Consider the following 143504-nt stretch of genomic DNA (forward strand, 5'->3'; position numbering starts at 1 on the left):
AATTGTCCCAGACTGTTTGGAATATTTATATCTTGCACAGAATAGAATATCTGACTTTTGTACTCTGGGGGATAGTAGATTTGACATTAAATCAAATGTTATTTGTTACATGCGCCGAATATGACAGGATGATCATAGCGTGAAATGCTTAGTTAAAAGCGCTTAAGCAACAATGCAGTTCAAGAAATAGAGTTAAAGTATTGACTAAATAATGTAAAGTTAAATATAAATAAAATAACAATAACAAGGCTATATACAGGTGGTGTCGAGGTAATTTGTACATGTAGGTAGGGGTACAGGGACTATGCATAGGCTAGTGATTTTGCTTTTGCTGTTCTTTAGGCCTACTCATCTTGTTGGCTGACGAAAAGTAAATATGGACAGTTCTTCCAATATCTTCAATATGCACCTTGGAATTGGATAAAGACGCTTGCAGTTGCGTCCCCGATGTGGGACGCAACTTGTATTCTGTGAGAAAGACCCGATCACGTGATGGAGAGCCATGTGAGTGATAGTTATTTTGGAGCGCGCAGCACTCAGGGAGAAGGGCACAACGGCCACTGGCCGCAAAAGTCATGGATTTGTTTAGGGTGCGTTACAGCCACACGAAGGGGATGCTGCCGTGAAGTTCTAGGCATTATCAAGTGCTTGTCAAATTGTAAATGAATGGCAGATGTAGTGTTTACAGCCTGCGCAAAAAAACAAAGCAGAGCTCATGCCTTTTCAAGCAACTTTTTTCAAATCATTATTAGTCACATCATGCAGCCTTACAATGTATTAAAAATCAAAACCTATAGCCCAACGTTTGTAGAACAACTAAAGTTAAATTTATAACTCTAAATTAAGCATTTATGAGTACCTATTTCTTTGTTAACTGCTCAACACAGAATTGGTGCATGTGCGCACTCCCTCATTATTTGGAGAAAATTTCATTTTTATTTTATTCAGCTTTGTTCAATTGTGTTCTTTATACTTTCTTCGAATTTGCTTCGCATATTTTATAGTAACTCCAGTGTTTTTTGGCCTTGTGTTTCAGGTTATTGTCCTGCTGAAAGGTGAATTTGTGTCCCAGTATCTGTTGGAAAGCAGACTGAATCATGTTTTCCTCTAGGATTTTACCAGGGCCTAGCTTCCATTTATTTTTATCCAAAAAGACTCCCTGGTCCTTACTGATGACAAGCATACCCAAAACATGATGCAGCCACCACCATGCTTAAAAATAGTTTGGGGGAGTGGTACTCAATGATGTGTTGTTGGATTTGTTCCAAACATAACACTTTGTATTCAGGACATAAAGTTAATTTCTTTGCCACATTTTTTTGCAGTTTTACTTTAGTGTCTTGTTGCAAACAGGATGCATGTTTTGGAATATGTTTATTCTGTACAGGCTTCCTTATTTTCACTCTGTCAATTAGGTTAGTATTGTGAAGTAACTACAATGTTTTTGATCCACCCTCCGTTTTCTCCTGTCACAGCCATTCAACTCTGTAACTGTTTTAAAGTCACCAGCGGCTTCATGGGGAAATTCCTGAGTGATTTCCTTCCTCTCCGGCAAATGAGTTAGGAAGGATTTCTGTATCTTTGTAGTGATTGGGTGTATTGATACACCATCCACAAGAACTGTACATGACACACTGTTCACAGCCCTCTTGTTGGCGGAGAGAACATTTTGCAGGTTTAAAGCTTATTGCCTGCAATTCTACATATTTTGTCATGGAGTGCAGAGGATATTATGCTGTTTTAAAACACATTTTCTTGCAATTCTATACATTTTGCCATGTCTAATGTGTATTAATTTGATATTTGACTGCAAAATCTATGTGCTTAAAAAACATAGCTAAAAAAACAACTGACGGGCTAGTGATCTGGAATTTTCTGACAAGTTATAAATGGCTCTCTAAGGTATGCAATGACTGACATGACAAGAGGAAAACAATTTTGAAATTTAACCTTCTGCATTCCAATTTTCAGTGGTTTCCCCCTAGTTTGGGAAGTCCCCCACCATTGTAAAAAAATATACTGTCTACAGTTGATTTTGCCATGTTTATTCTATTACAGACACCTTAATGCATGCTTTTAAATTCTATGTGAGCTAAACAACTTTTGAAATAATTAAATACATGTACTTTAAATACTGTAGAATTCCATTCATTCCTATGGAGGACTGCTCCTTCTGGGGAGTGCCAATATGACCAACCTGTGGCTTCAAAGCCTCTGATTGGACAATACATAGCATCAGCAATCCAGGGTTTACATAAATCATTATTTCCTATAGGATCCACTACCCCCTGCCTCTGCCCTACCATGGCAAGCCTGACCCTGCTGCCCTGCAGAAGGAGATCAGAGCCCTGAAGACTGAGCTAAATGCCCTTGCCAACCATGCAGGGCACAAACCAGCAGAGCCAGAGATACGCCGGCTAAGGGCAGAGTAAGTTATAATCTATTATTGTTCTTTAGACTCTTGGCCAAACTCAAGCTAGAGGTTAAGGGCCCTCACTTCTCTCTGTCTGTTGCCAGACTCGCCTTGGTGAGAGACGAGAAGGAGGCCCTGACCAAGGCTCTGGAGCGTCTGCAGATAGTGGGGGCTGGCTCCACCCCTGGAGGAGGGGCTCGGGGGCTCAGAGAGGTGGTCAGGAGTTTAGAGGACCAGCTCCTCAGAGAGAGGGCCAAGAGTCAGCGCTCTGCCACCAAGAGGGGCCAGGAGCAGCGCCGCCTACTGGAGCAGGTTGGTCCTTGCTTGCATCCTATTTCAAGTAAGCATGTTGTCTAACTTTTTTATAACTTTAAATAATTCAGCATGACTGGCTTTGTGTTGATGGAAATAATGTAGCTAGTAACATAGATTCCTGCATACCATAACAAGGCCTTGTGTGCATGTCAAGACTTAGTATTTCTAATTTGTGTGCCACTATAAGTAGCATTGTTGGTGCTGATTCTTCTGTTAAGCTGGTAATTCAGACGTTTCCTGTCTCCTAGTTGGAGGAGCTAAGAGCATCGGAGCGAGCTCTCCGGATTCGCGTTAAGAGTTTGACCAATGAGCTGGCGTTACTTAGGCGAGGGTTAGTCAATCTAAGCATGTATGTCTTTCCTTTTTCTCTTTCACTCACTTTCCTACTTACTTACTGACTCACACACTCCTTATGATACACTCTGCCTGTGGCTAATGTTGTATACTATGTGTGTCTTTAGTAGGTTGACCCCTGCCCTCTCTGTGCGCAGTGCCTCACGGGGTGATGGGGAGATCAGGCGCTCACTGTCCCGGGAGCGCAGTTTGGGACGTGTTGTGGTCAGGGCTCGCTCAGGGTCCAGGGAGAGGACAGAAGAGAGGGGTCGAAGGTCAGAAGGTCGTAGGGCAGACTCCTCAGGGCCCCGCACGCATGTTTCCAGACCCTCACCTTCTCCCACAGGTATTACATTTTTTTTCTCTCTTTATTAGGCTTTGGAGATGAAAGGTAATTTAGCTTCATTGCATTGTTTTTGACTTAGTATAAGTTTGGTAATGAAATGGTTTAAATCAAGGTTGATGTAGCACCAAGTCTGAGTAAAGCTGTCAGAGCTTGACTCTCTGCTTGGTTTTTTACTAGGAGCTCCCAGTCAATCCTGTCGTTCCTATTTCCAGGTTCGCGAGCACCACGCTTCGACCCCACTGCATATATCCAGGACAGACAGCGCCGACTGAGAGAGGGGGAGCTCAAAAAGTCAGACATCTCCCTCTAATCATTTAACTGTCATAACTATCTGCAGTCCAAGCTTGTGCCAATTATACCAGTGTTTCATGTATGTGAACACTGTTATAGTGATTTTCATCTGCTGAAATACATTCAAGGATTTCAAATGGCAACCCATTTTAGCTTAATGCTAATACAAAAACCAATACTGAGTGATACTTTGACTAATCACAACTTAACTTGGCGTCCTGTGTTCTCTCTCTCCCTCAGCCAGAGGAAGGTCCGGAGGGACATGCTAGCATCGCCTGTTCTGGAGAGGGGCCGATCTCGGTCCAGGGAGGCATATCCCCAGCTAACCAGGGCAGGCAGTGGGAGCAGAGGGAGGAGTTTATCAATAGAGAGTAGGAGGAGCAGACAGTCCTCTGTGAATTCATTGGTGGAGTTGGATGAGTTGACAATGGGGTAAGTTATTCTATAACTTGCACCTATATCATATGCTATTAAAGTTCAAACTGGGTTTGTTTGAGAAAATGGGAGATGTTCTGTTGCTTTACTGCGTGTCTCAGACTGTTTCTAATTTTGGTATGTGTTTCAGAGGAAGGAAGCAGACCTACAATGGGCCAACCATGGTGAGTACGTTTTTTTTATTTTTTCATTTTTTTTACAGCTGGTGATAGACCTTGACTTGTTGAGTGACAGTGACTTCTTTTTGTAGCCCAGAGGAGGAAATTTGACCAGGAAGCCCCATTGCAGCACTCCCACACGCAGGATACGATCAGACAAAGGTAACCAATCCATGCCCTACTCTCCAATCTAAAGTGTAATCAGTCACTTAGCTAAAAAAGAAATGTATTTTTAATATGAGCCCTAGTAACATTCTGTGTGAGACCCTTGCTGAAACAAGTAATTTAACATTGGCTGTGTACTGCTTGTCTTTTACCCAGAGGGCTCCATAGATGGGGCTGACCTGTCTGAGATCGATGCTCGGTTGCAGGCACTACAAGACTATATGAGGGACCTGAACACGGGACACTAAAGCCATCAATTCTGCACACTCCCAATCCGGCAATAGGTTCTGACGTGTTTCCTGTGCTGCAAACTGAGACCAAGGATTACAATCGGAGTCGACACTGACTAAACAAGACCACTGCACTACACCTATGATATTTTTGCACACAAGCAGACATTATCAACCGATAGGCTTATGCAAGTGCAAACACTGATGCACACACAGCTTATTCTGTCGTCCTCTGGCAGACAGTGCCTGATCTGTGGATAAAGATACCACTGTGAAGGCTGTTAAGCCACAGTTTATTGAACTTGAACTGAGTGACTGATTTTATACTGTGGTTTTATAACTCATGCATTGTGTATGTTGTGACAGTAATACCCCATTTCCCTTTTTATAAAACAAGTGATTGATGAATGCAAAGCATATTGTGATTTTATGTATTTGAGTCTAAATATTGTTACTTTTACTCAACGTATCTACTCTTAATCGTCACTGCAGCAGCTTTTCCTCTTAGTTGTGTGAGTGAACTACGTGCAGTGTCCTCTCTCTGCAGTACAGTTAGTGTTGCTTGGATGGGCTGAAGGTTCCTCCTTAGGGCTTTACTCAAGGGGCAGCTGCCACTACAGCTGGCTGGGTCTCATTAATTAACAGTGAACCTTCCAGGCCTGGACCCTTCCACTCCTGGGTGAGCAGCTGGAAGAGCTGCTTCCATTTACTACTGTAGGAGGATGACAATATTGAATGAAGTTGACAGGCCTTTTGTGCTGTTTTTTTTTTTGGAGGGGAGTTAAAAAATTATATATACACTGCTCAAAAGAATAAAGGGAACACTAAAATAACATCCTAGACCTGAATGAAATTCTTATTAAATACTTTTCTTTACATAGTTGAATGCACTGACAAAATCACATTATCAATGGAAATCAAATGTATCAACCCATGGAGGTCTGGATTTGGAGTCACACTCAAAATTAAAGTGGAACACCACACTACAGGCTGGTCCAACTTTGATGTGATGTCCTTAAAACAAGTCAAAATGAGGCTCAGTAGTGTGTGGCCTCCACGTGCCTGTATGACCTCCTTACAATGCCTGGGCATGCTCCTGATGAGGTGGCGGATGGTCTCCTGAGGGATCTCCTCCCAGACCTGGACTAAAGCATCCAACTCCTGGACAGTCTGTGGTGCAACATGGCGTTGGTGGATGGAGCGAGACATGATGTCCCAGATGTGCTCAATTGGATTCAGGTCTGGGGAACGGGCGGGCCAGTCCATAGCATCGATGCCTTCCTCTTGCAGGAACTGCTGACACACTCCAGCCACATGAGGTCTAGCATTGTCTTGCATTAAGGGCAGCAGGGTAGCCTAGTGGTTAGAGCATTGGACTAGTAACCGGAAGCTTGCAAGTTCAAATCCCCGAGCTGACAAGGTACAAATCTGTCGTTCTGCCCCCAAACAGGCAGTTAACCCAATGTTCCTAGGCCGTTATTGAAAATAAGAATTTGTTCTTAACTGACTTGCCTAGTAAAATAAATAAATTAGGAGGAACCCAGGGCCAACCGCACCAGCATATGGTCTCAAAAGGGGTCTGAGGATCTCATCCCGGTACCTAATGGCAGTCAGGCTACCTCTGGCGAGCACATCGAGGGCTGTGCCACACCATGACTGACCCACAACCAAACCATGCTGGAGGATGTTGCAGGTAGCAGAATGTTCTACACAGCGTCTCCAGACTCATGTCTGTCACATGTGCTCAGTGTGAACCTGCTTTCATCTGTGAAGAGCACAGGGCGCCAGGGCGTCGATGCCAATCTTGGTGTTCTTTGGCAAATGCCAAACGTCCTGCACGGTGTTGGGCTGTAAGCACAACCCCCACCTGTGGACGTCGGGCCCTAATACCACCCTCATGGAGTCTATTTCTGACCGTTTGAGCAGACATCCACATTTATGACCTGCTGGGCTCTGGTAGTGCTCCTCCTTGCACAAAGGTGGAGGTAGCGATCCTGCTACTGGGTTGTTGCCCTCCTATGGTCTCCTGATGTACTAGCCTGTCTCCTGGTAGCATGCTCTGGACACTACGCTGACAGACACAGCAAACCTTCTTGCCACAGCTTGCATTGATGTGCCATCCTGGATGAGCTGCACTACCTGAGCCACTTGTGTGGGTTGTAGACTCCGTCTCATGCTACCACTAGAGTGAAAGCACCGCCAGCATTCAAAAGTGACCAAAACATCAGCCAGGAAGCATAGGAACTGAGACGTGGTCTGTGGTTCACCTGCAGAACCACTCCTTTATTGGGGGTGTCTTGCTTAATTGCCTATAATTTCCACCTGTTGTCTATTCCATTTGCACAACAGCATGTGAAATGTATTGTCAATCAGTGTTGCTTCCTAAGTGGACAGTTTGATTTCACAGAAGTGTGATTGACTTGGAGTTACATTGTGTTGTTTAAGTGTTCCCTTTATTTTTTTGAGCAGTGTATATATTTGACCTCCACTGCTAACAAAATGTCAGATGCTTTCCACTTAACTAAATCACCATCTATCAGAAGTTGTTTCTTAGAGGATCATTCATAACTTTACACATTTTAACATTGAATGTCCTCTCTTTCAATGGGTTTTAGTTACGAATGCAAAATGCGGTGCTTATGTAGCACGTGCTCAATACTTTATAACCATTTAAAACTAAAATGGCAATTCTCCAGAAAATAAAGGCAAGACAAGTTCATTATCATAAACTGAGCTCCAGCCCCATGGCAAGACAGCCACTTATCGATGATTAACATGTGGCCAACGCAGTGTAGCTTATGGGCGGAGTTAACTGGGTCAACAGGGAGTGGCTAAAGAATAACTCATGTAAATCTAGCACCCCTATGTGGTGACGAAGAATTGCTGCCAGCATCTGGTTGAAAACATTTGGTCGCGGTTATAAAAATGTGAATGTGTTTGCTAATTAAAACATCGCAATATCTGTCTTATTGCCCGTGCAAAAGGTAATGTAACAATAGGCCTGCTTAGGTGGTTAAACTGTTTTGGATGGTTCAAAGGGGCATAGAGTTGCTGAGATCAGCCAGGTTATTGTTTCCATTCGGAGATGAAATGCACCGTGGCTCTCTTTTCGTTTGGATTAGCTAGCAAACCTCGGCAGCAGCTAAATCAGGTGAGGCTGCACTCATTCACCGCTAAATTTCCGATGAGTATGACTAAAACCCACTGACCACAGCTCATAACCCGATGAGTATGGGGGATATGAACCACAGTTACCCAAACGTATCGGGGGTTCCTGTATGGTCGGCAAACGGGAAGGCAGACTCTACAAAACATGCCGCTGATTTCCTTTCACATTGCGAAAACGCACACGAAAATGTTCCACAACTGGTGGTCAAATGTAATACAAGCCCATGCCGAATTGAATTGGAGTCCATCAGGGTTAGCGGGATCTCCGTTGGCTCTCATCCCGACGAGGATTCGATTTGCTCGGACAGTGGGTTCGGAGGCTCCCCCGCATCACTTCTACTCAGAAAGTTGTCAAACGCCTCATTGTCTGGGTTGTCACCCGCCTCGTCTTTTGAAGAATACGAGGACGACCGCGGCTTCCCTGATGATGTTCCCCGGGTGAGTGTGTGCGGGTTAACATTGTGCGCCCCTGTGATGGAGAGGGCCCAACCAATATTATGTTGATGATATCATACTCTATCAGCTGCCATATGATGGGACAGATCAGCATGAGTCTGAAATAATGTAACATTCTGCTCAGGGAGATGCAGGTTTCATTAGATTATATGACTAGAACTAGCTTTGGCTCAACAGTTCTGCTAAATTTAGCCTAAACCACTGGAAATGAGGACAACGTGCGAGATTTCTCCAGTCCCGGTAAATGTCCACCTGTCATGCCAGTACATCTTATGCCTTTTTTTTATTACTGTGACTGCAAAGGGAAAAGAAGTCCACAATGGCACAGAAACTCGAAACACGTGTGATCTGTCTCCTAGGTGCCCTCTCTCGCTCCCTCTCCTCATCCCTCTGTATCTACAGACCGAGGCTCAAAGCCTGTCACTCTATAGGCTGAGCTGGGGATAGGCTATTTGAATAATGCTCGCAGCTACATAACATTTTCGGGCATTAAAGAGTATTAGACTGATACAGAGATGATTACAGAATTTCACCCCTGGCAGCACCAGGGTGTTGCATCATGTTTACTAGCAACACTCCAGTGATATATAGTGAGTATTGTCTACATGAACCAAGGTTTTCCACCCTCTCATTCCCTAATACTACACAGGCCTCTCCCTTGGCATCCATCATTTATGGAGTTTATCTGCTCTGGCTGCCCACTATCCTACAGTTGACAACATGCAGGAGAGAGGGAATGGGTGATAGAAAAAGGATGGACATAGATGTGGGGGGATATATTAGAGATTGGACAAAGATGGGACAATTATTATTTGAAATCTCATTGTATTTGTATAGAAAGAAAGTAGTCTACTTCTAGACAACTAAGTTTTGAAGAACAAAAAGGTTTGGTCAACTCCTTAAGGTGTATACTCTCCTTACCTGGGGGGTTGTAGCTGCAGGCCACTACACTAATGGAGAACAGATTGGGCAAGTATTTCCACATAAATGCATATCCTCATCTATACATACTGGGGGACATGTTTTAGAATATTGTCAAACTACCGAGACCTAGAGCAGAACAACAAACTCAACACTCGATACCATCTAATGCATCTTGCCTATGCCGTTCTGTACCATCACCCATTCATATATCTTTATGTCCATATTCTTTATCCCTTTACACTTGTGTGTATAAGGTAGTAGTTTTGGAATTGTTAGATTACTCGTTGGTTATTACTGCATTGTCGGAACTAGAAGCACAAGCATTTCGCTACACTCGCATTAACATCTGCTAACCATGTGTATGTGACAAATAAATTTGATTTGAACACCCACTTTGCATACTCACTGTGGTACTTTAACGTGTGGGTGTGGTCTCACATTCACTACATCTTTGATCAAAACAAGTCCAGCAGCCTGTAAATGTTTGATGAATGTGTGCAGCTGTTGCGCCAGCTATTAAAAATATTGTCGAGTCAGGCCATTACTGTTCCTGCTGGCCGATATGCGTTAATAGGTAGGTAATGTTAAACGTAGCACAGAGACCCTTTACTTGGCCATTCTTCCCGATTTCCGACTTGGAAGACAACACTTCTTCTAAACTACCATGTCCAGTTCGTTTGAATTTAGAAAATGCTCCGTTATTAAAAATAATTTGTTGGACTACTTCGTGGCACAAAACATTTATTGAATGTAATAATGGAGCATTTTCTAAATTCAAAGAACCCCCTGAAACTAGACTTTTAGCACGTGTTGTCTTCCAAGTTGGGAATTTTGGCAAGTAAAGGTTTGGTTGAAAATTCTGTGCTACACTTAACATTATCTACCTAATAACGCACATCGGCCAGCAGGAACGGTAATAATGGTCTGACTAGGCAATATTTTTAATAGCTACTGTTGCGTAAGATTCCAGCCCAACCTCTCCTACATGTCTTGGCTCAGTCTAGTAGTCTGTCAATGGCTGTTTCCATAGAGACACTCAGCCATAGGTCAACAAGTTGTGTGACGGAGTCTGAAGTCTGAGGTTGTCTTTCTCATGACGGAGTCTCTCAGTGGAGTTACAAGGGAGTAGGACAGACGGAGAAGGAAATGTAAGCTAGAAGTGTTGCACTGTACGCTAAGGAATGGGGTTGTGAGGTGTAATGTGCAAGATTGCTTGCTCTTCCCATGCAGGGCGTCACATGGAAGAAACCTGGAAGTACAGGGACTTTGCCTCCCCTCTCCGTGCCCCCCAAGAAGCCACAGCCCTGGGTACAAGTGGTTGGACATGCAGGTTGGTTCTTTGTCGGGCTATCTTTAATTGGTCTTTTGCTGCCTTGATGGTTTTGTGAAGTTAGTATTTCTTACTGCTGATAAAAATGGCTGTGTAGTACCAAATGTGTTTTGAACATATAACATGCATCGTCTCCCTCCCCCCTCTTTTGTGGCTGGTGTGCCAGGGAGCTTCCATGCAGGGGACTATGGGATGCTGCTGAAGCGCTACACTGAGGGGGAGCAACAGTGCCTGCAGAGGCTGATGGAGGACTCTTTGAGGCCCTTCGTACCAGGCTACCACGGAGTGGTGCAGCGGGCTGAACAGGACTACAACATGATGGATGACCTGCTCACTCACTTCAACTCCCCCGCCATCATGGACTGCAAGATTGGCACCCGGTGTGTGACTGTGTGATTTAGAGGCACTGGGAGCTGGTTTACCCTGACCCAGATTAAACCAACCTCTGGGCTAAAGTGTTCTTTAGCTCTGGGTGTGTTGTCTTGTGATGAGTATGTATATAATATTGAGCTGTCTGCTCTGTTAGGACATACCTGGAGGAGGAGCTGACGAAGGCTCGGGAGCGTCCACAGCCTCGTCAAGACATGTATGAGAAGATGGTGGACGTGGACCCAGAGGCCCCCACTGCAGAGGAGCAAGCCCTACAGGCAGTACTCAAGACCAGATACATGCAGTGGAGAGAGACCCTGAGTTCCACCACCACTCTGGGTTTCCGCATCGAGGGAATCAAGGCATGGACACACACACACACACAGACAGACAAATGCAGGGAGACGAGATAAGTTGGTCAGCTGTATTGATCCATTGTGTTTCTATGGCTTAAGTGCTGTATGACCGGAGCCGAGGCTGGTGAACGTTGGAAGAGAAATGACATCTTAGTCATTTAGCAGACAGTGGATTTATTTAAGATACTCTTTAAAGAAGTAGGGTTTCAGATGCTAGAAATATCTGAAATGAACTTAAATCATACTTTTACATAAAAAATAAAAAAAGTATTTATTATTGAACCTTTATTTAACTAGGCAAGTCAGTTTAGAACATTCTTATTTACATTGACGGTATACCAAAAACCTCCTGTCTTATAGGACAAATATAGGACAAAACACGCATCATGACGAGAGAGACAACGCTACATAAAGAGAGACCTAAGACAACAACAATGCAAGGCAACAACACATGGTAGCAGCACAAAACATGGTACAAACATTAGTGGGCAATGCTTCCTCATACTATAGCCTGAACCATTAGTTGTCTACAATCTCTTTTTCAATGCTTGAACATTTGAGTGAGAGAGAGAGAGAACTTCCCTCTTCCCACTTTTTTCCCTGCATAGTCCTAGAGATAAGGATGCAGGGATTGACTTTGAGGGTTGCCTGGTGCAAGTGAACTGAGCAAGTAGCCAGCAGCATACCACCCTGAATCCCACTGCTGGCTTGCCTCTGAAGTTAAGCAGGATTGGTCTTGGATGGGAGACCAGATGCTGCTGGAAGTGGTGTTGGAGGGCCAGTAGGAGGCACTCTTTCCTTTGTTTTTAGACCAATGTACCAATGCCCCAGGGCAGTGATTAGTGCTGCCTTTCAGATGGGACATTAAACAGGTGTCCTGACTCTGTGGTTACTAAAGATCCCATGGCGTTAACCCTGGTGTCCTGGCTAAATTCCCAATCTGGTCCTCATACCATCATGGCCACCTAATCACCCCCAGCTTCCAATTGGCTCATCCACCCCCCCCTGTAACTAGTCCCCAGGTCTTTACTCTAAATGATAGTGTTCTCAGTCAACTTACCTGGTAAAAAATAAATACAAAATAACTACTCTGAGGTTGCCCCAGTTGATAAAAAAAAAATACAACTCGAAACAGCAAAGAATTCCACTAGGCCTAGCCTAAAAACATATTTTTGGTTCATACCCATTGTTTTGTTTAAGTGAAAGACTGACAATTTCAGACTGCTTTGGGGTTTTCCCATTAGGCAGGTGATTTTTAAAACCGAAAACAACCATACTGCAAATAATTTCAATAACCTAGCATAGGACCTACACTGGGGCCCAAGTTTCATAGGAGCGTCTCACGCTTGGCAAAAGTTGCGTGTCCAATGTCGCTAGCAGGTCAGTCAATTTTATTTATTTTTCTGTTTCCTCCCTGTTGTTTTAGGGCCTGAACAGTTATGCCATTTCTGCGTGTAATTAACTATTCCCAAATTTATGGGCAAGTGGCTATAATCTTTGGGAACCCAACAAATATTCCTGACTTGCCCAATAGGCAAGTGCCTTTCAGACCTAAATGTACCTAAATGTAGTAAGGATGTTGCCAAAATATATTTTAAATGAAGGTGCCCACACGCGTCCTCCACCAGGTAAGTTGACCACTGTTCCAGGGGTTTTCAACTTCTTAATTGTTGCCCTAATAGTGGTAGTAATAGTATTTATTTTTCTATACACAGTTTTTGTTGTTGCACCCATTGTTGGGATTTATAAAGAGACAACCATTTGTCTCCATTTATGAGTTTTTTGCATTTCTGCATGGGGATGGATGACAAAGGGATTTGACCCAATGTTTATACCCCAGTGAAACGGGAAGCAGTGGAAGGCGAAAAAACAGTTCTTCAAAGGGAGATGTTATTTCTAAGAATATTTAGGGTTGCCAATAATTTAACAAATGTCTTTCTCTGAGCAATATTAGTATAATATAATTTCCAAATGTTTTGGAGCAATATAGCATGGTATTTGTACTGTATGTATTTTGTAGTTGACATTTTTTTTATAATCAAGGGTGCCAATAATTTGATGTGACTGTCTACAACATTGTTAAATGCCTGTTTAGAAGGCTGATGGTGTGTGCAACACAAACTTCAAAAGGACCAAGAGCAGAGAAGCGGTGAAGGAGGCACTGCAGGACTATGTGGATTGCAACGCTCTAATTGTGGTGAGTGTGTGTCGCTGTTAATCTTACCCCCGTCATCCCCCTTCCTCGTTCAGGATTACATTTCTCTTCTCCATTTTCAGAAGGGATATCTAAGACGACTGAAGGAGCTTCGACTGGTGTTGGAGACATCCGACTTCTTCAGGACACACGAGGTAAGCTGTTTTGCACTGCTTTCACAGTATAATGCATTTCTTGATGCTGGTCTATGTATGGAGAGGTGCACACTAACATCTGTCTCTCTCTCTCTGCAGGTTGTGGGCAGCTCCCTGCTTTTTGTGCATGACAGTACAGGGAAGACTGGAGTATGGATGATTGATTTTGGGAAGACTGTTCCCCTGCCGCCTCCTCTCACCCTGGACCACCGCACCCCCTGGGAAGAGGGCAACCGAGAGGACGGGTACCTGTGGGGGCTGGACAACCTCATCAACATCCTGACTGACATACTGCCTTACCAGACCTGAACCTCAATCTGACTGACAGAACCTCATCAAAACCAAAACACCCCCTCCCACCTGAACCATACCGTATCTGAATGGCCACGTCACGTTTCACCTTAGAGGGTTGGATAACCGAGAGACTGTTCACAAATTGGACTTGGATTCTGTGTTGGTGTTTTTAACCACATCATTAATGACGTTAGGTACGAGTGTTTGTTTTTGTAAGATCGCTTTATAGATTAAAGAAAGCAATGAATTGACCTACGTGACTTCAATGAGGGCCAGCCTACTTTCTGGTAGGTTCTGATGTGTTCTGAACCTATCGCCCGTAATAAAGCGTAGTGTGCTATGATAAACTGCTTCTAATGGCTTTAATGTAATGTCAGCTGCATTCATGTACAGTGTGTTTAGTAAGTCAGCAGACCCCCCCCCCCCCCCCGAATTTAACATTTTGTTACATTACAGCCTTATTCTAAAATTGATTATATAAAATAAAGATCTATACACACACACACTAAGTTGAAGTCGGAAGTTTACATACACCTTCGCCAAATACATTTAAACCCAGTTTTTCACAATTCCTGACATTTAATCCTAGTACAAAATGCCTGTCTTCCGGCAGTTAGGATCACCACTTTCTTATAAGAATGTGAAATGTCAGAATAATAGTAGCGATTTATTTCAGTTTTTATTTCTTTCATCACATTCCCAGTGGGTCAGAAGTTTACATGCACTCAATTAGTATTCGGAAGCAAGTTAAATGTTTTTAACTTGGGTCAAATGTTTAGGGTAGCCTACAACAAGCTTCCCACAATAAGTTGTGTGAATTTTGGCCCATTCCTCCTGACAGAGCTGTTGTAACTGAGTCAGGTTTGTAGGCCTCCTTGCTCGCACACGCCTTTTCAGTTCTGCCCACACATTTTCTATGGGATTGAGGTCAGGGCTTTGTGATGGCCACTCCAATACCTTGACTTTGTTGTCCTTAAGCCATTTTGCCACAACTTTGGAAGTATGCTTGGGGTCATTGTCCATTTGGAAGACCCATTTGCGCCCAAGCTTTAACTTCCTGACTGATGTCTTGAGACGTTGCTTCAGTATATCCACATAAATTCCCTCCTTCATGATGCCATCTATTTTGTGAAGTGTACCCGTCCCTCCTGCAGCAAATCACCCCCACAACATGCTTCAAAGCACCACCCCCGTGCTTCATGGTTGGGATGGAGTTCTTCGGCTTGCAAGCCTCCCCCTTTTTCCTCCAAACATAACGATGGTCATTAAGGCCAAACAGTTTATTTTTGTTTCATCAGACCAGAGAACATTACTCCAAAAAGTACGATCCCCATGTGCAGTTGCAAACCGTAGTCTGGCTTTTTTTATGGTGGTTTTGGAGCAGTGGCTCTTCCTTGCTGAGCGGCCTTTCAGGTTATGTCGATATAGGACTTGTTTTACTGTGCATATAGATACTTTTATACCTGTTTCCTCCAGCATCTTCACAAGGTCCTTTTCTGTTCTGGGATTGATTTGCACTTTTCGCATCCAAAATACGTCCTGAGCAGTATGACAGTTGCGTAGTCCCATGGTGTTTATACTTGTGTACTATTGTTTGTACAGATAAACGTGGTACCTTCAGGCATTTGTAAATTGCTCCCAAGGATGAACCAGACTTGTGAAGGTCTTGGCTGATTTAAACTTGATTTTCCCATCATGTCAAGAAAAGAGGCACTGAGTTTGAAGGTAGGCAGGTCTTGAAATGCATCCACAGGTACACCTCCAATTGAAATGATGTCAATTAGTGTATCAGAAGCTTCTAAAGCCATGACATTTTCTGGAATTTTCCAAGCGGTTTAAAGGCACAGTCAACTTAGTATATGTAAACCTCTGACCCACTGGAATTGTGATACAGTGAAATAATCTGTAAACAAACAATTGTTGAAAAAATTCACTTGTGTCATGCACAAAGTAGATGTCCTAACTGACTTGCCAAAACTATAGTTTGTTAAACCAATCAGTTATGTTGTGACAAGGTAGGGGTGGTATACAGCCCTAATTGGTAAAAGACCAAATCCATATTATGGCAAGAACAGCTCAAATAAGCAAAGTGAACTGACTGTCCATCATTACTTGAAGACATGAAGGTTAGTCAATACAGTAAATTTCAACTTTTAAAGTTTCTTCAAGTGCAGTTGCAAAAACCCGCAAGCGCTATGATGAAACTGTCTCTGATGAGGGCCGTCACAAGAAAGGAAGACCCAGAGTTACCTCTGCTGCAGAGGATAAGTTCCTTAGAGTTAACTGCACCTCAGACTGCAACTCACAAATGCTTCACAGAGTTCAAATAACAGACACATCTCAACATCAACTGTTCAGAGGAGACTGTGAATCAGGCCTTTATGGTCAATGTCCTGGAAAGAAACCACTACTAAAGGACACCAATAATAAGAAGAGACTTGCTTGGGCCAAGAAAAACGAGCAATGGATATTAGATCGGTGGAAATATGTCCTTTGGTCTGATGAGTCCAAATTTGAGATTTTTGGTTCCAACCGCTGTGTCTTTGTTTGATGCAGAGTAGGTGAATGATGATCTCTGCATGTGTGGTTCCCACTGTGAAGCGTGGAGTAGGAGGTGTGGGGGTGCTTTGCTGGTGACACTGTCAGTGATTTATTTATAATTCAAGGCACACGTAACCAGCATGCCTACCACAGCATTCTGCAGCGATACGCCATCCCATCTGGTTTGCGCTTAATGGGACTATCATTTGTTTTTCAACAGGACAATGACCCAACACACCTCCAGGCTGTATAAGGGCTATTTAACCAAGAAGGAGAGTGATTGAGGGGTGCATCAGATGACCTGGCCTCCATAATAATCTGACTTCAACCCAATTGTGATGGTTTGGGATGACTTGGACCGCAGAGTTAAGGAAAGGCAGCCAACAAGTGCTCAACATATGTGGGAACTCATGAAGCTGGTTGAGAGAATGCCAAGAGTGTGCAACGCTATCATCAAGCGAAAGGGTGGCTTTTTTGAAGAATATAAAATATATTTTTTATTTGTATAACTCTTTTTTGGTTACTATATGTTTCCATATGTGTTATTTCATAGTTTTGATGTCTTCACTATAATTCTACCATAAAGAAAACCCTTGAATGAATAGGTGTGTCCAGACTTTTGACTCGTACTGTTTATACATTTTTATTTAAGGAGTGCCACTGCAGATATATTTTTATATTGATGAGACAGTTATGGTCCCGCCCCCCATCTTTTCTCTACAACTAAGACATTAAGGCAAAGAGCATATGTACAGCAATTAGTGTGTTTATTGATTTAGTAGTATTATATGAGTAGCAGCTCATCAAATTGGCAGCTTGGAACGTAGAACTGAACAATTGTGATATTTGGAGAAAAGTCTGCAACTGGTTTCTTAGACAGGCTACTCAAATGGAAGCCATTAAAATGTGGACCAACTTACACATGTCTTGCAGTAATTGTTGTCCTGTGTTATTTGTCAGGCTCACAGCAGTTTGTCAGCTGAACAGAGGTTGCTGAACAAAAATGTTTTATTTGTAACTGGGAATAGAAAGAGCTCTACTAGTTGCAAAAAAATTATAGTATATGAAAAATAATGCTAGTTAACTTTGGTAAAAAATATGTATTCATGTATATGTTGCCAGACTATAAGCTCTGTTAATATATCCCTGATATGGTTCAAATATAACTCTATGGGTCCCACATGAGTCCTCTTCCCTTTCGCTAAGAAAGGGCAAATCCTTGGCAGGCGGGGCTGAGAGGGGGGTGTGCCAGTGTGTGAGCATCAGAGCTCCTGGTCCAGTCCAGCTCCAGCCTCTCATACCTGCTCTGCCCCCGCGAACACAGAGTGTAGCTGCCCAGCTGCCAGGGCAGAGGAAGCTCATGCTGGAACTGAGAGGAGGGTCTTTCCCAGGTCTTCCTCCTTACCTAGGTCATATCCCCCACCCGCTCACCCAAGGCACACTGGCCCACAGGCCTGGAAGGCAGCTGGGGAAGGCTGTGGGCCATAGACTTGGCCTGGGGCTCTGTGACAGAGAGAGGAACAGGAGGCCCTGGACAGAATGCAGTGTAAGGCAGGGCAGCCTTGGATGCTTTCTGGGAGTGGAAGCCATAGCGGGAGACCAGCTTGTGGAGGCTCTCCCTCCAGTTGGCGACCGCCTCGTCCCTGCTGGGCTGGAGGCGGTAGTACTCTGGGACAGGGTGAGGGGCAGGGACGAAGGGGGCCTGCAGTGAGGAGGACAAGCCTGAGTCACTGGCCTGGACCGGCAGGGGGTCTGTCTTAGCAGCAGTGAGCCTACGGGACTTCCTGTAGATGTACAGCAAAGGGTCGTTGAACACCAGAACCTCCTGTTTCTCAACAACCTCCACCACCTTCTGTCTGGCCAGCGGCTTGAAGGGCCTGTTCTTGACACACTGTTTGGGGGCACTGGCATGAGGAGGCGGGAATACTGGGGGGAACAGAGAGGCTTTTCCCTTCTCCTTCACCTCCACAGGCATCACAGATTCTCTGCTGGTACTACTGACTGTCAGCTCAGGGATTATCACCTGATTTCCTTGTCATGAGAGATGGAGAGACTATTACCAATTTAGTCAAATGCTGAAAAACCATCTGGCTGAGATTCTCTGCATACTGCACCTAACATGCTTTAACTTTGCCTTCATGTCTCTCTGAAGTACCCTATGCCTTTCCCCTATGGCTACCCTATGGGTAAAATATAATGCAGATGTTACTTACCTTGCTTTTTAACGGATATGACTGGTGGAAGCTTCTCTGTAATGGTCATGCCTGAAACAGGGAGAAGAGTGATAACTAAGAGGACATATTGTAGTGCTGGGTTGTGTGTAATAATCAGAGGTGTTTGCTGTATAAATCAAATCAAATTTATTTGTCACATACACATGGTTAGCAGATGTTAATGCAAGTGTAGCGAAATGCTTGTGCTTCTAGTTCCGACAATGCAGTAATAACCAACGAGTAATCTAACCTGACAATTCCAAAACTACTACCTTATACACAAGTGTAAAGGGATGAAGAATGTTGATGTACATAAAGATATATGAATGAGTGATGGTACAGAACGGCATAGGCAAGATGCTATCGAGTACAGTATATACATATGAGATGAGTAATGTAGGGTATGTAAACAAAGTGGCATAGTTTAAAGTGGCCAGTGATACATGTATTACATAAAGATGCAGTAGATGATATAGAGTACAGTATATACATATACAAATGAGATGAGTAATGTAGGGTATGTAAACATTATATTAAGTAGCATTGTTTAAAGTGGCTAGTGATATATTTTACATAAATTTCCATCAATTCCCATTATTAATGTGGCTGGAGTTGAGTCAGTGTGTTGGCAGCAGCCACTCAATGTTAGTGGTGGCTGTTTAACAGTCTGATGGCCTTGAGATACAAGCTGTTTTTCAGTCTCTCTGTCCCTGCTTTGATGCACTTGTACTGACCTCGCCTTCTGGATGATAGCGGGGTGAACAGGCAGTGGCTCGGGTGGTTGTTGTCCTTGATGATCTTTATGGCCTTCCTGTGACATCGTGTGGTGTAGGTGTCCTGGAGGGCAGGTAGTTTGCGTTGTGCAGACCTCACTACCCTCTGGAGAGCCTGTTGTGGGCGGAGCAGGATGCTCTCGATTGTGCATCTGTAGAAGTTTGTGAGTGCTTTTGGTGACAAGCCTAATTTCTTCAGCCTCCTGAGGTTGAAGAGGCGCTGCTGCGCCTTCTTCACGATGCTGTCTGTGTGGGTGGACCAATTCAGTTTGTCTGTGATGTGTACGCCGAGGAACTTAACTTACTACCCTCTCCACTACTGTCCCATCGATGTGGATAGGGGGGTGCTCCCTCTGCTGTTTCCTGAAGTCCACAAACATACTTCTGGTCTGAGTAAGCTGGGGACATTCTGCTTTCTTCTTCTTCTTTTGCTCTGGCTTCCTTTGCACCATGAGCTCTAAGTCTTCAGTCAGTATTTTCAGCAGTTGCATGAGATATTTCTTACTGATGATAGGGTTGATTGTAATCTCGCCCACCATCTCTGTGGAGATGTCTGGTTTCCGAGCCCCTCAGAATGGGACTTGACGGGTAGTCTATGGCAGGAATGGACAAAACAACCGTTGTTTTTAATTGGCTGATCTCTTAGTCCATCAACATCTAGCATAACCTCTAGAACTTCCCCTTTGAATTTCAAAGTGTGATCAGCGCAAGTGATTTAGGCTAAACAAGTGAGCTCGGGAAATCGGAAAGTATGCATCTTTGAAATAGTTTTACATATACATTTTATATGTCCGAAGCCAGAATCAATTGGGCTTGCCAAAAATAATATGGTCGCTGTGATAGAAAATGTATTTTGATCACCGATTTTCAGAATTTTTCACACTGTATTTCACAATCAACCTAAACTTGTCCCCAGGCTCACTCCAAACCGATCTGCCTCAGCTTGCCCCTCAGGGTGGTCTGGTTGGTGATCTTGATGGTTGGTGAGCTTTTTCCAGAAAGGTGCGGGCTATATGGTGCAACTCCGGGTCGGTGTCAGTCAGGGGCACCCCCAGCATCACCAGGTCCACGTCTTGGAGCAGCTCCAGGGCTTCCAGGTTCTTCCAGCTCCCCAGCTGCCTCCATGAAGGCTCCTGCACCCCCACTTGGCTTAGAAGCAACACCTTAATGAATTGAATAATCTCAGAGTTCAGGGTATGTGAGTGTGAGCGGACCACCTCCAGCAGGGCAGCACTGTACTCCTCATAACCTTGTTTATCTGCCTGCTCCAGCTGGTTCAAGATGGGGATGATGATTCTCTTCAGACAATCAATGTCTGAAATGGACTGGACCTCCTCCTCTGGCTTGAAGACTCGGACAGGGTTTGTAGGAGGCATGGTGCATCTCACAGCTTTGGCTGTGAGAGATGTCTGTTGTGGAGTAATTTTGCCCCAACTTTGGAAGTATGCTTGGGGTCATTGTCCATTTGGAAGACCCATTTGCGACCAAGCTTTAACTTCCTGACTGATGTCTTGAGATGTTGCTTCAATATATCCACATACTTTTCCTCCCTCATGGTGCCATCTATTTTGTGAAGTGTACCAGTCCCTCCGGCAGCAAAGCACCCCCACAACATGATGCTGCCACCCCCGTGCTTCATGGTTGGGATGGTGTCCTTCGGCTTATTCAGTATTCAGACCCTTTGCTATGAGACTCGTAATTGAGCTTAGGTGCATCCTGTTTCCATTGATCATCCTTGAGATGTTTCTACAACTTGATATGAGTCCACCTGTGGTACAATCAATTGATTGTACGTGATTTGGAAAGGCACACACCTGTCTATATAAGAACCCACAGGTGACAGTGCATGTCAGAGCAAAAACCAAGCTATGAGGTCAAAGGAATTGTCCGTAGAGCTCAGAGACAGGATTGTGTTGAGTGTACCAAAACATGTCTGCAGCATTGAAGGTTCCCAAGAACACAGTGGCCTCCATCATTCTTAAACTGAAAAAATTGGAACACCAAGACTCTTCCTAGAGCTGGCCACCTGGCCAAACTGAGCAATCAGGGGAGAATGACCTTGGTCAGGGAGGTGACCAAGAACCCAATGGTCACTCTGGCAGAGCTCCAGAGGTCCTCAGTTGAGATGGGAGAACCTTCCAGAAGGACAACCATCTCTGCAGCACTCCACCAATCAGGCCTTTATGGTAGAGTGGCCAGACGGAAGCCACTCCTCAGTAAAAGGCACATGACAGCCCACTTGGAGTTTGCCAAAAGGCATCTAAAGGACTCTCAGACCATGAGAAACAAGGTTTTCTGGTCTGATCTAACCAAGATTGAACTCTTTGGCCTGAATGCCAAGCTTCATGTCTGGAGGAAACCTGGCACCATTCCTATGGTGAAGCATGGTAGTGGCAGCATCATGCTGTGGGGATGTTTTTCAGCAGGGACAGGGAGACTAGTCATGATCGAGGGAAAGATGAACAGAGCAAAGTACAGACAGACCCTTGATGAAAACCTGCTCCAGAGCGCTCAGGACCTCAGACTGGGGTGAAGGTTCACCTTCCAACAGGACAACAACCATAAGCACACAGCCAAGACAACACAGGAGTGGCTTCGGGACAAGTCTCTGAATGTCTTTAAGTGGCCCAGCCAGAGCCCGGACTTAAACTCGATCAAACATATCAAATAAGATGTTATTTGTCACATGTGCCGATTACAACAGGTGTGTAGACCTAACAGTGAAATGCTTACTTACAAGCCCTTAACCAACAATGCTTAAAAAAAGTTAACTATAAAATAGAAAATAAAAGTTACAAATAATTCAGCAGCTGCAGTAAAATAACAATAGTGAGGCTATATAGAGTGGGTACCGGTACAGAGTCAATGTGGGGGGTGGCACCAGTTAGTTGAGGTAATTGAGGTAATATGTACATGTAGGTAGAGCTAATGTGACTATGCATAGATTATAAACCGAGAGACGCAGCAGAGTGAAAGAGGAGTTTGGGTAGCCCTTTAATTACCTGTTCAGGAGTCTTGTGGCTTCAGGGTAGAAGCTGTTAACTTCTCTGGGATATGTGGGACCTCGCCAACAGCCAGTGAAATTGCAGGGCGCCAAATTCAAACAACAGAAATCTCATAATTAACATTCCTCAAACATACAAGTATGATACACCATTTTAAAGATAAACTTCTTGTTAATCCAGTCACATTGTCTGATTTCAAAAAGGCTTTACCGCGAAAGCACACCTTGCGATTATGTTAGGTCAGCGCCTCGCCACAGAAAACCATACAGCCATTTTCCAAAGAAGGAGAGGTGTCACAAAAGACAGAAATAGGTTTAAAATGAATCACTAACCTTTGATGATCTTCACCGGATGGCACTCCCAGGACTTCATGTAAGACAATAAATGTGTGTTTTGTTCAATAAAGTTAATCTTTATGTCCAAAAACCTCATTTGGAATTGGTGCGTTATGTTCAGAAATGCATTGTCTCAAACAAACATCCGGTGAAAGTGCAGAGAGCCACATCAATATACAGAAATACTCATCATAAACATTGATCTAAGATACAAGTGTTATACATACGATTATAGATAAACTTCTCCTTAATGCAACCGCTGTGTCAGATTTAAAAAAAACTTTACGTTAAAAGCACACCATGCAATTATGTTAGGTCAGCGCCTAACCACAGAAAAACATACAGCCATTTTTCAACCAAGGAGCGGTGTCACAAAACTCAGAAATAGCATTATAAATATTCACTTACCTTTGATGATATTCATCGGAATGCACTCCCAGGAATCCTAGTTCCACAATAAATGTTTGTTTTGTTCGATAAAGTCCATCATTTTTGTTCAAATACCTCCTTTTTGTTTGCGCGTTTAGTTCACAAATCCAAATTCACATGGCACAGGCACTTAGTCCAGACGAAAAGTCAAAACAGTTCCATTACAGTTCGTAGAAACATGTCAAACGATGTATATAATCAATCTTTAGGATGTTTTTATCATAAATCTTAAATAATATTCCAACCGGACAATTCCTTCGTCTTTAGAAATGAAAGGGAACATAGCTCGCTCTCACGGCCGCAAGCATGACTTAGCTCATGGCTTTCTGCCAGATCCCTGGTTCACACAGATCTTATTCTCTTCCCCTTCATAGTAGAAGCCTGAAACAAGGTTCTAAAGACTGTTGACATCTAGTGGAAGCCTTAGGAAGTGCAATATGAGCCCATAGACACTGTATATTGGATGGGAAATTACTTGAAAAACTACAAACCTCAGATTTCCCACTTCATGGTTGGATTTTTTCTCAGGTTTTTGCCTGCCATATGAGTTCTGTTATACTCACATACTTCATTCAAACAGTTTTAGACTTCAGCGTGTTTTCTACCAAAATCTACTAATTATATGCAAATTCGAGCTTCTGGGCCTGAGTAGCAGGCTGTTTACTCTGGGCACCTTATTCATACAAGCTACTCAATACTGCCCCCCAGTCCCAAATAATTTTTTAAGAAGCCTTTTGGACCTCGACTTGATGCTCTGGTACCACTTGCAGTGCGGTAGCAGAGAGAACAGTCTATGACTAGGGTGGCTGGAGTCTTTGACAATTTCTAGGGCCTTCCTCTGACTCCGCCTGATATAGAGGTCCTGGATGGCAGGAAGCTTTGCCCCAGTGATGTACTGGGCCGTACGCACTACCCTCTGTAGTGCCTTGCGGTCGGTGTGCCCAAGAAGACTCAAGGCTGTAATCGCTGCCAAAGGTTCTACATCAAAGTACTGAGTAAAGGTTTTGAATACTCATGTATATTTAATATTTCCATTTTTTCCCAATAAATTTGCAGAAACTTCCAAAAAAACGGTTTTTCCTTTGTCATTATGGGGTATTTTGTGTAGATTGATAATAAGAACAAACAGTTATTCAATTTTATAATAAGGCTGTAACGTAACAAAATGTGAAAAAATTCAAGGGGTCTGAATACTTTTCGAATGCATATATATATATATATATATATATATATATATATATATATATATATATATATATATATATATATATATATATGTACAGTACCAGTCAAAAGTTTGGACACAGCAACTCATTACAGGGTTTTTCTTTGTTTGTACTATTTTCTACGTTGTATAATAATTGTGAAAACATCAAAACTATGAAATAACACATATGGAATCATGTAGTAACCAAAAAAGTGTTTAAACAAATCAAAATATATTTTACACATGAGATTCTTCAAAGTTGCCACCCTTTGCCTTAATGACAGCTTTGCACGCTCTTGACATTCTCTAAACCAGCTTCACTTGGAATGCTTTTCCAACAGTCTTGAAGGAGTTCTCACATGGCGGTAATGCACCATAACATTGAATGCCAACTGTCAATAAACCCCACAGAAGAGGCGGAGGCAACAACGGTAGCCAGCTAGCTAGGACCACGGGTAGACCATGTCCTTCTAACGACAGTGAGGGCAGGAATTAGAGGACACAGGGTGCTAGTTAGTTAGTTAGCTAGCTAGGACTCTGGTTCACAGGAGGCAGAATAGGTATTTAGCTAACGATAGCTAGGACACCGGTAGACGGTGTCCTTTGCCCCCGCTTGTTGGGCACTGTTTTCCTGCAGTTCTGTTAACAACAGCGAGGGCAGGTGTTCAGCAAGCAGGAGCGAAGGACACTGTGTGCTAGTTAGCTAGCAGGCAGGATTGGTAGCTAGCTAGCACACCGATAGACAGTGTACTTCACCCTTAAAAGTCAGATAAAACTTTTATTAAACTTTTGACCAAATTTTTTATCTCATAGACAATCAGTGGAAATCCAGAATATCAAAAGTGTCGCACAAGCATAAAGATGGCATGCCCGAGGGGGGGGTGTTCATGCAGGAACCAGTGGGATGCTCGAGGGGGAGGACGTTCATGCAGAAACCAATGGGATGCTCGAGAGGGGGCATTGTAGGAAGATGTAGGAATGCCCACATGCAGGAACGGCCACATGCAATCACAAATTGATTAAAGTTGGACAATTCCATAAATTTCTTGAAAAACTAGTAGGTTGCTAGAAAGAGTAGGGTATTAAACATAGCTGCTAATTTGACAGGAAAAATATGAAATTCTATGGGAGCTTGTGTGACACACACACACAGTGGACAGAGGCTGAGAGCACTGTGAGTTCATTTGGGATATGTGAACTGGCTCATTGACACTGAAGAGAGGTAAGTATTCTGTTTTTCCTCTACAAGTTATTCCCTGATTTCTCTGGAATGTGATTTAGCATATGCAGATGATGGCTAAGAAATTGTATTATTGTGTCTGCAGTCCACAACATAACGCCAGTGATGACTGATAACATAGTCTAATTACTTATTGACAAGAGTTATCCAGCTGTTTTGTGAGTGGTCATGATTGATGGATGCTTTTGGAAATTTTGCTGATGGTCTTGACCACAGATAGATAGCCTGCTGTAGTTGTTATGTGCTCGCATTAGGCCTATAGGCACTGACCTGTGGGGATGAGCCAAGACACTTTTGCAACAATAACGTTCTCTAAAGATGACCAGAAGAATGGTCACTGATTTGGTTGATACATGCATTATGGTTGGGATGTTAAAATTGATTGATATTAATGGAATAAGGTCTTGCAGAAAAAAGCAATTGATGACATTTCATGAATAAATTCCTTCAACATTAATTTCTTCAATCTGTGCTATTCAGAGCAACCCAGAGCTCCGAATCCCAGTGCAGCACAATGCAGCTATGTGTTAACAAGGAGAACATTGACCACACTCACATTAACAATCAGCCCTCTATTCCTCAGTGCCAGAGCATATAGCCCGTGCCTCTTCTAGCCTGGCTCTGGACAGTCCCTCCTCTCATATAGTGAAGCCTTAGCTCAGTTAAACCAGGCAACGAGTTTTGCTCGTGTTAGGGCTGAACAAGGGTGCCTAGTACTACCACACATGCTTACTAATTTCTCTCCCCCTAATTCTCAGTTTTACATTTTCAAGCCAGTCTGGTCATACATTCTCCCATAGCTGCCATTGAACATACCAACCATCACCTCTGTCCAACACACTCTATTTCTCAGGTGGAGTTGCTGTGCCCCCCCCCCCCCACCAGCAGTGACACTCTCTCTGCCATGGCCTCCTGTATCACTGCCCACAAGGGCTGGTTTGGTGAGAGGGGGGTTCACCAGGGGGTTGGGCTGGACATCCTCTTCAGTGGCAGGGACTTTGACACACCAGATCTGTACTCCCCCAATGACACTAAACAACCTCAGGAGGCCAAGTCACACTATGCCTGTCCCAGGGCCCCCCAGAGGTCCCTGCATGGCTGGGGCACATACAGCCCCCCTCCGCAGATATCCAGCCCCAGCACTGAGAGAAGAGGGGGGGCATCCTCTTCTGCCAGGCCTGTCTCCCTCAACCAGTGCCAGGGCTACCATGCCCACACCCTGCCCCTGCCTCGCAGAGCCCTGGCTGTCTTCAGACCCATGTGAGTAACAGACAGGGGGAGTAAGGAAGTGAGGGAGGAACACCTTGGTGGGTAAGACACCTGGCGGGAGTGAGAGACAGGAAGGGGGGCAAAAAGGGAGTGTGGAAAGGGACACACAGGTGAGAGACAGGCATAGTGAGACAGAGACCATAGTGGGAGGGACCCTGGTATAGATTGATGTATGTAATGATTCCGGGTCAGCTGAGAGCTGCAGAGTCCCACATGAGGGGACCACAACCTTCGTGTGACACATAACTGTTACATACAAACACACTGGGTGCGGCATTGGGTTAGCAATAAGTGATTGGATTAATGCTTGGATAAGTCTCAATAATGTCGACATTTCTCTATGCGTCCCATGTGCGAGTTTGCACATCTGCACTGTGTGTGCATTTCTTTGGTGTGTTTGTTTGTACTGCTGTGTCTGTCTATGTTTGTGCTGTACCTGTGGTTCTGAGATGGTTGTGTTTGTTTTGCCTGCAGTGTCTACAGCAGCACTCAGGGATTTAAGACTACTACAGTGGACAAACCTCACATGCTCAGAGCCACTATCAGATCCAGCCCCTCGGACCCTAATCAGTCTGGCCGACAGCAGAGCCAGCACCAGAGTCAGCCTTTCCAGCACCAGCAGCAGCCCAGACCAAACCAGCAGCAGCATCAGCACCAGCGAAGCCTAAGCCCCAAGCTTCTCTACCAACCAAGCCTTCATCCCAAGCCGGTCTACCAGCCAAGCCTCAGTCCCACTGTTCCTGTCTATAGGAGACTCACAACCTGGCAACACAAGGACAACACCAACATAGACAGCAACACCATCAAGACCAACAGCAGCTCTCACAGTAACAGCATCAAGAGGTGAGTTTGAGCGTAAGAGCGGGAGAGAGTGAGAGAACGTTATTCTATATTATTTCAGTTATTGCAGTTCTATAGTTCATGTATCAAGTACTTACTTCATTAATGTGTAATTCATCAATTTGTAATTTGCAAGAGAAAAGGCTATGTGATCTGAGTTGACAAAGGAGTTTCTATTGAGTTGATCCAAACAGGATTTGCAGCGTGTTGAGATGATTAATTACTGAGTAACTGTGCGGTACCACTCTGTAATCAGACAGGTGGACATGACGTCCCAGAACGTGTTTGGTCAGCCACGTGTCCTGGCCTCGCTGCGGGGACCTCCCTCTCCACGACAGACCCGCAAGACAACAAATCTAGAGGAGGAACTGAGGAGGCTCATCATAATGGACAACACATCAGAGGAATCAGGGAGGGATGCAGTGAGTTAAGACCTCAACACACATCATAGAGGCACAGGTGTTGAATATTGTTCTAACATACTCAAATTCAATATGAGTACGAACCTTACAGATGTGATTTTCCTGTGTTTTATATATATTTCCACACTATGAGGTTGGAATAATACTGTGAAATTGTGAAAATGATAATAATGCCCTTTTAGTGTAAGAACTGTTTGAAAAGACCGCTTGAAATTGAAATTTCAGTCTGTCTTGTGGGAAGGCGTTTTGGCCTGCCTGGTGACATCATAAGTGACCAATAAGAAAGAGAGTTCCAAACCTCTCTGCCAATAACAGGTAGTTTTCAGTTTTTCCATCCCCACTCAGACCACTCCCAGACAGTCCTTGCTTGCTTGAGAAATTGCTCTTTGCTAAGAAGCTATTTTCATTTTATTTTGACAATTTTAATTGAAAACAATCCCAGTAAGGTACTTAATTGTTACCCAGAAATTATTTGATATTAAGATAAAAACAGCTGCATTGAACCTTTAAAGTTCAAGATTATGTCCATGTACACATTTAACTGACCACAGCTCATTTTGCTTCTGTCCCCTAGTACTGCCGTCATAGCCTCTCTACAGAGATCAGTCTAGGCAGTGGTCCCATGGACTACAGTCTGGCCTGTTCCCCAGTGTCTGACTGCTCAGAGTTGGCGGGGCTGGAGGACCTGTCTGCCTCTGAGCTGTCCCTGACAGAGTCCTGGGACTCTGGGCACATCCCCCTACCAGACCCTGCAGGGAGCCTGAAGTGGAGCAACCTGGTCAACACTGCCAAGGCCTATGAGGGTAGGAGAGTATGTGTGCAAGAAGCATGTCCATGTGCCTGAACTTGCCTATGAATGCTTGTGAGATGCATGGCATTTAAGACTAAATGATAATATGCAGGGACTTTTGTGATATCAGTGTATGGTGCATTTATGTTTCATGTTTGTAGCACAGAGGACAGTGGAGCCCATTCCCCCCAGTAAGTCCATGAAGCATGGATCAAAGGGTGGACCCACGGCTTGCCAACCCAATTACTACCCTCCTCAGGACTACAATTTCCAGCCTGTAATAAGAAGGTACTGTACACACATTCTCTCTCCCTATGGTTCCATTCCCTTTACTGTGCGGATATACAGTGGGGCAAAAAAGTATTTAGTCAGCCACCAATTGTACAAGTTCTCCCACTTAAAAAGATGAGAGGCCTGTAATTTTCATCATAGGTACACTTCAACTATGACAGACAAAATTGAGGGAAAAAAATCCAGAAAATCATATTGTAGGATTTTTAATGAATTTATTTGCAAATTATGGTGGAAAATAAGTATTTGGTCAATAGCAAAAGTTTATCTCAAAACTCTGTTATATACCCTGTGTTGGCAATGACAGAGTACAAACGTTTTCTGTAAGTCTTCACAAGGTTTTCACACACTGTTGCTGGTATTTTGGCCCATTCCGCCATGCAGATCTCCTCTAGAGCAGTGATGTTTTGGGGCTGTTGCTGGGCAACATGGACTTTCAACTCCTTCCACAAATTTTCTATGGGGTTGAGATCTGGAGACTGGCTAGGCCATTCCAGGACCTTGAAATGCTTCTTACGAAGTCACTTCTTCATTGCCTAGGCGGTGTGTTTGGGATCATTGTCATGCTGAAAGACCCAGCCATGTTTCATCTTCAATGCCCTTGCTGATGGAAGGAGGTTTTCACTCAAAATCTGACGATACATGGCCCCATTCATTCTTTCCCTTACACGGATCAGTCGTCCTGGTCCCTTTGCAGAAAAACAGCCCCAAAGCATGATGTTTCCACCCCCATTCTTCACAGTAGGTATGGTGTTCTTTGGATGCAACTCAGCATTCTTTGTCCTCCAAACATGACGAGTTGAGTTTTTACCAAAAAGTTCTATTTTGGTTTCATCTGACCATATGACATTCTCCCAATCTTCTTCTGGATCATCCAAATGCTCTCTAGAAAACTTCAGACGGGCCTGGACATGTACTGGCTTAAGCAGTGGGACACGTCTGGCACTGCAGGATTTGAGTCCCTGGCGGCGTAGTGTGTTACTGATGGTAGGCTTTGTTACTTTGGTCCCAGCTCTCTGCAGGTCATTCACTAGGTCCCCCCGTGTGGTTCTGGGATTTTTGCTCACCGTTCTTGTGATCATTTTGACCCCACGGGGTGAGACTTGCGTTGAGCCCCAGATCGAGGGAGATTATCAGTGGTCTTGTATGGCTTCCATTTCCTAATAATTGCTCCCACAGTTGATTTCTTCAAACCAAGCTGCTTACCTATTGCAGATTCAGTCTTCCCAGCCTGGTGCAGGTCTACAATTTTGTTTCTGGTGTCCTTTGACAGCTCTTTGGTCTTGGCCATAGTGGAGTTTGGAGTGTGACTGAGGTTGTGGACAGGTGTCTTTTATACTGATAACAAGTTCAAACAGGTGCCATTAATACAGGTAACGAGTGGAGGACAGAGGAGCCTCTTAAAGAAGAAGTTACAGGTCTGTGAGAGCCAGAAATCTTGCTTGTTTGTAGGTGACCAAATACTTATTTTCCACCATTATTTGCAAATAATTTCATTAAAAATCCTACAATGTGATTTTCTGGATTTTTTTCTTCTCATTTTGTCTGTCATAGTTGAAGTGTACCTATGATGAAAATTACAGGCCTCTCATCTTTTTAAGTGGGAGAACTTGCACAATTGGTGGCTGACTAAAAACTTTTTTGCCCCACTGTACACACATAATGGCTCTACTCTGACTTAATGAAACTGTGGGTCCTGTAAGATCTGGCTATTCATTCTCAAAGGCACATGGGAATAGTATGGAGTGTGCCATTATGGAGTTGTATATTTTAATTCACCTTCAGCACATAATCTTTTCCCCCATGAAGCTTGTGTTGAAGTTATTCTGTATTAACAAGATGTTTTGCTTCTCTAAAGTGAAGTGCCCAGTGATCTGTCTGATAGACTTCACGACCTGGAGGTGCTGCTGAGACACTTAGAGAGCAACCTGGAAAAGGTGAGACATTTCTATCTCAGATACACAACCCCCATCTGTCATCATTAAATCCATGTGTTGACCACCTCAGCATCTCTTTTTAAATAACCCCAATGACCTCTCTCTCTCTCTCTCTCTCTTTGTCTCTCTCTATGACGGTCAGGAGAAGCAGGACAGGATAGCCCTGATGGGGGAAGTGACGATTCTGAGGGAGACCAACCAGCGCCTGTGGGAGGAGTCTCTTTCATCGAATGAAAAGCTCTGTAAACTCAGCCTGTTGTTCAACGTGGCCCCAGGAATGGTGCCTAGATAGAGAGAATGACCAACAACACTAAGAGGAGAGAGGGATAACTTGAACAGAGGGGTGGAGGACTGTCTGCAAAATGTGATCAGAGAATGAGGATATATAAACTCAGCAAAAAAACAAACGTCCTCTCACTGTGAACTGTGTTTATTTTCAGCAAAATTAACATGTGTAAATATTTGTATGAACATAACAAGATTCAACAACTGAGACATAAACTGAACAAGTTCCACAGACATGTGACTAACAGAAATGGAATAATGTGTCCTTGAACAAAGCGGAAATCACACATTGTCATGCTGGAGGATCATGTCAGGATGAGCCTGCAGGAAGGGTACCACATGATGGAGGAGGATGTCTTCCCTGTAACGCACAATATTAAGATTGCCTGCAATGACAAAAATCTCTGTCCGATGACGCTGTGACACACCGCCCCAGACCATGACGGACCCTCCACCTCCAAATCGATCCCACTCCAGAGTGCAGGCCTTGGTGTGACGCTCATTCCTCCGACGATAAATGCGAATCCGACCATCAACCCTGGTGAGACAAACTGCGACTCGTCAGTGAAGAACACTTTTTGCCAGTCCTGTCTGGTCCAGCGACGGTGGGTTTGTGCCCATAGGCGAAGTTGTTGCTGGTGATGTCTGGTGAGGACCTGCCTTACAACAGGCCTACAAGCCCTCAGTCCAGCCTCTCAGCTTATTGCGAACAGTCTCAGCACTGATGGAGGGATTGTGCGTTCATGGTGTAACTCAGGCAGTTGTTGTTGCCAGCCTGTACCTGTCCCACAGATGTTCGGATATACCGATCCTGTGCAGGTTTTTTTTACACGTGGTCTGCTACTGCGAGGATGATCAGCTGTCCGTCCTGTCTCCCTGTCTTAGGCGTCTCACAGTATGGACATTGCAATTTATTGCCCTGGCCATATCTGCAGTCCTCATGCCTCCTTGCAGCATGCCTAAGGCACATTCATGCAGATGAGCAGGGACCCTGGGCATCTTTCTTTTGGTGTTTTTCAGAGTCAGTAGAAAAGCCTCTTTAGTGTCCTAAGTTTTCATAACTGTGACCTTAATTGGCTACCGTCTGTAATCTGTTAGTTTCTTAACGACCGTTCCACAGGTGCATGTTCATTAATTGTTTATGGTTCATTGAACAAGCTTGGGAAACAGTGTTTAAACACTCTACAATGAAGATCTGTGAAGTTATTTGGATTTGTATTAATTATCTTTGAAAGACATGGTCCTGAAAAAGGGAGGTTTCTTTTTTTGCTGAGTTTATATACAAATATATACTGTATATACAGTACCAGTCAAATGTTTGGACACACCTACTCATTCCAGGGTTTTTCTTTATTTTAACTATTTTCTACATCGTAGAATAATAGTGAAGACATCAGAACTATAAATAACACATATGGAATCATGTAGTAACCAAAAAAGTGTTAAACTAATCAAAATATATTTTATACTTGAGAATCTTCAAAGTTGCCACCCTTTGCCTTGATGACAGCTTTGCACACTCTTGGCATTCTCTCAACCAGCTTCACCTAGTGACTACCAAATTGAATTACTAGCACTGTGAATATACTTTAACCTGAGATGCCCAAAGTAAAGTAATAATAACTTTTAAAGGACTACTAAGTATACTTAGTTTGAGGGCCAGTGGCCTTGACTTTAGATTATGAAAAACTGAGTTACACAATGTGATTTTTTCAAATAATAAATTTTTAATAATCTAAAATACTATATTGTGTGGTATTTAAAATAAATGTTAACTCGTCTCAAATAACTCAAATGAGTGGATTCGGCTATTTCGGCCACACCCATTGCTAACAGGTTTATAAAATCGAGCACACAGCCATGCAATCTCCATAGAAAAACATTGGCAGTAGAATGGCCCCTACTGAAGATCTCAGTGACTTTCAACGTGGCACCATCATAGGATGCCACCTTTCCACAAAGTCAGTTTGTAAAATTTCTGCCCTGCTAGAGTTGCCCTGGTCAACTGTAAGTGCTGTTTTTGTGAAGCTGAATTGTCTTGGCACAACAACGGCTCAGCTGCGAAGTAGTAGGCCACACAAACTCACAGAATGGGACCGCTGAGTGCTGTTGCGCGTAACAATTGTCTGTCCTCGGGTGGTTTGTCGAGATCAGTGTGGAAGAACTTGACTGGCCTGTGCAGAGCCCTGACCTCAACACCATCGAACACCTTTGGGATGAATTGGAACACTGACTGAAAGCCAGGCCTAATCGCCCAGCGTGCCTGACCTCACTAATGGCTGAATGGTGGCTGTATGGAAGCAAGTCCCTGCAGCAATATTCCAACATCTAGAGGAAAGCCTTCCCAGAAGACTGGAGGCTGTTATAGCAGCAAAGGGGGACCAACTCCATATTAATTCCCATGATTTTGGAATAAGATATTTGACGAACAGGTGTCCACAGACTTTTGATCATATGGTGTATTCACATCAGCAAATAAAAACATTCAAATGCTTAATGAATTGTCCATTCTCTGCTCCTAATTACTTAAACTATATTGTCGGCTGTTTGCAGGTGGGGGACTGCAAAGTGATACTAGAATAGCTAACGTTATTTTCATTAATTCTAGTAGAAATGTATGTCTTGGTAATATTAAATTTAAGGAAGAAATCCTGCATGTTGATTGTAAATTCCTATATAAAGAAAAGTTCCTTTCAAGAATAAAACTATTAAGCAGGGCTTGATGGATTTAATGCAATGATCTTTAAAATAACCCTGCAGGTCCCTTTCCCTATCTCCATAGCTTCTGAAAGAATCACTAAGAAAATCCTCTTGGCCCAAATCAAAGTCAAATTACTAGAATAGCTAACACTACCACATACTTTAGGCCATGTAGAGTATAAACATATTTTGACACCATGCATAGAAACACTTCAGCAAACTTCAATTCTCAATTTGAATAACTAAATACAACATTAAGACTTCAGTTCTTACCTGCCTGGTAAAAGATTAGTGATTCTTAAAATGTGTAATATAGAAACACAGACATTACACATATATTCATAAATAGGTAATAAATACATCTGTCAGTCCATGGTGCAAGTGATTGTTTTGTGCTACATACTGTGTAGTCTGGAATTTATTTGGTTGTTTGCATTATGATCATAAATAGTCATGAAATAAATGTCAGAATGTGTCACGTTCTGACCTTAGTTCTTTTTTTATGTCTTTGTTTTAGTATGGTCAGGGCGTGAGTTGGGTGGGTTGTCTATGTTCCTTTTTCTATGATTTGGGATTTCTGTGTTTGGCCTGGTATGGTTCTCAATCAGAGGCAGCTGTCATTCGTTGTCCCTGATTGAGAACCATACTTAGGTAGCCTGGTTTCACTTTAGAGTTGTGGGTGATTATTTTCCGTGTCAGTGTTTGTTCCACACGGGACTGTTTCGGTTATTCACATTGTTATTTTGTAGTTTAGTGTTCATGTAAATAAGTATCGTTATGGACACTTACCACGCTGCGCATTGGTCCTCCGATCCTTCCTACTACTACTCTTCGTCAGAAGAGGAGGAGGACAATCGTTACAGAATGACATGACTAGTAAAACACTGCCTTGGCATTATAACTCAAGGGAAGACCTCACTTAATGTAAATAGAAAACTCCCAAGTAAAAATGTAATCAATGATATCTTTAAAATCAAGTTTGAACATTTTGTATAAATACATTTCAACCTGAAGTAGAAAACAATAAGTAACAGTTCAAATGTGGCGTGCAAGACAGAGATAAACTGTCTGCGTTTGAGAATATAATTTAACCTCCAACAAACTCCATAATTAACTCATACAGTAAGACTTAAATAAACAGTGTTTATTTGAATATGGACACAGATATAAATATGGACATCCAATGCTAGATGCATATGGTCAGTGTCAGGAGGTAGCTTCTCTAGGAGCCTCCTCTGGCTGCAGCACACAGGTCTCTCTGGGCCAGCAGCATGTGGAGGGGGTGGGTACACAGTCCTCTTCCTCCCGGTCTCCCTCTCCCTCCACCAGCTCACTCCTCACGTTACGGTTCTGCTGGCAGCTGAAGCGACGAGCCTTCAGACAGAGAGATAAAGCGAACACACATTCCTCTAAAGAAACTAATGAAGCACATCCTCTCATTACCAAACTACAATATCAGAGTACAGAGACCAACACAGTGAGAGAGATACTGACCAGTAGACACGCCTCTCCTGCTTGGGCATGACGTGCCACAGGCTGGCCAGCTCCTTGGTGACCACAGTAGACGGAGTGCCAGGGTGAGTGCTGTTCAGAGACATGGCAGCCATCTTAGTTAGACACACAGAGGTAGAGAACATCCAGCTGAACCACAGGGTTATGGGGGTTAAAGGGTTTACTCACCAGAGGTAGGTCTTCCTGTTGATGCGGCAGAACATGATAAAGCCATTGACACTCTTCTTCTTTAGGGGTGGAGGGACTTGAGGGTGAACCCTGGTGGAGGCATTGTGACTGCGCCGGCGTGCTGTGCTGCTGGTCTTCGACTTCAGAGGGACTAGTTGTTGCTTGGGGGTCCAGGTGATGTCCCCTTCCTCCCCCAGGGAGGACTGCCACCCTCCTTCATGCCTCACCACAGCTTCACCTTCCGACAGCTAGGGGGAACAGTGGCTTTATATTTGACTTGAACATACTCATGTACCTAACATAATTTCAAATCAAATTTTATTTGTCACATGCGCCGAATACAACAGGCATTACAGTGAAATGCTTACTTACAAGCCCCTAACCAACAATGCAGTTAAAACATACAGATAAGAATAAGAAATAAAAGTAACAAGTAATTAAAGAGCAGCAGTAAAATAACAGTAGCAAGACTATACAGGGAGGTACCGGAACAAAGTCAATGTGCGGGGTCACTGGTTAGTTGAGGTAATATGTACATGTAGGTAGTTATTAATGTGACTATGCATAGATGATAACAACAGAGAGTATCAGCAGTGTAAAGGGGGGGGGGGGCAATGCAAATAGTCTGGGTAGACATTTGATTAGATGTTCAGAGGCTTATGGCTTGGGGTAGAAGCTGTTTAGAAGCCTCTTGGTCCTAGACTTGGCTCCGGTACCGCTTGCTGTGCAGTAGCAGAGAGAACAGTCTATGACTAGGGTAGCTGGAGTCTTTGACAATTGTTAGGGCCTTCCTCTGACACCGCCTGGTATAGAGGTCCTAGATGGCAGGAAGCTTGGCCCCAGTGATGTACTGAACCGTTCGCACTACCCTCTGCCTTGCGGTCGGAGGCCGAGCAGTTGCCATATCAGGCAGTGATGCAACCAGTCAGGATGCTCTTGATGGTGCAGCTGTAGAACCTATTGAGGATCTGAGGACCCATAAAAAATATTTATGCATAGTCATTTTTGTTATGTACTTGAGTGAAGACCCAAAAGCGGTTTTAACAGAAAACAGAGTTCTTTAATGAAAAACAGGAATGGCATAAATCCTCTTCCAACGTTGTCAATGGAACAAAAAGAACGTTAGTATAATGCAGGATGCACCTGCCAGGCAGACTCCGACAGGATAGGACAAGGTGGAAGCAAACGGGACGACAGCTTGCTTCTGGCATGAAAAACACAAACAAGAATCAGACACTGAAAGTAGCAGGAACAGAGAGAGAAATAGAGACCTAATCAGAGGGGGAAGAGAGAACAGGTGTGAAAGAGTGAATGAGCTAGTTAGGGGAGATGTAGAACAGCTGAAGAATGAGAGACAGAGAAGGTAACCTAAAAAGACCAGCAGAGAGAGACAGAGTGAAGAGAAAGGACAGGAACAGACATAACAAGACATGACAGTACCCCCCCCCACTCACCGAGCGCCTCCTGGCGCACTCGAGGAGGAAACCTGGCGGCAACGGAGGAAATCATCGATCAGCGAACGGTCCAGCACGTCCCGAGAGGGAACCCAACTCCTCTCCTCAGGACCGTACCCCTCCCAATCCACTAGGTTTCACAATCCACCACGGCCCCGAGGGCGCATGTCCAAAATCTTACGAACCCTGTAGATGGGTGCGCCCTCGACAAGGATGGGGGGGGGGGGGGGGGGGACGGCGGGGGCGCGAAGAACGGGCTTAACACAGGAGACATGGAAGACCGGGTGAACGCGACGAAGATAGCGCGGGAGAAGAAGTCGCACTGCGACAGGATTAATGACCTGGGAAATACGGAACGGACCAATGAACCGCGGGGCCAACTTGCGAGAAGCTGTCTTAAGGGGAAGGTTCTGAGTGGAGAGCCATACTCTCTGACCGCAACAATATCTAGGACTCTTGGTCCTACGCTTATTAGCGGCCCTCACAGTCTGCGCCCTATTACGGCAAAGTGCCGACCTGACCCCCTTCCAGGTGCGCTCGCAACGCTGGACAAAAGCCTGAGCGGAGGGACGCAGGACTCGGCGAGCTGAGCTGAGAACAGCGGAGGCTGGTACCCGAGGCTACTCTGAAAAGGAGATAGACCGGTAGCAGACGAGGGAAGCGAGTTGTGGGCGTACTCTGCCCAGGGAGCTGTTCTGACCAAGACGCAGGGTTACGAAAAGAAAGACTGCGTAAAATGCGACCAACAGTCTGATTGGCCCGTTCGGCTTGGCCGTTAGACTGGGGATGAAAGCCGGACGAGAGACTGACGGAAGCCCCAATCAAACGGCAAAACTCCCTCCAAAATTGAGACGTGAACTGCGGGCCTCTGTCGGAAACGACGTCAGACGGAAGGCCATGAATTCGGAAAACATTCTCGATAATGATCTGAGCCGTCTCCTTAGCAGAAGGGAGCTTAGCGAGAGGAATGAAATGAGCCGCCTTAGAGAATCTATCGACAACCGTAAGAATAACTGTCTTCCCCGCTGATGAAGGCAGTCCGGTGATGAAATCTAAAGCGATGTGAGACCACGGTCGAGAGGGAATGGGAAGCGGTCTGAGACGGCCGGCAGGAGGAGAGTTCCCAGATTTAGTCTGCGCGCAGACCGAACAAGCGGCGACAAATCGACGCGCGTCACGTTCCCGAGTGGGCCACCAGAAACGCTGGCGAATGGAAGCGAGCGTACCCCGAACGCCGGGGTGGCCGGCTAACCTGGCAGAGTGGGCCCACTGAAGAACGGCCGGACGAGTAGGAACGGGAACGAACAGAAGGTTCCTAGGACAAGCTCGCGGCGACGGAGTGTGAGCGAGTGCTTGCTTTACCTGCCTCTCAATTCCCCAGACAGTCAACCCGACAACACGCCCTTCAGGGAGAATCCCCTCGGGGTCGGTGGAGACCTCAGAAGAACTGAAGAGACGAGATAAAGCATCAGGCTTGGTGTTTTTGAGCCCGGACGATAAGAAATAACGAACTCGAAACGAGCGAAAAACAGAGCCCAACGAGCCTGACGCGCATTAAGTCGTTTGGCTGAACGGATGTACTCAAGGTTCCTATGGTCAGTCCAAACGACAAAAGGAACGGTCGCCCCCTCCAACCACTGTCGCCATTCGCCTAGGGCTAAGCGGATGGCGAGCAGTTCGCGATTACCAACATCATAGTTACGTTCTGACGGCGATAAGCGATGAGAAAAACGCGCAAGGATGGACCTTGCCGTCAGAGAGAGAGCGCTGAGAAAGAATGGCCCCCACGCCCACCTCTGACGCGTCAACCTCAACAACAAACTGACTAGAGATGTCAGGTGTAACAAGAATAGGTGCGGAAGTAAAACGATTCTTAAGAAGATCAAAAGCTCCCTGGGCGGAAACGGACCACTTAAAGCACGTCTTAACAGAAGTAAGGGCTGTGAGGGGAGCTGCCACCTGACCGAAATTACGGATGAAACGACGATAGAAATTAGCGAAGCCCAGAAAGCGCTGCAGCTCGACGCGTGACTTAGGAACGGGCCAATCAATGACAACCTGGACCTTAGCGGGATCCATCTTAATGCCCTCAGCGGAAATAACGGAACCGAGAAAAGGGACAGAGGCGGCATGAAAAGTGCACTTCTCAGCCTTCACATAAAGACAGTTCTCCAAAAGGCGCTGGAGGACGCGTCGCACGTGCTGAACATGAATCGAGAGAGACGGTGAAAAAATCAGGATATCGTCCATGTAAACGAAAACAAAAATGTTCAGCATGTCTCTCAGGACGTCGTTAACTAGTGCCTGAAAGACAGCTGGAGCGTTAACGAGGCCGAAAGGAAGAACCCGGTATTCAAAGTGCCCTAACGGAGTGTTAAACGCCGTCTTCCACTCGTCCCCCTCCCTGATGCGCACGAGATGGTAGGCGTTACGAAGGTCCAATTTGGTGAAAAACCTGGCTCCCTGCAGGATCTCGAAGGCTGAAGACATAAGAGGAAGCGGATAACGATTCTTAACTGTTATGTCATTCAGCCCTCGATAATCCACGCATGGGCGCAGGGACCCGTCCTTCTTCTGAACAAAAAAAACCCCCACTCCGGCGGGAGAGGAGGAGGAGACTATGGTACCGGCGTCGAGCGAAACCGACAAATAATCCTCGAGAGCCTTACGTTCGGGAGCCGACAGAGAGTATAATCTACCCCGGGGGGGAGTAGTTCCCGGAAGGAGATCAATACTACAGTCATACGACCGGTGTGGAGGAGAGAAGTGGCCTTGGAACGACTGAACACCGTGCGCAGATCGTGATACTCCTCCGGCACCCCTGTCAAATCGCCAGGCTCCTCCTGTGAAGAAGAGACAGAGGAAACAGGAGGGATAGCAGACATTAAACAGGTCACATGACAAGAAACATTCCAGGATAGGATAGTATTACTAGACCAATTAATAGAAGGGTTATGGCGCACTAGCCAGGGATGACCCAAAACAACAGGTGTAAAAGGTGAACGAAAAATTAAAAAAGAAATGGTTTCGCTATGATTACCAGAGACAGTGAGGGTTAAAGGCAGCGTCTCACGCTGAATCTTGGGGAGAGAACTACCATCTAAAGCGAACAAGGCCGTTGGCTCCCCTAACTGTCTGAGAGGAATGTCATGTTCCCGAGCCCAGGTCTCGTCCATAAAACAGCCCTCCGCCCCAGAGTCTATCAAGGCACTGCAGGAAGCAGATGAACCGGGCCAGCGGAGATGGACCGGAAAGGTAGTGCGTGATCCAGAAGGAGAGGCCTGAGTAGTTGCGCTCACCAGTAGCCCTCCTCTTACTGATGAGCTCTGGCTTTTACTGGACATGAGGTGACAAAATGACCAGCGGAGCCGCAGTAGAGACAGAGGCGATTGGTGATTCTCCGTTCCTTCTCCTTGGCCGAGATGCGGATACCCCCAGCTGCATAGGCTCAGCATCCGAGCCGGCGGAAGAGGGTGGCAGTGATGCGGCAGGTGGCAGTGATGTGGAGAGGGGAGCAACGGAGAACGCGAACTCCTTTCCACGTGCTCGGCGACGAAGATCAAACCGTCGCTCTATGCGAATAGCGAGAGCTATTAAGGAGTCCAGACTGGAAGGAACCTCCCGGGAGAGGATCTCATCCTTAACCTCGACGAGGAGACCCTCCAGAAAACGAGCGAGCAAAGCCGGCTCGTTCCAGTCACTAGAGGCAGCGAGAGTGCGAAACTCAATAGAATAATCCGTTATGGATCGATTCCCCTGACATAGGGAAGACAGGGCCCTGGAAGCCTCCTCCCCAAAAACAGAACGGTCAAAAACCCGTATCATCTCCTCCTTAAAGTCCTGAAACTGGTTAATACACTCAGCCCTCGCCTCCCAGATTGCCGTGCCCCACTCACGCGCCCGTCCGGTGAGGAGAGAAATGACGTAGGCGATGCGGGCTGCGCTCCTGGAGTAAGTGTTGGGCTGGAGAGAGAACACCACATCACACTGAGTGAGGAATGAGCGGCACGCAGTGGGCTCGCCTGAGTAACAGGGCGGGTTGTTGATCCTGGGCTCCGGAGACTCGGAAACCCTGGAAGTGGGCGGTGGATCGAGGTGGAGTTGGTGAACCTGTCTTGTGAGGTCGGAGACTTGGACGGCCAGGGTCTCAACGGCATGTCGAGCAGCAGACAATTCCTCCTCGTGTCTGCCTAGCATCGCTCCCTGGATCTCGACGGCGGAGTGAAAAGGGTCCGGAGCCGCTGGGTCCATTCTTGGTCTGATTCTTCTGTTATGTACTTGAGTGAAGACCCAAAAGCGGTTTTAACAGAAAACAGAGTTCTTTAATGAAAAACAGGAATGGCATAAATCCTCTTCCAACGTTGTCAATGGAACAAAAAGAACGTTAGTATAATGCAGGATGCACCTGCCAGGCAGACTCCGACAGGATAGGACAAGGTGGAAGCAAACGGGACGACAGCTTGCTTCTGGCATGAAAAACACAAACAAGAATCAGACACTGAAAGTAGCAGGAACAGAGAGAGAAATAGAGACCTAATCAGAGGGGGAAGAGAGAACAGGTGTGAAAGAGTGAATGAGCTAGTTAGGGGAGATGTAGAACAGCTGAAGAATGAGAGACAGAGAAGGTAACCTAAAAAGACCAGCAGAGAGAGACAGAGTGAAGAGAAAGAGGACAGGAACAGACATAACAAGACATGACACATTTTAATAACTCTACCCACTTGTACAGTTTACATACACTTAGGCTGGAGTCTTTAAAAAGCGTTTTTCAACCACTCCACAAATTTCTTGTTCACAAACTATAATTTTGGCAAGTCGGTTAGGACATCTACTTTGTGCATGACACAAGTAATTTTTCCAACAATTGTTTCCAGACAGATTATTTCACTTATAATTCACTGTATCACAGTTACATACACTAAGTTGACTGTGCCTTTAAACAGCTTGGGAAATTCCAGAAAATTATGTCATGGCTTTAGAAGCTTCTGATAGACTAATTGACATCATTTGAGTCATTTGGAGATGTACCTGTGGATGTATTTCAAGGCCTTCCTTCAAACTCAGTGCCTCTTTGCTTGACATCATGGGAAAATCAAAAGAAATCAGCCAAGACCTCAGAAAAAAAAATTGTAGACCTCCACAAGTCTGGTTCATCCTTGGGAGCAATTTCCAAATGCCTGAAGTTACCACGTTAATCTGTACAAACAATAGTATGCAAGTATAAACACCATGGGACCACGCAGCCGTCATACCGCTCAGGAAGGAGACACGTTCTGTCTCCTAGAGATGAACATACTTTGGTGCGAAAAGTGCAAATCAATCCCAAAACAACAGCAAAGGACCTTGTGAAAATGCTGGAGGAAACAGGTACAGCCACTCAGCAAGGAAGAAGCCACTGCTCCAAAACCGCCATAAAAAAGCCAGACTACGGGGGGGTGCAAAGATTTTATTTTTTGTAGAAATGTCCTCTGCTCTGATGAAACAAAAATAGAACTGTTTGGCTATAATGACCATTGTTATGTTTGGAGGAAAAGGGGGGAGGGTTGCAAGCCGAAGAACACCATCCCAATCATGAAGCACGGGGGTGGTAGCATCATGCTGTAGGGGTGCTTTGCTGCAGGAGGGACTGGTGCGCATCACAAAATAGATGGCATCATGAGGGAGGGAATTTATGTGGATATACTGAAGCAACATCTCAAGACATCAGTCAGGAAGTTAAAGCTTGATCGCAAATGGGTCTTCCAAATGGACAATGACCCCAAGCATATTTCCAAAGTTGTGGCAAAATGGCTTAAGGACAACAAAGTCAAGGTATTGGAGTGGCCATCACAAAGCCCTGACCTCAATCCCATAGAAAATTTGTGGGCAGAACTGAAAAGGCATGTGTGAGCAAGGAGGCCTATAAACCTGACTCCGTTACACCAGCTCTGTTAGGAAGAATGGGCCAAAATTCACCCAATTTATTGTGGGACGCTTGTGGAAGGCTACCTGAAACGTTTGACCCAAGTTAAGCGATTTAAATGCAATGCTACCAAATACTAATTGAGTTTATGTAAACTTCTGACCCACTGGGAATGTAATGAAAGAAATAAAAGCTGAAATAAATCATTCTCTCTACTATTATTCTGATATTTCACATTCTTAAAATGAAGTGGTGATCCTAACTGACCTAAAACAGGGAATTTTTACTAGGATTAAATGTCAGAAATTGTGAAAAGCTGAGTTTAAATGCGTTTGTCTAAGGTGTATGTAAACTTCCGACTTCAACTGTACATATTACCTCAACTAACCGGTGCCCCACGCACATTGACTCTTTACCTGTACCCCCTGTATATAGTCTCGCTATTGTTATTTTACCGCTGCTCTTAAATTACTTGTTTTTTTCTTCTTCTTCTTATTCTTACCTGTATTTTTATTTTATTTTAAACTGCATTGTTGGTTAGGGGTTCGTAAGTAAGCATTTGACTGTAAGGTCTACTACACCTGTTGTATTTGGCACATGTGACTAATAAAATTGGATTTGATTTGTTGAACGCTGAGCTGTCGTCAATGAATAGCATTCTCACATAGGTGTTCCTTTTGTCCATGTGGGAAAGGGCAGTGTGGAGTGCAATAGAGATTGCATCATCATTGGATCTGTTGGGGTGGTATGCAAATTGGAGTGTCTAGGGTTTCTGAGATGTGAGCCATGACCAGCCTTTCAAAACACTTTATGGCTACAGACGTGGGTGCTACGGGTCGGTAGTCATTTAGGCAGGTTACCTTAATGTTCTTGGGCACAGGGACCGTGGTGGTGTGCTTGAAACATGTTGGTATTACAGACTCAGACAGGGAGAGGTTGAAAATCTCAGTGAAGACACTTGCCAGTTGGTCAAAGCATGCTCAGAGTACACGTCCTGGTAATCCATCTGGCCCCGTGACCTTATGAATGTTGACCTGTTTAATTACTCACATTTGCTGTGGAGAGCGTGATCAGTCTTCCGGAACAGCTGGTGCTCTCATGCATGTTTCAGTGTTATTTGCCTCAAAGCGAGCATAGAAGTAGTTTAGCTTGTCTGGTAGGCTCGTGTCACTGGGCAGCTCTAGGCTGTGCTTCCCTTTGTAGTCTATAATGGTTTGCAAGCCCTGCCACATCTGACGAGCATCAGAGCTGGTGTAGTATGATTCGATCTTAGTCCCTTATTGACCCTTTGCCTGTTTGATGGTTTGTCTCAGGGCAGCTTTGGACTTTAGCTCAGTGTGAATGTTGCCCTTAGTCCATGGCTTCTGGTTGGGGTATGTACGTACGGTCACTGTGGAAACGACGTCATCGATGCACTTATTGATGAGGCCAATGACTGATGTGGTGTACTCCTCAATGTCATCAGAGGTATCCCGGAACATATTCCAGTTTGTGCAAGCAAAACAGTCCTATAGCTCAGCATCTGCTTCATCTGACCACTTTTTTATTGATCTCGTCACTCACTGGTGCTTCCTGCTTAAATTGTGGCTTGTAAGCAGGAATCAGGAGGATAGAATTATGGTCAGATTTGCCAAATTGGAGTGCGAGGGAGAGCTTTGTACGAGTCTCTGTGTGTGGAGTAAAGGTGGTCCAGAGTCCCCCCCCCCCCCCCCTGGTTGCACATTTAACATATTGATAGAAATTTGGTCAAACGGATTTAAGTTTCCCTGCATTACAGTCCCCGGCGACTAGGAGCGTCGCCTCTGGGTGAGCGTTTTCTTGTCTGCTTATGGTGGAATACAGCTCATTCAATGCTGTCTTAGTTCCAGCCTCAGTCTGTGGTGTTATGTAAACAGCTACGAAAAATACAGATGAAAACTCTCTAGGTAGATAGTGTGGTCTTCAGTTTATCATAAGATACTCTACCTCAGGTGAGCAATAGCTCGATACTTCCTTAGATATTGTGCACCAGCTGTTATTTACAAAAATACATAATCCGCCGCCCCTTGTCTTACCAGACGCCGCTGTTCTATCCTGCCGGTACAGCGTATTAGCAGCCAGCTGTATGTTGATAGTGTCGTCATTCAGCCACGACTCCGTGAAGCATAGGTTTTGAATGTCCCGTTGGTAGTTTAATCTTCCGCCTAGGTCATCTATTTTATTCTCCAAAGATTGCACGTTTACTAGCATAATGGAAGGAAGTGGAGGTTTATTTGAACGCCTACGAATTCTCAGAAGGCAGCTCGCCCTCTGGCCCCTTTTTCTCCCCCTCCTCTTCATGCAAATCACGGGAATCTGGGCCTGTTCCAGAGAAAGCAGTATATCGTTCGCGTCGGGCTCGTCAGACTCATTAAAGGAGAGGATTCTGCCAGTACGTGGTGAGTAATCACAGTCCTGATATCCAGAAGGTATTTTCGGTCATAAGAGACAGTAGCGGCAACATTATGAACAAAATAACAACAAAAAAAACAAGTTAAAACAACGCAAATAAACAAACAAAAAAATAATCGGTTGGGGACACGTAAAATGCCAGCCTTCTTCTCCGGCGTCATACTATACACTCAAGATTTGTGTTGTGAAAACATGATTCTGTGAGGCTTACCAAGACAGTGGGGTCATGGCAGGGCAAGCGGGACACTTTCGTGTGGGTTGTTTTAGGGGTGACCCAAACATCCTCGAATAGCACTGTAAAAAAGATGAAGTGCTATATTGGCTATGTTTCACTCTCTCTCTCTGTCTCTCTCCCTTGCACCAGGAACTGTAGATGATTCAAATCTGATGGAATCCTTCCAACTGAGTTAAAGCCAGCTTTTACAGACTGCACTGCTTGGTAGAATGCACACTACAGCGAGCCGCCTGTTCAGTCTCATCTGAGATCCCCAAAGATTGGAAAGCTGTCGCAGTCAGCTTCAAAGAGGGAGGTACTCTAAACCCAAACTGCTACAGACCTATATCTATCCTACCCTGCCTTTCTAAGGTCTTCGAAAGCCAAGTTAACAAACAGATCTCTGACCATTTTGAATCCCACCATACCTTCTCCACTATGCAATCTGGTTTCCGAGCTGGTCATGGGTGCACCTCAGCCACGCTCAAGGTCCTAAATGATATCATAACCGCCATTGATAAGAGACGATATTGTGTAGCTGTATTCATCGACCTGGCCAAGGTGTTCGACTCTGTCAATCACCACATTCTTATCTGCAAGACTCAACAGCCTTGGTTTCTCAAATGACTGCCTCGCCTGATTCACCAACTACTTTGCAGACAGAGCTCCGTTTGTCAAAATGGAGGCCCTTTTGTACGGACATCTGGCAGTCTCTATGGGTTGCCACAGGGTTCAATTCTCGGGCCGACCCTTTTCTCTGTATACATCTATGATGTTGCTCTTGCTGCTGGTGATTCTCTGATCCAGCTCTACGCAGATGACACCATTCTGTATACATCTGGCCCTTCTTTGGACACTGTGTTAAACCTCCAAACAAGCTTCAATGCCATACAACACTCCTTCCGTGGCCTCCAACTGCTCTTAAATGCAAGTAAAACGTACTATTCTGCCAATCCTTGACTTCGGCGATGTCATTTACAAAATAGCCTCCAACACTCTACCCAGCAAATTGGATGCAGTCTATCACAGTGCCATCCGTTTTGTCACTAAAGCCCCATATACTACCCACCTCTGCGACCTGAATGCTCGTTGGCTGGTCCTCGCTTCATATTCATTGCCAAACCCACTGGCTCCAGGTCATCTATAAGTCTCTGCTAGGTAAAACGCCGCCTTATCTCAGCTCACTGGTCACCATAGCAGCATCCATGCGTAGCACGCGCTCCAGCAGGTATATTTCACTGGTCACCCCCAAAGCCAATTCCTCCTTTCCTTACAGTTCTCTGCTGCCAATGACTGGAACTAATTGCAAAAATCACTGAAGCTGGAGACTCATATCTCCCTCACTAACTTTAAGCCCCAGCTGTCAGTGCAGCTCACAGATCATTGCACCTGTACATAGCCCATATGGAAATAGCCCATCCAACTACCTCATCACCATACTGTTATTTTTTAAATATATATTTTTTGCTCCTTTGCATCCCAGTATCTCTACTTGCACATTCATCTTCTGCACATGTATCACTCCAGTGTTTAATAGCTAAATTGTAATTATTTCACCACTATGGCCTTTTTATTACCTTACCTCCCTTATCTTACCTCATTTGCACACACTGTACATAGACTTTCTCTATTGTGTTGTTGACTGTATGTTTGTTTATTCCATGTGTAACTCTGTGTTGTTGTTTGTGTCGCACTGCTTTGTTTTATCTTGGCTAGGTCACAGTTGTTAATGAGAACGTGTTCTCAACTAGCCTACCTGGTTAAATGAAGGTAAAAAAAGGAAAATAAAATGGCAGGTAGGGTCTCATATGTACTAGAGGTCGACCGATTATGATTTTTCAACGCCGGTACCGATTATTGGAGGACCAAAAAATGCCCATACCGATTAATCGGACAGTTTTTATATATATATTTGTAATAATAATGATAATAATGACAATTACAACAATACTGAATGAACAATGAACACTTTTATTTTTACTTAATATAATACATAAATAAAAACAATTTAGTCTCAAATAAATAATGAAACATGTTCAATTTGGTTTAAATAACGCAAAAACCCAGTGTTGGAGAAGAAAGTAAAAGTGCAATATGTGCCATGTAAAAAAGCTAACGTTTAAATTCTTTGCTCAGAACATATGAAAGCTGGCGATTCCTTTTAACATGAGTCTTCAATATTCCCAGTTAAGAAGTTTTAGGTTGTAGTTAATTACAGGAATTATGAAACGTCGACTATTTCTCTCTATACGTATTTCATATGCCTTTGACTATTGGATGTTCGTATAGGTACTTTAGTATTGCCAGCCTAATCTCGGGAGTTGATAGGCTAAACAGCACAATGCTTGAAGCACAGCAAAGAGGTGCTGGAAAAATGCAGGAAAGTGCTGTTTGAATGAATGCTTACGAGACTGCTGCCGCCTACCACCGCTCAGTCAGACTGCTCTATCAAATCATAGACTTAATTCTAATATAATAAACACACAGAAATACAAGCCTTTTGTCATTAATATGGTCAAATCCGGAAACTATCATTTCGGGATTTAAAAAAAATAATATTTCAGTGGAATACGGAACCGTTCCGTATTTTATCGAACGAGTGGCTACCCTAAGTCTAAATATTGCTGTTACATTGCACAACCTTCAATGTTATGTCATAATTTTATACAATTCTGGCCAAATAATTACGGTCTTATTTGGAGAAAATGGTCTTCACACAGTTCGCAACGAGCCAGGCGACCCAAACTGCTGCATATAACCTGGGTCTGCTTGCACTGAACGCAAGAGAAGTGACACAATTTGCCTCGTTAATATTGCCTGCTAACATGAATGACTTTTAACTAAATATACAGGTTTAAAAATATATACTTCTGTGTATTGATTTTAAGAAAGGCATTGATGTTTATGGTTAGGTACATTTGTGCAACGATTGGGCTTTTTCGCGAATACACTTTTGTTAAATCATCACCTGTTTGGCGAAGTTGAAGTAGGCTGTGATTCGATGACAAATGAACAGGTCCCGCGTTGATTATATGCAATGCAGGACAAGCTAGGACAAGCTAGTTGACCTAGTAATATCATCAAGTATGTGTAGTTAACTAGTGATTATGTGAAGATTGATTGTTTTTATAAGATAAGTTTAATGCTTGCTAGAAACTTACCGTGGCTCCTTGCAGCCACAAGGTCCTTTTGATGCTGCACTCACGTAACAGGTGGTCAGCCTGCCACGCAGTCTCCTCGTGGATTGCAATGTAATTGGCCATAATCGACATCCAAAAAGGCTGATAACAGATTGTTATGAAAACTTGAAATCGGCCCCAATTCATCGGTCGACCTCTAATACATACCCAACATAAAGCAGCAACACCGTGGTCACTAAGGACAAGGTCCAAAGAGCTTAATATTGAGCTTGTGATATTAATAAAAGTGTTACCGTGGAGCTCCTCCTTTCCCTCAGGCAGCAGGCAGTGGCAGGTGACGTGAGGAGGGAGGGACTGAGGTTCAGACTGTCTCCCATCCTAAACAGAGGCAGCAGGATGGGGCATTGGGGTGTAGCAGCAGGGCTTAGGAAGGGCTTCATTTTCTTTCCCATGGGTGGGATGACACCAAGCACGCGGTCCTCCAGGAAAAGTGATCCTGACCTGAACACACACATATGGGTTGAAAACACATGCAATAATACTATACTTAGTTATAATATAAAAAACAGGCATGAATGCCAGCGGCTACAGGGATGTAAATCCACCCAGTAGGAGAGTCGAGGACTCCACTCCCTGGGCTGCTCTCACTGCCGGTGCGGTCCTCACAGATAGAGCAGTGGACTACCTGTGTTGGAGATGGAGTCCACAGAGTCCCACTGCTCCCTAGGGTAGACATATAGAGGCATTGACTCATGTACATTTGTCCTAAACATACCTATCCTGTATAGCCCTGAAACCTCTGAGGACCCTCCAGTCTAACTCACCCTCCAGAAGCGTGCTCAAGGGAAGCAGCTTATTGAGACTGAAGCCTGAATCCAGGGAAATCGGCTGGGAGTCGCTGTCATACACAGGCCACGCCCCATGGCTATCGCTAGACTGGAGCTCTGACCAATCAGAATGCACTCCCCACATGGGGACAGACACACCCTTCTCCTCTGGGTCAACTAATTTTCCATTAGCTACAGCTTTGTACAATCTCCTTCTTTTCATCTGAAGCTCTGCCTTAAATTCTGAGTAAAGCAAACAGAAAAGCAACATCCTGGTTAGTGTGATGTTATTACACACAAAACTAGTTTGTAATCATATTTGATGTAATCAACAGAACTACTCTCGTCACTTCACAATAGTCTTTAACTGTGTTGAACATAATGTCATGGGGAGTTGGGGGAGAGGTGTGGGGCTGTTACCTGAAGTGGGGGCAGGTCTCTTGCGGGAACAACTGCAGACATACTTGCATTTGGCCTTTGGATTGTGAGGGGGAGTACAGGGCTCAAAGGGGGTGTTCTCTTCACTCTCAGAACCTGTGCATGCAAACACACATAGTGTAAATGCATTGATATGAAACTCAAGCACAGTCTGTACTTGTCTTGATGCTGGGGTGGGGTGGTACCTGTGTCGGGTTCCTGCTTGGGGAGGCAAGCGGCACTGCGGGGTCCTCATCCTACTCTGAAGAAAGTCAAAATAGCGCAGCATGTGGACCAGAGTCTCCTTCTGAAGATAGATTAGAGACATCACACACAGAAACACCCACCCACATAATGTAACCGTACTGAATTCAGGCAAAGAGATGCACCCACATACTGTCTATATAAAACAGACACAAAGACTTGTACAGAGAATTCATGAATACAAATAAATCAAGAACGTCAGTGCATAAACCTTGGTGAGGCCATTCCTTAGGCTCAGACATGTGCAGGAGGCCTGCAATCTGTTTCAGACTGTTCCTCCAGCATGTGCTCCAGTCCAGCTGATCCTTACTGTAAGATAAGTTACTCATTTTTTAGCTACAGTAAATAATTCTCAGGATCTCATTCAAGCCTCGTTTCTAATTATTGACAGTGACATGCAACAGGCCATTTTAGAAGCTAAAACTACCTTTTCCAGCGAGTCTCGTCCCTGCCTGCGGGTTCTGGTGCCATTGCTCAAATCTGCCACAGGGGGCGTCAAATATACACGATTACCGTTCACAGTCCCATACAAAGTAACGTTTGCTTGCTAGCTAGCTGAAGTTTGCCATCTCTCAATCTAGCTAACGTTACTGGTTTTAATTTCACGCCTTTAACCAAATATTATTTTTACTTTTATATGCTTCGCCTTTTCCTCAGCTGCTTTAACTAAAATATCTTAACGTAGCTACGTTTGAGCTAACGTTAATTCTATAGCAAAATCGATAGCCAGGTAGCCAGCTAACGTTAGCTGAGTAACTTTACTCATTTTTTGATAGTGAGCGGACGAGCAGAGATAAGTAAGCGAAATATAAATTACAATTATTAGCTACTAAATAAAACATATCAATATATGTGGACGTAATTGTTAGTGTTGATTTACGGCCAATCACTTACCAAGCAGAAGTTTAGCAGTGAAGGAAATTGTGCCTATCTTTCTCTATTTATCAAATCATTTTACTCTAGCCAGCTAGTCCTAGTCATGTCACCTCATTGGCAATAAAAAAAATACCAATCCGTTTGCACGAGGCAAGACACAGACCTATCCTAGGGAGTACAGTGAATATTCTAAGATTTTTAAGAAATATATTGGATTTGAACATTACCATGTGGAAATGTGGCCTACTTGATTAACCAATCAGTTGTCTGGTTCAATCATTTATTCAACAATGTACAATTATACAGATATTGATAAAACAATACACATATATATTTTGGGGGCTAATGTGGGATTATTTTATTTGTTTAAATCTAGCCTGTTGTCATTTCAGAATGTATTCCAAAAACACTAAGCCACTTTTCCAGTACTTTTTTTCTCCATCGATTGTAAACCGAAACCTTTTTCGTGCACGACAATTTTCGCAGCAGGTACCGGTCTGAACTTGTCTGCCTGAATACTGCTCTTGTTTTTGCACCAACGGCAGACACGGAACTTCGGCGTGCAAAAATGAGGCCATAACGAATGATATGACGGAATCAATATTCGACCGGTGTGGACGTTGGTAGATTTAATTTAATAGATCTGCCGATGCATGCATGTCCCAACATGACTGCTTAAGTGTTCCATTCAGGTAAATTATCCTCTATGTTCTTGTTGAATGGTAGCCTATCCTGTTGAGATTTTGTCAAATGAAATAATAGATGTCATACATGGGCTCGAGTCTAAGCAGATAGTGGCCTCATTAATTACATAAACAGTCAATCAGTCATGGAAGGTGTCATATTTTTTTGTGATATTTAACATGCGCGTTCTTCTCCATTGCCATACGCCAGCCTGGAATCATATGCACTTTAACGCAAATAGTTGAGAAAGGCTCTGTACCAGACTGTACTGTTGTGTGAATCTATCCATACTTCAAGTCATGAGAACCATCCGGAGGCACCGATCTGCTACGGGCACCGAGCTGCTACTGGGACGCTGCAACCGGCTCCGGATGTCCCGAGTTCGGATGCTTCTCGTTTGTCTATGCGGGATGCTGGCTATGGCTCTGACACTTGGATTTTTTTTGTCGAGTAATGATACAAGAGATGATGATGACAGTATTCATATGCACGATAACATACAATTTCGTGTGCCAGACCTAATAAGAGACAAGGTAGGTGATAGATACTGTATTGTTTATTGTATATTGTAGCCTCCAGTTTTCCAATATTGCACCAAGCCGAAAGGAGTAGCATACTTTTTAGGTGATGCTATCTTGCTACAGCCTACATAGCCCAGCTAGCAGGAATACTTAACCCTGTCTGTTCAACTATAGATGCTATAATAGCATCTATATTGATATATTTCACTGATGGTAGAAAATTAACCTCAAGTCAGATATTTGATTGCTCAATAATAAACAATATTTTCTGCAAGGTAACAGACAGTTTTTCAAAATGCATATGTGAAAAAAATACTGCAACTGCCTCCTCTCTCTCCTGCTGCCCTCCCCTTCTGCAGTTGACCCATAACCCCCGTAGGTTCACTGTGGCCCAGATCAAACGTCTGGTGGGCCAGGTAAATTCGGGGAGGCTTTGGTACTCTCTCCTGAGGCCCATCCTGGTAGAGAGACTGCCAGGTACAAGAGGCAGCCATAGGGTGCGTGAGGTTAGGAAATTTATTGACTCCTGCAAGAGACATCAGGGTAGAGCATCTGTAATGTCTGAACTGGTATCTCTCAATCTCTGTTTTACATGTTATTCTAACAATTAACATTTTGTTTACTGAAATTAAAACCACACTTTTTTTCTGTGATTGCCACAGCACATCTACAGCCATCTAGAGTTCCTGTCAGCGGGTTGGTCGTTGGAGGTCGACTCCTTTAACTCTGCTACCCCAAAGGGACTAATCACCTTCTCCAACCTGCTAGCAGTCCTGGACCCCTCTGCCCCACGTCGTCTGCTGCTGGCCTGCCACTACGACTCCAAGTTCATGCCCCCAGCTTCCAAAACCCCCGACGGTCCTCTCAGGAGGTTCCTAGGGGCCAGCGACGCGGCCGTCCCCTGTGCCATGATACTGGAGCTGGTGACTGCACTGGACGTCCACCTGAAAGTGCTAAAACAACAGGTAAATACTGTGTCTGCTCTGCTACTTTAGGGCAAAGGTATGCTTTAGAGGGCAAGGATGAAAGTGATGACTTCACAGATCCCTTTAAGTTCTCGGTTGCATGGGGAAAATAAAATGTTGGATTTGCAGAAAGCGTAGGGAAACAGATGAAATTATGTGCTATCGTTTGTGGGTGGACTACCCTCTGAAGAGTTTGCCACTCTCCCGAGATGTCAGACTATTTCTAGATCTGGAGTTTTACCCATGCTTACACATTAATTATTTATAAATGTATTTCCAATTTAAACTGTGCAGACATTGATGGGTTGGAGCCCAGACATCATTAACACTCCCCTGTCATCTCCCATGTTGGCAGCAGAAGCAATGCATTTTAAAGGATATTCAATGGTAGTCACATATTATTCGACCTATAACTTTTTTTTCTAAACATATACTGTATGTTATATCACAAGAAGATCTACCACTCCATCCCCTGTACATTTGTTCTCTCTGTCTGTTTTTCTCTCTGGTAGAAGTCACAGGTGACATTGCAGTTGGTATTCTTTGATGGTAATGAGGCGTTTGAGCAGCCAAGCCCCTCCGACTCTCTGTATGGCTCACGTTACCTTGCTGAACAAATGTCCCGCACCCCTCACCCCCCAGGAGCCGAACATACCACCCTGTTAAATGCTTTGGTGAGGCTTTTTTAGTGTATGTTACAATGTTCCCTTGCCAAGCCATATGTAGTATGCAATGTGTTCTGTGTGTTGATTTACTGACTTTTTACTGGCAGGACCTGTTTGTTCTGTTGGATTTGATTGGTGCACCTGACCCTATGTTTGTCAACCACTTTGACAACACTGTACGCTGGTTTGATGAGCTCATATATGCAGGTAAGACCCCCCCACCCCACTTCTCAACATTTTTACTCCACATACAGTATCACAAAAATTGCCAGATAAATGAAAGAATTGTTATCACATTGATTGCTCACTTTAATCATAATGGGGCAAAACATGTTGTAATTGAGATTGTGAAGTAGAGGGAAGGAGGCAGAGGTACACTAGAATGACAGAAAGAGCCAGGGAGCAAGGCAAAGAGAGTTAGGTAGGTGGATGACTGACTCATGCTGATACAGGGCCAGGCTCTCCAGTGCTGATATGACTTTAATTTCACTCAGGCACAGTAATAAGACACCTGGAGTGAGCTGTTCTTACTCCCTCAATGTTCTGTCTCCTCTCTGCTTATTCCTCCCGTTCTTTATCATTGGCCTTGACCATGGCCCACGGTGGCTGTCATGTCCGTCTGGCAGAGAGGAGACTCCATAAGCTGGGTCTGCTGTCCTCCCACCCCAGAGAGGTGAGCTACTTTAGGAAGGACATAAACCTGGGCCCTGTGGAGGACGACCATGTGCCCTTCCTCCAGCAGGGTGAGAGCACACCTACTGTACATAGATAGACAGGTGGTTAGAGAGCACATTTACTGACTAATAAGAATGGATGTTTAACAGTACACATTGAATACCTACACAGCTGATTAGACTATGGCCTTATGACTGTACTGTATCTACAGAGATTGGTTCCCTCCTGCTTTAGTTTTATCCCTGTAGACTATGGCCTTATGACTGTACTGTATCTACAGAGATTGGTTCCCTCCTGCTTTAGTTTTATCCCTGTAGAACTTAATGTACCATCTGCCTGTTTTCTCTCTCGCTCTATCAAACTCTGTCTACCCTATCTCATTTTTCTTCTCTCCTCCTCTATCTCTCTGCCATTCCCACCCACTCTGCTCTATGCCTGCAGGGGTTCCAGTACTACACATGATCACAACGCCCTTCCCCTCCTTTATGCACACTCTGGAGGACACAGCGGAACACATCCATTCTCAGACTATCGAGAATCTCACTAAGGTGCTAGTGGTGTTCCTTGCTGAATACATAGGACTCTGACTGACATTTTTCCCCCATTATTATTGACCATACACATTGATCCGTTCGATTTTATGCCACAATCACCCACCCTTGTTTTATAATATCAGCCACTCTCCCACTTACAGTTAATTACTTGATTACTTAGTATCACATCCCCACATCATACATTTCCAAAGTCCTATCACACCAGGCAATTTTTCCACATCACCTATAATCCCACATTCTATACCCTATTCTTATTGTTTTTTCTTTATCCATTCTGGAGCCAAACTAGAAAACTGTTGAAATTAGGATTGTGATTACAGAGGCCTTTTACATACCCTGTCCCTCTAATTCTCATAATCGATGTGGGTCTCAGATTTATGCAAAAACACATGGCTAAACTTGATAATGTGCCTTTTTTCAATATGTTCAGTAAATAAGGTTGTGAACATTAGAGTATATAGTGCTTCCCAGTGAGGGATAGAAAAAACAGTTTAAAAGGCAAAATAAAGAGGTGATATACAGACATTACTGTACACATTTGTTCACCCAAAAAGTAATTTATAGTCCAGCCCAGTAATAATATAGCAATAAATATGTGCTTTGACAAGTGCCAGATTATATGGAATATAATTGCATGTAGCTAATACAAGTAATACAAAGTAAAAGTTTCCAATAGTACATACACCCAATAACTCTGTTTGTTGAAATATATGTATTATGTATTAGGATGAAGATGAATCAAATGTATTGGTATGACATTGTATATGGAGCATTAAGATATTTAGAGAGATTCGTCTAAAATCAAAACTAGGTTCAGTGCCAATGCTTTACATATCACTTGTGTACTGAAAGAGTTGCATCTACCAGTTAACTGGCCAAAAGTGATAATAACTAATTGAAAAGTACTATCTATTGCATACTGTATGCATCCACTATTGTAGCATAACAATGACCTTGACATGAGGTGTCGGCCAGCAGAATGTAATAATGCATAATGAGAAACTATTTTATGCGCAATACTTGTTACAGCATACTTAGTTCCAACATTATTATACTGTGTGAATGGATGCTGAAACTGCCACATTTTAGTTACATAGCCTGGGTTCCAGTCTGTTTCTGCTAATGTAGCACATGGGGATGTGTGAAACTTACTCCTCAGCCTGAAGTGTCCCTACTTGCACCAGTGTGTAGCTAGCTTTTCACGTGGTGTCGACTGGTAAGATGCTTCAGGAAGGCGGTCATGTGTGTTAGCAAGGCAGAGGTCCTGGGTACGAGCCTCATGTGACCTGAGTCAAGAAGAAGTGGTACTTGCTAAGGATAACGTCAGTTGTTTATGCACAACAAGCAGGCACCCAGGCTCCAATTTGAGTCATCTAATCGCCTATGTGAAAGATTGATTGATGCTATACTTAAGCAATAAGGCCCGAGGGGGTGTGGTATGTTGGACATATACCACAAGCCTTATTGCTATTGTAAACTGTAAACTGGTTACCAATATAAATAGAACAGTAAATAAGTATTTTTGAGTCATACCCATGGTATATTGTCTGATATACAAGACTGAAATACTGTTTTAGCCAATCAGCATCCAGGACCCAAAATACACAGTTTGTAATGTACCTCAACCCTTGTATTGCACTAATATCTGACATTGCCTCATACTTTCATTGTAGGGTATAAAGAAAACTGATGTGAAATGAATGATAGCTTGCATAGAATTCCTCTGAGAATATTTTCTTAAATAAAAAAATATATGAACTTGTTTGATTTGTTTTATTTCATAAATGAAAAAATTGTTGAAACGTTAATTTCCCCAACATCTGAGCTGCTACCTTCCAGCAGGCGGTACCGGAGCATCAGATCTCGTTGGTTCCGGGACAGCTTCTTCCTCCAGGCCATAAGACTGTTGAACAGCTAACACGGAAGCAGTCTACCTGCACAGACCTGTCTACCTGTACTCACCTGCACTAGACTATTTGCACTTGCTCTTTTCACACCTGTATCTTAGAGACTCTCTCTCACCCATCCTTACACACACACATGCCCCATTGCTGCTACTATTTGTCTAAGCTACTCTACCATGTCCCTACTCACTTTAGCAAAATTCATAGTTAGGTCTGTATATTCTTATTATGTGTAAATATTTACAAACATTATCACTTACTGTGTATTTGTTTGTGTAAATGTGTATTGCACTGTTTCTGAGAGCTTGCAAGTAAGCATTGTGCATGTGACCAATAAACTTTCATTTGATTTGAGCTGACAGCAACATTGAGAAGTGAGACAATCAAGCCAATAGAGGGAAGTGTAATACCCAAAGCAATAGTACCGTCGTCTTTGGCTTTCGTAACATGAACATAACATGAGTTATCATTAAGGTCATACTGTTAGCTAGTGGCTAGTAGATTTTTTTTAACGAACCCAAGATACACCACAGACTCGTTTCCAACAGAAGCATATTAATCATAGTGGGCCGTGTCAAGCAAGAGCTAGCGAGATCCTATTGGCGGGTTCTAGCATAAATTTGCATATATCCGTTAGGGAACGCTTCTTCTGTGATGTGCGCATGTGCAATAACTCAATTTGCCCTTGCACTCCTAAACAACGCACCTTTTCAGAAGCTTTTGCAAAGTGTAAAGTCTACAAAACGTAGTCCACTCTGTTCTTAATAGATTATAGTTTTGGGAACAGAAAACTGTTTTGAGATCAAATATTTAATCGATGATAAAATGTGCAGTATGTCGGCCAAAATCCATCTCGCTCCATATTCTCCCACTGCCAGCCACTGGGCTTGCTTTGATCACCATATGTGGTGGTGAGTGGTAACGCCAACCGGATGCTTCAGATTTACACATCTGGTAAAAAGTTTGGCTCATTATGCTCATCTGTGGTAGTGTGTGTTAGCAATATTCTCCTCGTGCTGTTTAAGTTGTAGCTGAATAGGTTATTAATGAAAGGTTCAGAGTTGATATGAGACGCACTTCTTTGTTAAAGACAAGCGAAGCTTTTTTCGAAGTTGACACTGACTATCAAGGTAGGTTAGCTGGCTAGCTAGCCGTTCTAGCTAACTTACCCCTGTAAAGCTACGCTAGCTATCTAGCTAATCGACTTTAACCCATATTGTGGTGTTTCGGGTATCAGTCTATATGTAAAATGTGTTGTAAAGTTTTCCTCTTTGTTGTTCGTATAGGTCAGTCAGAAAGCGCGCAAGCTAGAAGTTCTCCGATTTTATTGATGTGACTCACTGATATAATACTGTTGCTGTACTGTCCATACTTTATTAATCGTCAGGGATAATAAGGTTCATGGGCTGTCATCAAATCAAATTTTATTCCTCACATACTTCATAAACAACAGGTGTGGACTAACAATGAAATGTTTAGTTATGGGCCCTTCACAACAATGCATAGAGATATTTTTGGGGAGAAGTAATAGAAAAGTAAAACACATTATAAAAGTAATAATAGATACACAATGATGAAAGATAACTTGGCTATATACAAGCGCAGCCCTCCACCTCACGGTAAAACATAGTGTCCCCCTTTCTTGACGGTGGAGAGAATTGTGTTTTATAGTTAATTTTCTGTAATTCTACACATTTTGCCATGGGGCGTGGAGAAGTAATAGAAAAGTGAAACACATTATAATAAAAGTAACAATATATACATGATGATGAAAGATAACTTGGCTATATACAAACGCAGCCCGGTTCAAGTATTTTGGGGACCCTAAGCAAAATGAGGTTGGGGGGCCCTCCACCTCATGATAAAACATTATAGTGGCCCCCTTCTTGACGGTGGAGAGAAATGTATGTTTTCCTGCAATGCTACTCATTTTGCCATCGGGTGGAGAGACATTTTTGCAGTTTTGAAGCTGATTTCCTGCAATTCTACACATTTTGTAATGACTTATGTTAATATGATATCTTAGTGAGAATGACTTACAAAAGGAATGGGGGGCTCCCTGGAGGTCAGGGCCCCTGGGCACTTGCCCTGCGTGTCGGTCGGTATTTGGCCATGAATACTACAAGTTTAGATAACTGGCTAGACTAACTAACAATCTAAAAGTTGTTAGCTGACATGGCTTATTGAGTGACTGTCAGTGACTGATATAACAAGAGCAAAACTGCTGATGCACAACCAAATTTCAAAATTGCACCTGATGTATTCTACTATTCTTACTCTAGTCTGGGGGCCCTAAGTGACTGCTTATGTCGCTTATGCCTGGAACCGACCCTGTACAAAGGGTACGAGGTAATTGAGGTTGATATGTACATACAGTTCATTCGGGAAGTCTTCAACCCCTTCCCTTTTCCACCTTTTGTTACATTACAGCTTTATTCAAAAATGTGTTAAATTAATTTCCCTCATCAATCTACATACAATACCCCATAAAGACAAATCAAAAACGGGTTTTTAGAATTTTTTGCTCCGCCTAATCTCAGTTTACTGGTCACCATAGCAACACCCATCCTTAGCAAGTGCTCCAGCAGGTATATTTCACTGGTCATCCCCAAAGCCAGCACCTCCTTTGGCCGCTTTTCCTTCCAGTTCTCTGCTGCCAATGACTGGAAAGAATTGCAAAAGTCACTGAAGTTGGAGACTTACAGTGGGGCAAAAGTATTTAGTCAGCCACCAATTGTGCACGTTCTCCCACTTAAAAAGATGAGGCCTGTAATTTTCATCATAGGTACACTTAACTATGACAGACAAAATGAGAAAAAAAAATCCAGAAAATCACATTGTAGGATTTTTTTAATGAATTTATTTGCAAATTATAGTGGAAAATAAGGATTTGGTCAAAAACAAAAGTTTCTCAGTACTTTGTTATATACCCTTTGTTGGCAATGACAGAGGTCAAACGTTTTCTGTAAGTCTTCACAAGGTTTTCACACACTGTTGCTGGTATTTTGGCCCATTCCTCCATGAAGATCTCCTCTAGATCAGTGATGTTTTTGGGCTGTTGCTGGGCAACACAGACTTTAAACTCCCTCCAACGATTTTCTATTGGGTTGAGATCTGGAGACTGGCTAGGCCACTCCAGGACCTTGAAATGCTTCTTACGAAGCCACTCCTTCGTTGCCCGGGCAGTGTGTTTGGGATCATTGTCATGCTGAAAGACCCAGCCACGTTTCATCTTCAATGCCCTTGCTGATGGAAGGAGGTTTTCACTCAAAATCTCACGATACATGGCCCCATTCATTCTTTCCTTTACACGGATCGGTCGTCCTGGTCCTTTTGCAGAAAAACAGCCCCAAAGCATGATGTTTCCACCCCCATGCTTCACAGTAGGTATGGTGTTCTTTGGATGCAACTCAGCATTCTTTGTCCTCCAAACATGACGAGTTGAGTTTTTACCAAAAGGTTCTATTTTGGTTTCATCTGACCATATGACATTCTCCCAATCTTCTTCTGGATCATCCAAATGCTCTCTAGCAAACTTCAGACGGGCCTGGACATGTACTGGCTTAAGCAGGGGGACACGTCTGGCACTGCAGGATTTGAGTCCCTGGCGGCGTAGTGTGTTACTGATGGTAGGCTTTGTTACTTTGGTCCCAGCTCTCTGCAGGTCATTCACTAGGTCCCTCCGTGTGGTTCTGGGATGTTTGCTCACCGTTCTTGTGATAATTTTGACCCCATGGGGTGAGATCTTGCGTGAAGCCCCAGATCGAGGGAGATGGTCAGTGGTCTTGTATGTCTTCCATTTCCTAATAATTGCTCCCACAGTTGATTTCTTCAAACCAAGCTGCTTACCTATTGCAGATTGTCTTCCCATTCTGGTGCAGGTCTACAATTTTGTTTCTGGTGTCCTTTGACAGCTCTTTGGTCTTGGCCATAGTGGAGTTTGGAGTGTGACTGTTTGAGGTTGTGGACAGGTGTCTTTTATACTGATAACAAGTTCAAACAGGTGCCATTAATACAGGTAATGAGTGGAGGACAGAGGGGCCTCTTTAAGAAGAAGTTACAGGTCTGTGAGAGCCAGAAATCTTGCTTGTTTGTAGGTGACCAAATACTTATTTTCCACCATAATTTGTAAATAAATTCATAAAAAATCCTACAATGTGATTTTCTGGATTTATTTCTCATTTTGTCTCTCATAGTTGAAGTGTACCTATGATGAAAATTACAGGCCTCTCATCTTTTTAAGTGGGAGAACTTGCACAATTGGTGGCTGACTAAATACTTTTTTGCCCCAATGTATCTCCCTTGTTAACTTCAAGCATCGGCTGTCAGTGTAGCTTACCGATCGGTATAGCTATACACAGCCCATCTGTAAATAGCCGATCCAACCTACTACCTACCTCATCCCCATATTTGTCTTTTTGTTTTTTCTGCTCTTTTGCACACCAGTATTTCTACTTGCACATCCTCATCTGCACATCTATCACTCCAGTGTTATTGACTGTACGTTTGTTTATCCCATGTGTAACTCTGTTGTTTTTGTCGCACTGCTTTGCTTTATCTTGGCCAGGTCGCAGTTGTAAATGAGAACTTGTTCATAACTGGCCTACCTGGTTAAATAAAGGTAAAATAAAAAATGTAAACTATGTAAGTGTAATTTTTCATTTTAAAACATTTCTAAAAACCTATTTTTGCTTTGTCATTATGAGATTGTAGATTGATGAAAAACATTTTTTAATCAATTTTAGAATAAGGCTGTAACATAACATGTGGAAAAAGTCAAGGGGTATGAATACTTTCTGAATACACTGTTTAGCTAGGAATAAAGTGAAATATAATAAACAGTAGCAGCAGCGTATGTGATGAGTCAGCCTTTTTGCACAAACTTGAAATGCAGGTAGTCCAGGTAGCTATTTGGTTAACTATTTAGCAGTCTTATGGCTTGGGAGTAGAAGCTATTTTTATTTTATTTAACTAGGCAAGTCAGTTAAGAACAAATTCTTATTTACAGTGACAGCCTAGGAACAGTGGGTCAACTGCCTTGTTCAGGGGCAGAACAACAGATTTTTACCTTGTCAGCTCGAGGATTCGATCTAGCAAACTTTCGGTTACTGGCCCAGCGCTCTAACCACGAGGCTACCTGCCGCCCCATTCAGGGTCCTGTTGATTACAGACTTGGTGTATCGGTACCGCTTGCCGTGTGGTAGCAGAGAGAACAGTCTATGACTTGGGTGGCTGGAGTCTTTGATCATTTTAGGGCCTTCCTCTGACACTGCATGGTATAGAGGTCCTGGATGGCAGGGAACTTGGCCCCAGTGATGTACTGGGTCATACTCACTACCGTGTGTAGCGCCTTGCAGTCGGATGCCAAGCAGTTGCCATACCAAGCAGTGATGCAGACAGTCAAGATGCTCTCAATGGTGCAGATGTAGAAATTTATTAGGGCCCATGCCAAATCTTTTCAGCCTCCTGAGGGGGAAGAGGCATTGTCATGACGCTAATACATTATTTTGGACAGTAGTTATAGTTGTATCTTCAGCAATACACCTAGCTATAACCATAAGAGAAGATTTATAACATGGCCAGATAAGATCCTTGTTTCACCAGAAACTATGTCTTTCCCCCATAGGTTTAGGAGACTCTTCATCTACACTCTGATGCATTTGTGACTTCATCAACGGTGAGACTGCTTAATCTTTCGGTTAGTCGTCCTCCCTTGTCAACTGTGTTGCTGTTGCCCTGTGTTCCACACCATGGCACGCCACAGTAAGCTGCAAAAACAGGTGTTGTCTCTGTACCGGCAGTTCCTGCGTGCTGGCCAGGACAAGCCAGGCTTTCTACCCAGGATCCGGGATGAGTTCCGAGAGAACTCCAGCATCAAGAAGACTGATGTCATGCACATAGAATATCTTTACCGGCGCGGACAGAGACAGCTAGACCAGCTGAAAGATGTGAACACAAAGCAACTAGGAACTTTCTCCAAACCTAAGGCAGAGAGATAACCAACTCTATTTCCGTCTCCACACCCTCTGTTGTAGCTACCTCTAGTTATGTGGATAATGCACCGTTATCCATTGTGTTACATTCATCATTCACTAGTCAGATTACTACTTTCAATCTGCAGCTGAGTAAGTACAGTCATTGTCCTAAGCAATGGCCATTGTTCTGAACTGTATGACAGTACCAATGCACTGTGCTCTTTCATAGAGCTGTATACCACTGATGATGATGATAAATGTTTAAGTCAATCTCTGGCCAGTGAGTTTGTTGGGTTGAGCAGACCAGTTGCTCTGGTCATTGTTGTAAAATACTTACTTTCATCTAGCTACATTTACCTGTTGAGTGTTTTGGATTAAAGACTTTTATCATCAGTATGGGAAGTGAATTTGACTATTATGTAAAAGGTCTAGTTAATACTATTATATGCTTCCGTGTCACAGGAGATCAAGTTATGGAATCTTAGATTTTTATAATACTTTAAAAAATCAAATGGTGTACTCTTACTGCATTGTTAGGTCGTAACATACACATTTTTCTGGACCAGCTATAACTTCTAATAAACTGTGTATGCGACCAATAAACTTTGATTTGATTTAATGCTCATGAAATATACAGTCAATTAGAAATGCCTGAGTAATTTAGACACTGCCAGTCAGCAACAGACAGTAGACAAATCTAATGGTCCAATCCCAAATTGACCCCTTGACCCTACACCCTATCAGAGAGGAATAGGTGAAGCAAGAGGGTTATTTCTCGCCAAAATCTGTCCAAAATAGATTTCAAATAGAGCCATGACTACATGGATCTCTGCCACCCCAGGTAACTCAAGCCAGCAATAAAACCAATTTCAAAAAACAGATAAAAGAATACCTTACTGCACAAAGGGGACTGTGAAGAGACACATACATTTTATATACTGTATAATGTATTGTAATTTGCACTGTACTATTAGACCTATATATTGTGTGTATGTACTGATTATGTATGTTGGCCATGTACCCCTGACTGCAATGTGCAGTTTGGGGTGAGGCTCAATGTGGGCGGAGTCAAACATTTGACCCCGCCCACTGTATTTTTTTTATGTCCTCCACAGGTTTGACAGTCACACACGTTTGTGCAAGGAACACGTTGAATACAAACATATTTCCTTTTTGAAGATCGTAAGAAATATTATATAAAGTGGTACCAGCACATATGTTGAAACACTTTTTGCTTCATGCTATATTTGAGACAAGCTACTGATATTGTTGCGGTGAACAACAGACTTGTTATGTATGTCATGTACTGTTAAAATTGTGTTGATAAATGTTATAACTTTGTAATTATATTATTAAATTGAGAATAAATATGCAGTTACTAGCTATCCTGATTTATAATGCTATTTACTTTCCTCATCAGAATGGAGACACACTATACCATATAGACAAGCTGAATGTGCTTTGTACATTAAGTTATACCAGCTCCAATAAAGAGATCAGAGACTCGGGTGACTTGTAAGTCATCTTTACTAAACAACATAACACAATTAACAAATGAAACAATTAACACAGCAGACAAAAACAAAGTTTGACCACTCCTCAAAAATTGCTTCACTCCCGCTCCTCAAAAGAGACAAAGGCAGTAATTTTCTTGTTGTCAACTGCCTCCACATAGAACATCTAATAATCTCTCTGTAACTGGAATGAGAACATGAATGGTTTCTTAAGGAGAATATTTTCCTCCTCATCCAGGCCATCATACAACCGTAGTTCTTTAAGGGTTGTAATACGGTCTTCCCCCTCCATCCCAGTTACACTAGGGAGGGAAATGGTGCCTTTAAATGTTTGGCGTTCGCACCACCTTGCTGCTTCCTTGAAGAAAAAGGAAGAATAAATATTAAGAGTTGTGCCTCATTGGGTGATCAAGTAACGTTTTTACAATACCACCATGCAAACAAAAGCCACTATCACTAAAGAGGTTTTCAGTGATATCTATAACTACTCAACAAGTCTATTATATCTTGTCATGTATCAAGCCTTCAGCATTACACACAGTAGACTACATACACAGTTCACAGCTCCCAGTTCGCCGTGCATTTTGTTTTCAGTATTGTCTAGAAAGAAAACAGATTGTTGTCATTAAGTAATGTAAGGGAACCTCTAGGGATGTGTGTACAGGAATGCACCTTACTTTAGCTAATAGTCTATACAGTACCTGGTCCTGCAGAGCTGGAGGCTGATGTGACATGCTGTGACTTCTTGGGGGAGAGTCATATACATCATCCTGAAATATATTGGAGGGGGGGTTAAGTCTTTAAACATTGGTTTAAGACTATACCACTCATCATATGATACCTCCTACCTGTGTTTTGGTTTTGCCTCCTTTTTCGATCTTTCAACCTCACTTCTTCAGACCTTAGTGAGTGTATGACGTACATTACATACATAAAATATATTCAGGTCAGTCTGGCTACAGTGAAACAAATGATTTTAAGGAAGCAAATGAAAAGTTTGTATAATGTTCAAGACTTTGGGGCGGCAGGGTAGCCTAGTGGTTAGAGTGTTCAACTAGTTACCGGAAGGTTGCAAGTTCAAATCCCCGAGCTGACAAGGTACAAATTCTCTCGTTCTGCCCCTTAACAGGCAGTTAACCCACTGTTCCTAGGACATCATTGAAAATAAGATTAAGATTCTCATCATTGAAAATAAGAATTTGTTCTTAACTGACTTGCCTAGTTAATTAAAGGTAAAATTAAAAAAGACTTATGACATGGAAAGTTCTGCAGGAGAACTAGGCACCACAATAGTGTGCTGCAGGCACAGAAATAATCATTGTTCATATGTTATAACAACAGAAAATAGGACTAATATAAAATACTGAATAACCAGCATCTTACCATCAAAACAAACACCCCACATTTGTTTGAGAAACTTTGCATTGGTAGGCCCTGTGGTGTGAACAAGGTACAATTTCCAATAAAGGAATGACAATCAGTGGAATCATTTCAAGAAATATCTAACCTGAACATCACCCACACCAAAAGTCCTCCAAGGTCCAGGGGACAAGATTCGAGCAATGTTTCTGTGAACACAGTGTATGTGAAAGTTAAGAAAAAGTACAATTCAACAGCTTTTTATACTCCAGCATGCATAACAGTTTTGAACACAGTTGGAACTGAATTTGCCCAAAGGCTCGAACTACATTTTTTTAAGGGGTCATAATGAGTTCAAAGAGAACTGCCCCACTGATAATGTTGTCTATGGTTTTGTTTCCATCTGTTTAATGCACCGAATGGGAAATTATGTATCATACATGTATGTAAGTACAAACATATTTGACATATTACATTTCACTTCAAATTAAACAGAGCCATAGATTTTTAAACTGAACTACCACTATCCAGATGGGATGAAACCGGGTGCTCGAAAAACCTGAATGGTTGGGTGCGACTTTTCTCTCCAGCCAGTGCCATGGAGGGGATCTAGAAAGAAAATCTCCCTAGCTTGTGGCCTCAGTATCTGTTAAATGTGTTCTAATATGAACAGACACACTTTGACATACAACTTTCAAACCTGTGACTTTAAAATAGTAGGATTTATACTGAAAAACTATAGAGGTAGTGGTTAATGAAACTATAAGCTATAACGCATTGTAATTCTAGAAAAGAATAAGAGCGGCAATTTTACAGTAAACAAACAATAACAAAGGCAAAACTAAATTTACTAACACCTAATGTCCAATGTGTTTATCCATGTAACTAGATTAAATTCGATTAAGACTCGCTTTCGTTGACGTTGATACCTTCGACGTGAACCAAACTATTTAGGTCACCCGAAAGGAGGGGTTCGGGTTAAACGCGTTTGACTCCGCCCACATCGATCCCGTCCCGGAACTGCACACTGTAGTCAGGGGCTTCTTGGTCTTATTGCTTAGTAATATATAATAATAATATAATTATGTAAGATTCTCGCTATAGCCACAAGGTGGTGGTAACTTGCGTAGCAGATCTTAGCACACGAAGTAGCGTAGTTAAATGTAAACAGGAAGTGGATACACGGGGTTCGTTCTTGGCCTGTGAGTTTTTGAGATTGAGACTACATTTTTGTTCATTTTAATCGGATAATTACATATCTACAGAATTATTGTTATAGTAGCTTGTATATTTGTTTTACGTAAAATATTTGAACATGTCCGGATCATCGAGGCCAGGTGAAATGTCCAATTCGCAGTTGTTCCAGCAGGTCAGTATTTTCGATTGATAAAGCCTGGACGTATTTAGTTTACAAATTATAATAGATATGATGTCATGCAGATAGATTGGTTAGTCAGAGCCATAGCTATATTTAGATGTATCTTAATACATGGCTCTGGTCATAGGCATATACTTTATTGGTTAGAGCCTGTTTGATCTGTTCAATGGCTATTTAAATTAATGATATCCCTAGCGCTACATTCATTGGCAAAACCGGGCAGGGTACTTCATATAGCATTTTTCTTATTCCATTATATCCCAAAATACAAGGTTGTTTTACTCAGATGGTTATAAACAATGTCAGTTCTTGGGTCTATAGGTCCGTCTTTGAATTTGAGAGTGGTTATTTCTTCAGCCCCATACCTCAGCTATAGTAAACTAAGTGGGAGGGCAGGGCATTCGTTTGGCTGAAAAATGCATTAAGAATTGTGCTGTAAGATTAAAGATGTGGTTGCTGTAACATGTACTCAGCTGCTAACCTGCCCTCTCTTTTCCCAGTTAGCGCTTTTGGGCTGGCTCCGTTCAGACAGCGAAAAAGACAAGGAGATCTTAACGGCCATCACAGGCATTCAGGTGGCACGAGAGATCATGAACCGTCTCACAGGACAAAGAGAAGTGGACGCTTTTAAGGTGAATTGATTAAACAGAATGGAAAGACAATTCTTATAGTCTATAGGAGCAGTCTACATACTAAACAATCTTGGCAGAAGTTGTCAAACATATTCTAGTCAGGCCCCGCTCGAGGATGACATGCCTAAGGGGGCATTTTAAGTCCATGGTCATACACATCAACAACCTTTGTTGTATATAATAACACAAGAAATATATGCACCCCACTAGACATATTAGTGTATCCGAAATGCAGCCGTAGCTGTCTAAAGGCCTACACATAATTTGCGCCTACCAACACACAGATCAGCTCGACAAAATGAGCACCACTAGGCTATCAAAGATTCTTAAGGGCTTCATAGCATCAACTTCAATCATTACAACTATAGGCTACATTGCATTGTTGAATTTGTTGAATTTGTGACACTACGCAATAAGCATAACCAAGCTGCCACTTCTCCAGGTGCACAATATTTTCTGTGTGGGAGAGTTTCTCACAGTTTCACACACACACACACACACACACACACACACACACACACACACACACACACACACACACACACACACACACACACACACACACACACACACACACACACACACACACACACACACACTATAGCAAGAGAGCAGGGAGGGGGTGAAAAAGTAGGCTGTGTGTCGTTTTCATAGTATTGACATCACCTTTACAGTAGCCTATCACACAATGACTGTGTAATGCAAATGAATGATAAGAGTGAACGTTTGCCTGCTTCTTTTAGTAGGCTACACATGGTATTGGTCCTAATACTGAGACAAACAACATGTAGGCCTATCTGAAATGCAGCCATATACACAACACATGTCATTTTGCACACAAGAAAGCATGTGATGTTGAAGTGGACAGCCAGGACAACAGGAGCACTGCGCCAGGGCTCACCTCATAGCACAACCAATTAGGCTACATTGGTCATTGTCCTTATACCCTTCAAATAACTCAAAGCTGTATATCTATCATTAGCAATTAGACCTGTAAAACCAATCGATGACATTAAGAATCAGAGATAAATCTAAAAGATGCTTAGAAGAGTTGCAGTCTCCTTGATGCTGTGTTTAACCTCTCATCCTCTCAACCTTTCATTCTCCTTCCTGGCAAAATATACTTGTCAGTTATTTTTTTGTATTATATTAGGATCCCCATTAGCTGTTGCCAAAGCAGCAGCTACTCTTTCTTGGGTCCACATGAAACATGACATAATTCAAAACATTAATAGACAAGAACAGCTCAAGGACAGAACTACATATATATATTTTTAAAGGCACACGTAGCCTACATATCAATACATACACACAAACTATCTAGGTCAAATAAGGTACAGTGGGGAGAACAAGTATTTTATACACTGCCGATTTTGCAGGTTTTCCAACTTACAAAGCATGTAGGGGTCTGTAATGTTTATCATAGGTCCACTTCAACTGTGAGAGACGGAATCTAAATGCAATAAAATGCAAATTAATTACTTAAAAATAATACAATGTGATTTTCTGGATTTTTGTTTTAGATTCCGTCTCTCACAGTTGAAGTGTACCTATGATAAAAATTACAGACCTCTACATGCTTTGTAAGTAGGAAACACTGCCGATTTTGCAGGTTATCAAATACTTGTTCTCCCCACTGTAGAGGGGTTGTGCCGTGAGGTGTTGCTTTTTTTTTAGAAACCACGTTTGCTGTTCATTTGAGCAATATGAGGTCCCTCTCAAAGGCTAGCTGGATAAGCTGGGCTTCTCATTGATGTAACATGCTCTGTGTTCACTGACTATGTTCTTTTGGGTGGAGAACGAATTTTCACACATTGCTGTAGATTCCCCCAAAATGTTAGTCATGTTTCAGTGCCAACAGCACAGTAGGCATTGCTGACAAAGGCCCGCCATATCTTTGAAGAACACTGATGTTGGTGGGGCCTGCAGGCTGGTCGGTGAGCTTGGCATCACTCTCGACTGGAGGTCGACTGATTATGATTTTTCAATGCCGATACTGATTATTGGAGGACCCAAAAAAAGCAGATACCGATTAATCGGTCTATTTTTAAAAACACTTTTTGTTGTTGTAATAATGACAATTACAACAATACTGAATGAACACTTATTTTAACTTAATATTATTATCATCAATACAATCAATTTAGCCTCAAATAAATAATGAAACATGTTCAATTTGGTTTAAATAATGCAAAAACAAAGTGTTGGAGAAGAAAGTAAAAGTGCAATATGTGCCATGTAAGAAAGCTAACATTTAAGTTCCTTGCTCAGAACATGAGAACATATGAAAGCTGGTGGTTCCTTTTAACACGAGTCTTCAATATTCCCAGGTAACAACTTTTAGGTTGTAGTTATTATAGGAATTATAGGACTATTTCTCTCTATACCATTTGTATTTCATGAACCTTTGACGATTGGATGTTCTTATAGGCACTTTAGTATTGCTAGTGTAACAGTATAGCTTCCGTCCCTCTCCTCGCTCCTACCTGGGCTCAAACCAGGAACACATCGACAACAGCCACCCTCGAAGCAGCGTTACCCATGCAGAGCAAGGGGAACAACCACTCCAAGACTCAGAGCGAGTGACGTTTGAAACGCTATTAGCGCGCACCGCGCTAACTAGCTAGCAATTTCACATCAGTTACACCAGCCTAATCTCGGGAGTTGATAGGCTTGAAGCTTTGCGAAGAGCTGCTGGCAAAATGCACGAAAGTGCTGTTTGAATGAATGCTTACGAGCCTGCTGGTGCCTACCATCGCTCAGTCAGACTGCTCTATCAAATCATAGACTTAGTTATAACATAATAACACACCGAAATACGAGCCTTAGGTCATTAATATGGTCGAATCCGGAAACTATTATCTCGAAAACAAGACGTTTATTCTTTCAGTGAAATACGGAACCATTCCGTATTTTATCTGACGGGTGGCATCCATAAGTCTAAATATCCCTTTTACATTGCACAACCTTCAATGTTATGTAATAATTACGTAAAATTATGGCAAATTAGGTGTCCCAAACTGTTGCATATACACTGACTCTGCGTGCAATGAACACAAGAGAAGTGACACAATTTCACCTGGTTAATATTGCCTGCTAACCTGGATTTCGTTTAGCTAAATATGCAGGTTTAAAAATATATACTTCTGTGTATTGATTTTAAGAAAGGCATTGATGTTTATGGTAAGGTACACATTGGAGCAACGACAGTCCTTTTTCACGAATACGCACCGCATCGATTGTATGCAACGCAGGACACGCTAGATAAACTAGTAATATCATCAACCATGTGAAGTTAACTAGTGATTATGATTGTTTTTTATGAGATAAGTTTAATGCTAGCGAGCTTCTTACCTTGGCTTACTGCATTCGTGTAACAGGCAGGCTCCTCGTGGAGTGCAATGTAATCAGGTGGTTAGAGCTTTGGACTAGTTAACTGTAAGGTTACAAGATTGAATCCCTGAGCTGACAAGTTAAAAATCTGTCGTTCTGCCCCTGAACAAGGCAGTTAACCCACCTAGGCCGTCAATGAAAATAAGAATGTTTTCTTAACTGACTTGCCTAGTTAAATAAAGATTAATAAAGGTGTAAAAAATGAATAAAATAATTGGCCAAATCGGTGTCCAAAAATACTGATTTCCGAAAACTTGAAATCGGCCCTAATTAATCGGCCATTCCGATTAATCGGTCGACCTCTACTCTCGACATGGTGGTCATCAGTTTTTTTGCTCTTGGTAGTGCCCAGCCATTTTTGGATATCCATGCTGATAAAAGCTTAGCCAACTAGCTATAATTGTTCAGCGCGCCATTACCAAAACTTAATGTAGCTACTAGCTAGGCTATTATTAGCTGTCGCTGTCTGCAAAAGTTAATAACCATTTCCCCCTCTCTGTAAAAAAATAAAACCGTCCCTGGGATCCAATGAGCTTCCTAAACAAGGCAATAAAGGCAGTACCTTGTGACATTGCATGGCTAGGTGCCCAATTGAATGCATTTTTTTATTTTAAATACTAAATATTACATTATTGCATACCCTCTCCCTCACCCCTCCTCAGATCATGAGCGTACACCCGGCATATAGCCTCTGTCCCGGTCTGTGTCTCTGGCAGGCCTGGCAAAACCGGGTAGGGTACATATACCATTTGTTATGTTTATGGGGAAACAAAACTGGGGGGTGTCCATGCCCGGCTTTACCAACCCGTAGAGCCGGCCCTGACTGTAGTGTTCATGTGGTTCATGTTTATGTGTCTGGGTAGACACTTGCTGACTTGCTTGCTTTACTTCTGTCCTCACAGAAAGAATGTATCCAGAGCATTGCAGACTTTGTGCAGAAGAATCCACGTGCCTCACAAAAGGAAATCAACACAGCAGTTGAGAAGCATGTCTTGCTTTTTGCTGCTCGAGTACAGGCCCTTGATTCTGCACCCCTACTATGAGTCCCACACAGCTTACACACAGCTTCTTTGTTGTAGCTCACTATCGCTGACTGACCACTGCATCTGAATCGAAAAGCTTCTAAAATTAAGAAATTATTACACCAATCAAGGCTCTCATGCTGTATTGCAAACAACCCTATTGCAATGTTGTGCTACAGTACAAAGAATACTGGATAAAAAGCTTTATGTCATGGACCAGGAGATGACCAGACAACTGTACATTTTGGTAACATTCCAATAATTCCACCAGCCAGTCTGTTTAGATTGTTATCGAAGCTAATTTAATCTAAACCATGTTTTTGATATAATTTTCATAACGTAGGTAGCCTTATCTAAGGCAGATGTAATTGTTGTCTATCTGTTGTATGTTGTCTTCATATATTGTCTAATATTATACATATTGCCTTATTTTAATTATTGTAATGAATTGATATTAAAAGGGAGACTCTTCTGATGCTTTTTTTGGCAAATTATTGAACACAGGATAAAGAAAAGGAATGGGTTGTAATGATTTGGGGATATTGCCATTTTTCATTCTGTGCATAACAGCATGATATGTGTTAGTGTGGTAAGTGACACATGAGCATTTTAAGCCAAAAAAGTATGGATGCAAAAAAACTTCTGAACGCAAGACGACAGCACTAAACTTGTGCTAGCAGATATGCTCTTAAAATATGCTTTCCTGGACACATTGATATGCGATCTGAAATCACTAAAAGAAGTGTCAGTTGAAGGGTATTTTGTACAGTGCCTTCAGAAAGTATTTATACCACTTGACTTATTTCACATTTTGTTGTTATAGCCCGAATTCAAAATGGATAAAAAAAATTCTCACCCATCTACACACAATAACCCATAATGACAATGTGAAAACAACACGTTTTTAGATTTTTTTTCTAATGTTTTGAAAAGGAAATACAGTGATTTTGGAAAGTATTCAGACCCCTTGACTTTTTCCACATTTTTAATTTCATTTTTTAAACTTAAATATCACTTTTACATAAGTTTTCAGACCCTTTACTCAGTACTTTGTTGAAGCACCTTTGGCAGTGATTACAGCCTCAAGTATTCTTGGTATGACCCTACAAGCTTGGCACACCTGTATTTGGGAAGTATCTGTCCTTCTCTGAAGATCCTCTCAAGCTCTGTCAGGTTGGTTGGGGAACATCGCTGTACAGCTATTTTCAGGCCAGAGATGTTCAATCGGGTTCAAATTCGGGCTCTGGCTGGGCCACTCAAGGACATTCCGAGATTTGTCCCGAAGCCACTCCTGCATTGTCTTGGCTGTGTGCTTAGGATTGTTGTCCTGTTGGAAGGTGAACCTTCGCCCCAGTCTGAGATTCTGAGTGCTCTGGAGCAGGTTTTCTGGCTAAGTCTCTAAGAGATTTGCACACCTGGATTGTACAATTTTTACACATTCTTTTTAAAATTCTTCAAGCTCTCTCAAGTTGGTTTTTGATCATTGCTTGACAGCCATTTTCAAGTCTTGCCATAGATGTTCAAGACAATTCAAGTCCAAACTGTTTCTAGGTGACTTAGGAATATTCAATGTTGTCTTGGTAAGCTACTCCACTGTATATTTGGCCTTGTGTTTTAGGTTATTGTCCTGCTGAAAGGTAAATTTGTCTTCCAGTGTCTGGTGGAAAGCAGACAGAACCAGGTTTTCCTGATTCAGGATTTTGCCTGTGTTTAGCTCTATTACATTTATTTTTTTTTCCATAGAAAATTCCCTAGTCCTTGCCGATCACAAGCATACCCATAACATGATGCAGCCAACACCATGCTTGAAAATATGAAGTGATACTCAGTGATTTGTTTTGTTGGATTTGTCCCAAACATAACGCTTTATATTCAGGACAAAAAGTTAATTTATTTTCCACATTTGCAGCAGTTTTTCTTTAGTGCATTACTGCAAACATGATGCATATTTTTGAATATTCTGTGCCGTCTTCCTTCTTCTCACTCTATCATTTAGATTAGTATTGTGGAGTAACTACAATGTTGTTGATCCATCCTCAGTTTTCTCCTATCACAGCCATTGAACACTGTTCAATGTCACCATTTGCCTCATGGTGAAATCCCTTAGCGGTTTCCTTCCTCTCTGGCAACTAAGTTAGAAACGATGCCTGTATCTTTGTAGTGACTGGGTGTATTGATACACCATCCGAAGTGTAATTAATAACTTCACCATGCTCAAAGGGATATTCAATGTATGATTTGTTTTTACCCATCTACCAATAGATGCCCTTCTTCGTGAGGCATTGGAAGACCTCCCTGGTCTTTGTGGTTGAATCTGTTTTTGAAATTCACTGCTCGACTTACAATTATCTGTATGTGTGTGGTACTGAGATCTGGTACTCAGTCAAAAATCATGTTAAACTCTATTATTACACACAGAGTGAATCCATGCTACTTATCATGTGACTTGTTAAGCACATTTTTACTCCTTATTTAGGCTTGTTATAACAAAGGGGTTAAACACATATTGACTCAAGACATTTCAGCTTTTAATTTTGAATTAATTTGTAAAAATGTCTAAAACCATAATTCCACTTTGACAGTATGGAGTATTGTGTGTTGGCCAGTGTGTCATGAATCCCGCTGAAGATGCCTCTTCCTGTTCGGGCGGCGCTCGGCGGTCGTCGTCGCCGGCCTACGAGCTGCCACCGATCCCCTTTTCTGTTTCATTTAGTTGTGTCTGATTAGTTGCACCTGTTTTGTGTTTAGGTTTTGATTGTGGGCTATTTAAACCCAGTAGGCCCGCCGGCTGTTATGCGGGCTTGTTTCTCTGTTCGTTTTGTGGATGTGATATTTTTGTATTTCTCCGGACTGTTTGTGTCCTGTTTTTGGGCCGGTCATTGTATGCGCCTGTTGTTTTGGCGTGACCTACTTTTCTCCGGAATAAATACAGTTGTCTTTTACCCTCTGCTCTCTGCACCCACTACTCCTAGAATTCGTAACAGAAGCCCGCACCAACTGGTCAGGGAGGCCACGATTCCGCTGGACATGGTAACGCAGGGGGATCATAGGGAGCGGTTCAGTTTCTACCTTATTGATTCACCTGCATTTCCAGTGGTGTTGGGGATTCCCTGTCCGTGCATTGATTATCGAGGTCTAAATTCGATCACAGTGGGATGTAGTTATCCTCTACCTCTCATCGCTACGGCGGTGGAATCATTCCACGGAGCGCGTTTTTTCATAAAACTGGACCCCAGGAGCGCGTATATTCTGGTGTGTATTCGGGGAGGAGACGAGTGGAAAACAGCGTTTAGTACCACATCAGGCCACTATGAGTACCTCGTCATGACGTATGGGTTAAAGAATGCTCCAGCCGTCTTTCAATCCTTTGTAGATGAGATTCTCAGGGACTTGCACGGGCAGGGTGTGGTGGTATACATTGATGACATCTTGATCTATTCTGCCACACGCGCCGCGCATGTCTCCCTGGTACGCAAGGTCCTTGGGCGACTGCAGGACCATGACCTATACGTCAAGGCTGAGAAATGTGTGTTCTCCAAACGAGCCATTTCCTTCCTGGGTTATCGCATTTCCACCTCGGGGGTGGTGATGGAATGTGACCGCGTTAACGGCGTGCGTAATCGGTCTTGAGAGGCATCTGTTTCTCAAACTAGACACTCTAATGTACTTGTCCTATGCTCAGTTGTGCACCGGGGCCTCCCACTCCTCTTTCTATTCTGGCTAGAGCCAGTTTGCGCTGTTCTGTGAAGGGAGTACTACACAGTGTTATATGAGATCTTCAGTTTCTTGGCAATTTATCTCATGGAATAACCTTCATTTCTCAGAACAAGAATAGACTGACGAGTTTCAGAAAAAAGTACTTATGACACTAAGACAAGATGAACATTTTCAAGACTGTCTCTTCACATTATACACATTTCCATCACAAGGTGTAAAGGCCGGTGTCTCTCATTCAAGCCTCTTTCTTCTGCACCTGGATACTCAGTACTTCAGTGTCGTAGCATGAACCAATGCCCCTCTAGTACCCCTCAGCCCTCATCCAAGATTAAAGGCAGACGGACAAACACAAAAGAGCAGTCAGGAACAACAAATCCATCCCTCCCACACAAACAACAACAGAGAGGAGGCACACCTTGTACCTGAGACACTTGGTACTAAACCAAAGGAGAGATGAGAACATATCTGGTTGTCTGAAAATTAGACTCAGTTAATCACTTGGTAAAGCCTGATAAGAGTATAATCAATGAGCTGTGAACCACCTCAGAAGACCTCTGAAGGTCTGATGTATTTGAATTCCACATTTGCAGTCAGATGTTGCATGGATAAATTCCATGCACATAAGAAGTTGCTGTGTTTTAATCAGTTTACAGCTCAAATCCAGTGTTTTAATCAGTTTAGATACAGTATTTGCATATCAATAATATATTGAAGACCATCTGTTACTGTCTGCCCAGTGAGAGAGAATATTAGATTGAATGTTGATTACAGGTTGGAGGACATGAATAGAAAAGCTTCTAAAATCAAGAAATGATTACACCAATCAAGGTTTGCTTGCAAACATGGGTTCTATTTGCGCCCTCTCTCTCTCTCTCTCTCTCTCTCTCTCTCTCTGTCTCTCTCACTCTCGCTCCCGCTCTCTCGCTCTCATCTCACTACTCACTACACATACATGGTCACTGATCATCAGATCCTTGGAAAAGCACGCTCAGTGCAGGTACCTTAAACCGCAGATCAAGTCTCACCATGGCCATGTGCAAAAACTGATTAAAGTGTGAAATTATCAGATTAATCAAGATCTCAAAAATCAGGTATGTTTTGTCTCTTTATTATTCAGATAATATGTGATGTGAATTATCGAAAAGCTTTATGAGCAATTTGTGTAAAAAAAAAAATATGAGAGGCGTAGGTTTTGATGATACTCTCTGATATTCAGGAAAAGTAAATAGCTCTAGTGATTCATGATAGTTTTACTTTACAAGACTGATGTCAGTAAATTAATATACACATTTTGAGAAAAGATTGAAAAAGGGATTTCTACTTGTTGATTGAAAACAATTCCAATACCAATTTAATTACCCTGTAGTGCCTGTATCTTGTTCACAGACCAGTTCAGGATTTCATAGTCATAAACTGTGACCATACAGTCAGGAGTCCTCTTCTATCAGTGGGCACATCATCAGATTCAGAACTCATAGAGGTGAATGACCACTCAGGACATTACGACACATTGAGAACGCTCTGGATGGATCAACCATCAACATCCCCTGGCATCGGGGGGCAGCTGTGTGTGTAGGTTCTCTGTGTGGGTACCCACTTTTTTGTTAGCATATTAGGGTATGTTAAGCTTGTATTTTTGTGTCTGTGCTGTAGTTTGGTGCGTGTGATGTATGTGTAGTGAGCGGTGTAAATAAGGCAGGCTCAGACAGGCAGTGTATGTTAGTGCAGTGTTGTATCTGTGCTGGGCTAGCTGCACTCATGGCTCGTAAACGGAGTGGAGGCTGCTGCCCCCAGCCGCCCCTCAATGAGGACAATGCCCGCTTCTGCCTGCTGGCAGGGCTTATCCTGCTCTACCTGCTGTGTGGGGCTGCTGTGTTCTCCGCCCTGGAGCGCCCCTCTGAGCTCCGTGCCCACCGCCTCTGGGACCAGCAGCTGGCCAACTTCACCCTGAGTCACCAGGTAAGCCTGGGAGCCTTGCACGCGCTGCTGCGACAGTATGAAGAGGCCAATGGGGCTGGGATCAGAGTGGATGCTCTTAGGCCCCGCTGGGACTTCTCTGGAGCCTTCTACTTTGTCGGCACAGTTGTGTCCACCATCGGTGAGTTGGACAGCTGCTCTGTGTGAGGGTCAGAGTCAGGGTATTTAAGATGCAAAGTTATTTGCTGTCATGTAGATAAAAAACTGAACACAACTGTTTCAACAGATACACAGTATAATGTAGAATATTTATTTGAGTAGATGAAGGGGATGACAAGAGAGAGGAGAGGAAGCTGGGATGGGATTAGATTGATGATCGGCGAGACTCCGAGGCATTATTTGTCAAATTAGTTCAATTTCAATGTACATCTGGGCATGTGAGGTCAATTTACATTTCTGGGACTTTAGCGTTTTGTTATGCATCACTACTAATGACTGAACATTGTTAATGTTTCCATCTCATCCCTTCTTTCTCTCAGCTTCTGTTTTCATGACTCATTCAGTCTCACTTATTTTGAGTTTGTCAACATAAAGTGTCCAGTACTGTAAAATGATGATCCCTTACTCTAATATAAATTGCATTCATGGTATGAAATGAAAATACCTATATCAATAGCCACATCAATAGCTAAGTAAGAACAAATGTAAAGGCACTTACTTGACAAATAATTGGCACATTGACCCTTCTCTTTTGTACTCTTTCCCACCAGGCTTTGGTATGAACACCCCAGCTACCATCCCTGGTAAAATATTCCTGATCTTCTACGGCCTCATCGGCTGTGCCGCCACCATCCTCTTCTTCAACCTCTTCCTGGAGAGGATCATCACCATGCTCGCCTACATCATGCGCTGGTGCCACGAGCGGAGGATGAGGCGCTCAGGGGTGGGGCCTGTGTCTGGGGTCGGGGAGCCCCGCAGTGAGGAGGACAGTCTGGAGGGTTGGAAGCCCTCTGTCTACTACGTGATGCTGATCCTGGGAGTGGCGTCTGTGCTGATCGCCTGCAGTGCCTCCTCTCTGTACTGCTCCATGGAGGACTGGAGCTACATGGACTCCCTGTACTTCTGCTTTGTGGCCTTCAGCACTATCGGCTTCGGGGACCTGGTGAGTAGCCAGAGGGAGCGTTATGAGGCCCAGGATGCCTATCGCCTGGGCAACTGTCTCTTCATCCTCATGGGCGTGTGCTGCATCTACTCCCTGTTCAATGTTATCTCCATCATCATCAAACAGACTCTCAACTGGATCCTGACCCGGCTGGCTTGCCCAGGCCGGCGCTGTCACTGCTCTTGCCCTAAGAGGGGCCTTTGCCGGCGGCTCTGCTGCCGCTGCCTCCCTAACAAACACGCTGGCTTGAGGCCTCCACCCGCACGGCTCCGCCAGCAGCGGCTCAAACGCAACGCTGTGCAGCCCACCCCATCCCACCCCCCTGTGAGGCGACACCGCTACACAGACGCCTCGGTGGAGACAGTGTGTAACATCGAGACAGACGCTGGGATGGGGGTGGACGGGGTCGCTGGAGGCCGGCGCCTCTCTGGGGAGATGATCTCGGTGAATGACTTCACAGCGTCCAATAAGGTGTCTCTGGCGCTGCTGCAGAAGCAGCTGTGTGAGACAGCCCACCAGGGCCCCCGTCAGAGCCACGTTCCACGTCACAACGGCTTCTCTGGGGGGGTGGGCGCATTTGCTATTATGAACAACCGCCTGCAGGAGACCAGTGTGGACAGGTAATCACACCTGGCCCCAGTCACACTAACTCACAGAAATAAAGCACTGTTTTCTGAGGGTTATTGTAATATTACCGAATGGTAGACTGGATGCTGGATCCTCTTCTGTTATTCCTAGAAAACTAGTGACGTTTCATCCTCAGAATTAGCATTGTTTGTAGATCAAAGTACAGTAGTGAAACAGAACAGTTGGATGCTACAGCTGGACATACATATTTGCCAAATGTAAATATATTCACATAAAACTCATTCGTTTTCAATGTAACTAATGTTGAGGGTAGCTAGGTTCTTAGTTCTAGACATGATGATAGCCCAAAGCAGACCTCTATTCCGTCTGACAGCTTTTCAGAATGCCAGACATTCATGATGATCACTGACAATGGTCCCTCTAAACTGTGCACTGGCGCACAGCTCCCCTCAGACTGCCGCACAGATTGAACTTTTCTCAACTTTCTAGAGTTTTCCCCTTCTGTTAACACTATCAACGTTTCACTCTGCTGTGGGAATTGTGCTCAAATCAACGCAATATTAGCCACTTTCAATGTAACATTTCGAAACAAAATGAACTATGCAAAGCTAACTGTGCAAGAGATGTTATTGTAGGCAGCACGCATTGGTGTAGGATTCTGTTGTATTGACATGCATGACAGAGGCCCGTACGCAGGCCATTGTGCCATAACCAATCAGAGCTGCAGTAGACATATTGGCTGCATGAGGGTCGTGGGTAGATGCACTTGTTTTGAGATCAAAGAGAGAGCTGTGTAGCCACCTGCGCACATTTGTTCATATTCTTTGCTAGTTTGTGAGATATTAGCCGAGTTATAGTGAATTCCTAGTCAATAATTTGGGAGTGGTTGCTTCCAAAATGTGTGCATTTCTAGCCATCTTTGAAAATCAAGTCAGGTAAAGAGCTTTTTTTACGTCTTAAAGGGGCAGTGTTATATTTTGAGACGGTCTTGAATAAGCTAAATAGTCAATAGGAAGAGGGTAGCATAATTTGTCTGATTCTCTGTAATAATGGTATGGGAATAACAATGAATTTTATTTTGTAAAGTGGTTTCTTGCATCAAACAACACAACTGTTCAGTCACCTTGTCTGAAGAACAAGTGAATAAACAGGTTAATGTCAAGCCCTGCATGTTTTTTTCAAAAATCTTATGGAATGTAGGCCTACATTGAACAACCATGTTATGGGATGCATATTTCTCCATTGTTTTCGATGGTAGGCCACTCTGGTAGGCCTACATTATGAACAAATAGCCACAGTAGCCTACTTGGCCACTGTTAAAACTGTAACTTAAAGAAGTAAATGCACGCCAGAAGTTGCACAGAATTCTCACAATGTTCAAGTTTGCGCTCAGCAGACCTGAAATTTGCTCAGTGACGAAAAAAATTGACGGAACATTGATCACTGATCTCCTATTAATACACTGCTTGAATGTTCCTGTTTGGTTCAGTGGTGAGATGCAATGGACAGATGCCTTTCATTTAAACAGCGTCTGTCTGGAGATGGGTTTGAAATGCTCAAGTGATTGGCTCAAATACAATGCTGAATGCAATCAGGCTTTGTGTGGAGTATGGAGACGTGGAGGGCCTCTTGAGAAGACCCACTGATTTATGAGAGCTTTGCAGATGTGTCCTGAGCTCCACCACAACACAATGGATTTGTATGGGGTGGTATCCGGGATCAGTGAACATAGATATGTATCCATATTATGTATATGCATCCTCGGTCACCTAATGTCTAGGCCTCTGGTAGAGAACCTGTTGAATATGTATCACAGTTGAATTGTGTTGGGTTAATTAGATAGAAAGCCCTCAGACACACAGTATGAGAGCTGTAAAAGGGAAAACAAAACCCATTCATCTTAATCAAATATAATCTAGCCCTGGGAAAGGTATTTATGTCAATAAACAGTATGAAAGTGTGACATCCACAATAATCTGGAGTGAGTTACGTTTTGCCAACATTCTGTGCTCATTTTCACAGTGCCTAACTGGTTCGGGCCCCCTTATATCTATGCAAATATTTCCCTCAAGCATGACCTTGTTCATCCATAGTTATCTCTTTACCATTTTCCTGTACCATACCACATTATCATTACCAGTGGTGTAAAGTACTTCATTAAGTTGTCTTTGGGGGAGGGGGGGATCTGTACATTACTATTCATATTTTTTACAACTTTCACTTTTACTCCACTATTCCTAAAGAAAATATGTAGTTTTTATTCCCATACATTTTCCCTGATACCAAAAAGTGCTCATTACATTTTTATGCTCAGGATGGACAGGATTATGGTGCAATACACGAACCTATCAATATACGCATTGCCATCCCTACTGCCTCTGATATGTCGGACTCACTATACACAAATACTGCGTTTGTAAATTATGTTGGAGTGTTGGAGTGTTGGAGTGTGCCCGTGTCTCTCCGTATACAAAAAAGAAAATCATGCCGTCTGGTTTGCTTAATACTTTTACTTTTTACTTTGACGATTTAGTACTTTTTCTACCACTGTACTTAAGTACATTTAAAACCAGATACTTTTAGACTTTTACTCAAGTAGCATTTACTGGGTGACTTTTACTTTTACTTTAGTCATTTTCTATTAAGGTATCTTTACTTTGACAATTTAGTACTTGTTCCACTACTGTTCATTACCAGTGGTGACCAGTCATTCAGGGCAGGTAGGGCAGAGCCTGTTTGAGCCTGTTTGAGGCCCACTTGTTTAGCTAAAAAAATAAATATTTATATATGTGTATATTGTTTGGGTTGGCTGTTTTGCATGTTATTTTGCCATTCATTCTTGTCACATATCAGTTTGCAAACAATGTAAAAAATAAAGCCACATACAAACAAGGTTTCTTTCTTGCTTTCTTGAGTAAGGCAGCTCCAAAATGAAGGTGTTTCAGCCAAGCTCAGTGCTTTCTGTGGTGGATTGGCAATCAGCGGAAAATACATAGTGTAGGCGATGGTAATCTTCTCTAGCTGCGCCATGATTGACTTAGTGTTCTGTCACTCATTGGGACACTACGTCATCGCAGGATCTACAGGGAGAGCTAGGCAGTTCAAGCCCCCTTGGGTGCTGCCATAGATTTAAATGAAAAGTGGCCATCGAAGAAAGCTCAAGGTCATTGGCCACAGTTGTATTCCATCAAATCATGTTATATTTCCCGTAGCTTTGACTGGACTGATCATAACACCATACTTTCAAAATCTTAGCTATCAAGCTAGACAAGCAGTCATCATGTCAACAATCTACTGGCAAATCCTTTTCAATCCTTGTCATATGAAGAGAAATGATAGATAAAACGTATCAGTGCTCATTGGCCATTGGACATAGAGTTACTTAACAGATCAGAAATCGCAAATTTAACAATGAGTGGTTTGGAAGGAATCAGTGGCTAACTTGGGGCTCCCGAGTGGTGCAGCTGTCTAAGGCACTGCATCTCAGTGCTAGAGGCATCACTACAGACCCTGGGTTCGATTCCAGGCTGTATCACAACTGGCTGTGATTGGGAGTCCCATGGGGCGGCACACAATTGGCCCAGCATCGGCCGGGTTAGGTTTTGGCTGGGGTAGGCCGTCATTGTAAATAATAATTTGTTCTTAACTGACATTCCTAGTTAAATAAATGTAAAAAAACTGCAAGTTTTGCAAAAAGCAATCACAATTTTTTTCCACCTGCCTGCTCTTCGGTTGAGAGTGTGTGTTGTCCAAACGGGGTTAAGGATTTAAAACATCTGTCTGAAAGGGTCTTTTTTCCAAGTTTAAAATGATAAACATTCACACGGCACACCATGGGCCAGAAAAGGTTGAATACATTGGCCATGCTGTCAAAGACTTCTGCTGCGTTCAAGACAACTGGGACAATCTCCGACTGGAAGAATATGTTTTGAACGGTCATCCAACTCGAAATTCCAAGTCGGAACTCGGGCCTCTTTCTAGAGCTCCGACTTGAAGTTGACTGACGTCATGATTCGACCTTGTTTTTTTTTCAGAGTTCCCAGTTGTTTTGAAAGCACCATAAATCCAGAGAATGCCAGAAGTTGATGACAAAGTTTGATGACAAAATATTCCCACAAGAAGGACAGCATAACAACGGTGAGTCCAAAAATGTATTGTATGCTGCTGCATAAATTATGTAAAACGTATACTTTTATTTATTTATTTTTTATTTTTTATTTCACCTTTATTTAACCAGGTAGGCTAGTTGAGAACAAGTTCTCATTTACAACTGCGACCTGGCCAAGATAAAGCATAGCAGTGTGAACAGACAACACAGAGTTACACATGGAGTAAACAATTAACAAGTCAATAACACAGTAGAAAAAAAGGGGAGTCTATATACAATGTGTGCAAAAGGCATGAGGAGGTAGGCGAATAATTACAATATTGCAGATTAACACTGGATTGATAAATGATCATGTACAGGTAGAGATATTGGTGTGCAAAAGAGCAGAAAAGTAAATAAATAAAAACTGTGGGGATGAGGTAGGTGAAAATGGGTGGGCTATTTACCAATAAATTATGTACAGCTGCAGCGATCGGTTAGCTGCTCGGATAGCTGATGTTTGAAGTTGGTGAGGGAGATAAAGGTCTCCAACTTCAGCGATTTTTGCAATTCGTTCCAGTCACAGGCAGCAGAGTACTGGAACGAAAGGCGGCCGAATGAGGTGTTGGCTTTAGGGATGATCAGTGAGATACACCTGCTGGAGCGCGTGCTACGGATGGGTGTTGCCATCGTGACCAGTGAACTGAGATAAGGCGGAGCTTTACCTAGCATGGCCTTGTAGACGACCTGGAGCCAGTGGGTCTTGCGACGAATATGTAGCGAGGGCCAGCCGACTAGAGCATACAAGTCGCAGTGGTGGGTAGTATAAGGTGCTTTAGTGACAAAACGGATGGCACTGTGATAAACTGCATCCAGTTTGCTGAGAAGAGTGTTGGAAGCAATTTTGTAGATGACATCGCCGAAGTCGAGGATCGGTAGGATAGTCAGTTTTACTAGGGTGAGCTTGGCAGCGTGAGTGAAGGAGGCTTTGTTACGGAATAGAAAGCCGACTCTTGATTTGATTTTCGATTGGAGATGTTTGATATGGGTCTGGAAGGAGAGTTTGCAGTCTAGCCAGACACCTAGGTACTTATAGGTGTCCACATATTCAAGGTCGGAACCATCCAGTGTGGTGATGCTAGTCGGGCAAGCGGGTGCAGGCAGCGATCGGTTGAAAAGCATGCATTTGGTTTTACTAGCGTTTAAGAGCAGTTGGAGGCCACGGAAGGAGTGTTGTATGGCATTGAAGCTTGTTTGGAGTTTAGATAGCACAGTGTCCAATGACGGGCCGAAAGTATATAGAATGGTGTCGTCTGCGTAGAGGTGGATCAGGGAATTGCCCGCAGCAAGAGCAACATCATTGATATATACAGAGAAAAGAGTCGGCCGAGAATTGAACCCTGTGGCACCCCCATAGAGACTGCCAGAGGACCGGACAGCATGCCCTCCGATTTGACACACTGAACTCTGTCTGCAAAGTAATTGGTGAACCAGGCAAGGCAGTCATCCGAAAAACCGAGGCTACTGAGTCTGCCGATAAGAATATGGTGATTGACAGAGTCGAAAGCCTTGGCAAGGTCGATGAAGACGGCTGCACAGTACTGTCTTTATCGATGGCGGTTATGATGTCGTTTAGTACCTTGAGTGTGGCTGAGGTGCACCCGTGACCGGCTCGGAAACCAGATTGCATAGCGGAGAAGGTACGGTGGGATTCGAGATGGTCAGTGACCTGTTTGTTGACTTGGCTTTCGAAGACCTTAGATAGGCAAGGCAGAATGGATATAGGTCTGTAACAGTTTGGGTCCAGGGTGTCTCCCCTTTGAAGAGGGGGATGACGGCGGCAGCTTTCCAGTCCTTGGGGATCTCAGACGATATGAAAGAGAGGTTGAACAGGCTGGTAATAGGGGTTGCGACAATGGCGGCGGATAGTTTCAGAAATAGAGGGTCCAGATTGTCAAGCCCAGCTGATTTATACGGGTCAGGTTTTGCAGCTCTTTCAGAACATCTGCTATCTGGATTTGGGTAAAGGAGAACCTGGAGAGGCTTGGGCGAGGAGCTGCGGGGGCCGGAGCTGTTGGTCGAGGTTGGAGTAGCCAGGCGGAAGGCATGGCCAGCTGTTGAGAAATGCTGTAGCTAAGAAAGAAATAGTAAGCTGTTAGTAGCCCATGTGCCTACTGTTCTCTTGGACGTCAAATTTGGCCTATAGCTGGGGTGCAATTTGGATTTTAAAAGTGGGGGGCATAATAATAATAATAATAATCATTATTATTGTTTATCCAGTTGGATAAACACTCCAAACAGCCTACGCGACCACTCAGAGGCGTCCGCACTCCATTGCCTCGTTTTGTATGACATTCCAATGATAAAACTGGGTGGGGGGGACATGTCCCCCGTCCCCAGTGAAAGTTGTGCCCTGGCCTATAGCCTGTTTTAGAGAAATGTCTTAATTAAATATTGTAAGAGCTTTTTTGTCTGATTTTATGCCCCCTTTATTTATCCTACGGTTTTGACTTGGTGTAAAGGGAGAATACTGTAAGAACGTCCCATGTTCTGAAATCTGTCACTGTACATTTCATAAGTGCTGAACAAATAGTTATATTGACTACGGCCATCTTAGCTCGATCATTAAATTCTTTATCGAAATGACGGATTGCCTCTGATACGCTCATCGTTCCCTTATGCCATAGTGTGTACATCTCAATTGATATAGGCCTATTGCTTATATAGGTATATCTCATTAGTAACTTATTCATAATTTTTCATTGTTTTGCTTTCTTTGTGTATTATAATTATCTCATGTGCTTTTCTTGACAAAAGGCGATACTATTGTTGGAGGAAATTATAGTTGAAATGATTAATTATGTATACATTTCTTTTAGAACCATTAAGTTTTAATACTATTATGTTATGGTATGAAATGTGTGGGTTCTTGGTTAAACTAGGACCGAAAATGTAGGTAAAACAAATTAATTGTCTGTACCTTGCGGGAAACGGAGAAGGAGGGCAGATATCCTTTCAGACAGATAAGAATGTTTGTTTTATGTTCCATTTGTGGAGAATAAATGATATCTTTTAGACAGATTGGAATGTTTGTTTTATGAGGGGAGTAGAAGATGGTCTCAGACCTGAAGACACTGCGCTATTGTGTGGATCGGAGAGAGTGTGAGAAACTGATGATGTAATTTTATGTTCTCTCCTTAAAATGTAATGTTCTTTGTATTTTGGGTCAGTACTCACTTGAATTAAACGCTACTACCTGACTTTTAAGACTGGTCTCGATCTATTTCATGTAAAATAATAAACATACAACTTATTAAGAAATAGATAGAGTGTGAATTTGGTTTTGGCTACAAAACATATAGGAATTTAGAATTCCTCTATCAATTGACTTTCGAGCCGGATCTAAATACCCCTCCCTGTTATCTGGAGATAGTACGCTGAAAATCGTGCACGAAACGAGTTCTGACTCGTTTTACTAAAGACCTGACCTCCGAATTGAGGTTAAATTACAGGCCTGCGTATTACTACAGATTACAGAAAAGGTGACAGATTCAAACGAACAGCGCTTTTCCCAGTCGGCAACAGGTCAGTCAATTTTAATTCTCGTTTCTGGGGGGATTTGAGTTCTGTGATTGATGTTCTAAAATTTTAAGAATTCATCAATAAGGGGAGCTTTGCTATTCCTACAGGGTTTTGTATGACCGACATACACTGGGTTTGTATAACCGATATACACTGAAGCAGGTTCGAAATAACCTGTGGTGAGGTGCACTACCGTAAATAAACTATACTTAATCATGAGAGGCACACCCGCCCGAGATTAAGACGGGATATTAAATAGGTACTGAGGGATAGGACGGTGATCTTGTACAAATATTGGGCGTGGGGAGACAGCAATGGAATGCGCAAGATTAACTGGATTGGTCATTTGAATAATGGCAGTATTGATCATTGTTCCGATTCAGTAAGTCGCTCTGGATAAGAGCGTCTGCTAAATGACTTAAATGTAAATGTAAATGTAAACTAATACTACTGAAATATCCAAATGAGGAGGAGAGGGAACCTAAATCTAAAGAGATGAGATAAAAGCCATATCTATAGACAGGAAAGTTCCATGCGAGAGGGAAGTCTAACAATTAGTGGCGTGAGATAACGATTATTAGCGTTCTTTAAAAGCCCTCTGACACAACCGGAAAATAAGATATTAACTAGGGATTTACAAACCCTGGGCTTATAGTTGTAAGGTAAGACCTAATATCTGATTCAAAAGTCAAAGCTATTGATAAGATTTCCATTAAAGCGACACACACATAGATCGTAGAAAGAAAGTCACCTAAAGTTAAATGTAGGGAATAACGTAGAGATACGATACAATTTTGTGCTATCAGGACGTTATAGCTATTTATGAATCGACTGACGTGATAAATTTAGCACAAAAACATGGTACGTTCAGATGTTAGGGTATGGTAAATTCTGAATAGGGAATATATATTTTACAGAGGCAGGCAGATGTGTGATGACGTTTCACGTTGAACAACAACGTCCCTCAAATTTAAACAGAGAAAGGGGTTGTGGCATTTAGAGGGAAAATGCGTGCATTATAGCTTAGAGTTACTTTTCAAAAGCGGCAAAAGTTCCAAATACATTTCTTTTAAAAAGGAGAAGTATCGTAAAGATAGTCTGAAAAGATGCTACAGCTTGCAGCCGAAGTGCTAGGCACTCAATGGGCTATATGGTGCAACACTTTGGACTATAAAATAGGTAAGAATAGTTTAATCGTGAAAAGTTGTGATTGTTTTCCTAGGTATTGATTTTGGTTTGGTAACGTCAGTGAATTCGAACAAAAAGTAACGTATTCTAAACATGATCTGTTTTCCGTTTTCATTGCGGGGAAAAAATGAAATGTTTTATCTTAAAGGGACAGTGCATGGTTATCACAGTGGTTTGAGTGTAAGGCAGTGTATAAAATATTTTGGGACGACAATTTGAAGATAGACTGAATGAGTTACATGAAACATCAAGAGATTTAAAACAATGTGAAGGGATTATCAGAATTATTGGGTGTCGTAGTCGTAAAAGTTTGGGTTAAGGGGATTTCCCTGTTCCCAGTGACAAGATATTTTAAAGGTGTACACTCACATATGCTGGTATGAGATTTAATTAAAACAAGTAAATAACGTATTGGGAATAGAGTCGTAATTAAAATACTAAGTCAAAGACGAGACAGTTACTTAGATCAAAATGAATTCTAAATAAAAACAAAGAGTACAACTTATTAAGAAATAGAGTGTGAATTTGGTTTTGGCTACAAAACATATAGGAATTTAGAATTCCTCTATCAACTATATAATGTTGTTGGGTCTGTAACCATGTTTGCCAGGGACTCTTTCCATTCAAATATTTGTTTTCAGCAAAAAGTTCAGTAATAGACCTATGTAATTCCAGTTGATATTTCGAGTGTTGTTTTGTTTGTGCAATGCGCTGTCTGTGCGCTGCGCTGTAAAGGGTCAATGTGCAGCAGGTGGGACGGAGTCAGGCGCAGAGGATGAGTAATAACGCACTTTTACTCAAGAAGACAGCAAAATAAATTCCACGCAGGGAAAACAATCCAGCTCACAAAATGCTAAACACAGAACAAACACGCACAAAACTATGTGGGAACCAGAGGGTTAAATAGGGAATAAATAATAATGTAATGGAAACCAGGTGTGTACAATAAAGACAAAACAAATGGACAATGAAACGTAGATCGGTGGAGGCTAGAAAACCGGTGACATCGACCGCCGAACGGCTCTTGAACAAGGAGAGGCATCAACTTCGTGGCAGTACCCCCCACCCCCTGACACCGGCCTCGGGACGCGACCCGGAGGACGAGGCGCAGGACGATCCGGGTGGAGGCGGTGAAATTCCCGCATTAACGAAGGGTCCAGGATGTCCTCCACCGGCACCCAGCATCTCTCCTCCGGACCGTACCCCTCCCACTCCACGAGGTACTGAAGGCCCCTCGCCCGACGCCTTGAGTCCATGATGGCTCGAACAGTATACGCCGGGCCCCCTCGATGTCCAAAGGGGAGGCGGAAGAACCTCTCGCATCTCAGACTCCTGGAGCGGACCAGACACCACCAGCCTGAGGAGAGACACATGGAAAGAGGGGTTAATACGGTAATCAGGGGAAGCTGTAACCTATAACAAACCTCGTTCAGTCTCCTCAGGAATTTTAATGGCCCCACAAACCGCAGACCCAGTTTCCGGCAGGGCAGGCGAAGGGGCAGGTTTCTGGTCGAGAGCCAGACCTGGTGCACAGGGGCCTCACTGCGGTGGCGGTTGGCGTTCTCCTTCTGCCGCCTCATGGCCCGTTGCAGGTGCACATGGGCAGCGTCCCATGTCTGCTCCGAGCGCCGAAACCATTCATCTACCGCAGGTTCCTCGATCTGGCTCTGATGCCACAGTGCCAGGACTGGCTGATAACCTAGTACACACTGAAAAGGAGATAGGTTAGTGGAAGAGTGGAGGAGGGAGTTTGGGCCATCTCTGCCCAGGGGATGAAAGCCGCCCACTCCCCGGCAGAGCGGTCACTTTCCACCTCCACCCCTGACGTGGAAAGGCGGTACCCTAGGAAGGAAGAACAGACATTTCTCAGCCTTCACATACAGGTCATGCTCCAACAGTCGACCAAGCACCTTGCGCACCAGGGACACATGCTCGGCGCGTGTAGAGGAGTATATCAGAATGTCATTGATATACACCACTACACCCTACCCGCAGGTCCCGGAAAATCTTGTCTACAAAGGATTGGAAAACGGATGGAGCATTCATTAACCCGTACAGCAAGACGAGGTACTCATAGCGCCCAGAGGTGGTACTAAAGGTGGTACTGTACCTCACAGGGATCTGATTGATACCTCGATAGTCAATACACGGACGTAAACCACCGTCCTTCTTCTTCATAAAAAATAAACTTGAGGAGGCAGGTGAAGTGGAAGGCCGAATGTACCCCTGCCCCAGAGATTCTGAGACATATGTTTCCCTAGCCGCCGTCTCCGCCTGTGACAGAGGATACACGTGACTCCTGGGAAGTGCTGCATCTACCAGGAGATTTATCGCACTGTTCCCCTGTCGATGGGGTGGTACTTGAGGCGCCTTCTTCTTACTGAAGGCAGAGAGCCAAATCGGCATATTCAGAGGGGATGTGCACGGTGGAGACCTGGTCGGGACTCTCCACCGTAGTAGCACCGACGGAAACACCTACACACCTCCCTAAGCACTTATGTGACCATCCCTTGAGAGCCCTCTGTTGCCAAGAAATAGGGCGGTCATGATAGACCAACCAGGGAAGGCCCAACACCACGGGAAACTAATTCTCTCCTCATAACCCTCCTGCGTTATCATACATAGTGGAGCAGTGGCCTCTCTAATCAGCCCCGAACCTAAAGGACGACTATCTAAGGCATGTACAGGGAAGGGCACATCAACAGCAACAATAGGGATCCCTAATCCAAGTGCAAATGAACGGTTAATCAAGTTCCCAGCTCGCCTGAATCTATTAGCGCCTTATGCTGGGAATGCGGGGAAAACTCAGGGAATTCTATACACACACATGTGCGCAACAGGGAGCTCTGGGTGAGTCGGGTGCCTACTCACCTGGGATGATCCACCAGTGCCCTGCCTGCTCTCTTGACTCCCTGGGGAACCTCCCCAGCACCGACCAGCAGTGTGCCCTCTGCGGCCAAATGTGGTGCAGGAAATGGCCCCCCTCTGGTCACCCTCAGAGCAGCACCTCCGAGCTTCATAGGTGTAGGATCAGAGGTGCTGGGGGATGGAATGGACGGGCCCCGATCCGGACGTCCGCGGATGGCCAACAGGTTATCCAGCCGGATGGATAAATCCACCAGCTGGTCGAGGGTAAGGGTGGTTTCCCTGCATGCCAGCTCCCAACGAACGTCCTCCTGTAGACTGCACCGGTAATGGTCGATTAGGGCCCTTGCAATCCATCCCGCGCTGGCTGCCAGGGTCCTGAAGTCCAGTGCAAAGTCCTGTGCGCTCCTCATCCCCTGTCTAAGATGGAACAAATGTTCCCCCGCCGCTCTTCCCTCTGGTGGATGATCGAAAACCGCCCGGAAGCGACGGGTGAAATCCTCATAGTGGACCAACACTGCGCCTTCTCTCCCCCATATGGCGTTGGCCCACTCAAGTGCTCTCAACCGACCAACAGGAGATGAGGGCGGACACGCTCTCGGGTGGACAGTTGCCAGGTAGAGCTCCAACTGGAGCAGGAACCCCTGGCACCCGGCAGCCGTCCCATCATATGCCCTCGGAAGCGAGAGCCGAATCCCACTGGGCCCAGGTGACGGAGGGGTGGACCGTGGTGTGGGTTGGGGTGAAGTTGATGGAGGTGTGGGAAAACCCCCTCTCTCCCATCGCTCCATGGTGTGCAGCACACAATCCATAGCTGTGCCAAGATTTTGTAGCATCGTCGCGTACTGCTGGACGAGCTCCTCCACAGGTAACGGAGGACTGGGTGCACCTGCAGACTCCATATTTTAGGTGCGTGTTTCTGTAAAGGGTCGATGTACAGCAGGTGGGACAGAGGATGAGTAATAACACATTTTTACTCAAGAAGACAACAAAATAAATTCCACGCAGGGAAAACAATCCAGCTCACAAAATAGTAGCGACTGCTAAACACAGAACAAACATGCACAAAACCAAGTGGGAACCAGAGGGTTAATTAGGGAATAAATAATAATGTAATGGAACCCAGGTGTGTACAATAAAGACAAAACAAATGGACAATGAAACGTAGCTCGGTGGCGGCTAGAAAACCGGTGATGTCGACCACCGAACGCCGCCTGAACAAGGAGAGGCACCAACCCGGAGGAAGTCGTGACAGCGTCAGTATATTGTATATAAAAGTGGATTCTCATGATTGTATTGTCCTTTCTTTTTAGACCACATAGGCCTAATAAAATACAGTACCTCCCTCTCTCTCCTCTCTCTTTCTTTCTGTGTGGTGACTTAAAGAAGAGCAAAGTTAAGGCCTCAAAATCTCGCAGAATTTATCTGAACTAACATCTATCTGAATTTCTGTCATGTCCATTTTGACTGAACGAATAGGCCTACATCGTCGCAGCTCTTTTGCTTGCAATTGCTTGCAATTGCTTATACTTAGAGCTAAGTGTTAATGATATAAGAATAAACTTTATGAATTTACTGAAAATAAATGTAATAATGTTTGTGTAGGGTTCAAAAGTGAAAACTCATTTTGGCATTTGTTTTTATTTAAGGAGAATGCCCTTACAAATTAAGACTGCAGTAAAAGTACAGCAACTGCAGTCGACTGTGGAGTAATTGTAGAATAACTGTAGTGTATTGCAGTTGGACTGCAGTTATACTGCACTCCAACTGCAGTTACACTGCAAAATTACTGCAATAAAACTTATTTTGGATGCAGAGTTTGCAGCATACTGCACTCTAACTGAAGTTGTACTGCCATTATACTGCACTATTACTGCAATCTTGTTCATAAGGGTTATCGACTTACACAAATCCACAAGGAGTCAGTAGTATCCACATTTGTTTAAGCAAGTCAGCCATATCAGCTATGTTTTTTTTAAAGCAGTAAATGAGGCTGAATTAACTGTTTCTCTGACAGACAAGTCTCCGATAATAGCCAGGTGTAGCGGTGGTAAGGATTCACTCCATGGTGCTGAAAGAAAAGCTATGCTGTTGGGACAGATTTACATGTTTGTAGGCCCTAAAAGTTTGTGGGCACCTTTTTTCTCCATTATAGTGCTATAATTTATTGTTTAGTGTTGTGTAGTGACTTTGCTAGCAGGCAACAAAAATGTTTTTTTTGAGTTTGGCTCACCAAGATTTACATGCTAAAATCGCCACTGTCCATTACACATTTTTTCAAAGAGAAATGTGCTGAACACTTGTGTTTTATCTCAAGAAACAAATCCTCCTCGTGGACATGAATGAAATGGAGTCTCTTCGTTGATTTACCATACGTCAGTAATCATTTAATACACAAAAACATTTAATGGTCTTAGTCACATAATCTTTATTCTGTCTGAAAACAGTCAGAACATGTAATGTCTAAACAGTATGTAAGTAAAGCACATACTCATTTAAATCACATTTGATAATATATTAACACATTCATGGATCTACTGACCATTCTTGGGTTTGTCTTGGTCATATGTCATATCACTGTAACATGTTAAATCTAATGTCATCAAGGTAAGTAATGCAGCACAGTACAGGTCATGCAAATCATACCAAACACATGACTGAGAGAGAGAGGTTTGATGACTCTTAAAACTAAACATCAACCTGAAATCCATAAAATAAATGCTTTTAGAATTTTACATTGTTATAGATAATATTGGATGAATATACAGTGGGGAGAACAAGTATTTGATACACTGCCGATTTTGCAGGTTTTACAACAAAGCATGTAGAGGTCTGTAATTTTTATCATAGGTACACTTCAACTGTGAGAGACGGAATCTAAAACAAAAATCCAGAAAATGATTTTTAAGTAATTAATTTGCATTTTATTGCATGACATAAGTATTTGATACATCAGAAAAGCAGAACTTAATATTTGGCACAGAAACCTTTGTTTGCAATTACAGAGATCATACGTTTCCTGTAGTTCTTGACCAGATTTGCACACACTGCAGCAGGGATTTTGTCCCACTCCTCCATACAGACCTTCTCCAGTTCCTTCAGGTTTCGCAAGCTGTCGCTGTGCAATACGGACTTTCAGCTCACTCCAAAGATTTTCTATTGGGTTCAGGTCTGGAGACTGGCTAGGCCACTCCAGAACCTTGAGATGCTTCTTATGGAGCCACTCCTTAGTTGCCCTGGCTGTGTGTTTCGGGTTGTTGTCATGCTGGAAGACCCAGCCACGACCCATCTTCAATGCTCTTACTGAGGGAAGGAGGTTGTTGGCCAAGATCTTGTGATACATGGCCCCATCCATCCTCCCCTCAATACGGTGCAGTCGTCCTGTCTCCTTTGCAGAAAAGCATTCCCGAAGAATGATGTTTCTACCTCCATGCTTCACGGTTGGGATGGTGTTCTTGGGGTTGTACTCATCCTTCTTCTTCCTCCAAACACGGCGAGTGGAGTTTAGACCAGAAAGCTCTATTTTTGTCTCATCAGACCACATGACCTTCTCCCATTCCTCCTCTGGATCATCCAGATGGTCATTGGCAAACTTCAGACGGACCTGGACATGCGCTGGCTTGAGCAGGGGGACCTTGCGTGTGCTGCAGGATTTTAATCCATGACGGCGTAGTGTGTTACTAATGGTTCTCTTTGAGACTGTGGTCCCAGCTCTCTTCAGGTCATTGACCAGGTCCTGTCGTGTAGTTCTGTGTTGATCCCTCACCTTCCTCATGATCATTGATGCCCCACGAGGTGAGATCTTGCATGGAGCCCCAGACCGAGAGTGATTGACCGTCATCTTGAACTTCTTCCATTTTCTAATAATTGTTCCAACAGTTGTTGCCTTCTCACCAAGCTGCTTGCCTATTGTCCTGTAACCCATCCCAGCCTTGTGCAGGTCTACAATTTTATCCTTGATGTCCTTACACTGCTTCCTGGTCTTGGCCATTGTGGAGAGGTTGGAGTCTGTTTGATTGAGTGTGTGGACAGGTGTCTTTTATACAGGTAACGAGTTCAAACAGGTGCAGATAATACACGTAATGAGTGGAGAACAGGAGGGCTTCTTGAAGAAAATCTAACAGGTCTGTGAGAGCCGGAATTCTTACTGGTTGGTAGGTGATCAAATACTTATGTCATGCAATAAAATGCAAATGAATTACTTAAAAATCATACAGTGATTTTCTGGATTTTTGTTTTAGATTCCGTCTCTCACAGTTGAAGTGTACCTATGATAAAAATTACAGACCTCTACATTTGTAAGTGGGAAACCTGCAAAATCGTCAGTGTATCAAATACATGTTCTCCCCACTGTATATCAGATGGTTTGTCAACTACTGAATCATATTGCTGAGCCAGAATCTCAGTGTTTCAAAGTGCCAGGTCCTATAAAATAAAATGTTCCCCATATTCTATAAATTTAAAATCTATAGTTTCAGCTTTCACAAATTGCGTTGTACTTGTTACATCAGGATTTTACTTGGCGTGAGGGATGAGAGACAAAATTCATTTTGTGATTGGTTGAATTGTCACATAATGAAAACAGTTTTTTTGGCATTGATTGTCTTCCAGAGACGTTTCCCAAACGACAGAACCTAGACGAGCTTCTCAGGACCACCAAGCCCCTGGAGAAAAATGTAGACTGCTGTGAGGTGATTGTGCAGACATTCTGACAAAGTTTGAGATTATATAGTTTTGGTATAGTAACTGAGACAATACAAACCCTTACATTAAGTGTAGTAGGATTGTGTGCCTCTTTCTTTCGTAATAGGCGGAGATGCTACAGTTCCTTCTGCAACAGGTTTGAGGACAAGCAGTTTCTCTACTCAGATGATCCTTACTGCACTTTGTTATTTAGTACCTCTTGTACTGTAATGAACTTTTAGCACCATGCATTCAGATGAATTTACTTGCTCTGCAGACCGCCTCCAGGCGGTAAGCCTGGGACATCAGTGTTTGCCAGAACAGTGAGGACAGAGAACAGATCAGTCTCCTTCCCCTGAGTACTCAGTTCCTCATAAATCTCTATCAAAGGAAGAGGGCAGTAGTTACAGACAAAACAATGATTAAAATGCCCTCTTTCAGGGGCAATTAACTATAGCAGTGTAAACCCTGTTGTAAACTCATGGATAAACTGAAGTGGGGGAATATAAGTATGCACCCAACGACCACCACATCACTGCACCTGCCACTTTGGACTCCAGCAGGTCTTCCAGCTCTGCCTCCTGGTGTATTGCTTCTGCTGAGAGCTGGGGGGCGCCAGGGAAGCAGACCAAGATGATACTGATATTGTCCAGACGGCCCTGCAGAGGAGAACAAGTCAACCAAGATTAGTAGCTACAGTTACAGTACACAGAGATGACCTCATGTTAGGGTACAGTACAGACCTGACATGAGTACGTCTTACGTTTGTAAACAGGGTTGACTGTTATTAGTGAATCTTAGTGATGTATGCTGACCTCTGAACAGAGTGTGCGATAGGATAATCTTTCCAACCATTATGATAATGGTGAAAATCACCTGCGCTGTAGATGTTGTTGTTGGTCAAGTGCCAAATTGGGTGAGTGCCAAACGAGGCTTACTATAAAGATACTAGCAGGATTACAACAGACGCCTGCTCTGAGGGCAGGTGCTAAGTAGTGACCTTTGACCTCCAATTACGACCACTTCTCTTCTGTATTCATCTGATCCTTATGAAATAAGGCCCCTTTTGTCGAAGAGGTCACCCATTCTCAACTGATAGTAGGTGTGTTAGAATAGATTGTTAGCCACAGGTAGTTGTTTTCAGTGACTGATGTTAGCCGTTGGTGACTGTGTTGGCTTTAGATTATGTGTGTCTGTCTGTAAGATGTGAGCAAGCAGCATTGGCTTCCCTGATGTGACCTGAGTGGGCCAATATAAGTCTAATGTACCAATGCTGTAGGCAAGCTTAGCCTTTGTTTAACACTGGCCGTCCACACAGCAAAGCTAAAGCACTGTGTTTCCTTTCAGGAACATGAAAAGCCTACTTCCTCCTTCATGCAGAACTGAACTGATTCTTGAAATGATTACTAAGGTGAAGTGTGGTGAAGTGTTGTGAGTCTGCACAACTCTGCCAGGACCTAAGATCAAGAGAGACACTCAAGTGTTTTAGTACTATATCTTTTGACACAATGATGAAAATAATCATGGCCTCTAAACCTTCAAGCTGCATACTGGACCCTATTCCAACTAAACTACCGAAAGAGCTGCTTCCTGTGCTTGGCCCTCCTATGTTGAACATAATAAACGGCTCTCTATCCACCGGATGTGTACCAAACTCACTAAAAGTGGCAGTAATAAAGCCTCTCTTGAAAAAGCCTAACCTTGACCCAGAAAATATAAAAAACTATCGGCCTTTATCGAATCTTCCATTCCTCTCAAAATTTTTAGAAAAGGCTGTTGCGCAGGAACTCACTGCCTTACTAAAGACAAACAATGTATACGAAATGCTTCAGTCTGGTTTTAGACCCCATCATAGCACTGAGACTGCACTTGTGAAGGTGGTAAATTACATTTTAATGGCATCAGACCGAGGCTCTGCATCTGTCCTCGTGCTCCTAGACCTTAGTGCTGCTTTTTATACCATCGATCACCACATTCTTTTGGAGAGATTGGAAACCCAAATTGGTCAACACGGACAAGTTCTGGCCTGATTTAGATTTTATCTGTCGGAAAGATATCAGTTTGTCTCTGTGAATGGTTTGTCCTCTGACAAATCAACTGTAAATTTCAGTGTTCCTCAAGGTTCCGTTTTAGGACCACTATTGTTTTCACTATATATTTTACCTCTTGAGGATGTCATTCGAAAACATAATATTAACTTTCACTGCTATGCGGATGACACACAGCTGTACATTTCAATGAAACATGGTGAAGCCCCAAAATTGCCCTCGCTAGAAGCATGTGTTTCAGACATAAGGAAGTGGATGGCTGCAAATGTTCTACTTTTAAACTCGGACAAAACAGAGATGCTTGTTCTAGGTCCCAAGAAACAAAGAGATCTTCTGTTGAATCTGACAATCAATCTGAATGGTTGTACAGTCATCTGTAATAAAACTGTGAAGGACCTTGGCGTTACTGTAACGGGTTTCTTCTAACTCCTCCTCTGACGAAGAGGTGGAACAAGGATCGGACCAAAATGCAGCGTGGTTAGTTAGATACATCTTTAATGAAGATGAAACACAAACAATACAAAAACAACAAACGTGGAAAACCGAAACAGCCCTATCTGGTGCAACAAACACAGAGACAGGAACAATCACCCACAAACACACAGTGAAACCCAGGCTACCTAAATGTGGTTCCCAATCAGAGACAATGACTAACACCTGCTTCTGATTGAGAACCATATCAGGCCAGACATAGAAATAGACAAACAAGACATCCAACATAGAATGCCCACTCAGATCACACCCTGACCAAACAAAACATAGAAACATACAAATAAACTATGGTCAGGGTGTGACAGTTACTCTGGACCCTGACCTCTCTTGAGAAGAACATATCAAGACTGTTTCAAGGACAGCTTTTTTCCATCTACGTAACATGGCAAAAATCAGAAACTTTCTGTCCAAAAATGATGCAGAAAAATGTATCCATGCTTTTGTCACTTCTAGGTTTGACTACTGCAATGCTCTACTTTCCGCTACCCGGATAAAGCACTAAATAAACTTCAGTTAGTGCTAATTACGGCTGCTAGAATCCTGACTAGAACCAAAAAAAATGATCATATTACTCCAGTGCTAGCCTCCCTACACTGGCTTCCTGTCAAGGCAAGGGCTGATTTCAAGGTTTTACTGCTAACCTACAAAGCATTACATGGGCATGCTCCTACCTATCTCTCTAATTTGGTCCTGCCGTACATACCTACACGTACGCTACGGTCACAAGACGCAGGCCTCCTAATTGTCCCTAGAATTTCTAAGCAAACAGCTGGAGGCAGGGCTTTCTCCTATAGAGCTCCATTTTTATGGAATGGTCTGCCTACCCATGTGAGAGACGCAAACTCGGTCTCAACCTTTAAGTCTTTACTGAAGACTCATCTCTTCAGTGGGTCATATGATTGAGTGTAGTCTGGCCCAGGAGTGTGAAGGTGAACGGAAAGGCTCTGGAGCAACGAACTGCCCTTGCTGTCTCTGCCTGGCCGGTTCCCCTCTTTCCACTGGGATTCTCTGCCTCTAACCCTATTACAGGGGCTGAGTCACTGGCTTACTAGGGCTCTTTCATACCATCCCTAGGAGGGGTGCGTCACTTGAGTGGGTTGAGTCACTGATGTGATCTTCCTGTCTGGGTTGGCACCGTGGCGGAGATCTTTGTGGGCTATACTCGGCCTTGTCTCAAGATGGTAAGTTGGTGGTTGAAGATATCCCTCTAGTGGTGTGGGGGCTGTGCTTTGGCAAAGTGGGTGGGGATATATCCTTCCTGTTTGGCCCTGTCCGAGGGTGTCATCGGATGGGGCCACAGTGTCTCCTGACCCCTCCTGCATCAGCCTCCTGTATTTATGCTGCAGTAGTTTATGTGTCTGGGGGCTAGGGTCAGTTTGCTATATCTGGAGTACTTCTCCTGTCCTATCCGGTGTCCTGTGTGAATTTAAGTATGCTCTCTCTAATTCTCTCTTTCTCTCTTTCTTTCTTTTGCTCTCTCGGAGGACCTGAGCCCTAGGACCATGCCTCAGGACTACCTGACATGATGACTCCTTGCTGTCCCCAGTCCACCTGGCCGTGCTGCTGCTCCAGTTTCAACTGTTCTGCCTGTGATTATTATTATTTGACCATGCTGGTCATTTATGAACATTTGAACATCTTGGCCATGTTCTGTTATAATCTCCACCCGGCACAGCCAGAAGAGGACTGGCCACCCCACATAGCCTGGTTCCTCTCTAGGTTTTTTCCTAGGTTTTGGCCTTTCTAGGGAGTTTTTCCTAGCTACCGTGCTTCTACACCTGCATTGCCTGCTGTTTGGGGTTTTAGGCTGGGTTTCTGTACAGCACTTTGAAATATCAGCTGATGTACGAAGGGCTATATAAATAAATTTGATATGATTTGATGATTATTTCACAGGATTAAGATTATGAAATATAAAATAAAGCCTCTGCTAAAATAATGTAATCACAGATTGTTTAACTAACAGCATGTCCGTGTGGCTCATGTTTAACCAGATCAGAGAATGTTGCCCTGTCTACATTAAGGAAAGTGCATCCACATTTTGACAGCGAATTGATACACTTATGCTCCAACATGTACATGTAGGGATTATTTATAAAGGTCACTGATGTGGTCCACACACACTGATCTACAGGTGATCTATGACCATGAGTACTGACCTTGTAGAGGCAGTGGTCAATGACCTGGAAACAGACATCTCTGAGGTCAGTGCAGACGCGCAGCCGACTCTGGATGAAGGCACATAAGCTCCTCGTTGGAGACCGTGTCCCACACCCCATCACAGGCCAGCACCAGAAACTCATCCCCGGGCGATCGCTCCACCACACACACCTCTGGCTCCGGAGACACCATCTGTTGGGTGGGCGGTCGGTTCACTGTCCCCTTGTAGCTGAAGTCCCCCAGGGCTCGGGACACGGCCAAGGAGCCGTTGATGCGCTGCAGGGACACGGAGCCGATGCGCTCCCTCTCCAGAGGGCTGTAGGGCTTGTGGTCCTCAGTGGAGAAGCACACCTGCCCTGCCTGGCACAGCATGGCATTTGAGGAGTCACATGCTTTACTCCTAAGAGTAGAATGCTGCATATAAATATCTGCTCTCGAATGAGCCATCATTGTATCAAGATCTGTTCATGCATCTATTTTGAAGCAAGCATCTTTATAAACTAAGAGATACAACTGGCTGGTAAGTAACATGATAAGTCTGTCAAGTTTTTTTCACCTGTAGCTAGGACCTGATCCAGCAGGTGTTGTGAAACGTACTGTGCCACTTTGTTTCCCGCGTGCCCATCAAACACAGCAAAGAAGCTCCAGTCTGCCAGCCCTGTGCCCGGCTGAGGCACACAGTTGTGGTAGTCCTCCATGTTTGCCCTCCAGCCCTGCATGCTGCACAGAGCGTAGGTCAGGCCCCAGCAGGAGCAACCCTCCTCAGTCAACTTGTCCAGGATGGGACGGTCCAGGTAGGGGCTGGGGATCACCTCCTCTCTTTCCCCGTCTGTGTGCTCTGCCCCTCCATGCCCCCCTCCTTTGAAGAAGGAGCTGACCCTCTTCTCTGTCTCCTTCACCAGCTGCCGGACAAATGCAGGCATCTCAATGCTCCCCTTCCGTGCAGTCCTCATGGCTACAGCAGCTGACAGTGTGGACTGGGCGTCTTCTCTCCCTCCTGTGGGCCGTTGGCTAGGCCTGTGCCCTACTGTGTGCTGCCTGTATAGGCCCGTTGCTCCAGGCCTCTCAGAGTATGGGTGCCCAGGTTGATGCTTTTGGTCTGGCTTACGTATTTTCTCTGTGTTGGTGCTTCTAGCTGCTCACCCCCCTCTCTCTCTTCTCTCTTCCTGTTCTCTCTGGAAATCTCACTGATCTGCACTCTCTCCCATTTTTATACCTTCTCTGTCTTTGTTAGCACTGCCTCTACTCTGTAGTCTTTTCATTTCACCTTCTCTATCTTTTTTTCATAGCTCTTCCCTTTCTCCATATTTTCGCTAGCCTTGTTATTTTCACTGCCTCCTCTGTGATTGTTTGGCTATTTATGTTCACCAATCCCAGAGCAGCATAGCTCATCCATGTCATGCATGCACTGTCACTCTCCCTCTCTCCCTGCCTGTCTTCCTATCTGTGCCTCTGTCTTTCATTCCTCCCCTTCCAGCTCTCTGCTAATCTCAACCTTTAATGAGTCTGGATTATCAAGCTTCTACGCCTGCAGATTAGAGGAGTGTCAGCCTTTTATAATAGCAGCACAGACAGCATGTGAGAGGATGGAACTGGGAGAGAGAGAGGGAGAGACTGGGAGTAAGGAAGTGAAGGAGGCAGGGAAAGAGAGAGACAGGAAGAGAGAGCGAAAGAAGGCATTGATGCTCCCTTTGAAAGCCATTATGAGCCATGCGGTGGTTCATTTTTTGTGTTTTACTTTGCCTTAAGCTGAATCTGTGAATGACGCACTTAGCTCTGGCCTTGGCCAGTATTCATTTAGAACTTGCCTAACACTATTCATACCCATTATTCATATGCAAATAAATACTGAACCCTGGTGTAGATTTGATTGATTCAAATCAAAACAAATGTTATTTGTCACATGCGCCGAATACAACAGGTGTAGACCTTACAGTGAAATACTAACTTACAAGCCCTTAACCAACAATGCAGTTTTAAGAAAATACCTCAACAAAAGTAAGCTATAAGAATAATAAATGATTAAAGAGCAGCAGTAAATAATAGCGGGGCTATATACAGGGAGTACCGGTACAGTCAATGTGCGGGGGCACCGGCATCGAGGTACATATAGGTAGAGTTATTAAAGTGACAATGCACTTATAATAATAACAGAGAGGAGCAGCAGCGATCAAGAGGGGGGGATGCAAATAGTCTGGATAGCCATTTGATTAGCTGAGGAGGAGTCTTATGGCTTGAGGGTAGAAGCTGTTTAAAAGCCTCTTGGACCTAGACTTGGCGCTCCGGTACCGCTTGCCATGCGGTAGCAGAGAAAACAGCCTATGGTGGCTGGATTCTCTGGATTCTTTGACAGTTTTTAGGGCCTTCCTCTGACACTGCCTGGTATAGAGGTCCTAAATGGCAGGAAGCTTGGCCCCGGTGATGTACTGGGCCATACGCACTACGCTCTTTAGTGCCTTGCGGTCGGAGGCCGAGCAGTGATGCAACCAGGATGCTCTCGGTGGTGCAGCTGTAAAAGCTTTTGAGGGTCCGAGGACCCATGCCAAATCTTTTCAGTCTCCTGAGGGGGAATAGGTTTTTTCGTGCCCTCTTCACGACTGTCTTGTTGTGCTTGGACCATGTTAGTTTGTTGGTGATGTGGACGCCAAGGAACTTGAAGCTCTCAACCTGCTCTACTGCAGCCCCCCGTCGAATAGAATGGGGGCGTGCTCAGTCCTCCTTTTCCTGTAGTCCACAATCATCTCCTTTGTCTTGATCACTGTTTCCCCAGTTTCTGTGTTATAGCTTGTGTATTTGAGTGTGTGTTTCAGGAGACTGCTTCCTGAATTCTCCCCAAGCAGCTGATTGGTCGACTCCATAGCTAATTGGAGAGCTGACCCCGCCCCCTCGTCAAGACGCAGCTGTCGCCAATTACCCATTCCTTCTGAAGCTATATAAAAGCCAGTGTTCTGTTCAGAAGAGAGATCATTGCAGAGAGATTGATTGTGATATAGATCATTGCTGAGAGAGGAGGTTGATGGCTGATGGCTGAGGGGTATAGCATGTTGGTTGTTGGTATGTACTATGTTAGTTGTTGTTGGTAGCAGCTTTGTTATGTTCTGTGTTTGTTGCTTTGTTAGAGCTTCTTTAATGGCCCGAGTCAGTTTTGTTGTGAAGTGGATTGTTTAATATTCTGTTTCATTTGTTCCCAGGGGGGAAAGGGGAAGGCACCTAGGGAGTGCTTAGGCAAGAGGCCCGCGGGCATACATATACCTGTAGTATATTCATTGTCTAAGCACACTAGGTAAGACCTGGGCGGACCACCCCCTGTATTTTGGTTAGTGCACCAGGTGGTGTTAAATTAGGTAAGTAGTGGTTAGGCAGGTAAGAGGAGAGGGGGCTTTGATATTTACGTTCTTTGCTTTGGTTCCGTCCAGCCCCTTTTCCCCATATTACCGTGTGAAGGAATAAATTCTTAGGAAGTGGTCAATTCTGCCTTGTCATCCTTACTCGCACCTACAGTCCATACCTCTTTCGCTTCAGAGAGAGTTGAGTTGTAGTAGGGTAGTGCGTTCCCTCTTCAGAGGCGTGTTACAATCACGTTGAGGGAGAGGTTGTTGTCCTTGCACCACGTGGTCAGGTCTCTGACCTCCCTATAGGCTGTCTCATCATTGTCGGTGATCAGGCCTACCAGTTGTGTCATCGGCAAACTTAATGATGGTGTTGGAGTCGTGCCTGGCCGTGCAGTCATGGGTGAACAGCGAGTACAGGAGGGAACTGAGTATGCACCCACATGTTGAGGATCAGCGTGGGGGATGTGTTACCAAGCCTTACCACCTGGGGCGGCCCATCAGGAAGTCCAGGATCCAGTTGCAGAGGGAGGTGTTTAGTCCCAGGGTCTTTAGCTTAGTGATTAGCTTCAAGGGCACTATGGTGTGGAACGCTGAGTGTTAGTCAATGAATAGCATTCTCACACAGGTGTTCCTTTTGTCCTGGTGGGAAAGGGAAGTGTGGAATGCAATGGAGATTTCATACTGCACCAACAGATCATGCAAATTGGAGTGGGTCTAGAGTTTCTGGGATAATGGTGTTGATGTGAGCCATGACCAGCATTTCATGGCTACAGACGTGAGTGCTACGGGTCCGTAGTCATTTAGGCATGTTACCTTAGTGTTCTTGGGCACAGGGTCTGTGGTGGTCTACTTGAAACATGTTGGCATTACACTCGGACAGGAAGAGGTTGAAAATGTCAGTGAGGAAACTTTCCAGTTGGTCAGCGCATGTTCGGAGTACACGTCCTGGTAATCCATCTTGCCCTACAGCCTTGTGAATGATATTCTGTTTAAATTTCTTACTCACATCGGCTCTGGAGAGTGTGATGAGACAGTCGTCCGGAACAGCTCATGCTCTCATGCATGTTTCAGTGTTATTTGCCTCGAAGCGAGCATAGATGTTATTTAGCTCATCTCGTGTCACTGGGCAGCTCTAGCAGTCATTTTAAGCAATAATTAATGGGAGGACTTTTAAGCTGGTGATATTAACCCTTCTCTTTCACAAGTTATCACAACAAAACATTTTTATTTGTGAGATTCACAGTGCCTTGCAAAAGTATTCAGACTCCTCGGATTTCTTCACATTTTATTGTGCTACAATCTACACAAAATACTCTAATGTCAAAGGGGAAGGAAAATTATATATTTTCAAAGATATAAGTATTCAGCTCCCTGAGTTAAACACTTTTGGCATCGATTACAAATGTGAATCTTCTTAAGTCGATGAGAGCGTTGCACACCTGTGCAATATTAGCCCATTCTTTTCAAAATTATTTCAGCTCTGTCAAGATGTTGGGTATCATGGCTACACAGCAATTTTCAAGTCTTGCCACAGATTTTCTAGCATATCTAGGTCAAATCTGTAACTTGGCCACCACGGAACAAAAACATTTGTTCATAACTCCCCTATTATGTCATCCTGTCTGAGCTGACAAGGTAAAGATAAAACCTAATGCATTGGGGCCAGCTCCTTCACAACATGGCTCAATTATTATACTAATGGCGACTCAAGAACATTCACTGTCTTCTTGGTAAGCAACTCCAGTTTAAATTTGGCCATGTGTTGTAGGTTATTATCCTGCTGAAAGGTGAATTCCTCTCCCAGTCTCTGGTGTAAATCAGACAAGCAGGTTTTCCTATATTGCCTGTGCTTAGCTCCATCCCATTTTTTTTAAATCCGGAAACTCCCCAGTATTTGCCAATGTCAAGCATACCCATACCACGATGCAGCCACCAACACTCTGGGAAAATAAGGAGGCAGTTACTTGGTGATTTGTTGTTGAATTTGCCCCAAACATAAGGCTCTGCAATTAGGCCAAAAAGCACATTCCTTTGCTGTGGTTTCTCCCCCTCATTATTACTTTAGTGCCTAATTGCCTACAAGATGCATGTTTTGGGTATTTTTATTCTGTACATTTGCATTCTTCTTTTCACTCTGTCATTTAGGTCATTATTGTGGAGTCACTACAATGTTGATCCATCCTCAGTTTTCTCCCATCACAGAACTCTGTAGCTGTTTTAAAGTCACCAATGACCTCATGGTAACATCCTTGAGCAGTTTCATTCCTGTCCTGTAGCTCAGTTCAGAAGGACGCCTGTATCTTTGTCCGGGTGGTTTAATACATAATCCACAGCATACATATTAACTTGACCACGTTTAAAGAGATTTTCAATGTCTGAATTGTTATTGTTACCCATCCACCAATCACTGTCCTTCTTCATGAGGCTTTCGAAAAGCCTTTGTATTTGAATCTATGCTTGAAATTCAATACTTGACTGAAGGACCTTACAGATGGTGTATGGGGGACAGAGGTAGGAGTTGGTCATTCAAAAATCATGTCAACCCCTATTATTTCATACAGTGAGTCCAAGTAACTTATGTGATTTGTTAAGCTGAATTTTACTCAACTAATTTAGGCTTGCCTAAACAAAGGGTCTGAATACTTATGCAACTATATTTTAGTTAATGTTTTATTTATCAAATATATAATAAACACAATGTGTAGAAATCAAAGGGGTCTGAATACTTTTGCAAACACATGATATAGCATTTATTTCATTTGTAATAGAAAAATACACAATGATGAAGGGGAATCTTATTGTCTTCACGAGAGTGCTTTTGTGTATGAATGTAACATTTTGTTTATTTTATTTAACTAGGCAAGTCAGTTACGAACCAATTCTTATTTACAATGACAGCCTACCAAAAAGCCTCCTGCGGGGACAGGGGCTTATTTAATAAATAAAAATATAGGACAAAACACACGTCACGACGAGAGACAACACTACATAAAGAGAGACCTATAAGACAGCTTGGCATTAACACAAGACAACACAACATGATAACATGGTAGCAACACAATATGGCAGCAGCACAAAACAAGGTACAAATATTCTTGGGCACAGACAACAGCACAAAGGGCAAGAAGGTAAAGACAACAATACATCACGTGAAGCAGCCACAACTGTCAATAAGAGTGTCCATGATTGAGTCTTTGAATGAAGAGATTGAGATAAAACTGTCCAGTTTGAGTGTTTGTTGCAGCTTGTTCCAGTTGCTAGCTGCATCAAACTGAAAAGACGAACGACCATAAGGGCTTTGTTTTATATGGGTTATGTATTCTTAACATCCTAAAATCAATCAACCCGTAACTCCTATAAGGATTAAATGCCTGTACATAAACACTGACCTCTGGTAGAGTGATAGGCCTATGTTGAAAACCTGTTCCTATGATTGGCTTGGGGATCTTGTTTTGTATAACAGACAGGCCAAGGAACCAAGGGTCTCTCTGGAGACCAAGGAACTGTCTGCACTTAAAAACATGCTGACGTCTTAGGTTCCCCACGTTATGTGAATGGTCAAGTGTGTGGCTGTGTGTGTGCCTGTGTGCCCTTAAAGAGGGGGTATCCAATTGGCAGGATAAAATTAGGCCAGCAAGGCCCTATACTGCTGACGGGGCTGGTAGGGCCAAAAAAAGATCCTAGCGAGGACCATAGGAGTGCAGGGGGTTCAAGGAGAGCAGCGAGCAGCAAGAGGAAGCGAGTGGGGTGGGTTGTTTGCACAGCAATCAGCTGCTAAAATGGCCATCAAAGGTAAGGTGGTGTAAATATGTGACTTGGTCTTAGGTAGACTTGACTTTTGTGTATGGGCTGAGGTCTCCAGCTGGTTTGGGACCAATGAGAGGCGCTCTACTACTGGGCAGGTGGAGAATTACAGGGCAGGAAGATTAATTCTGATCAGTTCTCTGATAGAGAGTTACAGTTGGTGGAGATAGGGATAGACAACAAAAACAAAATGAGTTGCTGACAGAATGGTGTTTAGCAAGCCTCTTTCTTCTTATATGCCTGTGAGGAGTGATGACTCAGAGATTTAATCTGTTTTGGCGAATGTTGGTGAATCATTATGGGCACAGCTGTTGGGTATATAGGGTCAATGTTTGGGGATAGGAGGGAACTCCGCTCTATCTATGAAACATTCCTGGATGTTAGTTGTAATCAGATAATTGCCTTCTAAATTTACACTAGTGTTAGTGAGCTCACTGGAAGTTTCAGCTGTTCCCGAAACGACATGTCAGTTTCACTGCAGATCTGCTGTGCATTTGAACTCTCTACTGTCTAATGTATTGTGTAAGTGTGTGTGTCGCCTCACCACCCTATGAACTGATGTGTTGTGAACAGAACCATAAAGACAGTACATGGGCTTCTGTAACACTACATAAAGAGAGACCTAAGACAACAACATAGCAAGGCAGCAACACATGACAACACAGCATGGTAGCAACACAACATGACAACAATATGGTAGCAACACAACATGTTTGCAGCACAAAACATGGTACAAACATTATTGAGCACAGACGACAGCACAAAGGGCAAGAAGGTAGAGACAACAATATATCACACAAATCAACCACAACGGTCAGTAAGAGTGTCCATGATTGAGTCTTTGAATGAAGAGATTGAAATAAAACTGTCCAGTTTGAGTGTTTGTTGCAGGTCGTTCAAGTTGCTAGCTGCTGCGAACTGAAAAGAGGAGCGACCCAGGGATTTGTGTGCTTTGGGGACCTTTAGCAGAATGTGACTGGCAGAATGGGTGTTGTATGTGGAGGATGAGGGCTGCAGTAGATATCTCAGATAGGGGGGAGTGAGGCCTAAGAGGGTTTTATAAAAAAGCTTCAACCAGTGGGTCTTGCAACAGGTATACAGAGATGACCAGTTTACAGAGGAGTATAGAGTGCAATGATGTGTCCTATAAGGAGCATTGGTGGTAAATCTGATGGCTGAAAGATAAAGAACATCTAGCCGCTTGAGAGCACTGTCATGATGTTGCCCTCTTTGGGTACAGTGAGCACCATCCCCCTCTCTCTGTCTCCTACAACCAGGCTGCTGTGGTCAGAGAGGTCGTACATTCCTGGAGGAGATTATCTCCTCATGGCCACAGTATAGAGAGATAGTGAGTTTTCATAGAGAGAACAAAGGAATTTCTTCCACCTCACAAAACCTGAGGTCCGAACAACATTTATGTTCTGGATAAGGTATAAAAGATCAGTGAAGAATCCAGCTACGAACTTGTCCATTTGGTACAATTTTGTGAAACTCATGGGAGACAATATGGCCACATTACCATAACGTTGTTTATACAATAGCCTCAGATATGAGGCTTACATCTAATTGTTGTATAAGATGAATGAGGGAGGATGATACTGTTTGTGAAATTGTGTAATGTGATTTTGGACTGTTTAATGAAGGAAACTCCAATTCCCTTAATTTAGTCCTCTGATTTAGAGGACTAAATCAGAGGACCGGCCATGAGCACAGTTATGGACTTGCATCTAGGGACAGGCCCTTTTCTGCACTTCCGAATAAAATCTCCATCCGGGTTTTCTATCAAGAGACCATGTATCTCTCAATTACAGAGAGGACTAAGGTTGAGACCAGTTTACCTCACCACGAGGGGGCCAAGGTTTGAGACCAGACCAGTTTGCCTCCACACGTGGTTAAACTCTTAGACTATCGATACAGACAGAACAAGAACAAATCTTGATACTAATCACTAGTCTGCAGCTAGGAATTCGGTATCTTTGAAAGCGAAGACCGACAACCGCCGAAACATCCATTCTAAGACAACATCGCTGAATGTTACTCTGAAGTATCCATTTAAACCACAATAGAGAGAGAGACGGGCAATTCTTCAAAATAAGTATGATTCCAACAGAGATCATGTGACACACTGAGCGTAAATATATATATTGATTGCAATTATTCCCGAATGAGTGAGCGTTCATGTGTAAAGGATTAACATTTCAATTGTTATAATTATCAATTATCTGTCTTATCTGTCGACACCCATTTCCCTTCTGTCTAACAAGCCGCCATGCCGGTTTAGCCCACTAGGGCACATTCCCCTATCATTTCTTGTAACCATATTTACTTTGTTTGCTTGTGTGTGCACTTCTGTGATTGTTTAGTTAGTTAATAAATAAATCAATGATTTTAAGACAATTGATATATGGATGACTCATAGTAATGGCTGATTCAACAGAAAATAAGTTTTTGACTAAATCATTGTATGAAGCCAATATTTGCCTTATGTTAAATAAAGGCAGAGAGGTAACAGATCCTGCTAAATATAGACCTATAGCATTGCTTAATTTCGACCAAAGTGCTTGCTAATATGTTGAACAAACATGTAACAGCCATTATTCCTCCGGATCAGACAGGGTTTATCTCCGGCAGGTTCTATTTTTCTAATGTGCATTGGCTGCTTAACAGTCTATATGCAAATCATGGGAAAGGCTTCAAGGCGGCTATTATATCACTAGATGCTCAAAAGGCGTTTGACCAAATAGAATGGTCATACAAGTTCAAGCAATCGGTAGGTTTGGATTTGGCGACTCATTTATCGTCTGGGTCAAAATGCGTTATGTCTGTCCAACAACCTCTATTCTGACCAACAGAGACAAATCAAGTCCCTTTGGGCTACCCACTCAGTCCTCTGCTCTTCGCTGTCGCCCTTGAACCCCTAGCGATAGAAATAAGGGATCATCCTAATATCCAAGATCTTAAAGTTCAAGTAGGAAACATAGAAAGCCTCATTTTGTTATGCGCAGACGGTGTGCTTCCTTACCTCTCGGACCCAGTAGCATCCGTCTCTAACCTACTCGACTTAATCCATTCATTTGGCAAACTATCTTGCTATTCAATAGAGTGTGAGAAACATCTCATGTGTATCTCAGATAATATTACAGCAAGTGAGCTAGAGAGGATACCATTTAAAGTGGTGCATGACCACTTAACTTACCTGGTACCAAAAATACCTAGAAATCCACAGCTCATCTTCAAGCTTAACTAAAGTGAGCAGGTTGCAAAGCTAAAAAAAAAATAGAGAGCTGGATAATATTTCCTCTTTCTATGACGGTGCACATTAATGCCATAAAATGTTTTTCTCTTCCCAGGTTCCTTTAGCTTTGCCAGAATCTTCAAATGTTTCTTACCTCTTCATATTTTAAGACATTAGACTCGCCAATCTTACCATTTGTCTGGGGTTAGAAAAACCATTGTATTTGTAATGCTCACTTGGAAAAGCCCAAGGAAACTAGCCTACCCATCTTTAAACATTAATTTACTGGGAACTGTGTTTTCCTGATAAGTTGGACATGGATGTCCTTCCCCCTGTGGCTACATATGGAAGTCAAGTCTGTAACATTCCTCTCTTCCAGCCTTGCATTTCTCTAAAGCAGAGTGCCCAAACAAACTGACAGGCAACAACTTTGTTTTGAGAAAGTCTAAACCAGATTAACCAGAAGAATTCTAAACCAGATTAAGCATGTTTATAAGGTGCCTGATACCTCTGTATACACCCTGATATTCTTTAATAATTATTTTGTTCCATCTCGGTCTGATAAGGTGTTGGTTGAATGGAGGGAGAAGGGTCTGAACACAATTGAATATTAATACATAAATAAGCAATTAGTATCATTCATCAACATGTTTCAAGCAGACCACCATAGTCTCTGTGCCCAAGAACACTAAGGTAACCTGTCTAAATGACTACCGACCCGTAGCACTCATGTCTGTAGCCATGAAGTGCTTTCAAAGGCTGGTCATGGCACACATCATCCCAGAAACCCTAGACCCACTCCAGCATACAACATATCCACAGATGATGCCATCTCTATTGCACTCCACACTGCCCTTTCCCACCTGGACAAAAGGAACACTTGTGTGAGAATGCTATTCATTGACTACAGCTTAGCGTTCAACATCATAGTGCCCTCAAAGCTCATCACTAAGCTAAGGACCCTGGGACTAAACACCTCCCTCTGCAACTGGATCCTGGACTTCTTTACGGGCCGCCCCAGGTGGTAAGGGTAGGTAACAACATATCTGCCATGCTGATCCTCAACACAGGGGCCCCTCAGGGGTGCGTGCTCAGTCCCCTCCTGTACTCCCTGTTCACTCATGACTGCAGGGCCAGGCACAACTCCAACACCATCATTAAGTTTGCCGATGACACAACAGTGGTAGGCTTGATCACCGACAACAACGAGACAGCCTAATGGGAGGAGGTCAGAGACCTGGCCGTGTGGTCCCAGGACAACAACATCTCTGTCAACGTGATCAAGACAAAGGAGATGATTGTGGACTACAGGAAAAGGAGGGCAGAGCACGCCCCCATTCTCATCGACGGGGCCGTAGTGGAGCAGGTTGAGAGCTTCAAGTTCCTTGGTGTCCAATCACTAACAAACTAACATGGTCCAAGCACACCAAGACAGTCTTGAAGAGGGCATTACAAAACCTATTCCCCCTTATGACACTGAAAAGATTTGGCATGGGTCCTCAGATCCTCAAAAGGTTCTACAGCTACACCATTAAGAGCATCCTGACTGGTTGCATCACTGCCTGGCATGGCAACTGCTCAGCCTCTGACCGCAAGGCACTACAGAGGGTAGTACGAATGGCCCAGTACATCACTGGGGCCAACCAGCCATCCAGGACCTCTATACCAGGTGGTGTCAGAGGAAGGCCCTAAAAATTGTCAAAGACTTCAACCACTCGAGTCAAAGACTGTTCTCTCTGCTACTGCATGGCAAGCGGTACTGGAGTGCCAAGTCTTGGTCCAAGAGGCTTTTAAACAGCTTCTACTCCTAAGCCATAAGACTCCTGAACATCTAGTCAAATAGCTACCCAGACTATTTGCAGTGCCACCCCCCTCCCCTCTTTACACCACTGCTACTCTCTGTTGTCATCTATGCATAGTTACTTTAATAACTACATGTACTTTAATACCTACATGTACATACTACCTCAACTAACCGGTGCCCCCGCACATTGACTCTGTATTGATACCCCCCTGTATATAGTCTCACTATTGTTATTTTACTGCTGCTCTTTAATTACTTGTTACTTTTATCTATTATTCTTATTCATATATTGTTTAAACTGCATTGTTGGCCAGGGTCTCGTAAGTAAGCATTTCACTGTTCACCTGTTGTATTCGGTGCATGTGACTAATAAAATTAGATTTGAATTAAATAATACATTCAAACTCTTCCATTCACTTTTTTTCCTGTTATCTACAAGTCAAAGGGAAAATTCAAAATGTTGACACCCTCCCTGTACAACATTATTTTTTATGATTTGCTACAGCGCCCTCCCAACTCAAAACACCTCATCTCAGTTAGTCTCCTTTTTTCCAACTGTACAGAGGCTTTTACTAGTCATTTCAAGGAGACCTGGAGTAAATAGTTTAATATTGAGATCTCAGATGATCTATGGGGAGAAGCCCTTTCTAGAATTCACTCCTGTTCCATCAATACCAGATATCAATTGATACAATACAAAGTCATGCATAGACTTCACTACTCCAAAACCAAATTGCATAGACTTTACCCCCAGGTCTCCCCGCTGTGTGACAAATGTAAAGCCTCAGAGGGTTCATTTTAACTCATCTTTTTTGGCTCTGCCCCTACTCAATCATTTTTGGAGAAACATCTTTGGTATTCAAAGGTAAATGAGAGGGCCATTGAACCTGACCCAGAACTTTCTCTCTTTGGCTGCTCAGAGTCTGTTCTAAGATCGTCCTATGAGGAACAACAGACTCTGATGTTTGGAATGGTGGCTGCAAAAATAAAAATACAAATCCTCACAGAATGGAAGTCACTTATTAATCTCTACGACTCATCTATCTCTCCATCCCATTCACTTATTGTCTTCCACCACTTATTAATGAATGAATAAATAATGGACTTAATTATCTATACCCGCTCCATCCTCTCACTGTCTCTTTGCAGTAATGGACCTGATCTACTGGCGGGATGTGGGGAAGACAGGGCTGGTGGTCACAGGGTTGGTGATAGGCCTGGCTAGCCTGTTCCAGCTCAGTTGCGTCACCATGCTGTCCTACCTGTGTATCTCCATCATGTGTCTCACCTTCCCCCTACGCCTCTACTACAAACTCCTAGAGCTGATACGGAAGATCCCTGAAGGAGTGCACCCCTTTCAGTAAGCACAGTTTACAGCAGTTATGATGCTGTAGATTAGAGAAACATGATTCAACCTCAATATGTAATCATTGGAGCATGAAAAACCAACAGTCATCTGTGAATGGCTCTGTGCATCTGTTGGTAGAACGTTCTTCTTGAAACTAGGTATTTGTTTGATGATGTGTTTGTATGTGTGTGTGTGTGTGCGTGCGCGTGCGTGTGTGTGGTACCAGGTCTTATATAGGAGACGACAGCTCTCTGACAGATGAGGAGACCGTGTTGGTGGTGGAGGAGGTCGTGCTAATGATGGCCTTCGCCATCACAGAGATCAAACGCCTGCTCTTCATCGACAGCATCATGGACTCCATCAAGGTCAGGGGCCAATACCAATGTCCCTCAGAAAACTAAGAGAAAATTCAGTGTATTACTGTACTATACCGTAATGAGGTCTTTTCACAGTCCCTAAGTCCAAAACAGACTTTGGAAGGCGCACAGTACTATATAGAGCCATGACTACATGGAACTCTATTCCACATCAAGTAACTCATGCAAGCAGTAAAATTAGATTTAAAAAACAGATAAAAATACACCTTATGGAACAGCGGAGACTGTGAAGCAAACATAGGCACAGACACATGCATACACAGAAACAATAACATCCACACACCTACCCATGGATTTTGTGTTGTAGATATGTGGTAGTCGTGTAGTGGCCAGAGGGAACACACTTAATGTGTTCTGAAATCTGTTGTGAATGTATTGTAATGTTTTAAAGGTGGTATAACTGCCTTAATTTAGCTGGAACCCAGGAAGAGTAGCTGCTGCCTTTTTCCATAAATAATACAAATACAAATGTGTGTGGGGACTAGGGAGGAAGGTAGAAGTCAAAGTCACATAATCACCAGCACTTGAATCAGACAACATAACTGGTTCTCCTGAGCTCTTACATCAGTAACATTAAACAATACATCAACAAAACATAATCATTGCTTCATAAGCTCACATGCTATCGCTTCTGTTGCCAAACAATGCCAATCTAAAAAGCTGTTGCTCTGTTTTCAGTTTGTGGTGCTGCTGTACGTGTTGACCTATATGGGCATCACGACCAATGGTCTGACCCTGGTGATAGTTGGTGAGACCCTACTAATCCACTCAACACCTGTCTATCTGACTGTCTTACACCACACTGTCCTACAGAACCATCCTCGTACATCTGATAAGTATCTCCTAATAGGTCCTGTTTCATTCATACTTGAAACTCCCACAACTGCTCTGATCTGTAAATAATAACGTGAACATAGTTTGTTGATCTGATTTCCTTCTCTGTCTCTTTCGCAGGTGTCATCTGTGTTTTCTCTCTTCCTCTGTTCTACAAACAAATGCAGGTGAGGCAGTGAGCTCCTGTTGTTCATAGACTATTTGTTTAGAGATGATTATAATGTAATCCACATAACAGCAGCAAACAAAGGACTGTGTCTAATCTACACGTGTTTGGATGACAGGGGCGAATGAAAAGGATTAGCAAAGCGGTCAGAGGCCACCTGAGGAAAATCAAAAACTTGTATGTGCTGCACAAGCCTGTTCAAATGACTGATATGACTGTTCTCATTTTTTATATGGCTAATTTTATCACTAAACCCTACAGGGACATTTAATATCCTGTTCTAGAACATTCATGTCACAATAACCCAACAAACCTTTGCTCGCCACATTACAAATATCTCTTAATGTATGTCATTTTTTGACGCCATTCAAAAAACACTGACTTCCCCATTTTAAAAGGATCCCTTTTGTCTTTGCAGGTTTAAGATGTTGTACAGTAAACTGAGACCCTCTCCTGCGACTACATCTGCCACAACCCCCACTCCCACCCCGGCCCCAAAACACAAACTCAAGTCAAAGTGATGTGACAGAGAGAGGGGGGGGTCTATGGGAAAAGAGGGGGGTCACTCATACTTCTTTTCTTATCATGCCACCTGGGATGGGGGGGGGGGGGGGGATTTGGGAGGCTACTGGTGCTTTTATATTTCCATATTTCCATTTTTTTGTGGTGTCTGTGGATGGAAGCAAGATTTCAAATCCAGTGTTTGGTCTTGGTACATATAGGCCTACTGAAGATGTTTACAGACAAATGCATCATTCTTCGTCACAAATCTTGTTCTCGAGGCACTAGCTGACAGCCACAAAGTCATAAAATCAGATTTTTAAACCTAACCTTAACCACACTGCTAACCCTAATGCCTAACACTAACCTTAAATTAAGACCAAAAAGTACATTTTTGTTTTTGCTCATTTTTAAAATAAATTATACTAACCCTACTCAATCATTTTTGAATTACGACTTTACAGCTGGCCTATCTAAGAGGAAATCGCTCACTTATGCCTCCAGGTCAAGACATGAGGATTTTTTAAATTTAAATCTAAAAGACAACAAGCTTGCCTTGTCATGAGTCAAATATTTGTTTTTATACCACATAACACATGCCTCCTTAAGACAACACAGGGTGAATCTAACCACATGCCCAAAACTGTAATTGACTTTGAGAGTACACTCAAAGTAAGTGTGAGAATGGGTACTTCTCAAAGTAAGTGTGAGAATGGGTACTTCTCAAAGTAAGTGTGAGAATGGGTACTTACTCAAAGTAAGTGTGAGAATGGGTGAAAAGTGGCAAACTTTTACTCAAAAGTGGCAAACTTTTGGGGGGATTTTTGTTTAAATTGTTGAATAAATGTTTCACAATTTCTAAACGGCTCCTATTAATTCATTTTTTTGGCATCTCAGAATGTCACTGTCAAAGGATGAGGACAGACAGAAAGACGACAGACAGACAGGAAGATAGACAGACACACACACATGCTATTAGGCTATATAGTTTAATTATTCATAAAAATAAACAATTCTACAACATTTTATGATTATGTAGGCCTAAATAATTATCAGAAATATTTTTGTGTTATTTTATTTCACCTTTATTTAACCAGGTAGGCCAGTTGAGAACAAGTTCTCATTTACAACTGCGACCTGGCCAAGATAAAGCAAAGTAGTGCGACACAAACAACAACATAGAGTTACACATGGAATAAACAAACGTACAGTCAATAACCCAATAGAAAAGTCAATATACAGTGTGTGCAAATGAGGTAAGATTAGGGAGGTAAGGCAATAAATAGGTTGGAGTGACGAAGTAATTACAATGTAGCAATTAATATAACTGAAATATAACTGAATGATCCACAAAACACATAATAGCTAAATACATGTTAACATCAAAAGTATTGCAACTGACAGGTTGAGTCAGCGTAAAATATAGATCAAACAGTTACAGGCAACAGAGGCTATGTCCAAGATTATGCACCACAGTTATCTTGACACCTCTCTGAAAACGGTCGTCACTATTTAGCACAGCCACAACGTCATAAACCCCGCCCATTTTACAATGAATGTTCTTAAAATCTGATTTTAAATCTAACCTTAACCACATTGCTAACCTTATGCCAAACCGTAACCTTAAATTAATACCAAAAAGCTACTTTATGTTTTTATGAATTTTAACGATATACAATTTTGACTTTGTGACTGTGGTAACTTGTTACAACCTCGGTAAACAAATCATTTTACGTAGCTAGAGCGTTGAAATTTTCGTCATCACGTCCTGTCAACCCTATGCCTCTGTCTTGGATGGTAAATGAGATGAACTCTTCTGATTAAATGGGATTTATGCCAATTTGTGAAATATAGTCTTCATATTTGATAAGCAAATAGTTTGTAATTGACATTGCGGCACTTGAAGAGCTTGAAGACATCAAAGGAAATGACAGAAACGTATGGTAAGCAAAGCAATATCTGGCTTCACTGTCTCCTAACCTAAATGTCCGTTCTTTCGTCTGGGACAAGAAACAAGATGAAGCTTGCAAGCTAGATAGCCGCCTATAGCAAGTTGTCAACCATTACTTACAACATCTAGTTTTCTAAATCTTTATCAGTCGTCGCCAGGAACCCTTAACCACTGCTTCTGTTTAAATTGTGAGAAAATTACATTGCTAGTGTCTTTCAACAACACCCTGCTCTTGGCTTCCGCCTTGTGGTCAGTCTGTCGTCGTGTGATGTAGTAAATGTATTATTGATTTTTTTCCCCCCATTATTCTTTTCCAGATTTCCTTTTTAAATTCTTGGTGATTGGAAGTGCAGGATCAGGGAAATCCTGTCTTCTCCATCAATTTATAGAAAACAAGTGTAAGTCAAATTGTTATTATAGTGATTATGTTGAACTTCCAGAAAGAGGTCATGTCTTAAAGATCACTGCCCCCAAGGACATGGTACTGTAATGTTAACGTAGTGTACTGTAATGGTATTCACTACCAGGTTTTTGGATAAGTTTACTCTACTTTTACATTAAGCTGTATCACACAACATGAAAGATGACAGCAATGCTCCTCTACCAAATGTAACAGAGAGTGTAATTAACTATGGTGTCTGTACTGTACTGTGTTTTCTGTTCTGTACCATGTAGTCAAGCAGGACTCCAGCCACACCATTGGGGTGGAGTTTGGCTCCCGGGTGGTGATGGTCGCCGGTAAGACGATCAAGCTGCAGATCTGGGACACAGCTGGACAGGAACGATTCCGGTAGGTAGCTTTACTGGGCTCCTGAGTGGGGCGGCGGTCTAAGGCACTGCATCTCAATGCTAGAGGCGTCACTACAGACCCTGGTTCAATTCCAGGCTGTATCACAAGCTGCCGTGATTGGGAGTCCCATAGGGTGGGGCACAATTGGCCCAGCGTTGTCCGGGTTAGGGTTTGGCCGGGGTAGGCCGTCATTGTAAATAATAATTTGATCTTAACTGACTTGCCTAGTTAAATAAAAATGTAATTTAAAATAAGTTAAATAGTGCACATTAACAGGAAGCATGTTATCTGTGCATGACTGTCTAATGTTATCTCAGCAGGATGTTCATTTGATCGGAGAGAGGTTGTTACTTGGGGTCATTTGAGAGACATTCAAATGACTGGGATGAGATCATCAGATAGATTGGATTAGATCATGAGATAGTATTTGTGGATGTTCTAAGAGTCTGCTCTGACTCTTTCCCCCCCTACTTTCAGGTCAGTGACTCGTAGTTATTACAGAGGGGCAGCAGGGGCTCTCCTGGTTTATGACATCACCAGGTAAGACCCTGATTTAGACCAATTCCAAGTCAACAATCACAGTTCATAATATCACTTTATTCCATTGCAGACACGTCAGTGAATTTTAAACATAATTATACCTCTGTGTCTATCCGTCTGTGTAACCAAGTCGGGAAACGTATAATGCCCTGACCAACTGGTTGACAGACGCTCGAACGCTGGCCAGTCCAAACATCGTCATCATCCTGTGTGGGAACAAGAAAGACCTGGAGGCTGACAGAGAGGTCACCTTCCTTGAGGCGGCCCGCTTCGCCCAGGAGAACGGTAATGTAGCCTAATGACCATGCATTGTGATAATGTAGCCTGCTGACTATATAAGTCTGGGACCAAAAGGCAACTGAACAGCTTCTACCCCCAAGCCATAAGACTGCTGAATAGTTAATCAAATGGCTAACCGGACTAATGCATTGACTCTTTTTTGCACTGACTCTCTTACACTGAGTCTATGCACACTCACTGGACTCACTGCACACAATAACTCACACAAAACACACACACACATGCATATTGACGCCACACACACTTTCACATACTCCACATACACTGCTGCTAATCTGTTTATTATCTATCTTGATTGCATAGTCACTTTTATCCCTACCTACATTACCTCAATTACTTCGTACCCCTGCACATTGACCCGGTACCAGTACTCCTTCTATATAGCCTCGTTATTGTTATTTATTGTGTTACTATTTTCAATTTTTATTAGCAAATTTTCTTCGTTTTTAAGTTTGCAATGTTGGGAAAGGGCTCGTAAGTAAGCACTTCACGGTAAAGTCTACACCTGTTGTGTTTGGCACGTGACAAATATAATTGGATTTGACATGACCCTGCGTAGTGATCGAAAGACGGTTGATGTTTGCGTCTTTAAAGACGGGTGATGTTTGTGACTATAAAGACGGGTGATGTTTGCGACTATCAAGACAGGTGATGTTTGCGACTATAAAGACAGGTGATGTTTGCGACTATAAAGACAGGTGATGTTTGCGACTATAAAGATGGGTGATGATGCGACTATAAAGATGGGTGATGATGCAACTATAAAGACGGGTGATGATGCGACTATAAAGACGTGTGATGTTTGTGACTATAAAGACGGGTGATGATGCGACTATAAAGACAGGTGATGTCTGCGTCTATAAAGATGGGTGATGATGCGTCTATAAAGACGGGTGATGATGCGACTATAAAGACGGGTGATTTTCGACTATAAAGATGGGTGATGTTTGCGACTATAAAGACGGGTGATGTTTGACTATAAAGACGGGTGATGATGCGTCTATAAAGACGGGTAATGTTTGCGACTATAAAGATGGGTGATGATGCGTCTATAAAGATGGGTGATGATGCGTCTATAAAGACGGGCGTTATTGTTATTTATTGTGTTACTATTTTCAATTTTTATTAGCAAATTTTCTTCGTTTTTAAGTTTGCAATGTTGGGAAAGGGCTCGTAAGTAAGCACTTCACGGTAAAGTCTACACCTGTTGTGTTTGGCACGTGACAAATATAATTGGATTTGACATGACCCTGCGTAGTGATCGAAAGACGGTTGATGTTTGCGTCTTTAAAGACGGGTGATGTTTGTGACTATAAAGACGGGTGATGTTTGCGACTATCAAGACAGGTGATGTTTGCGACTATAAAGACAGGTGATGTTTGCGACTATAAAGACAGGTGATGTTTGCGACTATAAAGATGGGTGATGATGCGACTATAAAGATGGGTGATGATGCAACTATAAAGACGGGTGATGATGCGACTATAAAGACGTGTGATGTTTGTGACTATAAAGACGGGTGATGATGCGACTATAAAGACAGGTGATGTCTGCGTCTATAAAGATGGGTGATGATGCGTCTATAAAGACGGGTGATGATGCGACTATAAAGACGGGTGATTTTCGACTATAAAGATGGGTGATGTTTGCGACTATAAAGACGGGTGATTTTCGACTATAAAGATGGGTGATGTTTGCGACTATAAAGACGGGTGATGTTTGTGACTATAAAGACGGGTGATGTTTGACTATAAAGACGGGTGATGATGCGTCTATAAAGACAGGTGATGTCTGCGTCTATAAAGACGGGTGATGATGCGTCTATAAAGACGGGTGATGATGCGACTATAAAGACGGGTGATTTTCGACTATAAAGATGGGTGATGTTTGCGACTATAAAGACGGGTGATGTTTGTGACTATAAAGACAGGTGATGTTTGTGACTATAAAGACGGGTGATGTCTGCGTCTATAAAGATGGGTGATGATGCGTCTATAAAGACGGGTGATGATGCGTCTATAAAGACGGGTGATGATGCGTCTATAAAGACGGGTGATGATTGTGACTATAAAGATGGGTGATGTTTGCGTCTATAAAGGTGGGTAATGTTTGCGACTATAAAGATGGGTGATTATGCAACTATATAGACGGGTGATGTTTGTGACTATAAAGACAGATGATGTTTGACTATAAAGACAGGTGATGTCTGCGTCTATAAAGACAGGTAATGTTTGCGACTATAAAGATGGGTGATATTGCAACTATAAAGACGGGTGATGTTTGCGACTATAAAGACGGGTGATGTTTGACTATAAAGATGGGTGATGTTTGCGACTATAAAGACGGGTGATGTTTGACTATAAAGACGGGTAATGTTTGCGACTATAAAGACGGGTGATGATGCGTCTATAAAGACGGGTGATGTTTGCGACTATAAAGAAGGGTGATTTTCGACTATAAAGATGGGTGATGTTTGCGACTATAAAGACGGGTGATGTTTGACTATAAAGACGGGTGATGATGCGTCTATAAAGACGGGTAATGTTTGCGACTATAAAGATGGGTGATGATGCGTCTATAAAGATGGGTGATGATGCGTCTATAAAGACGGGTGATGTTTGCGACTATAAAGACGGTTGATGTTTGACTATAAAGATGGGTGATGTTTGCGTCTATAAAGACGGGTAATGTTTGCGACTATAAAGATGGGTGATGATGCAACTATAAAGACGTGTGATGTTTGTGACTATAAAGACAGGTGATGTTTGTGACTATAAAGACAGGTGATGTTTGTGACTATAAAGACGGGTGATGATGCGTCTATAAAGACGGGTGATGATGCGTCTATAAAGACGGGTGATGTTTGCGACTATAAAGACGGGTGATGTCTGCGTCTATAAAGACGGGTGATGTTTGTGACTATAAAGACGGGTGATATCTGCGTCTATAAAGACGGGTGATGATGCAACTATAAAGACGGGTGATGATGCGACTATAAAGACAGGTGATGTCTGCGTCTATAAAGACGGGTGATGTTTGTGACTATAAAGACGGGTGATGATGCGACTATAAAGACAGGTGATGTCTGCGTCTATAAAGACGGGTAATGTTTGTGACTATAAAGACGGGTGATTTTCGACTATAAAGATGGGTGATGTTTGCGACTATAAAGACGGGTGATTTTCGACTATAAAGATGGGTGATGTTTGCGACTATAAAGACGGGTGATGTTTGTGACTATAAAGACAGGTGAAGTTTGTGACTATAAAGACGGGTGATGTCTGCGTCTATAAAGACGGGTGATGATGCGTCTATAAAGACGGGTGATGATTGTGACTATAAAGATGGGTGATGTTTGCGTCTATAAAGGTGGGTAATGTTTGCGACTATAAAGATGGGTGATTATGCAACTATATAGACGGGTGATGTTTGTGACTATAAAGACAGGTGATGTTTGACTATAAAGACAGGTGATGTCTGCGTCTATAAAGACAGGTAATGTTTGCGACTATAAAGATGGGTGATATTGCAACTATAAAGACGGGTGATGTTTGCGACTATAAAGACGGGTGATGTTTGACTATAAAGATGGGTGATATTGCAACTATAAAGACGGGTGATGTTTGCGACTATAAAGACGGGTGATGATGCATCTATAAAGACGGGTAATGTTTGCGACTATAAAGACGGGTGATGATGCGTCTATAAAGACGGGTGATGATGCGTCTATAAAGACGGGTGATGTTTGTGACTATAAAGACAGGTGATGTTTGTGACTATAAAGACGGGTGATGTCTGCGTCTATAAAGACGGGTGATGTTTGCGACTATAAAGACGGGTGATTTTTGACTATAAAGATGGGTGATGTTTGCGACTATAAAGACGGGTGATGTTTGACTATAAAGACGGGTGATGATGCGTCTATAAAGACGGGTAATGTTTGCGACTATAAAGATGGGTGATGATGCGTCTATAAAGATGGGTGATGATGCGTCTATAAAGATGGGTGATGTTTGCGACTATAAAGACGGTTGATGTTTGACTATAAAGATGGGTGATGTTTGCGTCTATAAAGACGGGTAATGTTTGCGACTATAAAGATGGGTGATGATGCAACTATAAAGACGTGTGATGTTTGTGACTATAAAGACAGGTGATGTTTGTGACTATAAAGACAGGTGATGTTTGTGACTATAAAGACGGGTGATGTCTGCGTCTATAAAGACGGGTAATGTCTGCGACTATAAAGATGGGTGATGATGCAACTATAAAGACGGGTGATGTTTGTGACTATAAAGACGGGTGATATCTGCGTCTATAAAGACGGGTGATGATGCAACTATAAAGACGGGTGATGATGCGACTATAAAGACAGGTGATGTCTGCGTCTATAAAGACGGGTAATGTTTGCGACTATAAAGATGGGTGATGATGCAACTATAAAGACGGGTGATGTTTGTGACTATAAAGACAGGTGATGATGCGTCTATAAAGACGGGTAATGTTTGCGACTATAAAGACGGGTAATGTTTGCGACTATAAAGACAGGTGATGATGCGTCTATAAAGACGGGTAATGTTTGCGACTATAAAGATGGGTGATATTGCAACTATAAAGATGGGTGATGATGCGTCTATAAAGACGGGTGATGTTTGCGACTATAAAGACGGGTAATGTTTGCGACTATAAAGATGGGTGATATTGCAACTATAAAGACGGGTGATGTTTGCGACTATAAAGACGGGTGATGTTTGACTATAAAGACGGGTGATGATGCGTCTATAAAGACGGGTAATGTTTGCGACTATAAAGATGGGTGATGATGCGTCTATAAAGACGGGTGATGATGCGTCTATAAAGACGGGTGATGATGCGTCTATAAAGACGGGTGATGATGCGACTATAAAGACTGGTGATGTTTGCGACTATAAAGACGGGTGATGTTTGTGACTATAAAGATGGGTGATGTTTGCGACTTTAAAGACGGGTGATGATGCGACTATAAAGACGGGTGATGATGCGTCTATAAAGACGGGTAATGTTTGCAACTATAAAGACGGGTGATGTTTGCGACTATAAAGACGAGTGATGTTTGTGACGAGATAAAGGAGATTGGTCCTTTTATCCATGTTGTCTCTCTTTGTTGTTATAAAAACAGAACTGATGTTCCTGGAGACGAGTGCCCTCACCGGAGAGAATGTGGAGGAGGCCTTCCTTAAATGTGGTCGCACCATCCTCAACAAGATAGATTCAGGTAATAACACACACACTTACACTCACTTATTACTAATAGCTGCATAATTAGCCATGTTGTGCACTAGGGAATAGCATGCAAAACATCCTGTGGCATTCTGGATTAGCATTGAATAGCCCCCGTGATATGCAACTTTTCAGGGAAGTTCGGAATCAATATACACAGGCAGTTAGGAAAGCTAAGGCTAGCTTTTTTAAACAGAAATTTGCATCCTGTAGTACAAACTCAAAAAAGTTCTGGGACACTGTAAAGTCCATGGAGAATAAGAGCACCTCATCCCAGCTACCCACTGCTCTGAGGCTAGGAAACACTGTTACAACCGACAAATCCACTATAATTGAGAATTCCAATAAGCATTTCTCTATGGCTTGCCATGCTTTCCACCTGGCTTCCCCTACCCCAGTCAACTGCCCAGCACCCTCCACAGCAACCCGTCCAAGACCCCACCATTTCTCCTTTACCCAAATCCAGATAGCTGATGTTCTGAAAGAGCTGCAAAATCTGGACCCCTACAAATCAGCCGGGATAGACAATCTGGACCCTCTCTTTCTTAAATTATCTGCCGAAATTGTTGCAACCCCTATTACTAGCCTGTTCAACCTCTCTTTTGTATCGTCTGAGATTCCCAAAGATTGGAAAGCTGCCGCGGTCATCCCCCTCTTCAAAGGGGGAGACACTCTAGACCCAAACTGCTACAGACCTATATCTATCCTACCCTGCATCTCTAAGGTCTTCGAAAGCCAAGTTAACAAACAGATTACTGACCATTTTGAATCACATTTTACCTTCTCCGCTATGCAATCTGGTTTCCGAGCTGGTCATGGGTGCGCCTCAGCCACGCTCAAGGTCCTTAACGATATCATAACCGCCATCGATAAGAGACAGTACTGTGCAGCTGTATTCATCGACCTGGCCAAGGCTTTCGAGTCTGTCAATCACCACATTCTTATTGGCAGACTCAACAGCCTTGGTTTCTCAAATGATTGCCTCGCCTGGTTCACCAACTACTTCTCTGATAGAGCTCAGTGTGTCAAATCGGAGGTCCTGTTGTCCAGACCTCTGACAGTCTCTATGGGGGTGCCACAGGGTTCAATTCTCGGGGCGACTCTCTTCTCTGTATACATCAATGATGTCGCTCTTGCTGCTGGTGATTCTCTAATCCACCTCTACGCAGATGACACCATTCTGTATACTTCTGGCCCTTCTTTGGACACTGTGTTAACTAACCTCCAGACGAGCTTCAATGCCATACAACTCTCCTTCCGTGGCCTCCAACTGCTCTTTAACGCAAATAAAACTAAATGCATGCTATTCAACCGATCATTGCCCGCACCGCCCGCCCATCCAGCATCACTTCTCTGGACGGCTCTGACTTAAAATACTCGTCGCCAAACCCACTGGCTACAGGTTATCTACAAGTCTCTGCTTGGTAAAGCACCTCCCTATCTCAGCTCGCTGGTCACCATAGCAGCACCCACTCGTAGCACACGCTCCAGCAGGTATATCTCACTGATCACCCCCAAAGCCAATTCTTCCTTTGGTCGCCTTTCCTTCCAGTTCTCTGCTGCCACTGACTGGAACGAACTGCAAAAATCACTGAAGCTGGAGATTCCCATCTCCCTCACTAGCTTTAAGAACCAGCTGTCAGAGCAGCTCACAGATCACTGCACCTGCTCATAGCCCAACTGTATACAGCCCATCTATCTACCTCATTCCCATACTGTATTTATTTATTTTGCTCCTTTTGCACCACAGTATTTCTACTTGCACATCCATCTTTTGCACATCTACCATTCCAGTGTTTAATTGGCATATTGTAATTACTTCGCCACCATGGCCTATTCATTGCCTTAACTCCCTTATCCTACCTCATTTGCACTCACTGTAAATAGACTTTGTTTTCTTTTTTTTATACTGTATTATTGACTGTATGTTTTGTTCATTCCATGTGTAACTCTGTGTTGTTGTATGTGTCGAACTGCTATTCTTTATCTTTGCCAGGCCGCAGTTGCAAATGAGAACTTGTTCTCAACTAGCTTACCTGGTTAAATAAAGGTGAAATAAAAAATAAAAAAATGCATTCACATGACCTAAAGTGACAACTGTGTGTGAACTGTACTGAACTGTACTGTACTGAACTGTACTATATATCTATTAATTGATTTTCTCATGTGTTTAATATGTGGATGTGTCTCGTCTATAGGTGAGTTAGACCCGGAACGGATGGGCTCAGGGATCCAGTATGGTGACACAACGGTGAGGCAGCTTCGCCAGTCGCCACAGGCTGGCTCAGCACAGGGCAGAGATCAGTGCAACTGTTAAAGGCTAATGCTAACCTAGCTCTAAGAAACACAGAACCCATGTCTCCAGGTAAGTAGTTCATTTCGTTAAACCTGTACTGATAACAGTGTGGCTGTTTGCAATTACATGTGTATTTCAAGTGTTGAGTGTTCCTTCAATTTATCATCTGCTGTGATTTCCTTGATTTATGATTTTTAGAGCACTTAAAGATAGGTTAACAGTTACATCTCTCTCTAGGCCCCGATGTAAATCTATCTTCTAACAGTCTCTGCACACTCAGGCCTTTGGAGGACTGCCCTGTGACTCTTGACCCCTGCACTTGGACTACTTCTGGAGAGACTCTGTGTAAAAATGTGGGCTGGGTTGTCACGGAGCTATCTAGGTTGTCACGGAGCTACTCTCCTCCAGGCCTTTCTCTCTCTGACTACTGCTCCAGTCCGTGTCGCCAGGGAATACAAGTGACATCAGCAGAGAGGACTGATCAGTCACAGAGCCAGGCCAATGGACACACACAGGACATTTGTTTTCAATGTCTTTACTCAGAAGCAGCCACAGCAGCTCACAAACCTCTCACTGTTCAAACTCTGATGGGACTGACATGGTGTAAGGAGAACATCAGATGTTAATTTGTATCTAATCTCTATAAAAGTTAAGCCTATTTATTGGTTGTGTTGAAAGCTGTAAGATATTGTAAATATATCAAAAGGAAATATAACATTTATGTGATATTTGTGTACAATGTTTTAATAGACTGAAAAAAAGCTGTGGACTTGTGGTAGTCACCGTGTACACATACTGTAATGTGTGAATGTGTGTGTGAAAATTGTTACAACGTTAAAGCTGGAATCCTTATCGGTGAAACGTCTTGTTTGCTCTATTACAACAACAAAGAAGTTACTTCAAACAATGAACACTGTTTTTTCCCCCTCAGACATCATTACATGGCAGAGGAGGCTGGTGGGAGGAGCTGTAAGAGGATGGGCTCATTGTAATGGCTGGAATGGAGTCAATGGAACATAGTCAAGCATATGGTTTCCATATGTTTGATACTGTTCCATTCATTAAATTTCAGCCATTACAATGAGCCCATCCTCTTACAGCTCCTCCCACCAGCCTCCTCTGTAATGCAATCATGATGGAACGGCAGGTTTTTTTATTTTTTTTTACCACAATGCGGGATGCATATCCTCTGTTTCAAAACAATAACAAATGCGCCGAAAACATTGCACTTTTTCACCTTTCGCAGATCTCAGCTTTAATATCTTTGACTGACTATCATAATCTCCAAGTTTGGGGCAAACAAATATGTATTTTAAATGTGTAAGGTGTTGTGCAATGATTACGAAAGGGTTAAGGCCATATCTAAATCCATTCTAACCAGAATGTGATTGAGTGATAATTGGTGTATTTACTTGATGTAAAGCACAAATGTGAAAATCTACAATTTTTGCATATATCTGGACTATGATCTTACGTATGACCTGTCTATCTATAAAATGTATCACTATGTGTGCTAGATGTAACTGTTGAACAGAAGAACTGCCCCTCTTTGCAAAGCCTGTATGATCTTGAATTAATAAATTATTTAACCAAATGTTCATTAAACTTTCTACTGCTATGACTTTCTATTTCTATGAGTGTGGCTAAGAAACATAAACACAATCCGTCAACATAGGATGAGCATATTCAGTGTTAAATTGAGCCGGACTCCTGCACCTTGGGTCAAAGGGAGGAGCCAAAGAGAAAAGTAGGATAAAAGTAGCGTAAGCCAAGGTTAGGGTTGTGGTTGTGGTGTTCTAAATTTCTTGAAGACGGTCATACTATGGATCATTTAGCTATTTGATTTTAAATTTAGGTATAAAAATAAGTAATTTCATAAAATATTGAATTTGGCCTACAGCTATAGCACAGAGAAACACGTTAAATAATACATTCATAAATGTAAAAAAAGACAGTAAAACATTTAATAATTAGAAACAAGGTTTTGAAGTGTTTGTCGTTTATCTAGGAGATATAAGAAAGCTCAGGAAATATATAAATATATATATAATTTACACAGAGTGCCTTTGGAAAGTATTCAGACCCCTTTAATATTCCACATTTTGTTACGTTACAGCCTTACTTCTGAAATAGATTAAATAATAAATTAAACAAAATTGTCAGCAATCTACACACAATACCCCATGACGGCAAAGCGAAACATTAGAAATGTTTGCACATTTGTGAAATTTAAAAACAGAAATACCTTATTTGCATAAGTATTCAGACCCTTTGCTATGAGACTCAAAATTGAGCCCAGGTGCATCCAGTTTCCATTGATCATCCTTGAGATGTTTCTACAACTTGATTGAAGTTCACCTGTGGTAAATTCAATTAATTTGACATGATTTGGAAAGGCACACACCTGTCTGTATAAGGTCCCACAGTTGACAATGCATGTCTGAGCAAAAACCAAGCCATGAGGTCGAAGGATTGTCCGTAGAGCTCCGAGACATGATTGTGTTGAGGCACAGATCTGGGGAAGGGTAACAAAACATTTCTGCAGCATTGAAAGTCCCCAAGAACACAGTGGCCTCCATCATTCTTAAATGGAAGAAGTTTGGAACCACCAAGACTCTTCCTAGAGCTGGCCGCCTGGCCAAACTGAGCAATCAGGGGAGAAGGGCCTTGGTCACTCTGACAGAGCTCCAGAGTTCCTCTGTGGAGATGGGAGAACCTTCCAGGACAACCATCTCTGCAGCACTCCCCCAATCAGGCCTTTATGGTAGAGCGGCCAGACGGAAGCCACTCCTCAGTAAAAGGCAGCCCGCTTGGAGCCAAAAGGCACCTAAAGTTTCTCAGACTATGAGAAACAAGATTCTCTGGTCTGATGAAACCAAGATTGAACTCTTTGGCCTGAATGCCAAGCATCATGTCTGGAGGAAACCTTGCACCATCTATACAGTGAAGCATGGGAGACTAGTCAGGGACCGGCAGGAACTGTGAGACTAATCAGGATCAAGGCAAATATGAACAGAGTAAAGTACAGCAAGATCCGTGATGAAAACCTGCTCCAGAGCGCTCAGGACCTCAGAATGGGGCGAAGGTTCACCTTCCAACAGAACAATGACCCTAAGCACACAGTGAAGACAACGCAGGAGTGGCTCAGCCAGAACCCAGACTTGAACCCGATCGAACATCTCTGGAGAGATCTGTAAATAGCTGTGCAGCAATGCTCCCCATCCAACCGGACAGAGCTTGGGAGGATCTGCAGAGAAGAATGGGTTGAAACTCCACAAATACAGGTGTGCCAAGCTTGTAGCTTCATACCCAAGAAGACTCAAGGCTGTAATCGCTGCCAAAGGTGCATCAACAAAGTACAGAGTACAGAGACAATGACCCCAAGCATACTTCCACTGTTGTGGCAAAATGGCATAAGGACAACAAAGTCAAGGTATTGGAGTGGCCATCACAAAGCCCGGACTCAATCCCACAGAAAATTTGTGGGCAGAACTGAAAAAGTGATTGCGATTATAAGGAGACCTACAAACATGACTCAGTTACAGCAGCTTTGTCAGGAGGAATGGGCCAAAATTCACCCAACTTATTGAGGGAAACTTGTGGAAGGCTACCAGAAACGTTTGACCCAAATTAAACAATTTAAAGGCAATGCTACCAAATACTTATTGAGTGTATGTAAACTTCTGACCCACTGGGAATGTGATGAAAGGAATAAAAGCTTAAATAAATAATTCTCTCTACTATTATTCTGACATTTCACATTCTTAATATAAAGTGGTGATCCTAACTGACCTAAGACAGGGAATTTTTACGAGTATTAAATGTCAGGAATTGTGAAAAACAGAGTTTAAATGTTTTTGGCTTAGGTGTATGTTAACTTCCGACTTCAACTGTATATATAGTGGCAAGAAAAAGTATGTGAACCCTTTGGAATTACCTGGATTTCTGCATAAATTGGTCGTAAGATTTTATCTGATCTTCATCTTCACAACAACAGACAAACACAGTCTGATTAAACGAATAACACACACTTTTTGTATTTTTCTTGTTTATATTGAATACATCATTTAAACATTCACAGTGTAGGTTGGAGAAGTATGTGAACCTCTAGGCAATTTTTTTTATTTATCCATAATTTTACCAGGTAAGTTGACTGAGAACACATTCTCATTTGCAGCAAGGACCTGGGGAATAGTTACAGGGGTGAGGAGGGGGATGAATGAGCCAATTGTAAACTGGGGATTATTAGGTGACCGTGATGGTTTGAGGGCCAGATTGGGAATTTAGCAAGGACATCAGGGTTAACACCCCTACAATAAGTGCCATGGGCTCTTTAATGACCTCAGAGAGTCAGGACACCTGTTTAACGTCCCATCCGAAAGACAGCACCTTACACAGGGCAGCATCCCGAATCACTGCCCTGGGACATTGGGATTTTTTTTTAGACCAGAGGAAAGAGTGCCTCCTACTGGCCCTCCAACACCACTTCCAGCAGCTTCTGGTCTCCCATCCAGGAACTGACCAGGACCAACCATACTTAGCTTCAGAAGCAAGCCAGCAGTGGTATGCAGAGTAGTATACTGCTGGCAAATGATTTCTCCAAAAGCTAATTAGAATCAGGAGTCAGCTAACCTGGAGTCCAATCATTGAAACGAGATTGGAGATGTTGGTTAGAGCTGCCTAGCCCTATACAAATCACTCACAAAATTTGAGTTTGCTATTCACAAGAAGCATTGCCTAATGTGAACCATGCCTCAAACAAAAGAGATCTCAGAAGTCCGACCCATGATTAAGAATTGTTGACTTGCATAAAGCTGGAAAGGGTTACAAAAGTATCTCTCGAGGCCTTGGTGTTTATCAATCCATGATAAGACAAATTGTCTATAAATGGAGAAAGTTCAGCACTGTTTCTACTCTCCCTAAGAGTGGCCGTCCTGCAAAGATGACTGCAAGAGCACAGCGCAGAATGCTCAATGAGCTTAAGTCGAATCTTAGAGTGTCAGCTCAAGACTGGAACGTGCTAACATCTCGGTTGACAAGTCTACGATACGTAAAACACTAAACAAGAATGGAGTTCATGGGAGGGCACCACGAAAGAAGCCACTGTTGTCTGCACGCCTGAAGTTCGCAAAAGAGCATCTGGATGTTCTGCAGCGCTACTGGCCAAATATTCTGTGGACAGATAAAACTAAAGTTGAGTTGTTTGGAGGAACACACAACACTATGTGTGGAGAAAAAAAGGCACAGCACACCAACATCAAAACCTCATCCCAACTGTAAAGTATGGTGGAGAGAGCATCATGGTTTGGAGCTGCTTAGCTGCCTCAGGGCCTGGACAGTTTGCTATCATCGATGGAAAAATGAATTCCAAAAGTTGGGTGATGCAACGGGACAATGACCCAAATCACAGAAGTAAATCAACAACAAAATGGCTTCAACAGAAGAAAATACACCTTCCGGAGTCGCCCAGTCAGAGTCCTGACCTGGGAGTGGTTTAAGTGAGGAAGGAAAATGAGCTGATCTTGGCAGAGAGGTTTGGAAATCGCTTTCTTGTTGGTCTATTAACTAATTTACCACATGGTGATGTCACCATGGAAGACCAAATCTCCATCCTTCCAAAACAGCTCTTACACTAAAAGGGCATTACATCATTTTCACAATTTCACAGTATTATTCCAACCTCGTAGTGTGGAAATATAAATAAAACAACGTTTTTGACTGCACTAGTCCTTTCAGAATCACATGTCACACCTCTATCACCACAAGGAGGTGCTTTGGAACAACAAATGTTAAGCTCCCTTCAGTAAGCATGCAACAGGTAAACTAACTTATATTCAGATGACATTGGGGCTTACATTTTTATGTAATTTTTAAGGTATTTGTATCTGATTTAAATGTTTTTTTAGAACACTGCCATATCTAATTGGATGTAGAAATCATTGCAAAACAATCCAATACATATTACAATGTATAAGTAGATAATACAGTCAGTAGTTACATCACACTAATGCTTTTGGCCTTGTGCAGTGTCAAGCCAAACAATGAACACCAGGCTGCTGTGTATGACTGTGTCCCCCTGAGGGGCACAATGGGAGAGCTCAGTGCTGATATTATGACCTCTGACCTCTATTGTTATAGCTGATCGGGCTCGGCATGTGACTAGACGACAGCTGGGGCCACAGATGGAAAGGGGACGCTTACTAAGACACAAGCCCCCTGGAAGGCCTTAAGTTTTAATCATCATCATCATCATCATCATCATCATCATCAACATCATCTTATTCAATTACATGGATGCCTTCTGTCTTCATGACTTTCTAACTCCTTGTTGAAATGAAATCTTTCTCTGGTTGAAAGGAAAATGTATACACCAGCTGAGTGCAAATGCACACATCTTAAGTCCCTGTGTTTCGAATCTTCTTGGGTATGACGCTACAACTGTATTTGGGGAGTATCTCCAATTCTTCTCTGCAGATACGCGCACGCACGCACGCACGCACGCACGCACGCACGCACGCACGCACACACACACACACACACACACACACACACACACACACACACACACACACACACACACACACACACACACACACACACACACACACACACACACACACACACACACACACACACACACACACACACACACACACGCTCCAGTGTCATTGTCAGATGGAGGTCTGGCAGACAGACAGACAGAAGGAAACCCCACTCCTTCATTGTGATGTATGGAGATGTCTGAACAGAGCCCCACCAATCCTGCTTTATTCGCCACACCACCCCTGCCATGACACAGGGGAGGGAAAATGTCAACATGCTGGCCGGCGCAATGGAGTGCAGGCCTTGGAGTGTGGACATCCACACTGGCCTCAGCTTAACAGCCATAAATACATAATATGCCCTCAAGGAAGACCAAATGGGTTAAGGAGGCCAGGAGTCACACATCTCCTCTATATTCCCTGGGATCTGTGAATGAGTTACTGAGTCTGAGTGCACGGAGTAGGAACAGTATAGTACAAGGCAAATACAGGAGCACTGCTCAGCCAACAACAGAAATGGCCATAATACATAGGCCACAAGAACTGACAATGATAGTAGATGCAAAAGAACAGCAAATGGGGCGTTGTTTTAAGCAGATATTCAATGTTTGTGAGTATACTTGGAGTATCAACAAAGTGGTCCTTTCTGAAGAACAGTGTGTGGGTTAGAGTAAGAGGACTGGGGAATAGGGCAGAACGAGAAAGAGACAGAAGGGGAGAAAAGAAGGAACGGGAAGAAAAAGGGGTTAAAGGGAGACAGAGATAGAGATTAGATGAGGGTGATCGATGGGAGGACAAGTAGACAGGATCAATCCTACAGTATATAGAGGCCATCTCGTCACAACAACACACCCGACACACACACAAGCACACATGCATGCAAGCATGCATACACACACACGCAATCACAGGGCCTCAAAAGGGTGTAGCTCAGATTGTGCAAATGTCTAGACACACACTAACAAAGAATAATGGCTGCTATTTTTGTACTCCTGCGAAAAGGCACATTTTTCTCACTGTACAGACTGAGACTGGGCTGAAACTCAGAAATAATGATTAGGGGGAAAGGCTGGGCAAAACGTTTCATTCCAACACAGGGAGGGTCTGAAACATGTCTCTGTGCATTCATACTCATACTGGAAGCATTCTAGAGGGAGAGAGGCTGTATGTCCTTAAACAACCAGCATGGCCTTTCATGTTTACAGGTGGAGTATCACACACAAAAACATACAATATTATCCCCATCAAAAGCACTAAAGTACACTAAATTATGAAAAGTATGTGGACACCTGCTCTACAAAACTCTCATTGCAAAATCATGGGCATTAATATGGACTTGGTCCCCCCTTTGTTGCTATAACAGCCTCCACTCTTCTGGGAATACTGTCCACTAGATCTTAGAACATTGCTGTGGGAACTTCCTTTCAGCCACAAGAGCTTAGTGAGGTTGGGCACTGATGTCGGGCGATAAGGCCTGGCTCGCAGTCAGCATTCCAAAGGTGTTCGATGGAGTTAAGGTCAGGGCTCTGTACAGGCTAGTCAAGTTCTTCCACACCGATCTCGACAAACCATTTCTGTATTGACCTCGCTTTGTGCATGGGGCATTGTCATGCTAAACAGGAAAGGGCCTTCCCCAAACTGTTGCCACAAAGTTGGAAGCACAGAATTGTCTAGAATGTCATGTATGCTGTAGCGTTAAGATTTCCCTTCACTGGAACTAAAGGGCTAGACCGAACCATAAAAAACAGCCCCAGACCATTATTCATCCTCCACCAAACTTTACAATTGGCACTATGCATTCGAGCAGGTGGTGTTCTCCTGGCATCCGTCAAACCCAGATTCGGGCATCTGACTGCCAGATGGTGAAGTGTGATTTGTCACTCCAGAGAACCCGTTTCCATTGTTCCAGAGTCCAATGGCGGTGAGCTTTACACCACTCAGGCCAACGCTTGGCATTGCGCATGGTGATCTTAGGCTTGTGTGCAGCTGCTTGGCCATGGAAAACCATTTCATGAAGCTCCCGACGAACAGTTATTGTGTTGACTTTGCATCCAGAGGCAGTTTGGAACTCGGTAGTGAGTTTTGCAACCTGAGGACAGCACTTACAGTTGACTGGGGCAGATCTAGCAGGATATACATTTGACAAACAGACTTGTTGGAAAGGTGGCATCCTATGACAGTGCCAAGTTGAAAATTATGTGGATATATTGAAGCAACATCTCAAGACATCAGTCAGGAAGTTAAAGCCTGGTCACAAATGGGTCTTCCAAATGAACAATGACCCCAAGCATACTTTCAAAGTTGTGGCAAAATTGCATAAGGACAACAAAGTCAAGGTATTGGAGTGGCCATCACAAAGCTCTGACCTCAATCCTATAAAACACTGAACTGAAAAAGTGTGTGCGAGCAAGGAGGCTTATAAACCTGACTCAGTTACACCAGCTCTGTCAGGAGGAATGGGCCAAAATTCACCCAACTTATTGTGGGAAGCATGTGGAAGGCTACCCGAAATATTTGACCCAAATTAAACAATTTAAAGGCAATGCTACCAAAAAATAATTGAGTGTATGTAAACTTCTGACCCACTGGGAATGTGATAACGTTTCACATTCTTAAAATAAAGTGGTCATCCTAACTGACCTAAGACAGGGAATATTTACTCTGAATAAATGTCAGGAATTGTGAAAAATGGAGATTAAATGTACTTGGCTAAGGTGTATGCAAACTTCCGAGTTCAACTGTACATGCAAATATGGGTTTGTCGAGAAATACTTTTATCGACTTTATGAGCAAGAGCTGCTCTGGTTTTCTTGTGCCTCTGTGTTAGACTAGGTTTTATAGATAAGCTTTCAGAAACAACATGTTCCTTCCCCATTTAGATGTCATGATCTGGACTTGGCTAATAGTGTTTGTCTCCCTGCTGTGTACTGCTCTGTAAACAACCTGCTGGCTGCTGTTCGGTGATAAACCACTGTTCTATAAACAGTCACAGATCAATACTGAGAAAGAGGAATTAATTTATATCACTTCTGTGTTCTTCTTAGTCTGATTTATAGGTGTTTCACAGTGCTATTAAGAGCAGAACTGGCTCTGTGCTCCACTGATTGAGTCATTCAGAGGGCTCGGTCTGTACTGTGAGGTGAGTAGGAACAGAAATACTACAATGCATTGAACGAGGCAAACACGCACACACTCACACACATGCAGGCATGGTGAGAGACACACACATGCAGCCGATTTCAACAGATGGCACATCACCAAGTATGGTGCCCGTGATCACCCCTGAATGCTATTAAAGACTCGCCCCTCTCATCTCCCCTCCCTCATCCTTCATCCCTTCTTTTTTCACTGCTTCGCCACAAAGCCATCAATTATTCCATACCCGTCTCCATGTCACTATTTCTTCATCCACATTTTCCAGCAGTAAAATAAATAATGTGACAAACAGCTTAGGGACAGAAGAGAGAGAGAGAGAGAGAGAGAGAGAGAGAGAGAGTGTGTGTGTGTGGCTGCACTAGTTTAACAACACCTCAAAAGGTTTTAACTACTGTTATGGGTCACATATAATCACTCTCACATCACTGTTTTACTATGTGTCCCTGACAGAAGAGTTGGAGTCCCTCTTCCCTCCATGAGCAGAACATTTCCTGGATAGAAATGATGATGATGATGATAGGCCCTCACTGACCTGAAGCAGAGCTGATACAGTGGGGAGAACAAGTATTTGATACACTGCCGATTTTTATCATAGGTACACTTCAACTGTGAGAGACGGAATCTTTAATTTTTGATTTTTAAGTAATTAATGTGCATTTTATTGCATGACATAAGTATTTGATACATCAAAAAAGCAGAATTAATATTTGGTACAGAAACGTTTGTTTGCAATTACAGAGATCAAATGTTTCCTGTAGTTCTTGACTAGCTTTGCACACACTGCAGCAGGGATTTTGGCCCACTCCTCCATACAGACCTTCTCCAGATCCTTCACGTTTCGGGGCTGTCACTGGGCAATACGGACTTTCAGCTCCCTCCAAAGATTTTCTATTGGGATCAGGTCTGGAGACTGGCTAGGCCACTACAGGACCTTGAGATGCTTCTTTACGGAGCCACTCCTTAGTTGCCCTGGCTGTGTGTTTCGGGTTGTTGTCATGCTGGAAGACCGAGCCACGACCCATCTTCATGTATCTCACGATACATGGCCCCATCCATCCTCCCCTCAATACGGTGCAGTCGTCCTCTCCCCTTTGCAGAAAAGCATTCCCAAATAATGATGTTTCCACCTCCATGCTTCACGGTTGGGATGATGTTCTTGGGGTTGTACTCATTCTTCTTCTTCCTCCAAACACGGCGAGTGGAGTTTAGACCAAATAGCTCTATTTTTGTCTCATCAGACCACATGACCTTCTCCCATTCCTCCTCTGGATCATCCAGATGGTCATTGGCAAACTTCAGATGGGCCTGGACATGCGCTGGCTTGAGAAGGGGGACCTTGCGTGCTCTGCAGGATTTTAATCCATGACGGCGTAATGTGTTACTAATGGTTTTCTTTGAGACTGTGGTCCCAACTCTCTTTAGGTCGTTGACCAGGTCTTGCCGTGTAGTTCTGGGCTGATCCCTCACCTTCCTCATGATCATTGATGCCCCACAAGGTGAGATCTTGCATGGAGCCCCAGACCGAGGGTAATTGACCGTCATCTTGAACTTCTTCCATTTTCTAATAATTGCGCCAACAGTTGTTGGCTTCTCGCCAAGCTGCTTGCCTATTGTCCTGTAGCCCATCCCAGCCTTCTGCAGGTCTACAATTTTATCCCTGATGTCCTTACACAGCTCACTGGTCTTGGCCATTGTGGAGAGGTTGGAGTCTGTTTGATTGAGTGTGTGGACAGGTGTCTTTTATACAGGTAACGAGTTCAAACAAGTGCAGTTAATACAGGTAATGAGTGGAGAACAGGAGGTCTTCTTAAAGAAAAACTAACAGGTCTGTGAGAGCCGGAATTATTACGGGTTGGTAGGTGTTCAAATACTTATGTCATGCAATAAAATGCTAAATAATTACTTAAAAATCATACAATGTGATTTTCTGGATTTTTGTTTCCGTCTCTCACAGAATCTCTCACAGATTCCGTCTCTCACAGTTGAAGTGTACCTATGATAACAATTACAGACCTCTACATGCTTTGTAAGTAGGAAAACCTGCAAAATTGGCAGTGTATCAAATACTTGTTCTCCCCTCTGTATCTGTCAATTGGACAGAGAGCTGGCTGCGCTCTTCACACAGGACTCCCTCAGGTGTCTCTGCAGGCATACGATTATTATAGATATATTTCTTGGCTGTACCTGCGTGCGAGACGTTCCTCATTCTCTATCTGGCCTGTACACCAGCACATTAACAGGGGAGCACTATTCATTAAACTAACAGGGAGGATGTATGTCTGGAAGAGGCCAGTACGCAGGACAGCTACTGGCCAAAAGAAGAAATCCCTCTGTGAACATGTGAACAAACTGAAAATCCATTCAGAAACTCATATTTCATTTCTAAAATGTCTTGTTTTCCTTTAAGACCAGTCTAAATTAAACATTACATTTAACTATTTATGAGCTGACAGCCTTATGCAGGATGAGGTAGCCTCTTTAGGAATGTGCTGAGATCAGTTCCCAAACCACCAATGCTATCCTACACATACGATCATAACGATACTTAAGTTGTATAGTAAAACTACAAAAGTGAAACTTATGCCGTTCTACTCGTGCATCAGCAGGGCAGTTTGTTAGCTGATGGAAACTGAGCGAGGTTTGCCCAGGAATTGACACATTTGTATATTTTAATAGTTATTGCATTCCTGAGAGCTTATTCACCAGTGACAGGGAAACAAACAATGGCCGTATTGTGGGTTGGAGCTCAGCTGGAGCCCTGGTCCCTACCAGCCTGGCCAGGAGAGGAGAATGAGAGGAGAACCGGCCTGGCCAGGAAAGGAGAAGGAGAGGAGAACCGGCCTGGCCAGGAGAGGAGAAGGAGAGGAGAACCGGCCTGGCCAGGAGAGGAGAAGGAGAGGAGAAGGAGAGGAGTACCAGCCTGGCCAGGAGAGGAGAAGGAGAGGAGAACCAGCCTGGCCAGGAGAGGAGAAGGAGAGGAGTACCAGCCTGGCAAGGAGAGGAGAAGGAGAGGAGAAGGAGAGGAGTACCAGCCTGGCCAGGAGAGGAGAAGGAGAGGAGAACCAGCCTGGCCAGGAGAGGAGAAGGAGAGGAGAAGGAGAGGAGAACCAGCCTGGCCAGGAGAGGAGAAGGAGAGGAGAAGGAGAGGAGAACCAGCCTGGCCAGGAGAGGAGAAGGAGAAGGAGAACCAGCCTGGCAAGGAGAGGAGAAGGAGAGGAGAAGGAGAGGAGTACCAGCCTGGCCAGGAGAGGAGAAGGAGAGGAGAACCAGCCTGGCCAGGAGAGGAGAAGGAGAGGAGAAGGAGAGGAGAACCAGCCTGGCCAGGAGAGGAGAAGGAGAGGAGAAGGAGAGGAGTACCATCCTGGCCAGGAGAGGAGAAGGAGAGGAGAAGGAGAGGAGAACCAGCCTGGCAAGGAGAGGAGAAGGAGAGGAGAAGGAGAGGAGTACCAGCCTGGCCAGGAGAGGAGAAGGAGAGGAGAAGGAGAGGAGAACCAGCCTGGCCAGGAGAGGAGAAGGAGAGGAGAAGGAGAGGAGAACCAGCCTGGTCAGGAGAGGAGAAGGAGAGGAGAACCAGCCTGGCCAGGAGAGGAGAAGGAGAGGAGAAGGAGAGGAGAACCAGCCTGGCCAGGAGAGGAGAAGGAGAGGAGAAGGAGAGGAGAACCAGCCTGGCCAGGAGAGGAGAAGCACGATCATCAGCACTCTGTTATGTGGGGCTCAGGTCCTTAGCAGAATCCTGTCTGGGGCTGATACTGCCCTTCCTATCATTTGACCATATATAAACAGACTACTTATATTGTATAAATACCATTGTGTAATAAACATAATGTTTAATATATATAAAAAAAGAAAACACTGCATATATTTAACTAGTCACAATGGAAGAATTACAATTTTAAAAAGGGATCATATATATAGTGGAAAAAAATCCCCCTTCAAATATTAACATGGCACAAGAAAATTTCAAAAACTACAAACTTGCAATGAAAAAAAAAACAAAATATGATCTTCTTACTTACGAAAGAACGATTCATGTTTAAATTTCATGTACGGAAGTAAATATTTTATATGATTCAGTTGACTTCTCAAAACACTAGAACTACACCACATGTATCTTTTCTGAACATTTTAGTTCTGAACATTTGTATACAGCGAATTTACATTATATGTTACTATCTGATATAGCCTACTCAATAAAATACTTGATCCTGATGTAACACTGGTGCCTGGTCCTTCAGACCAGGATTTTCCAAACTCGGTATGGGGTCCGCCCTGGGTGTACTTTTAGTTATTTTCCCCTTACACTAAACAGCTGAATCAAATCATCAGAGCTTGATGACAAGTTGATTATCTAAATCACCTGTGTAGCGATAGGGCAGAAGACGAAACGTGCACCCGGGGGGCGTGCCAGGACCGAGTTCAGGAAACCCTGCTTCAGACAATGTTGCCATCTTTGTTCTTATACCAGAAAGTTAGAATCCTACTAAATTGGCTGCGTGTTTACCAGAACCATTTTGAGATATGTCTGATATTTAATACCACAATTATATAAATAATGATTACATTTATTTTAGTAGTTTAGCAGAAGCTCTTATCAAGTGACTTACAGTTAGTGCATTCATCTTAAGATAGCTACCACATATCTCAGTCATCGTCAGTACATTTTTTCTCAATAAAGTAGCTATCAGCAAAGTCAGTGCTATTAGGGGGGAACAAGTCAAGTACTAGTGTTAGGGGGTGCTGTGGGATTATATAAAATGTTTTAATTAGGTTTAAATCTAATTCAAAAAGCATAACTGAACACAGGATTATCACATAATTACAATATCCCTATAGCTACAGTGACATAGTAACTTATTTAATTCCTATACATGTTAAATATTAGTATGGTGTTTTCATATTATTCCACTCCTATATATATGTATATAGTACACAACAGAGATTAGTGCGTTGTTTTAAATATCTATTTTGTCGTACTGTACCAAGTCGGTTTCCTCCCATTCCCCCTACTGTTATGCTCTGTTTATTAATGTGGATGGGAACAGAAAGGGTGTGTGGTGGTTTATGGTAGTGGAGTGGAGGGGGTGTATGGATGTGTTCCTTCGAGAAACTCAGCAGTTTATGCTCCGGCCTCATTAGTCTTGTTTCTTAGCTGATAACTGCTGCTCTCAAATTAGTTTAAATGTGGAGTAGACACATCTGTGAAGGCTTGGTCAAATCATGAGCTGTTTCTTTGCCTGTGTTCTTCACATTGTAAAGGATGTCCTCTGTGAGCATACATGACGTTGGGTGGGGACGAGGTGAGTGACAGGTCCATAGAAGGGCTCAAGATGTGCCTGTCACACATAGTTTTCCCGGTGGTTGATGAAGATGCGGTCCGTCCCATGCTGGTGACACACCCATTCCTGATAAGACAGTGGCTGATGGGAGGGGCTTCGGGGTTCCTGGTGCGTGAGCCTGGTGGGTGTTCTCTCTGCCATCTCAAACCGTCGATCAGCCCTGCGAGCCTGCAACACACAACAAAGAGGACGGGATGACACTCTCAGTCGCTGTCGATATACAATAAACATATCATATTCCAGAAATGTAAAAAACTTTCCATTTCAATCCTAAATATATGCAGCTAAAAAAGAATATCAAGATGTGTGAGTTGAAAAGGATGTTGTTTAGGTTGGCACTGAATCAGTAGAGGGGCTCACAAAGGAGAGATGCTAATTGGATGGAAAGGACTGTTCTCCCAGTAGTCCAAACAGACAGCAGCCATTGTTAGAAATACTAGACCCAAGCTCTACATACACAGATATTAATGTAATAACAGGGAGAAAAGAAACCTTACTAGTGTGTGGTTTCAATAGTATTCTTGTCTGTGTGTGCATCTGATAAATTACTAAAATGTATATATTCTTGTAGTGTTATTTTCAGACATAACTGTAGTATACTGTAGTATTTACTGTAGTGTTTCGCAGACATGATAGTAGTATACTGTAGTATTTACTGTAGTGTTTCGCAGACATAACTGTAGTATACTGTAGTATTTACTGTAGTGTTTCGCAGACATGATAGTAGTATATTCTAGTAATTACTCATCAAATTTTTTTGACGTGTGGGCTTGAGGAAACATACTTGACA

General features: G+C 43.2%; 8 protein-coding genes, 2 long non-coding RNA genes and 2 pseudogenes across 16 annotated transcripts in view; 9 read left to right on the top strand and 3 right to left on the bottom strand.

The window, feature by feature from the left end:
- LOC135548442 (centrosomal protein CCDC61-like) overlaps positions 1–5519 on the top strand; it is an 8928-nt gene extending 3409 nt beyond the window's left edge. The window contains exons 5-13 of one of the 4 annotated variants that reach the window (XM_064978052.1): positions 2276–2428; positions 2518–2725; positions 2977–3077; positions 3190–3407; positions 3620–3698; positions 3939–4130; positions 4264–4297; positions 4384–4453; positions 4613–5519. In XM_064978052.1, the coding sequence (XP_064834124.1) occupies positions 2276–2428; positions 2518–2725; positions 2977–3077; positions 3190–3407; positions 3620–3698; positions 3939–4130; positions 4264–4297; positions 4384–4453; positions 4613–4704 (1147 nt within the window). In that variant the 3' untranslated portion in view covers positions 4705–5519. The remainder of the gene's footprint in view (positions 1–2275; positions 2429–2517; positions 2726–2976; positions 3078–3189; positions 3408–3619; positions 3699–3938; positions 4131–4263; positions 4298–4383; positions 4454–4612) is intronic. The other 3 variants (XM_064978054.1, XM_064978053.1, XM_064978055.1) reach the window with 3 other exon arrangements.
- A 2024-nt stretch (positions 5520–7543) lies between these two features.
- On the top strand, positions 7544–14437 carry LOC135548443 (inositol-trisphosphate 3-kinase C-like). 2 transcript variants are annotated; one of them, XM_064978056.1, is made up of 7 exons: positions 7544–8292; positions 10465–10564; positions 10731–10944; positions 11091–11295; positions 13385–13486; positions 13567–13638; positions 13738–14437. In XM_064978056.1, exons 1-7 carry the CDS (start codon positions 7912–7914, stop codon positions 13945–13947), a joined length of 1284 nt encoding a protein of 427 aa, XP_064834128.1. In that variant the 5' UTR covers positions 7544–7911; the 3' UTR covers positions 13948–14437. The 2 variants fall into 2 exon arrangements, with proteins under 2 accessions (XP_064834128.1, XP_064834129.1); XM_064978057.1 differs by having other exon boundaries at positions 7544–7837.
- A 10950-nt stretch (positions 14438–25387) lies between these two features.
- On the top strand, positions 25388–34605 carry LOC135548444 (signal-induced proliferation-associated 1-like protein 3). The gene is made up of 8 exons (XM_064978059.1): positions 25388–25657; positions 26529–26935; positions 27419–27787; positions 28041–28206; positions 28781–29009; positions 29158–29284; positions 31146–31224; positions 31367–34605. Exons 2-8 carry the CDS (start codon positions 26580–26582, stop codon positions 31514–31516), a joined length of 1476 nt encoding a protein of 491 aa, XP_064834131.1. The 5' UTR covers positions 25388–25657; positions 26529–26579; the 3' UTR covers positions 31517–34605.
- Positions 34606–35205: 600 nt separating this feature from the next.
- Positions 35206–51008, bottom strand: LOC135547954 (uncharacterized; annotated as a pseudogene).
- Positions 51009–51921: 913 nt separating this feature from the next.
- Positions 51922–57219, top strand: LOC135548445 (glutaminyl-peptide cyclotransferase-like). The gene is made up of 8 exons (XM_064978060.1): positions 51922–52105; positions 52395–52630; positions 52978–53124; positions 53281–53583; positions 54096–54257; positions 54356–54455; positions 54875–54991; positions 55365–57219. The coding sequence occupies exons 2-8, from the start codon at positions 52397–52399 to the stop codon at positions 55508–55510; spliced, it is 1209 nt and encodes a 402-aa protein (XP_064834132.1). The 5' UTR covers positions 51922–52105; positions 52395–52396; the 3' UTR covers positions 55511–57219.
- A 1108-nt stretch (positions 57220–58327) lies between these two features.
- Positions 58328–64747, top strand: sdhaf1 (succinate dehydrogenase complex assembly factor 1). Of its 2 annotated transcripts, XM_064978062.1 has the most exons (3): positions 58328–58511; positions 61949–62002; positions 63008–64747. In XM_064978062.1, exon 3 carries the CDS (start codon positions 63132–63134, stop codon positions 63378–63380), a length of 249 nt encoding a protein of 82 aa, XP_064834134.1. In that variant the 5' UTR covers positions 58328–58511; positions 61949–62002; positions 63008–63131; the 3' UTR covers positions 63381–64747. The 2 variants fall into 2 exon arrangements, with proteins under 2 accessions (XP_064834134.1, XP_064834133.1); XM_064978061.1 differs by lacking the exon at positions 61949–62002.
- Positions 64748–64865: 118 nt separating this feature from the next.
- LOC135548448 (uncharacterized) lies at positions 64866–66082 on the bottom strand. The gene is made up of 3 exons (XR_010456827.1): positions 65572–66082; positions 65424–65470; positions 64866–65228 (listed from the first exon to the last, which is right to left on the bottom strand). It is a non-coding gene; the product is annotated as an uncharacterized LOC135548448 (long non-coding RNA).
- Positions 66083–67283: 1201 nt separating this feature from the next.
- On the top strand, positions 67284–73129 carry LOC135548447 (uncharacterized). Its single transcript, XR_010456826.1, has 3 exons — positions 67284–67598; positions 68108–68239; positions 72535–73129. It is a non-coding gene; the product is annotated as an uncharacterized LOC135548447 (long non-coding RNA).
- Positions 73130–78087: 4958 nt separating this feature from the next.
- LOC135547955 (potassium channel subfamily K member 13-like) lies at positions 78088–80098 on the top strand. Its single transcript, XM_064977161.1, has 2 exons — positions 78088–78469; positions 79059–80098. Exons 1-2 carry the CDS (start codon positions 78088–78090, stop codon positions 80072–80074), a joined length of 1398 nt encoding a protein of 465 aa, XP_064833233.1. The 3' UTR covers positions 80075–80098.
- Positions 80099–96048: 15950 nt separating this feature from the next.
- Positions 96049–102638, bottom strand: LOC135547956 (protein phosphatase 1B-like; annotated as a pseudogene).
- Positions 102639–108193: 5555 nt separating this feature from the next.
- Positions 108194–116627, top strand: LOC135547957 (reticulon-1-A-like). Its single transcript, XM_064977162.1, has 7 exons — positions 108194–108267; positions 114468–114678; positions 114893–115031; positions 115722–115791; positions 115998–116044; positions 116162–116220; positions 116462–116627. The coding sequence occupies exons 1-7, from the start codon at positions 108255–108257 to the stop codon at positions 116562–116564; spliced, it is 642 nt and encodes a 213-aa protein (XP_064833234.1). The 5' UTR covers positions 108194–108254; the 3' UTR covers positions 116565–116627.
- A 1684-nt stretch (positions 116628–118311) lies between these two features.
- Positions 118312–129298, top strand: LOC135548449 (ras-related protein Rab-4B-like). 2 transcript variants are annotated; one of them, XM_064978063.1, is made up of 8 exons: positions 118312–118487; positions 118813–118893; positions 119171–119285; positions 119763–119825; positions 119956–120110; positions 125284–125379; positions 127583–127749; positions 127918–129298. In XM_064978063.1, exons 1-7 carry the CDS (start codon positions 118472–118474, stop codon positions 127699–127701), a joined length of 645 nt encoding a protein of 214 aa, XP_064834135.1. In that variant the 5' UTR covers positions 118312–118471; the 3' UTR covers positions 127702–127749; positions 127918–129298. The 2 variants fall into 2 exon arrangements, with proteins under 2 accessions (XP_064834135.1, XP_064834136.1); XM_064978064.1 differs by having other exon boundaries at positions 127961–129298.
- Positions 129299–143504: the final 14206 nt, after the last annotated feature.

Source organism: Oncorhynchus masou, chromosome 11, assembly GCF_036934945.1.
Source record: "Oncorhynchus masou masou isolate Uvic2021 chromosome 11, UVic_Omas_1.1, whole genome shotgun sequence".
NCBI classification, from domain to species: domain Eukaryota; kingdom Metazoa; phylum Chordata; class Actinopteri; order Salmoniformes; family Salmonidae; genus Oncorhynchus; species Oncorhynchus masou.

Bases quoted from the DNA above. Each gene is read 5' to 3' on its own strand.
- LOC135548444 (XM_064978059.1), top strand. From the start codon at position 26,580: ATGGCCTCCTGTATCACTGCCCACAAGGGCTGGTTTGGTGAGAGGGGG. The intron at 28,207-28,780 runs GTGAGTTAAGAC...TCTGTCCCCTAG, and splicing joins AGGAATCAGGGAGGGATGCA to TACTGCCGTCATAGCCTCTC. The intron at 29,010-29,157 runs GTAGGAGAGTAT...TCATGTTTGTAG, and splicing joins CACTGCCAAGGCCTATGAGG to CACAGAGGACAGTGGAGCCC.
- LOC135547955 (XM_064977161.1), top strand. From the start codon at position 78,088: ATGTTAGTGCAGTGTTGTATCTGTGCTGGGCTAGCTGCACTCATGGCT. The intron at 78,470-79,058 runs GTGAGTTGGACA...CTTTCCCACCAG, and splicing joins CACAGTTGTGTCCACCATCG to GCTTTGGTATGAACACCCCA.
- LOC135548449 (XM_064978063.1), top strand. The intron at 119,826-119,955 runs GTAAGACCCTGA...TGTGTAACCAAG, and splicing joins CTGGTTTATGACATCACCAG to TCGGGAAACGTATAATGCCC. The intron at 120,111-125,283 runs GTAATGTAGCCT...TTATAAAAACAG, and splicing joins CCGCTTCGCCCAGGAGAACG to AACTGATGTTCCTGGAGACG.
- LOC135548443 (XM_064978056.1), top strand. From the start codon at position 7,912: ATGAGTATGGGGGATATGAACCACAGTTACCCAAACGTATCGGGGGTT. The intron at 10,945-11,090 runs GTGTGTGACTGT...CTGCTCTGTTAG, and splicing joins GACTGCAAGATTGGCACCCG to GACATACCTGGAGGAGGAGC. The intron at 11,296-13,384 runs GCATGGACACAC...ATGCCTGTTTAG, and splicing joins TCCGCATCGAGGGAATCAAG to AAGGCTGATGGTGTGTGCAA.
- LOC135548445 (XM_064978060.1), top strand. From the start codon at position 52,397: ATGAGAACCATCCGGAGGCACCGATCTGCTACGGGCACCGAGCTGCTA. The intron at 53,584-54,095 runs GTAAATACTGTG...TCTCTCTGGTAG, and splicing joins TGAAAGTGCTAAAACAACAG to AAGTCACAGGTGACATTGCA. The intron at 54,456-54,874 runs GTAAGACCCCCC...TCCGTCTGGCAG, and splicing joins TGATGAGCTCATATATGCAG to AGAGGAGACTCCATAAGCTG.
- LOC135547957 (XM_064977162.1), top strand. The intron at 114,679-114,892 runs GTAAGCACAGTT...GTGTGGTACCAG, and splicing joins GAAGGAGTGCACCCCTTTCA to GTCTTATATAGGAGACGACA. The intron at 116,221-116,461 runs GTATGTGCTGCA...TTGTCTTTGCAG, and splicing joins CTGAGGAAAATCAAAAACTT to GTTTAAGATGTTGTACAGTA.
- sdhaf1 (XM_064978062.1), top strand. From the start codon at position 63,132: ATGGCACGCCACAGTAAGCTGCAAAAACAGGTGTTGTCTCTGTACCGG.